Below are 144,179 nucleotides of genomic sequence, written 5' to 3'. Positions count from 1 at the left end.
TGTGATTTACCAACAAACTGACCCATTAGGTGCTTTTTCACTAATCTTGCAGCCATTATGGCCTTGTTTTGACACAAACTGCAGACACAGCTCAGATGTTTTTTTAGTCCTTATAAATGATTAGGAGCCTTAACCCTTTAATGGGCAGGCACATGTAGATGTTTTGGGAGATTACTCAATTGCTATTTTCTAATGTATGTATGCTTTATTAGCACACTTTCATGATTTTTTTTTTTTTTTTTTGCCTATATATGATCTTGATTTTTAATTTTACACTCTGTACCTCTGGGGATACATTGTCTGTTTAGGAATTTGAAATTTTCCATTTTTAAATATTCATTTTTTATTTTAATATTGTAAAAATATTTTTTAGCTTCCTTTTAGATCTAGAACATAACTTTTTGAAAAAAGTTGGAAAAACCTGAACAATTGATGATTTTTTACACATGTATTGAGCAGTGGAAGCAGGTTTATGCAATAGGTCAATAGAATAGAATAGAATAGAATAGAATAGAATAGAATAGAATAGAATAGAATAGAATAGAAAATACTTTATTTATCCCCAAGGGGTAATTCAGGAGGAGTCATAGCAGCAATCAAGAAAACAATAGCCAGAAAGTGTACAGAAAGTGCAAAAAGGTCCATAAGAAAATAGATGATGGCAGCTTGTCCATCATTGTCCAGTTCAGCCAGTCTCCACCTCCACAGGGTCCAGGACTGAGCTTCTTCAGCAGTCTGTTCAGTCTCTGTCTCCTGGATCCTGTCTGCTCACAGCAGGTCAAGTTCTCCCAACATGGTGTTGGTATCTGGTGTTAGCTCTGTTAGCCATGTCTGTGAATAGCATGATGCTAGTCTGCCTTCTGGTATGCCCTCTGTTGCTGGGTTAGCACAGCTAGTTTGTCCATCTTATTGGAGATAGATCTTATGTTCCCAATAACGATGGATGGAAGAACAGGTCGGTGTCGTCACTTCTTAGCTCATACCTGAGAACCAGCATGTCATCCTCACCTCCTTCTCCTCACCTTGTGGGGAAACATCCGGCCTCGCACCAGTTAGCATTGACATGCTACAGGCTACTAACAGCTGATTTCACATGTAAACAATGGAGCCATGGTTACACGTCAGATCTCCAGATAAAAACAGGAGCAAAAATAGTAAAAATATCACTGAAGACACAAAAAGTTTGGTGTCCATGACCAACAAATGAGCCATACAAAGTAATGATTACTCCAAATACAAAGATGACGAAAAAGAGATGAAAAAATTACAAGAAACGAACAAGGAAGAGCGAGCTGCTGCAACAGGCCGCCACAATGGGGTGGCTCCTAGCTATGTACAACAATATACTATACTACTATATATCAAAATCACCATCATCAATCAAAACAGACAGTGAAAGGGAAATGGTCTGTGGCCACTAACTTTATAACAATCCCTTTAATGGGGCTGTCTTGTTTAGTTCCTCTCATTTTTGCATGTTATCTATTTCATTTACACAGCAGGAAATGGAAAAACTATATACTAACTATACTTTTGGTGAATTAATCAGTAATAAACATTTAATAGTAAAACAAAGAGTAAAAAATATTTCACAGCTTTATACGATCTAGGATCTATAGAGTATAGTTTTCAAAACACAGCTATATTTAAGATCAAGTTTTTCCATTTTATATCCTTATTCGGACAATGTATACCCCAGGATTCAGACAATCAACACCCGATTATCAAAGCTGTGTAGACTTTATTCATTATCTCTACAAAAAAACAACACATAAAATCACCCTTAAGAAAAAAAAAAAATTGCATGTCATGAAGTCTTAAGACCTGGTGATTGACCCATCACTCATCGTTTTTACTAAAGTAAAAAGTTCAAATACTCTATGCCCTGCTGCTATCTCTCATCCCCACATCCAGCACATGCAGCTGCTGTTTGTGATCATTACATTTTGTGCTGTTGTCTGTAACAGGGTGACAGATCTGTCGATGATCCCTGACCTGATTAGCTTCTTTGGAAACCACTGGTAGACTGATAGCTTTGGATGTTTGTGTACACACATATGAGCTAATTTTATTGATCCCTCTGGTTGACCATTGTATCTATGAAAGGAATCGATGCGCTGTTGTTCTGTTGTTTTCGACTCTACCAGCGGATGGATCCACGCAGAGTCATTGCTCTTCATACTTTAGGTAACCGTCTCCTCTAATGATCGGCTTTCCCCTGCTCCAGTTTGAGTCTGTGTTATCAAACTCGCTAAATGGATCATTCCACTGTGTTAAATCCCAGCATGCATTTGGCTCTCTCAGCAGGTTAAAACAAATGTTAGGAATCTGGTGACAGCTATTTGACACAGTCTGCTATTGTAATCCCAGAGAGAGGTTCCTCTGTCTCTGGATTATGTGGAGCTCTGATGGTTTTCACGGCTATGAACTCATGCAGCGTTAGCTTAGTGCTATGGACTGTGTGAAACTTGCAGAATGTGTGTTTCCCTGCGTCTCTGAATGGCCTGGAATGTGTGAACAGCATTTTTTCTGTTAATAAAGGCATTGTTTAGCCTGCTCATGTCAGCTTGGAGTGACTTCATGTTTGCAAATTCCTTATTTTCTCTGTGTTTACACCAACTTTGACAAATTAACTGCTACCCCACTTGGCCAAAAGGTTTCAGTCCTTGTTTCAGGAAACAACCAATACTTAGGGTGTTGGGAAACGGGGAATTTGAAAAGGGGGATTTTTCTGCATGTGCTATCCAAATAGAGATGCCAGAATGTAATCACTTACTTGTTATATACCTTTTGCAGGAGGCTGTGGTTTACTTCTGTGTTTCTCCCAAAAGACTTGGACTTAACTGGAACCCAGACTGTTTACCCACTTTGGATCTCCTCTAAGCTTAAAAATAACATTTACAAATAAGGAAAAAAAGTGGAGGTTTTGGGTCAGGGAAAGCATTCAACTTCCTCATGAACAGTAGTAATGGGGTCAACACATTTCTCATCTAGGCCAGAGCCAGAAGAAAGTATCTCTGGTCATCTGGCATTGAAAATGCTCAGACACATACCAATCAGAGCATGTGAGCGAAGCAGAGCGTGAGTGGAAAGGGCGAATTTTAAAAAGAGCGCAGAGTAAGGGTGGGGAACGGGCCGGTGTCCCGCTCCAGTTTCGCTCTGTTACCACTCACATGACGAGTATAAGGCACGCCCAAACCTGGCCCAGAATCAGAACCAGAACTTTTTTTGGAGTAAGAGTGAAGCAGAGCAGGATGCAATCTTGGATGAGTGCTGAGCTGTAATAGATGGAGTGGCATGGTAAGACTTTGAGGGGGGAGGGCGGAGGCAGACACCTTTGGGAGTGAGGAGCAGATATTCTCGCCACTCCACTTTATACAAAGTAAAGAGATAAAGATGTTTCCTTTGTTCTTATACGTACAAATAGATAAATGAATTAATAAATGTGCAAGCAACAAGTAAACACATACAGAAACATAAGTAAACTAAAATAAATATAACTAAAAATAAATAAGCAAGCAAAAAAATACATATAAATAAAGTTAAAAATATATGAATAAATAAAAATAAAATTAAATAAATAAATAAATAAGAAAATAAAGTTAAATAAAGATAAAATTGAAATAAATAAATAAATAAATAAATAAATAAATAGATTAATAAATAAATCAAATAAAAATAAAAAGTAATTTAAATAAATAAACAAATAAATAAAAAGAAAATCAGATTAAAGAAAAAAAAATATGATTTAAAATAACAAACAAATATATAAATTAATTATTTAATTCAAATATTAAATTTTAATAACCCAGGCTGCTTTGAAGCACATCTGAGAAACAGAAACAGAATTTTGCTTTTGGCAACAGCAGAGGAGGCTTCTAGAATACTGCTTTCTGAAAGGGACAGTAGCTTATATAAAGCACTGACTTTTTTTTACTCTAGCAGGCAATCATGTGCTTTGGTTGATGTTTTAGTGCACGGACCTGTGTGGATCAGGACCTCCAGGGTTTTTTGTCAGTCTCTAAGGATGAGTGTGTATTAGGAAAGAAACAGTGCACTCTAAAATGTTTTGGTACCGTGGTCCATCTGCTCTCTGTAACGCACACTCTTCCTGCACAGCTCACCTGGTGACAGACGTGTTGAAAGATGTTACACATACACACACACTGTGCCTGTGTCCAGCTCAGCACACCCTGCATGACATACCAAGGGTCTGGGTCATCAGACATTTGTGTTGTGTCAATAAAACACCCTCCTCTCTCTCACACACACACACACACACACGCACACACACTGACAGGATAACTGTCTTACCCGTTCTCCATCAAATTCTTTCAATGTAAAATGCCAATCAGCCTCTTTCGTTGCTGTTCTCTCTCACACACACACACAGTTTGAGGGTTAATGTCTCCCCCGAGGGGCCACAGCATCCTGGCCTCTGACCTTTCCCATGATCCTACTCTGCTGCCAGCCTCTGGATCACATTTTATGCTTCATAACGGTTGTCCGCTGGCTTTCATCTCACAAACCCATACAGAGAAGTGTGCATTCACACGTTCACACATGTTAGAGCTGCTGATTGACCACATTTAGACACAGTAGTCAACACAACAAAGGAGAATTTTACCTACTGGTGTTACCAAGGGGAGGTAGGTTACAGGAAAATTTGTAAATGTGGAGGGGAGGTTGAACAGTTTTTTTCTGAAGTGATTGAGAAAAAAAATGTCTGCTTGAAAATAAGGCACCTCAGGGAGTTTTCAGAAACCCGTGTTTTGGGTTCTTTATAGTATCACTATCATAACTTCTAATGATAATCCCATGCAAGCAGAGGCACAGCATGCTCGTGGCAGTAAATGTTCTCTTTACTGGGTCCATTTTTCCCTTTTTTGATGATTTGCTGCAAAAAGAGAGCAGAAATAGTTCTACAAGTTCTGCTGATGCAGCCGACTCAAAATCCAAAGAGACTTTTTTAATGGATACGAAATGAAAATATATGTACGTGGGCGTATGTGTGTGTGTGAGAGTGCCAGGGTCCCAGCCAAGCTGCTAATGATCCACCAGTCATGAGGCCTTTAAGGCAAACCCAGGAGGCCAACCAGGCAGCACACAGAGCAGAAAATTTAACCACAGCGCCCAATAAAAACATCACATCTCTATAAAGTGAACTGTTGAGAAACCATTTCTCCTCTTGCAGGTTTTACGTTTCTAAAAAGGTTTCTTGGAACTTGTTTAGGTCATGAAAAGGTAAAGGACAAGGCAGACTTTGGGCTGAATGTAATAACATCACCGAAGGAAATGAAAGAGGAATGCAGGATAAATGATCCGTCTTTACTGAAGGAGAAGCAGGAAAATCAAAAAGGGTGAAAACATAAATGTTAACTATTTCTGTGACACAGCCAAACAGGAAAACAAAGCGATGGTTTTCTCATTAAAATGCTCTCTTTGTGCTCATGGTGGGTCATCCAGGGTCAGACCAACCTGAGTCATGGTAATGGGAGTAAAAAGCAAGCATTAAAATCAGCGTAGTGTTCTAAAAAATAACTGCTCTGTGTTGGTCTGGATTACTGAATCAGTTTTTACCTCGTATTAAACCCAAATGGAAAACTTGGCAGGAAAGTAAACACGTTAAAATCACAAGAACTCAATTTCTAAAAACCAAACAACAACAGTTCATCTGGAGGTTTCCACTGGTTGAAACCCTCAGGGTGAAAATGGCACATCATAATAGAGGTTTGTGGCTACCTTTTTGATGAAAGTATTTTAAATGCACATTATCCAAGTTATTGGTTTAAGCTGCAACTGAGACACGGATTATTTGTAGCTTGATAAATTTGTTCTGGTGCAGTTTGTTCTGCACAAAAAAAACTGAAATCTTACAAGTGTTTTTGTCTTGTTTCCAATTGAAAATGTCTTTTTTAGACTAAATGTGAGCCACAGTCACCTGAACAGTGCAGAAAAATGTCTTATCTCAAGTTATATAGGGACAAAAATAAGGTCTGAATTTCTTTTAACAGTTTGAAAAAAAAAAAGAAATCCAATGGAACAAGAGAAAAGTTACTTGTATTAAGAGATTATTCTAGTTTCAAGCAAAGTTTTCATGTTCCATTGTCAGATTTTTGTTTTTTTTTACTTGTTACAAGCAATTCAGAGCTCATTTTTGTCTTTAAACAACTTGAAACAAGACGTTTTTCTGGATTGGTCAGGTGAATGCAACTCATATTGAGCATAACAAGATAATTTTTACTCAAAAGAAGACAAAAACACTTGATAAGACTTCAGTTTTTGCAGAGTGAAGTACCAATCATGTTTGGTGTTTTTCCGCCTCTGCATCCTCTCACCTTTAATACCGTTTAAGCGGATAATCATCCTTGTACTAGGGGTGGGCGATATATATCCCATAAGATATTATCCAAAATGTTGCTCTAACGATGTGCAATTTTACATTACAGAGTATTACTGTTTCAAAAAATAAACATACAGTGAATATATGGCAATGAAGCCAATCAGTGGACAGGGTTCAGTCATGACTAAGTGGAAACCAAAACACCACATAGTTGCACATAGAGGACACATGCAGGAGTCTCCCGTCTCAGCGGATGGTTTAATACCGACACGTGGGTCCACGTCTCTCGCCTGGAAAAGGTTTGGAGCGAGTGTTGCATCTTCACAGAGGAGGCGTTGGGAGACGTTTCTTGATGGTTTTTCCAGCTCACAAAGATGTATAAAGCATTTAAAAAATAAATAAGAACTGTTGTTCTGAAATACTGTGTCCATCCATAGTTGTCCTCTTGGTAGGCAAGTTGTTGTACAGTATTTTTTGTTCAACATCATCAGAATATTGCTATCGGAAGATTTGAACAAATAATTGAGATATATTTATTTGCTTTTATCGACCAACCCCTACCTTGTACTATGTAGATAATGACGTTCCCCCATGGGTTTTGCTGTGTCTCCCAGATCAACCAAACAGTAAAAAATGAATTTATTTAAATCAATCTAAATAAGGCATCATCTTCACATCCTGTATCCTCGATGAAGCTCTAAGATAGGTGTCTGACATTTAAAGTTCATCCTCACCTCCTGATGCCCTTTGTATCCTGTCATCTGCTCTATCTTGGGACCACGTTGTGTGTCATTTGACCTGTTGATGGCTTATTTCGGAAAGAGCATGCCTTAAAGGACACACATGGATGTCACCATCAAGAAGAAATCCATTTGGATAAGACGTCTTCCACTAATCCATGAAGCTTTTCTGCAGCTCACTGGATGAGTTCGTCCCTCAAATGTGGAATGAGTCGTTGGTAGGTTATGGTGGTTGGAAGAGAGTATTGTTTCCACCTTTCAAGATGCAAACGACAAGAACCACTGAGCTGTGGCAAAGCAGAGAAGGCCTGTAGAGTAAAGGAAAGGTGGTGGAAGAAGAAAAAGAATATTTGGCACTTTTTGGAAAGGTTTGTCAGGGAAAAAAATAGATGATGGAGCAGGTGGAAAAATGGAAGGAAGGTAGAGAGAAGGAGACGTCTACAAACACAAAGCAGAGGTAGAGAAATGACAGTTTGAGAGACAGCAAAGGAAAAAAACACACATTTCTCAAGGATCTGTTTTTCTCTGCTCTGAGTGGCTGTCCAGTTGTGCACACACACCATACACCTCCTCTACCTAACTACCTGACAAAACAGAGAAGTACCCTAGAGCCCAGACCGCCTGTTAGCTCAGAGACATCAAAAAGCCAACCTGGTGAATCATTTTCATCTTTGAGGGTCCCTGAAAGCACCGCGTCCCTCTGAGCAGCACCACCTGGGCCTGTCGAGTGGCAGCACCAAAGAGGAACCTTGAAGAGGAGGGAGGCGGCGCAGGGAGAGGACAGGGGGAATCAAATGCTGGAGGTGGTGTGGGTGTAACTGCAGAGAGACTCAGAGCGCCCACAGATGAACTGAGGCCGGGAAACAAACCTAAAACTTCATTGAGCGTTAGCATGAAACAAAAAGCAACAGTCAGTCAAAGAAAACATATGAACTGGACATTTTCACCAACAACGGCTTTTCTAAACAACAGATTTAAACATGATATTTATATTTTCTAGTTTGAACATCACAGCTCAATGTAGATCTCAATTTTCAGACAAGGAAACAGACTGAAATTAAAGTTTTTTATTAAATGAAACTTCAACAGAAAGAAGCAAAACACCATCTGTGCTACCGGAGCAATGATGGAGATTTAAGACGGTGCGTAAACAGGTGACAGGAGTGTGAGAAAGCCTCCAGTTTTTCCCACCTTCTGTTGACTGTTTGCCTTCAGGTTATTCTCTAAACTTACGCCTGTGTTTCATGATGACAGGCAGACGATAGAAATAAAAAAACAAAAGTTTAAATCAACTTTTCTTAATGTGTCAATCAGTCTTCAATCGTAAAACCTGTAAAAGTAGTTTTACTACCACCCCTGAGGTCATGTGACTCTAACTCTGGTTGTTGAATGTCTGTGTTTTCATGTCCGTCTGTATTTTTAATAGCTCAGTAAGAAGAGCCAAAGAAATAAGAGAGACTCTGGAGGTTCAGTCGACTCTCAGCTGATGGAAAGTGAACTGGAAACTGCAGCAGTTTGTGTTTGGACGGGCTTTTGAAGAGTATTTCTGAAATGTTGCACTAAATTATAGAAGCAAACGCCGAGCTGCATGAAGTCAAGTTTCCTGAACACAGATTGTAGAGAGTGTCCGTCTTTGAAAGAAAATATCTGCCAGTGTACTGTAGCTCTGTTGTGTAATGTTTCTTAGTTTTTATGATGCATTTCTCTTTTAAATAGTGTGGTATCAAATGGGTACTTAGACCATGTCCACACATGGCATGGTAGCCAGAAAACCTCATATATTTTTCTGTCAGTTTAACGTCACTAAAAATGAGACTTTCTGAAAACTCCAGCCAAAGGAAAGATTTCAGAAAACTCTGGTTTGATGGTTTCATGTATACGCTGGGAAACAGAGTTTTTGGTTCTCAAACAACACAGCTAAATGATGAGGGATCGTTCTGATTGGGTGGCATTGGTTTCACATCTGAAGAAACACTCCCACGTATGTGTTTGGCATGTTTTGAGCTGCACTTATTGGCAGATTTGCCAGGTTGCCAAGCATTCTAAGGCCATGTCCACACGTAGCCGGGTAATTAGGAAAATGCAAATATTTTTATACGCTTACGCCTGCTGTCCACAGTTTTACATCACTGATAACGATGTTTTCTAAAAACTCCGGCCAAAGTGAAGATTTTGGAAAACTCCAGTTTCATGGTTTCATGTGGACGACAGTTAACAGAGTGTTCAGTTCTTAAAAGTCACTGCTTTATGACGGGGCTCATTCTGATTGGTTGGCACGGGTTTCACGTCTGGAAAACACTGCCCATTATGGGTTTGGCATGCCCCGAGCCGCACTCAATGGCTGATTTGCCCGCTGCGAGTGGACGGAAGTATTTTTAAAAACCAACGAGGGGGAATATACGTTTTTAAAAATACCCAGCTACGTGTGGACATTGAAAGACAAATGAAAGAGGGGGGATATTTGGTTTTTGAAAACCCCAGGCGGCATGTGTACCAGGCCAAAGAGATCCAAATCTGAGGCCAATACGTTGCTTTGGACAAAAGCGCCTGCTAAATAAAACTGTAAACCAGTTGTTCTCAAACTTTTTCAGTGACGTACCCCTATGACATTATTTTTTTTTTGCCGAGTACCCCCAAACAAGCGCAAATTAGTTTTGGTTGGAGAAAAAATGTAAAACAGCGCTGTACTATTAGTGTCTTTTGGATAAAGTACTCAGTTTAAGAACTTAAACTTATTAGGATTCAAACATTGATTCGATAAATTGTGTCAAAGGGATTTTTTTTGGTTGATACTTTTTTTGAATATACATTTTTGAATCTCACGTACCCCCTTGAGTGCTCTAACGTACCCCCATTTGAGAACGACTGCTGTAAACTGCCACATGTAGCCGGGTATCTGGGAAACCACATGTATTTTCATATGTTTACACCTGTCATCCACATGAAACAGCAGTTTTATGTCACTACAAACGATGTTTTCTGAAAACTCTGGCCAAAGTGGAGATTTTAGAAAACTCCAGTTTCATGGTTTAGCCAATAAACATTCTGATTGGCTGGCACTGGTTTTACGTCTGGAAAACACTGCCAAATATGTGCTCAACATGCCTTGAGCCACACTTATTGACAGATTTCCCTGCTGCGTGTGGACGAAAGTATTTCTTACGAATGCTCGGCTACGTGTGTACAAGGCCTGAGTCACAGGTCACCTTGTTAATCAGCAGATATTGAAATCACCTGTGAGGTTCTCCCCCAGCTGGTGACAATCAGCAGGCAGAGGTGATATAAGGAGGCTGAGGTCTCTCTGCTCAGATGGTTGTTACTCACAGAGGGTCAACAGCATCAGTTGACTTTCTTGTTCCACATCTGAGCTTATTTTCTGTTTGTCCCTGCCTTCTCTGCCACTTTTTTGACTCCAGCTTCCTTTTGTGTTCATCCATCTTTTCATAGATTTAGTGGCTGATGACACACAAGGCCCTTTTCCCCCCTAAATTGTATATTAAGTGATGTTGTCCTGTCCTTCAGGTTTTCTTTGAAGGAAAAAGTAAAACACTATTTACCATTGTGTATCACAATTAGAGAAACATTCAAGAAAAAAAGTTTATTACTTGAGCCACTTGTGATTTTTTTCAAGGTAACTAAAGAAAAAAACATAAATAAACAAAAAAGAAAGAAACTAGATTGCATAAAATCTCTCCAAAGAGTTTTCACACAGAGTTGCATTAGAGCAGATTTGGGAGATTTAACTTTCCTTTATTTTCTTTGTTATATTCTCTCTAGCAAATCATTCAAGAGAGCAAGCAACCAAAAAAAATAAATAAAAAATTAAATGAATACATAAAACTGCATGAGCCTGAAGTTTTTCATATGAGAAATCGTGACAAGTTCAGTGGAGTCATTGTTCAGTTCCTGGGTGCCATTTTTTTCTTTTCATGTGTTACATAAAACACATTATGTAATGTAAATTCTTTAATACAAATCAGAAAATAAACATCTTCGAGATTCATAAATAACTAATATATATAAACCACATTTTCAACATCCTCCTCCTGATTCAGTTCATCATATTTCTCATGAATAGTGATCCACAAGTCTGTTTTATTCTCATCCCTGCAATCACGTCCCATCCCCTCAGGTCATTAATCGTCCCTCGCTGTAGCTCTCACACTCGGTCTCCGTCTCATTGTTATCTCCACCCGCTCCGGCTCTTACACTGTAGCTGTCACATGCTCCACTCTCTTTCTCTTCTCACTTCACTTCACTGATCACTCTTTTCTGTTTCCAGCCTATTTCGAAGTCTCATTTCTGATTCCCTGACGCTGGATTCACTCCTCATTCACCTCTGAGTCTTAACTCTTTGCTTCATCTCATGACCCAAAAGCCACCTCCATCAGTCCATCCATCCATCCCTACTCTCTCCTCCTGACTCCCTCCATCCCCAACTGTCAGGGGAGAGCTGAGCCGATTTGGGGTTTAGTTGCCAGTCCCTGGTTGCTCCCTGCAGCCTTCTGAAGTGACTCTTCTACCCCTCACTGTGCATGCAGGGGCACCAGTATCTGTGTGTGTCTTGTGACATGATTTCCGCGTGCACACATCGTGTGTTTGCTTTTTCAGATGGAGCTCTTGGCAGTAGGACGCATCCTTCCTGTCGAAGACCAGTGTGTAAGAAGTAGGACATGTTTCCAGGATGGAAGCAGAAGAGTAAATATTAGAATCTGGGGTGGGCCCGAACATCTGCACACTCTGATTCCCAGACTCATCGACCTTAAATACAACGGAAACAACCCAGAAACCTCCTTCTGACTTTCACGCAACATACCACCACTCTGAAGCCCCCAAGTCATAAATATGTTGCTATAACTTTATCTTTCAAGATGTGACACACCATATGGAGGCTTTATATCATCCCTCTGACAACCCTGTCATAGCTTTACATAATTTACAGGGAGGTGTTTGAGAAACGTATGAAATGCTTTGGTTTTGCTGTGGTGTCCTTAAGGGGCCATTTACACAGCAATGGTTTTAGGGTGAAAAACAAAAGTATTGTTGTGTTTCAGCCTAGCATTCACATGGAAATGGGGTTTTAGCTGACCTAAAATGCAAACTTTGGAAATTTGTTGTTACGATCATCGCAGACTCCCATATTGTGGTTGTGTTGCTGAATCTGCTGACCGTCTTTCAACAAAATGTGCATCTGTTGCTCCACTTCTGCTCTTAGTATTCACCAATACACCAGATGATTGGCTCAACTCTACTTCAGTGGTGATCTACCAAAATCGGCTTCTGGACGAGACAGTTATAGCGCCAACTACAGACCTAGCATGCTCACTACAGCGCTTTCAGTTCCTCTGCATTTCCGTGTAAATGCAGATTTTTTTTTCCACTGCGTTTTAGCATTTTTGGATGAAATGTTCCCCACTCCACAAACCTCCTTCCCTATGATGGGCCAACCATCTGGAGGCCTTTTCAGGGGCAGAGCTACGGGCAGACTCTGGTGTTTTAGGCCCAACTCTCCAAATGTGTCATGAACCAACTTGTGTATCCTTTTGTTATGACCTCATCTGACCTTATTCTACAAGTTTCGTGAAGATTTTGTGCTATTTTTTCCAATTTCTGCAACATATGAACATGTAGTTTGTAGTGGAATGTATATCGTTGACGTTGAGTTAGCAGTTGTGGTTAGTTGTTGCAAAAATTTTTAAAAAAAGGAAAAAAGAAATGACACTTCTTCTGGCACTAGATAGCAGCCAATTATACCTGAAGCACTTTGTCGCACTTGTTTTCCCTCAAGTCTAAATTCTTGCTTGTGTTGTGTGTCGCTTTAGACCATGGGACGTCAGTCTCCTATCTTGCAATTGTATCCATTTAGAGGCATTATCAGGGCACACAAACCAAGTTCCAGTCATTTTTTCCAACATAGCTGGACAAGGTAGCATGGATCTATTGCCAGACATGGCTGAAGATCGAGCAATATGCAACCTTTTCTGTGAAAGTAGGGTATGTAGAACATCAAGTGGGCAGAGTCTTTTCGAGACAAATACAAAAAAAGTGTTAGCAAAGTATCCAAAACTTTGCAACACATTCAAAACTCTCTGTACTGTTAGAAAAAAGGAAACAGAAGAAAATTATAGAATCATAGCTAAGCATGGAAAACCATTTAAAGCAACTTTCCTATCGACTGTCGATGATTTTATGAAAAACTAAGTCTTGGCACTTTGGGCATGAGTGTATTTAAAAGTGGCACGGGTCATGAAAAAGGCTGTCTTTGGTAGCGTCTGCTAAATTAAATTGTAGAATATAAAAATGTAGCAGTTTGTAAATTTGCATGCTAAGTTTGAACTTTGAGTGTTGTTACTTATAACATCTTTAAAATTCACAATACCCCTCTTTAACCAAATTAAGCTCTAAAGATCTGAGCTTTGTCTTGTGTTTAGGTTTTAATTCACCTTGCTGTTTGGGGAAAATAAGACCTAGCAAGTATAATAACTGAACTTGGCCTTTGTGCTCCATTACTGATTATTTTTGTCATGACATCTCTACTAGTTGTTGCACATTAGGAGTGTTATTGTACTTAAATATGTTGTTTTCTCACTAAAATGGGTGTAATGTTGTGATTTCACCAAAAGATGATGTGGGCCGTGTTGCTAAATGTGGCTAAAATGTCAAAGTTTTAAAAATGAAGTATCACAGGTCTGAGAGGCAGAAATGTAATCTCCACATATGTGGACGCTGGGTCTTATATGTTTGTCCTTGTCCATGTTCCTTTTTACAATAAGGAAAACAAAAACGATGAACAAATTGCAACAAGAAACATTTCTGTAGTCCCCGAGCTTGTGCAGGAAAGCTGAATGTATAGCCAAAGCTGAAAGATGATCGCTTGTCAGGAGATGGTTTAGCGTTGACCCAATTTGAAATGTGGATCAAGTGATGGCAGATTTTGCGATGCTGTTGTGTGAAAATTTAAGGATGTGACAAAGCAATCCCAACTCAAGGCACCTTTGCAGCTCTTCTCTGTGGCGTAATCTTCACAGGAGTAACTGAGATTTCACCGAGATGGAGCTGCTGTCATGCAAACTCTGAGCATTTGTAGGATTTTATCTGTACTGCCTTTGGGGTTTGTTTATCCAGAAAAGTAGTTTCACAATCAATCACTTATTTAGGTCTGTTTATAAGCTTCTTCTGTAGATTTCAATCATTCATCCTGGTCTTATGTAAGAGTTAGAGAGTGGTAGTAGGGAAAGGATTTTAGAGAACTTACACCCATCATACCAGGAGTGAAAACGCTGCCATTACAGCAGCATTCAGTAAGAGCAGACAAAGCTCTGTTGTCTAAATATCACAGCAGAGGCTTTCACACAACACTCATTCATATTTGAACAGCTCATTGCCTCATGATTCTCCCCTTTTCTGCTCTGCAAGATCCACATCTGAAGTCAGTACTTTTTCATAGAGTTCATCTAAGCACAGCATGAATCTGTCAGCAGTGGATTTAGACGAGATGCAGAGGGCGATATGGTGATTTTCTCCCAACTCTGCAGCAGAGTTGCGAAACAGATCGGAGGCTGCAAAGCATCCACACGTACCGGCACACCCACAAAGTATCTTCTTTGACCCCGCTCTGCGATACATCAAAAAGAGACGGATTATATCTCAGCGCTTTACCCGGCTAAAGAAAAACACAGCGGCTCCATTTATATTTCAAAGCGGAGAAACTTAGCAAAACAGGCCGTTAAAAATGAAATGATACTTTTTAGGGAGGCCTCAAGTGTGGAGCAACTTTAAAAAGCCTTGTATAATTAAGAGCACTCTGTGATTCACACCATCGCTCGGCTGACTACTACTAATTGCAGCATTTCTCGGTCTTGCACGTGGCAGCTGGGAAATGAAAGAGATGGATCAGGTGAGAGATGCAGAGAGCAGAAAGAGAGGAGAGCCTGACAGTTATTACCCAAATCACTTTGGCGTCACAGTTAAGCATCCAGTGAATGGGAGACGTAGTAATGGAGGTTTTAACTGCAGAGCACCTCTTTTAAAATCCTGGTAATGTGAGCCGGAGATGATTTGCTGAGAGGTCTGTGGACTTCTTTGGAAAAACGTTTTGGTCACGCTTTACATTAAGACGAGTTCTGAGCACTCGGGAGATACCGAGGATCTCTGCGGAGTTAAGTAAGTGCTGAGTGATCGCATGAAAAGCGCTGACTCGTGCCTCCGGATTAGCACGACATGAGTTGAAGAGGATATTAAAGCTCGGAAGAAAAAACAAAGATGAGCTTTAGGAATGTGGCCAAGTGTGAGATTTAACATTTATACATGAATACCAATTAAATGCAGTGTGCAGTGGTTCTAACCTCGCAGATACTGAATGAGGATTACTGTCATGTTCAGGACACTATGGAATATGATACAGCAACTAAAGCCCATGGACATGATGATTTGACTTTATACATGAGTATCCAGACAACCTGAAAGTGGTGTTAAACCAAATCTGAGACTCCTCACTCTTTGCTTTGAACATGCAGAGGGATTACCCTGTTTAGGGGTGAGGAGGCCTGAGGTAGGTTTCTGAAATCCTACAGATCCATCTTGCCAGGCTCCATTGACCAATCAAGGAAGAGAGTCGGGAGCTGCGGGAGTGACAAGCAGACGTGATGTCAGCAGACTTTCGTACTTATCACAATCCTTTGATTCTTAAATTAACTTTACAAAAATGTCAGCAGTCGTCTAACGCCATTATCACAGCTGTTTCTCGTGTTCCTGTAGTTGTTCGTTGATTGTTTCTCAGCAGCGGCACACATAAGCTACGTCGTACTGTGGCTTGATGTGGATTGGTCTGTGGTTAGTGTGTCAATCAGAACGGTCGTCCAATCACCAGCTGCTGATTTTTTTTTAAGTCCCGCCTCTGAAAACAAATCTGAAGAGCTGCAACCCAGATGGACTAGTGAAATATTTCCATGGCGGATATATGAAACTGTCCGTCTGGTACTCCTTACAATAGCAGGCATTCAGATTGATTGAAGATACGTTGCTGTCAGCGCTGTCATGTTACTGCTCAATCATGATGGATGTTTCCTCTGTAGAGCTAAGTGTACTATCACACATCATGTTCAAATATTACTTCATCATATCACGAAAACGGAGTTTTAAAACCTCATTCAACCATGGTAACAATTTGAGCTCATTTTGACTGTTAAGTGTTGTTTGAATGAGTCCTTAATTTGGTTAAACTTTGCAGATATATTTGCTGTATTAAATCACAAGTGTAAACAAAGTTTGGATCGTTGCAAAAAATATATTTCTGTAAACATTCTGCATTTTGTAATCTGTGTATTTGTTAAAAGGTATGGATTATGCATGAACACACACGCACATGCAGGGTTCCTGCTAGAAAAAACATGTTGCCAGTGTTGCAGAAAAACCTGTGACCATTTCACCATTGCATGACGCTCCAATGGCGTGCATTTGAGAGTTTGACAGCAAGGTACAATAATAATACTCACTTTAACACTTGGGATAACTGATGCATCTGGACTCTGTCTCCTTTTTTCCCTCTGTACATGAAAAACTCCTCCAAGTACGGCCATGGGCACTTGTCAAGTATCAACTCAAGTATCAACTACATTGCGTAGGTATATTACCAGCAGACACGTTAGCTCGTGGTAGCAGAGTTTTCCTTTCCTTACATCATTGGCGCAGTGGCGATTGGACAGCTTTATTGACAATAATATGCAGATGAAAGGTTTGAGTGTTGGTTCAAATGGTGGGCGTACTCAGTGGTGACTTGTGATTTTAAAATCTTCCTCAGGAATGAGTAGACTCATATAAGTACAAGTACCAAAAATATCTGCTGAATCTAACTTGAATATTTTAATTTCATTGCTTCCACCCCTGCGTAGAAGTAGTCTGTTGCATGTCTTATTTCTGTTACTCATTTCTCTAAAATTAGAATAAACTGGAAAAGAACTCCAATATGAAAAATTATGAGCACATGCTGATTCACTCTGCTTCACAAAAAGCAATCAGCTCTGATTAAAGGATCAAAAAAGAAGGCTTTCTACATCAATTACAAACAGTCTCTAAAAACATCTCAACTTGTGGATTTGCTGGAGCTCACCACGGCTGTTTCTCCTCCTCTCTCTTATTCATTCAAATGCAGGATGAATATGGATTATTGAGAGACAGAAGATAGATCAAGTGTAGGAAGGTCCCCCTCCTGTGTTTCAGGGGTAATGACTTTGTGGCAGCATTGGTATGGACGGATGGTGACGGAGTGGAGCGCTGAGCGTGCAGACTGTGGTCGTGCATGTAATCGCAGTCAGTCACTCAGTCAGTCAGAGGGAGCGTCATGAAAGATGTATGACTCCACAGCAGTCAAGGCTCGGTACATACATTACATACATGCTGGGACATAGATACATGTTCAGAGAAGCTCGGGTAGAAGCACCAAACCGGTGCAGGACGCCAACCTTGTGCCTGACGTGATTTTATGTATTTATGGTGTGTTCGTACGAGTATCAGAAAGTCGTGCTCTGCATTCAGAAACATCCTGACACCAACCAGGCTTCAGCAGCAGCAGCAATGTAAATAAATAATCGGCTAGAAAAACATCATGCTACTTCCTTTATGGCACTTTTTCCACCAGTTCATTTCAAGTTGAGGTCAGTTGAAGTATTTAAATCCAAATCTTATCCCTATTAGCCACATATTCTTAAGCTAAAGCTAATCCAAGATATCATTGATGCTAACATTTCTGTAGATGTAACTCTTCTGTCTCTTTTAAATTGTCTTAAAGAGTAAAATGACTCATGTCTTAACTCTTGAGCCCAGTGAAGAGATCGAACTCAGTTTCTGCAGCGGTAATCTCTTGAGGGTATGTTGGGCCATGAAGTAGCCAAAGGATTTAGTGGCCATGAGATTATTTTTCTAACAAATTCTTTATTTAAGAAGCGAAACTAAGCCCAGCAAAGGAAACAACATAATGAGACAGACTGAGATGCATCATGTGGCAGCATCTCCCTCTCTGATCCTTTCCCATACTCATCTATCCTTATTGGACCCGTGTGTCTTTGAATGAATCCCGTGTGTTTGCTTTAGGTGTAATTCTTTAATTTGATTGAAATCTGTTTGAAGCCATTCCAACTTTTCTCTTTCCTCATTAATCTCAAACAAAATCTAATCCCCGTCCTCTATTTTCTCATCATATGTTCAGTTTCATGTGTCCATCAGGGAGCCTGAGGTGTGACATGTAACCTGCTGGTATTTGACCCCGAGGTCACACACACACACAGCAAAGGGGGGCTCATATTGTCCCCCGTCATTCATAAAGACAGCTGAGGACACCAGCTACCCACCGACATGGACGTGAGCTCATCACTGTGGCATTATGCATTCCAACCTGATCTTTGACCTCCCTATTGTCTCTTTTAATCCGCGCTTCAATGTCTGTCTCTGCCTTCCTGGTACAGTTACGTCATCCTCCGTCTTTTCATCTCTCCGGTTCACAGCACACATACACACACTCACACACACTTACACACACAGTACATGTAATTTGCAAGCTTTGCAAGCCTCAGATCTTGATGAGGAAAATGTGTTTGCAGAAGAAGAGGAAAGGGAAAAAGAAAGACACAGCTCCTTAGAGCAGGCTGAAGCAGAGAATGGACAATGAGTTGGATTGATCTGAGTGCATGTGTACTCTCATGGACCTTAGATTGATTATTCCATTAATTTTTAATAAGTGTGCAAATCTGACAGAATAATGAACATGAACGCAGAATTATTTTGCTTTTCATGGATGAATATTGTGACCAAAGCTGATTCTTTTTTACTTGGAAAAACGTTTTATTTCCAATAAATTAACATACCAGACAACAGAAATGTGTATCCTGATACTATATCAGTGATGGGATGACTTGGACAGTTGTTCTTTGTAACCCACACCCTTGCCCTCCCCTTACCCCTCACCCTCGAAAAAAAAAAAAAAAAGATAAATCCAAATAGAAAACAGGGAAAAACTAAAATCAATAAGAATAAAAGAGAAAAAATAAAAAAGAAACTGAATAAGTGAAAAAGTAGTAACATATATTCACCGACATCAGTACATTATTTGCACATACATGCCCACTTAATCATATATACATAAATACAGACAGATACACATAAGATTGAGGTCTCCCTGGCATTTCAATACATAGATTGGGGGTCAGACCAAACCACTCATTAGTCTTCTTTAGAATATTCCTCCAAATCCAAGATTAGTGGAGACCAAAATTCTTGAAAAATAATACTGTGATTGTATGTTTCTAATGTTAATCATTCTAGTGGTAAAGAAAAAAAAGCTGAGATCTGATCCGTGAAAACCTTGACAGATGGTGGGAAGTCATCTTTCCAAAGTAAGAGCATGACTTTCTCGGCAAAGTTTGTAATCAAAATTAATACCCTGATTTTGTCTTGTCGAACTTAAAATTTGATATATCATTCAATAAAAAAACTCAGACTTGAGTCAAATTTTGTTTTTAAGACTAATTGGGGAAACTGACCAAAGCTACTTAACAGTATAATGCAAATGACAACAAAAACAAAAAACAAAAAAAAAACGTTTTGTTTAGAAGACACGCCCCCTCCAATATTCTCAATTTGCACTTTGTGTTGGATCAAAGCAGACCTAAAAAAAAAAAAAAAAAAAAAAAAAAAAAAAAACACGCAAAAATACAAACAACTGAACGATATACAGTTATGGTACAAAAAGGAAAACTTTGCCTCATTAAACATCTGATGTCTCATGTTTAATGCAATGAAATCAGCTTTGGTTTTTCATCTTGCAGAGAACAAGAATCTCAGTCATTTTGGAAAAACAGGGTTAAGAGTCGTTTCAGTTTAGTCTAGTTTCTCTTAATTTCATTCATGTTGACATAAAATTATAAGTGCAAAAAATAAAATAATCCCGAATGAAAGAAACAGAGAGCAGAAAAGTCTTATCGTATCTGCCCCTTCATTCATATAATGTTAAATATACACATGCTAACAGTTTCATTGGATCCAAAACAAAACCAACCTTTGCACATAACGTGGACGATGCAGCATGTGAGCTTTGGTGCATTAAAGCTGAATTATACCTGATGCATCTCTAGTTTGTCTCTGCTCTGTCACCTCACTGGATCAAAAAGGTTTCCACTAAAGTCAGTGAGTCAACTTACACTGGATCCACTTTTTGCGGTCCAGCTGTGAGGCTGATGTGGCAGGTCACAGCTAATATTAGCCATCCTATTTTGCCAAATGCCTGAATTGTAACATGGCAATTCAGCGTAGGGAAGATCCAGCAGAACAGGAAGTGCACCCAAACTAAAAACACTTGGTGACTTCCAAATCAAAATTTTGTTTTTAGCTTGACTACGACAACAAACAGACATAACGAGCAGAACCAGACCAGGAGTCAACAGGTTTAAAGTTTTACAGCCCAACATGAATGAAGAGAGACTTTTCAATGGAGCGGAAAGTGCAGAAACTCTGTCTCAGTCACGCAGCTTGTTGGTCTGAACATGCAGCCGGTGTTGCAGTTGCAACAGCATGGAGCTGGACCATAGATGCAGCAGGGGTATTTGAGCTGTTCTTGACTGCAAGGACAAACTTTGGAGGGGAACTACACAGCCAAAGGAAACCAAACTAAGTGAAACTTTACTTTTTCTGTTCCCATTTTTAACATCTGAAGAAAAGTCCTGTCAGCATGACGGGATAAGTGGAGAGACTTGAATGCAGGTATTATTTCTTTAAGCAAATGAATTGTGACTTTTATGTTTTAAATGCAAATGTATTTGAGGCCTTGCTCACCATATTGTTTCTGAAACGTTAATCGATGATGACAAACGGGGATGCAGGGATAATGAGACCGGCTCGTGTGTTGCAGAGCAGCAGGAAGTGATCAAGCGAGTCATTTGATCAGGAGCTTGATGTTTCTTTACAGCGCTGTGGATTATCAGTGAAATGTAATAAACATGCCTTGGACTCAAGTTCGATCTGCGTCAGACTCCTGATGTGAAGCATCTGCCTCCTCATCGCGTTGTATAATCAAACTCTTGGGTAACAGCTGCCAATCGAATCACTCAGAGCATTTTCAGACAGTTAATGGACTATAATAAGGTGATCTGTGCAAAAAGAGATTCTTTAAGTGGTTTGGATGCTTTTACAGCCGCCGCTTTGTCTCTGTGCTAAGTCTCGGGCCAAGCTTCTTCTGCGTTTTGAGGCTAGACAGGTGAATAAAGCAGTCACACATTTCATGCATTAGTAAAAATAACTGGTTGGCCTTCTGTGACACTTTTAACCCTCAGACACTGATGTTAAACTTCAGGTGTCTCCATCCGTCTGAACCTGAACCCCTCCTCACTCCGGCCTCAGTTTACAGATCAGACCGCTGTTGTCCTGGGCGGCTTCCAGGTGTAAATATAAACCGTGTGAACAGGATGTCTCTGCAGAAGTGTTTGGCTCTGGGTAAAACTTCCCTGAATAAAGGTAAGAAAACACAATTTCCTCTTCACTGTAGTTCAATTCTTGCTCTCTGAAGAAGAAGAAGCTGGCAGCTGATAAAAGAGACTTTCAAAGAAAAGAGTCCGCACACACACACAAACACATTACACACTCCTGTCACACTCTCTCTCACACGCTCATCCTGACCTGAAGCCTGTTTCATTTACACTCACAGGCTGCATACCAGAGATGCTACAGTAACGACACGTCCCCGGAGACCGACGAGACAGACAACAGCATTACACAAAAGCACAGGTGCTGCTGATCTGTCTCCCCGCGGCTGATCTCTATCCTGCCTGCTCTGATTCACCTGGACTGTTTTGAACACAGAATCTAATGAAATCTCTAATGCGGAGTCACATGAGCTCTCACTGCTTCATTACACTCCAATTCAGTTTGGCATGTCACCGCGCTCCACGCTGACAGACATCCGTGTCAGTTCAAAGCTGTAATCCATCAACGGATGAGATGTTTTTCCTGCAACTTCTCAAAAATAAGTTCATTTACAGGGTAAAGCTGTGTCTGAATCAGTGCACACGGAGAGAAATACAGCGTTTTTCCTCTGGAGTGCTTGAACTTTCATCATGTTTTACTGCTAAGTAAGAGTAGGGGCTCATATATTTCAAGTTTTGCAATCACAGCAGGCTGGAGGAGAGTGCAGCCATATGCAAACCTGTCCCTGAATGTGATAAATGAACTGAGAAGATGATCACGAACTCTGCTATTCAGCTTAAGTTCTAGAAATAGCTTTATTGAATTTATTATTTAAACATTTCATCTTTTAAAGGTTTATTAAGATACTTCACAGTGTTGTTTTCATGAATTTTTCAGGACACAAGGCTTCATTATTTTAAATGATAAAAATTCAAGTTATGACTTAGCATTTATTAATCATTTTAGTCAAAAAGGTCTTCACAGTGGATGACTGTTGACATGCATTGTGAACATAGTGTGTCATTCATGTAACATTAAATAATAAAGGGGCTTGGGCAACTTTGAACCTGGCTTAAACTGCCTTTTTATTCCATTGTGCAAACTAGGTCCAGGTCTACACTCCTGCTTGTGAAAGACACCTAGTGCTCCCAGCCCAGCGCGGCTCTAAATCACTAGCCAGACTCTTCTCCTCTGTTGTTCCTAGATGGTAAATGATTTATCTAACTCTATACGACCCATAGAGTCCCTCTCTACTTTAAGAGATGTCTGAAAACTCATCTGTTCAGGGAACACTTAAGAACTCAAGCTGACACTTCTCCTTTTTGTCCTCAGGGGCAGAATGAGTCAGAAGGTCTCAGACCAGCTCTTAGTGAGCACTAATTACTGAATGTTGTTGAAGGGTGAAATATATGGTTGTAGCAACTAATTTTCTTTAGTGGTCTATATTATTCTACATAAGAAAAATAGAATATTAATAAAAAAAATCTTCTAGCACTTAATGGCAACACCTGCAGACAAATGACTTGTAGCACTTTGTGGCACTAGTTAGGTTTTCTCTTCTGTCTACCGATTTCTTGTTTGTGTTGTACATTGCTTTGGACAAAAGCATCAGCTAAATGAAACTGTAGAAGTGTAGAAAACTGTGAGGGGTATTAAAACTTTGAGCTCATTTATGTTTGGTTACAGAAATAAGTGTGCTAGCCAAGAAAAGGCTACTAGCTAAAAGTAGCTAAAACCATGTTTAAACTATAACTTGTGAAATTTAGACTAAATTAAACCACAACATTATACCCTAGCCTTACGATAGTGAACCTAAACACTCACCAGTTGAAACTGATTCAAGAATCATGTTTACAGCTTCTTCTGCACTTAAGTTTCTGTTTCTTCTTGAAGCGGCCTCCATCATGAAAGCTTGTTAAATTGCCCAACTCACACATTTTATCCTAAATAATTCAAAATTTTGACTTAGGTTAGAAATAAAATGGCCTTAGTCACCCTCTTGTTCTACAAGGCATAAAGAGCATGATCCTTTTAGCTAAAGCTTTAAGCAATTTTACCAGAGATGGCCAGCATTATAAGGATATGATTTAAGCCAAAAAACTCATTCTCCTCAAAAAATGACTTAGGCCATTGTTTTAATTAGGGTGATGATGTGGAAACGTACAAAAAGTGCACATTTTCTCTCTGCAAGCTGCACTGAGTTCACGGCCTGCTAATCTTATATTTCTGTCATTTCTGCTAAATTAAACACATCTCTTTGTGGTCACACTTTGCACATGCCCACTGAAGTCAGCGCCTGAGGGCACAACAAAGGTCTGAGCTTTGAATTGTATTCTGAACATTATGTAACACTCTATTTTAGGACACAAGATAACAGTTGGATTATGTGGCTGACATCTGTTCGCAGAAAGACAACTAATGCAAAAATTGATAACGCACATACACACACATGGAAAAAGAAATAGTGAAAATGTTATTGATCTAAACATCCTCCCTAATCTGCCGGAACAAAAGGCTAAATCCTCCAGGTTTACGGCTGTGTGTGTGGAAGTGTGTGTTCACCTGAGAAGGAGTGTGTTTGTGTGAGAGGGAAAGGAGAGTGAGGTGTGTGTTACAGCAGAGCCTGATCCTCAGGTAACAGGAGACGACTCTTCCTCACAGAGTGGCAGGTTCCCACACCCTCCCACTAGCTCTCTCTGGTTCTCACACACTCCCTGTCCTGTCTCTGACACTCAGGGACTCAAACTGTCGTCAGGTCCACTCAGGGCTTAAAAATAGACACCGGTGGTGGGAGTTACAACTCATTCTAGGGAGCCGGTTCTTTTGGCTCAGTGCCTCTTTTTTTTTTTTTTTTTTGCCTGAATTTATGCTTTTGCAAACAATGATTTTGAATTATGTGTTGAAAGAATTACTGATAGAAAAACATACCTTATGTTGAATGTTTATGATTTAGATGGCTTAAATTTTCTCTCTGGGGGACAAATGTTGCTACAATACACAGTTTGCATGCCATCGGTGTGGATGCACCGACACCACCACAAGTCTGACCAATCACGCCTTGGGACAAATGGGCTTTTAAGGCCTTTGAACACCAACAGGGATGCGAAAATGGCACTAAACTGTGAAAAATTTGGAGATGCAAATTCACTCTCCTTAGCTATTCTCTTTCAAATGTTGTCTTTGTGATTGTTGTCTTCAAAGTTTTTAAGTCCTTTGTTGTAAAGAACCAGGTGCTGGGACACAAAAACAATCAAGTGGTCCACTATGTTTAATGTTTTGGTATGTGACATGTCAACGAGTGGTTTGATTGGTCGGATGTGTACTCGTGGCTGTGAAACTTTGGAAAATCGACCTCTGTCTCCGAAAAAGTAAAAGCCGTTATTTTGCTCAATGAAATAAAGTTGCTGATGTGAAAGCTTGCATTGAGAAACAGTAGGTAAAAAAAATAATAGTAATAATAACGTGCAAAATATATGTACAAAAAATATGCGTCTGGTGTGCAGAAGGCTGTAACCCCTTACTGCCTGGTTTAACAACTATAACTATTTACAGTTGTAAAAAAATAGATTGTTTTTATGTGTTTTTGTGTTCTTACAAATGTCAAATTGAGTGGAGATTGTCAATTTGAATGTAGACTGCACAATACTTAGATAAGTTATATCATATCTTTAGACATGAAAAGTTCAACCCCTGACCAATGTATTGTCACAAATTGGATCTGATACGATCTTTGGTATGTGTTTGGAAAATGAATCAATAGGTAATAATGAGATACAAAGGTCATTTTAGCTGCATCAAGACCTGACAGGGTATGTCGCAAATCTGCAACAACAAGCATCAAGTGGTTTATCGGGAGCCGGCTCCTGTTGTCAACTTCAAAGAGTCGGCTCTAAGAGCCAGCTCGTTCATGACCCACACAACACCAGCAGACGCACAGTCCCCTTGTTTTTCTTGCCTATTTGTGTGAGAATACTTGATGCCTTGTCCTATTTTATCTAAAGTTACAGGAAAAGTTTCCTGTGAAGAATAGTGAGCAGACTTGATGACTGGTTTCCTTGCCAGGGGCACATTTGTGCAACACGAACACACACAATCCTTATTGTTACTTTACAATACAGATGAATGAAGGTCTGAAGAGTTTTGCATACTTAGAATTTCACATTCAAGCACGTTTTGCTTAGTGTAATGTCCTTGTTTGAGTATTTTCTAATGTTTGAAACTCCCTGAGTCTAAAGGTTTGTGTAAGTTCTTTAAGTTCTGCTTGAGATTCTGGGGTTTTTATTTTTAGAGTATTTGATCACACAAAGAAAATCTCTGGTGGCAGATGGCAGCTCTCGCCTGTCTGTACATTTTCCCAATATAATTCACAGTTTGTGTTGAATAAAGGAGAGAAGAAGAAGAAAAGACTGGAAAATAAAGTTACAAGACCAAAGATCTTAGTCTATAGCTGCAAAACAAAAATCCAAACACTGAACTCCAGTCGGACATTGGAGAAATATTTTACACACAAGCAAATAGACAATGAATAAATACAATCACAGAGCAGAAATGAAGCGTTCAAGTGCTCAAACACATTTATTCAGAGTGTGTTATGATCAGCATTGTGCTTCCAGACGAACATTCAGCAGATCTGTTCTCTTTGTTATGAGCTCTGCTCCGATCAGTCATGAGAGTCGAGATATTAAATCCAGAGAAAGAGGTAGAGGGACACTGCGGGAGTGACTGTGCAACACGAGTGCTGGGGGATGATGTCAGCGATGGAGCCCAGCTGTGCTGCGATGATGATTGGGTGTTGGAGCCTTTGATTCTGTGAGCTGAGAGAGTGTGAAAATCTGTGCAACCTCACAGGAGTGTGGATGAGTGTCATGAGGAAAGAAAGGAACAAACACTGATAGAAAGCTCCAACACAGGAGGAGATCTGGCCTTTGAAAAGAGTTGGAGGCTTCAGTGAAATGGCAGTAGGCTGGACTCATACTACTCTTATTTCCTTGGACTCTACAGGTGAATGAGTTGAGGTCCTTGAGGCCAAGTCACCTGTCCTGGGTTTCATGGTTGCTATGCATCCTAGAGGCAGAAAACTATTAATTTTTCAACCTTTAATAAGTCAGTTCATCAGTATAACAGTTCAGTTATTCAATGTGAAAAGCCTGCTTTGTGACTCTGGTCAGGTGACGTAAATACTATTATGAATTCAAGAGAAGTTGGTAAGTTCCTGTTATTAAAAGCACTGATCCCAAACTTTGTAAATTTATGACATTTAATGTAAGACCCACTCAAAAGATGGCGCAAACTTTCTCGTAAAGAACCTCACAATGCTGCCAAACATAGTGACAGTGTTTTCTTATTAAATTATTTTACTACCAGCCAAGAATAAATGCCCAGACCATCTGGACATACTAATGCTTTCTTTTTCGAACGCCATCCAAAACACTCTGCATTCAAGAACAAGGCCCTCCATTCAATCTGTAGGGAACTTCCAGGGCATTTTACAGGAAGAAGAGGCCTCGACGCCAGACTGAACCAACCTGTTGGATACAGATAGGCATTCTTTTCTGAATTCTAAACGTCCTGGAAAGCTTGACATTTGCCTGCCCCGCTTCCTTCACCTGGGGAATAGTCCACAACCATTCATATTTAAATTCTCATATGCAACAGGCTGACATTTACCTCCTCGTCATATTTTCCCTTCAACCTCTGGAAAACTCAAAGCTGATCAGGATCAGGGCTTCACTCTTTAGCAAAGGTCCAACCGTTGTGACCTGTTTTCCCATTAGCAGGAATATATGGGAAACCTCATCTCTGTTGATGACAGATCTTGTAACACAATGACAATGAGTCAGTTGACCTTTGCCTGTTTGACTCACCTCTGGGGATTCAGACCTGCCACCAGAGCACAGCAGACACTTGAATGGGTCATCCGAGAAGGTTTAGTAGTCAGTTAAAAGCCACTTTCAATTAGCAGGTAGCTTAGGTTTCAAGCCTTGAGTAAATAGACTCACATGTTAACTTTAAAGCCTTGGAGTCCTGAAAATGTCTGAATCCTCCAGTGTCTGTCTGGAATTTTGATAGTAAAAAGAGAAAGTGTTTTTTAAAGCACCAGAATTTCAAGATGAAGGTTAAAAGTTATCCAACCAACCATAACCGTTGACTTGGTGATTGAGTTGTTTTGCTTATACACACTGCAAACAGCTAGCTTATTCCATCAACACATCTGCTGGGTTATGAAATGTTTAACCCATAATGGGTTAATTATATAGGATTTGGGTTATGAGAAATTCTGATTTAGAGTCATAAAGAGAAAAAAAAAAGAAAAGAAAAAAACAGGACATCCAGTTTTTTGTGCCAGAGATGATGTCAGCAATGGAGCCAGACAGACCGGACCAAAATAAAATGAAAAAAAAATAAAATAAAAAAAAAATTAAATTAAACAAAATAAAATAAAATAAAATAAAAATTAATTAATTAAATAAAAATACAATAAAATAAAATTATATAAAATCAAAAATTAATTGATTGTTAATAAATAAATAAAATTAATTTGTTAATTTTCAGATCAATTTCATGAGGGTTGTGGAACCTGGTATTTTCTCCGACGGCCCCCCAGTCACCTTCATGTTATTTCCTTGTTTTACATGTCCTGTTACACAACATTATAATGTCAGTGACAAACAAAATAATATTAGAAACGTTTTGTGCTGAATAAACATTGAATGCACCAGCTCACGTGATTTTTATTTTGAAAGAATTCAAGAAAGATAACACCAACAGAGACACCTTGTTTACGTTTTATGTTAAGTAATGAAGTCATCCACATACAGTGTGACTGCACAATTGACGAAAGTCCAAGACGTGTAATTATATTATATCATATTTTATTATTTCATTAAATATGAACGAGACAAGGACAACTTTGTCCAGTTTTTTTTTTTTTTTTTTTTTTCAGAAAGGATGAAAATAGAGTGGCTTTTTGACTCCTGAATGAAAGCACCTTGATTTGAAATGAAAATGCACAGATGCCCCAGCTGCTTCACGGACCACTAGATTGAGGAAATATCTTTTCCTTTGACCTAATCCTTTGTGCACTCTTAATCTCACAGAGCCACACACTCTCATACACACACCTGGGATTTAGCTCGCTGGTTTAAGCAAAGACAGGCCGTTGATAAAGCAGCGAGATGATGTATAGCCATAATGATAGCAGGCTAATACTCTATGAATCCTTAATCAAGGCCTGGGCCGGAGTATTCCACGGAGACGCAGGATTAACATGCGGAAGGCTTCGTCCTGCCGAGCCTGATCCCATCTCCTCTTACCTCTTTATGCCACTTCACCCCTGACCACGGCAATGAGCCCTGCACATAAAGACGAGTCGGACCAACACGAGGAGATATCATGTCAGTCAGAGTGGGAGTAGCAAGGGTGAAGAAATGAGCATTTCTGTCCAGATGTCGCTGTGTAAACAGTCCCAGAGATATGGTTCACTATTTAACAGATAAAATACAGAATTCAGATGGGACTGCAAGCTTTTTCTCTGTCTACTTACAGTAATGAAACATAATGCATTATAATTCATATTTGACCCACTCATTGCTAAGCCAATCAGATCCTTTGGTAGATTCACAAAGCAAACCATCCAGAACATTCTGCCTCAGTGAGAGGTCAGGACACAGACTGGTTGGTGTTGATCTTAAACAGACAGCAATCACAGAGGGTTTTTATAACCTACACAATAACACATGACCTTCACATGAAGTAACCATGGAGTTTTCTGCATGTGTAGGATAAGAGGTAAACAAACCTTGAAAAAGAAAACATAAAGTGCGTTTGTATGAGTCACCAAACGCTGGCCATGGACGTCATAACTAGGACTGTGAAGGTAATGCATTAATAACAAGTCCGTTTTTTGATGCGTGAGTAAAGCATGTTCTGTGATCGTGACCATCGGTTGTTCCTCTGGGAAATCAGAAAGCGGCGTAGCAGCAACATGGCGAAGGTCAAGGGGAAGCAAATGCCCTTCAGCACACATGGATAATGAAATGCAAACATGGTTCTGTATTTTTCAGTGCTCAAAAATCAATTTCAGTTGAGCTCATCGTGTTGCTGTCAAGTCTCATGGGTCTTATGACATGGCTTATCTTGAAGTGATGCATAATTCTTTAAATCAAATCAATGATACACATGAATTTCAGCTCTACATAAATGTTTAATGTTGATATATGTTAGCTTCTGGCTAACAAATACTAAACCGCACAAAGCATGAAAACACGTAAGTTTAGTTAAATGGAATTCAATTAACCCTTTGAATATTTTTATCCAACCCAAACTTTCTTGCAAGTCCCAAACATTAAAAATAGTAATACAACATTGAAATTAGTGCTGTCAGGAGATTAAAAAGTTAATCTAATTAATTACAGGATTTGTAATTAATTAGATGTATTACTCGCATTTCAATCTCACATCTGCTCAAGGTCCCAAAATAAAGATTCGGATTCCAGGACATTGCAAAATTGTAGTGCATGACTAATCAAATGAATGCACAAAGATAAGATGTGTGAATCCACATCTTTTTCAGCTGTCCAACATTAAAATGTCTGCGGTCACTGCCATTGATGTCTATAGATGTCAATTTGATTTCAACTGTTTACTGCATCTATACAAGTAAATCATGTTTTTTAGCAGGGGGAGGCAGGGTCTTAACCTGACACACCAGACGGATAGTTTCATATATACGCCACGGAAATATTTTACTAGTCCATCTGGGTAGCAGCTCTTTGGATTTGTTTTCAGAGGCGGGACCTTCAAAAAAATCAGCAACTGGTGATAGGACGACCGCTCTGACACACTCACCACAGACCAATCCACATCAAGCCACGGTATGACGTAGCTTATGTGCGCAACTGCTGTGAAACAAAAAAGGAACAGCTACAGGAACACAAGGAACAGGTGTGATAATGGCGTTAGACGACTGCTGACGTCACGTCTGCTCGTCACTTTCGCAGCTCCCACCTCTCTTCCCTGATTGGGCTGGTTAGAATTTAGCCGAGTGAATTTGTTGGTCTATGAAGCCTGGCAAGATGGACCTGCAGGATTTTAGAAACTGAATCAGGCAGGTCCATTTGCTCTGCAAGGTTAGCGGGGTGTGGTGGAGCTTGTCAATCAAAATCATGCTCGTTGACTACTGTGGGTGAGAGCAGTGCACTCTTTGGATGAGAGATCAGCATGGATATGAGGAGAAGATGTGAGATGACAGAGACATAGCGAGACGCTGCAGATCAGAAAAGTTCAGGCAGCTCAAGCACCCGAGATGAACACGATCAAAAAAAGTATGTTTTGCATGTTTTTTGGATTAAAAACAGGAAGAGAGACATAAAAGAAGAAAGTCCACTCTTCTTAGGTAGTTTTGGTGTTTGCATAGTCATAGAAAACAATATTATTTGGATCTTGAAAGATCATTCAAGATGCTTTGAAAATGGCTCACAGCCAATGAGTTAATCTTGTTTTAATTTTATTACTTATTAATTTGCGGCGTAATTAACTAATCTTATTTATGCCTTAAAGTTAAAATCTGTTTAAAAACAGCAGGATAGGAGCAAATAAGCTAACTGAAGTGGTATGTGTAAACAGACTTGCTCACAGATTCAAAATTTCCTGAAGTTGTGTAAGGTTTTCCTTGTAACTGTGAGTTCCATAGTGGGAACCCTCTCACGCAACCTCTAACGCCGAGTGGGTTCATGTTTTGATGTGAAAATATAAATATTCCTCCGCAGACATGAGAGGAACAGAAATCACCAGTGAGTGGCATGTCTCCCTTTTCTTCTCGTCTGTCCCTGCTTCGCTCTCCTCTCATCTTTTCTCACTTTGCTGTAGGGTTTTAACATCCTGTCTGGACTTGTGGAGTTGGAGCTGTGTCATGATGCACACACACGCGAGCGCGCACGCATAGACACCGGAGAAACACACACATCAAAGCATCGAGATAAGCAGAAACACAGCTTGACTGAAAGTGTGAGACAGTAGGTAGGAGGAAGTGGCCAGGAGGCAAAGCCGGTTCTCCTCACTTGTTTTTACCGGAGTGATGGATGAAGATAGAACACTCTGTCTTTATCTTCTTCTTTTCTTTTCTCCACATCACTTCTGCGCGTGTGACGGAAAGATAGGTGTGGGTGTGTGTCAGATACTTTGTTATGTAGGTGACACATTAAATGCCCACGCCCTGTGTTGCACACAAAGCCTTAAATTGCAGTTGTTCGTAAAGTATGTTCATGTGTGTGTGTGTGTGTGTGTGTGTGGAAGAGAGTGTGTGTCGGTCATGCTTAAAGGTAGTCATTAGGGCATATTAAGGGAATTTACCAACAATGGGACGTGACAGGATTACCGCAATTAGGTGGTACAGGAGGACCATGAAATAACCACACACACACACACACACACACACACACTGAAAAACAGAAACTTGCATGCCCCAACATGTGAGCGTCATATAAACCAGTTTGGACTAAAAGGTTAAAAAAAATGGAAGAATTGAAAGAGTAGATCAAAATTCAGTGACACATGGATGTTTTTCCACCATGTTATTGGTTTTCCTTCAGAAAAGCTGCAATCAAAATAAATAATACCCAAGCAAACACAAATGTCCCAATGCCAAATCCAATAATTATTGTTTTTACTGTATTTGTTGTTCGTGCTTGTCATTGTCATCTCTCGGCTTTGAGCGTTTGATTAGCTCTGACTGAACATCCAACAGTCAGCGCTAATCAAAGGATTACAACATGTTTTTATCATGAAAGAGACAACCGTTTGATACGCTGTCATTGCCTCTCTGATTCATGAGAAATGAAAAAAAAAATCATCAGTACATGTACAGATAGAACTACACGCAAACATGCAACAACCCTAAACACACACACACACACACAGGATTAAATGTGGGGCCCCTTCGTCTTTGTTCAGAGGACTGTATCTTTTAGAGTTAAAGGTGGACCACCAGCAGGGAGGGACAGGCTAATCCTCTGACCCTCCACACAGCCAGGCCGGCCCCGGGCTCCCAGCCCTACAGGTGTTTCTATTATCCCAGACTGACTGAATGTGGAGTCCCCTGGTTTGCTGTTTTCTCGCCTTGTAAGACGCTAACGTGGTCCTTTCTGCCTTGCTGACCCTCAGTGAACAAGTTAGCTATGCCTCAGTGGGAACTGGAGCAGAGACTTTTTGGTGTTAAAGCTGGATGGGACGGCACAAATACACAAGATGAGGCTTCGTGTTCAGTCCGGCACCTGGTCTGGCTCTGCTCATTTTGTAGATTTATTGTTGTCCAATCAAATACGATCCAAGTTTTGACACAGTTTGTTTGATTTTGATAGTCACAGGGCATTTCAGGTAGTTTCCATGTACGATTACCTGACTTGACTATCTGCCCTACAGTGAATTGAGCTATCCCCTCTCTGACATACGGTGAAAATGGGATTATTGTGTATTTGCCGAAACCTGCTGGAGCAGGGACGCAGCCGGACCTCATCAAAGCGGATCTAGTATAAGTTGGCTCATTTGGTAGGTTTTCATGCACACGGCGGTCCAGGTAAGGTCATAGCTTGATTGTACATTCCCTCCTAGCAGGCCTCCCTGTGTGTACATTTAAATCCTGCAGATTACCCAGAATGCAGCAGTGCGTCTAGTCTTTAACCAGCCCAAAACAGCACGTCACTCCACTGTTAATCTCTCTTCACTGGCTTCCAGTAGCGGCTCGAATCAAATTCAAAGCTCTTCTTCTGGCTTACAAAACATTGACAAGAACGGCTCCTGCCTACCTGGGGTCCCTCTTTCAGGCCTACACTCCTTCTGGCTCACTACACTCTGCCTGTGAAAGACGCCTGGTGCTCCCAGCCCAGCGCGGCTCTAAATCTCTAGCCAGACTCTTCTCCTCTGTTGTTCCTAGATGGTAGAATGAATTACCAAACTCTATACGATCCACAGAGTCCCTTTCTACTTAAAGAGATGTCTGAAAACTTATCTGTTCAGGGAACACTTAGGCCCTTAATCTGAGCCTTCTCCTCTTTGTTTTCAGGAGTAGAATGAGTCAGAAGGTCTCTGACCCAGCTCTTATTGATTTTTCAGCACTACTACTGAATTGTTGAAAGGTTGAAGTATACTGTTGGTGCAATTAATTGTGGTTTGTTGGCTAGGTTATTCTACACTCTCCAAAAAAACAAAAACAAAAAAAAAACCCTGAACTTAATGGCACCACCTGTAGCCGAATAACTTGTAGCACTGTTGTCGCACTAATTTGGTTTTCCTTCTGTCTAAATTCTAGCTTGTGTTGTACGTCGCTTTGGACAAAAGCGCCCGCTAAGTGAAACTGTAGAACTGTAGATTGACTTTAAATTAATTTTATCTAAATGATTAATTCTCACATTGACATAGATTTTCTGAAATTCATATAAAAAAAAGAGCTACCAGTAAATGTTCAGATTCCTTAAAGCGTATGTTCTCTACAGCTTTACTAAAGAGTGTTTGATTTTTTTCGACAAAGACAGGTGTAGCTTATCCTCTCTGCTGAGGATGTACAAAGTAAACGCTCCCTCATGGCATCATACAGAGCAGGTTGAACATTTTGTACAAAGAGTTCTGGCCAATTAAACCAGCGGCTCACTGAGCAGAGAAGAGCTACAAGGCGGCGATATAAATATTACATCCAGGTCGAGCAGGACAATATATAAAACCACTTGTCTCTGATACAATCCTAAAGTAACCAGACATAAAATACTCAACCACACACAGAGCTAGGTCAGCCTGTTTCCACTGCAGTTGGTCTTGTTGCCTCGTTATTGGAGCCACCAGATGCTTTCTTTCTCTCGACTTTGGATTAAGAAGAAAGGCAAAGGTGAAAGGGTTTGGAGGGAAATAATAGAAATAACGACTCAGGCAGAGACCTGAGAAAAAAGGTGGAAATGTAGAAAAAAACAATAAGAATATGAGCGATTGGCAGCTACTGCTGAGATAAGAGGATGGGGAGGTAAGAAGAAGGAGTGGAGAAAGGAAATGGTTGTGTCTGGAGATGGAGTGGTGGGTTTCCATGGTGACTGAGTTGCCTTCATGTATTTCTTGGCCATATTTTGTGTGTGTATGCGTGTGTGTATTTGGTTATTAGTCTACCAAAAAGATGCTTTTTTTCTGTCTTTCAGGTGCAAAATAAATTATCTGTATTCTGCATGCAAATTGTTTTTTTTCTGCACATACACTCCACAGCGATCATGCAGTTTCTATACAGTAAGTCATCTTTTATCCCCTGAATACTTTCTGGAGGTTGTGTGATTTTTTAAAAGTGTGTGTGTGTGTGTGTGTGTGTGTGGGCGTGGTGCCAATCAGACGCCGGCGCCTTTCACGCTGGCAGGCTTTGCCCAGGTCAGACGTATCCCGAAGACCCCCAAACAGCAGCCCCGGGGCCAACCTGCACCCTCCACACACTCACACACACATTTAAACAGAATGCATAATTAGCTCTCCATCTCAGCGCAGGGTCAGACCACGCAAAAGAAAAAAAAAACAAAAAGAAAACCCACAGCCCCCCCCACCCTCTCCCTGAGGTGGTTTGTGTGAATCCTGCAGACACAGAACAGAAAACACACTCTGAAACCAGCGGGGTCAGACTGAGCCGCGCTGCAATCTGGCTTGGATTCAACACGGACAGAGGCTGATGTATTTGTTTGATTTGAAGTGATAACAAGCAAAATGCAAAACTAATCTAAACCCAGGACTGCAGGGTTAGAGCAGTGGCTCATGGGTAATTGGCATCCCTTTCTGCCATTCCTAAACGCCCGTCTATGAATATGTTTATCAGGAGCAGAGATAATGGTGTTTTTTCCTCCTGCACAGAAACATCTTTGATTCCTTATCTCCTCTGTTTACTCTTCGATCTGTTATCACTTACGAAGCCGTCAGCTGGTATCGCTCTTTAATCTGCCACCTTACAGGAGCTCTCTGAGGTAAACGCAGGAGACAAAAGGATGATATGTGTCAACATCAGGGTTCAGGCAGAGTTGGCTCGGCCATTAGAGGGGAATTTCCACCGACAGTGCCTGTGGCAAGAGGAGTGTTTGGGGTTGATCCTGTGCCACAGTTATGGAAATATCTCACCCGCACTGCCCTCATGTTAGCAGCCCCCGTGTGACTGCTGCTACAAAGACTAAGACGTGGATAGAAACAGGTCTTTGACAAAGAAGACGACTGTTAGGACGCTGCCTCTTTGACACCTGCTGCATAAAGATGTGCAGTGAGATAATCAGCTGAGGTTTGCATTTTACACTCAGCAGTTGTTTGGGTGCTTCTTTCATTAACTCATCCACATTTCAGGCCTCCTTTTAAATCCATTGACTGTTTTGATTTGATTCATATGTTATGGTTATGCCCTGCAGTCAAGTTATCTTGGCTGAAAGTCAGTGAGTTAATTTTGAGGTCATTCATGCAAATATTGTTCCAAATCCATCTGTGCGTCTGCTGGTTCACAGGAATGTACGATTAAAAACAAAACAAGAAAGGAAGACAGTTGGCTCAAGGCTGATTCATGCTTGATGTGTCCGTGGGGTCAGTTTTGCACCTACGCCCCTCACCTTGTCCCTTTTACGTGAAAGATTTCTGCATCCCGCACACTCAAAAATTTCTAACCTGCCAGACGGAGACATGTGGACAAGATAGCGGAAGAACAGAATCTCTTAGGAGTCAAAGTGCAGAAATACAGGCATCTGTATGCCAAGATGACCCGCTGAATATTAAGCATATTATTAAGCCGAGGAAAAGAAACTAACCAGAAACTATCTTGGTTAGTTTCTTTCCTCCGCTAAGTAATATACCTGAATTTAGAGGGTCATCTCATCTGGGCTGAGGTCGTAGTTGAAACGGAAAGGGAGGAGGTGGCGTGGCCTCCTGGAGGAAGGGCTCACGTTTCTCCAAAGAGAAACCGGTTAAAAGAATCTGGAAAAATCTCCGGGACTGATATTTCATGTTGTAAACAAAGGCAAACTTCTTCAAATCTTGTTTAGTCCTTTGGTAGAGGTACGCTTGTGATACACCGCCCCCTGCAGTTTGCATCACATTTGCTCTGAAAGCATAACACAGCCTTTGGCTTTCTTGGCTGCCATAACAATGATTCTGTCAAACTGGAAAATCTACAAACCAAATTCTCTTTAGAAACATGAATATCTTAGTTTTTTAATCTTTAACATATGAAGCAAATAATACATTCATTAAATAACACCAAGCTCAGGTCTGAAACCATTTGGGAGCAGGTTTGGGGGCATGTATCATCATCCCCTATATTGATTTGATTGAATTGGATTTGATGGCATGTTAAATGAAATGTGTTGTTTGTTTCTTTTTTGTTTATAAATTAAAGGAAACCCTCTATAGGAAAATTTTAGCCTTTAATATTAAATTATGAATATGTACTAATCTGCCTCATATGTTTTGTTGTTGGTAATATGTTAAGGAATTTTGTTTGTATCTTTTTTGAAGTCTTGACCTGTGTGTATTGTTGTTAAAAAATAAAAGATAATGAATAATAATTGTTGTTATATAAATAATAAATATTGAAAGTATGAATTGAAATATATATATATATATATATATATATATATATATATATATATATATATATATATATATATATATATATATATATATATAAATAAAAAATAAATAAATAAATATAATAAATAAATACAGTAAAATAAATTTAAAAATAATAAAATAAATAAATACATAAATTTGATCAAATAAATGAATAAATTTGATAAAATAGAAAATTAAATCCATCAACTGTAATTGTTTTAAGTTTAGGAAGAGTAGCTGAGACAGGAAATTCAGGGAGCACAGAACCAGTAATTGCTGTAATGAGGGTCTGAATACTCTCTGCCTCATGTCTCTTGTTTGTAAATGAAGACTCTGCAACAGAACAATAAAAATCTTGAAAATTTTAGGGGTGCATGTGTAAAAAGAGGCTACAGTGTGAAACAGTCCATAAACACTGCTGTAGTTTATGGCCTAACAGCCTGTTCATAATCCAGGGCCAGAGTCTCCAGTGAGGCTGAAGCTAAAGTTAGAGAGGAGCTAACAACTTCCAAATTTCAAGCCCTGGGGTGATAAAAGTTCCTGGCGTTTTCTGAGTCTACTGTTGTCCACAGTGAGAACACACCATGTGTGTGAGCAGAGAGGAGAGGAGAGCTCACAGTTCTTCACTCTGATTCCTGGTTTCTGAATGACTGATTGCAAAATTTGCATTGTGTTGAGACTCAGAAGACGCAGCAATCACAACAAACAAATTACACCTTTCTTCAGTTGAGCAAAAGAATATCAGATGAAGCTTGTAATCTAAATTCAATTTGTGTTTGCCGCCGGCGCATTATCCCAACAAGCCAACGATCGCGACTCCAAACAAATAGCTTGTTGCAAAAATCATCATGAATGCTAATCGCTTATTTCTCACTGAGGTCCAACCTTTGCATTAATGACTAAAGAGGAATCATGTGGGGTCAGAGGGGTGCAGCGTCCCTCCTGTTTGCTCAGATGATCTTCTGCAGGCAGAGGACTAATATCTGTGTGCTGTGTATAAACACAAACAGGTGCTGAGCGTCTGCTCACTGTGACTCAGCCACTCGCTGCAGGCTCAGACTTCACAGAGTCATGTTTGCGCTAATTTGGGGGTAAACACATTGCAGCAGAAGTCTTCATCTAGAGGCAGCTCCGTGTTTGTTCTCAGATGGAGGTTGGGTGTTCTGCACATTGAGGAGGCAGAGTGAAAGCGCAGGCGGGCTGCCGAGAGGACAGAAAGGTGTGAGGTGCTCTGCAGCTGCTTGATGAGCTCATACCAAAAACCTAAAGAGTGGTAAACCAGCGGACCTCCCCTCTCTGTCGCCATTGATTGAATTAACAGTCAGAAAGCAGCTCATCGATTGTGAACGTGGTGCAGAGGCCCCCATTAACACCACCCTCACAGTCCACGGTTAACAACAAACATTCATCCTAATGTACCCATAATGCAGTGATGCACCGCCTAGGGGAAGGTTACTCCAACAGGCGGGCATGCCCAGCTCAACTCCCCGCCTGGACATGTGTGACGCACAGGGAAAGAGCAACCGAGAGGTGAAAGAGAGGGCTGATGGGATTTGAAAATAAACCAAAAAGAGAAGAGGAGGTGGTGAAAGAGGAGAGGAGAGGAGAGGAGGAGGGGTGGAGATGAATGTGACGGCAGGAAGAATCTGAGAAATGGAGTTCAGGGAGAAGGAGTGTGAAGCGAGGAGAGCGAAATGGAAATTCTCTGAGATAAAAGTAGGAATAAGTAAAGTAATGAAGCAGTAATGGATGTTAGGAAAATATTTGAGACAAGTTTGGAAACTGAGGGCATGGAGCGAGGGAGTCGAGTGAGGCAGCAAAAGGATTTATTTAAAAAAGGAAAGCTTTTTTATAAGAAGTTTTATCTTTTATTTACTCAGTGGAGGGGTAAAGATGAAGGCTTTGAGACGCCGGAGAGCAGCCGTGGTAAGATTTGTTCTCAGACCGGTGGAGGCACAAAAGTGAGCCCTTAAAAAAAACAGCTAGAGTATGAAACCCATAAAAGCTCTTAAAGTTTTGGAAAAGTTTTTAATCAAAGAGGAACTGCTCCAGTGAGTTGCATAAGCCAGAATACACTCACCGGCTGCTTTATTAGGTACACCTTGCTAGTACCGGATTGGACCCCCCTTTTGCCTTCAGATCTGCCTTAATCCTTTGTGGCATAACTTCAAAAAGGTACTGCAAACATTCCTCTGAGAGTTTGGTCCATATTGACATGATAGCATCACACAGTTGCTGCAGATTTGTCGGCTGAACATCCATGATGAGAATCTCCCGTTCCACCACATCCCAAAGGTGCTCTATTGGATTGAGATCTGGGGACTGTGGAGGACATTTGAGTACAGGGAACTCATTGTCATGTTGAAGAAACCAGTCTGAGATGATTCCAGCTTTATGACATGGAGCGTTATCCTGCTGGAAGTAGCCATCAGAAGATGGGTACACTGTGCTCATAAAGGGATGGACATAGTCAGCAACAATACTCAGGTAGGCTGTGGACTTTAAACCATGCTCAGTTGGTACTAAGGGGCCCAAAGTGTGCCAAGAAAAAATATCCCCCACACCATTACACCACCAGCAGCAGCCTGAACCGTTGATACAAGGCAGGATGGATCCATGCTTTCATGTTGTTGACGCCAAATTCTGACCCTACCATCTGAATGTGGAGCAGAAATCCAGACTCATCAGACCAGGCAACATTTTTCCAATCTTCTATTGTCCAGTTTTGGTGAGCCTGTGTGAATTGTAGCCTCGGTTTGGCAACATGCTCACACTTATTCCTTACAATGCATCAACAAAAATCCTCATGCAGAACATTGAGGTTGTTGGTCTACCCTGGCCGCAACCAGTCCTGAAATTTGAAAACCAACATTGGAAGTGTTTAATCTGAGAAGCTAGCGAAGCGTTATGTAAAGCACGTTACTGTCCAAGATGGAAGATACTGATAATAAAAACCTGGGTCTCAGAGATTAAAAACAGAACATTTGGTGTTCAAACCTCACAAAGAAGATCAAAGCCTGTTTTGCAGCGCTGGGCTGAAGCAATAAAGCAAGCTCAACATCTTTCGTTCTTATCTATTACTCTCTTTTTGACCCCTAACTGGACTTCTGAGACCGATCTACCTTTGAGGAAAGTGGGAAAAGACACATCCCTGTGGCTCCTGGCCAACATATTTGAAGGTGTGAATCCACTTATTGCTCTCTTGGCAATACATACTCTGGGATTCTTCCATCTGGACTCACAGGTTAAGGGAGGCGGGTGTTGATGAGGAAATATGATTTGTGTCGAGTGTAGGCGGGGGTTAAAAAGGCTCCAAATGGAAGGGTTAAACAGGGTTTGAGGAGGAGGTGCGGGTCACGAGGGGCCTCGGAGGTGATGGTTTACTTTGCACTATTCCAGGGGATTAGGGGCTCCCTCCTCATGCGTGGGTAATGCATGCAGAGCCTAATTATTCAGCGTCTTGCACAGGACTGATGACACGCCGAGATCACACACATCAGCAGCACCTCTGGAGGGGAAAACAAGGGGAGCGGGGGAGGAGGAAAGCCCAGAGAGGGATTTACCGTGAGGCTGAGAGGAGAAAATGAAGATGAATAATTAAGATTGAAAGTGGATTTGAGACGGAACATGAGGATGAAAATTTTTTTTTAAGTGTCACCCCCAGGAGGAGGACGAGAAGGACGAGGAGCGCCGCGGCTGTAAAGGAAGGAGAACAGGGAGAGACGGAGGAGGTGCTGGCGTTTGATTATGTAAAGCACAGCCAGGTGTGGAGAGTGTTGAGAGGCTGTCACCCTCACATCAAGGACTCACAGGAAGCACACACACACACTCACACACACATTTGACAGTTATATATTGAGGCTTAGTCTGGCAGACAAAGAAATGAAATGCATGTGTATTGTGTGTGTGAGACAAAAGCTCTAAGGAGACCAAACTAACTCAAACGTGGAGGCATTCTTTTGGCTCAGTGTGTGTGTGTGTGTGTGTGTGTGTGTGTGTGTGTGTGTGTGTGTGTGTGTGTGTGTGTGTGTGTGCTGGCATTGCTGCTTTATGAATGGCTGGCTGCTTAGATGAATAACTGACGGGCTGTAAACTAGAATATGACTTGATAATGAGCTGACTGAAAAATTTTGAACATGTCTGAAATCCTGATTTTAAAACAGTATTGCTGTCAGTCAAAGAGATGGACGTTTGGCTTAAATGTGGCTCTCGAAGTTTAAAAAAAAGAAAAAGAAAAAAAAAAGAAACCTCATGCAGCTCATTGGTCGATAAATTCACATTTTCACTTCTTTTCCTATTCAGGCTAAAAATGGAAATATTTTGTTATAACGGCTGTGGAATGGTCTGACAATGCCCTATGTCTGAGTGCTTTGGCCCCTTGTTCAGTGCAACATTAACTTGGATTTCTACCTTCTGATGACTGATTATTGCACATGTTATGGAAGTATTAGCAGTGTTGAAGAAGAAAACCCCCAAAACAAACTGATTTTGACACTATAATTGACAAAAATCACTGCTTCCCAGTTCTCTGTCAGCTTTGGAATTTTTTGAAATGTGCAAAAATTCACATAAAGCCATTAAGCATTTTTTATCAAATATTTTAATATTTTGATTTTATTTTATTTTACCATAAATGTTTAGATTGTTTATTATTTATTTTATTTGTTATTTGTTATTTGTTATTATTATTATTATTATTATTATTATTATTATTATTATTATTATTATTATTATTATTATTATTATTATTATTATTATTATAAGCTTTAATTTTCGTATTACAACTTAGGTAATTTTTAATTTTTTTTTTGTAATATTTAGTGTGTATATACAATAACTGTACAAAGAGAGTGTGGTTAACCAGAGTCAAATTCCTTACTTGGCGAATAAAGGAGACATCTGTTATGCTTTGCAGAGCTACGTCACATGCTTGTGATTATGGTAAGGAGCCATGCATTACCAGAAAGTGCAAATTTTTGGGTTTCCAATGCCATTTAAATGTTTATAATTTAATGAACAAGGCAGAGTTACTTCAATACCTCTCCAGCCGAGATAATACAGCAGCGTTGCTATCGCTGTAGGTGAAGCATTGCAAACAATTCAGGCATAATTTTTGTCTTTAAATATTTTGAGACAAAATGAGACATTTGTCAGGTGAATGTGTTCCATATAGAGTTGGTGAAGACATTTTTTTCTTAAAAAAACATTATTGAAAACAAAACTATTATTATTATTATTATTATTATTATTATTATTATTATTATTATTATTATTATTATTATTATTATTATTAAGATTTATTTTTCTTTATAATTTATTTATTTATTATCTTATTTTATCTATTTTTTTCTTCTTTTTTTTTTTTTTTTTTTTTTTTTTGCAGTGCAGCTCAGAAAAAAAGAATTGAGGACTTGAATAACCTGAAATTGTTTGTGAGTTATGTGAATCTTCAGAGTCTGTATGTACAGTCCATATGTTGCTTTTGTCTGCAATTTTCTGTGGAGTGTGACTGATTAAAACAAATCTACCTACCTATGCTTGAAAAAATGATTTTCATTTTTCTTTTGTTGAGTCTAAATATTATTACCATTATCATTATAAGTCTTTTAACTTCTCCTTAACTATCTTGCAGATCTTGTTTGTCAGACATCCTCCCTCATTCAGGAACCTCCTGTCGTCACACACACACATACGTGCACACCTATACACCCTGTGAACAAAAGCCCCACTGTAACGCATTGTTCCCCTCCCCACAGAGAAACATGACTCCCGTCTAGTTTTATCTCACTTGACAAAGAGCTCAGCAGCTGATCCAAAACAAAGGGACACAAAAGCGTGTGTGCAGACCTATGTTTCTCTGGGTGGGGATATGTGTAGTGATGGATGGCACACACACACACACACACACATGGGCTGTGTGTGTGGGAGTGCAGACCTGTGCAGTGCAGCTGATCATTTTTCAGCCCTGAGGATGGTGTGAAAGGAGGAGATAGTGTTTTGGGAAAGCACCCAGTGAGGAGGATAATGGGAAAGTGTGCTAATGTTATGAGTATTTATTGTGAGACTTAAGTCAATTGTAGTCGATGAATGTCATCTGAGCCCAGGGAAAAGTCTGGAGAGTAATGACCCCAGCTCCACAACTGACATGTGTGCCTGTGTCTCTCACACTCACACTTATTACTCACAGGAATATTCACAGGCACTCATATTCACACATAAAGACCCTCTGGAGGAGTTTGAAGCACACACACACACATGATCACAGACAGCTTTGTGTGTGACAGACAGACGCACACGCATGCTCACAGACTGCACACACACACAAAATAAAAATCTCATTATGCTCATGAACCTGAAGGTATGAGAGCAGTCTCTCATCTCAACCCATGGCCTGGAATATTAAAAGGCTTTCTGCTCCTCTCCAGCTTCCCGGCTCCCTGCTCGCGCTCCCTCCCTCTGCATACATATGACTGCATCTCTCCGTTTCCACATCGCTCGCCTTTGGGATCAAACGCGCTCACGGTACCCCAGGGGCCCGCGCTGGAAATGAATTGCAATTACAGCTCTCTTTTTCTCACAGTCTTTTCTCTTATTTTTCTCATGTTTGGCTTTCAAGTTTTACAGAAACTGTGGGTGAATACTGACCAGGTTCAGCTGAGCATTCACCCATCCATCCATCAATCCATCCATCCATCCATCCATCCATCCATCCATTAGCCTCTAAAAATGCATGTCAGTATAAAAAAAACCTTGGTCATTCGAGGTTGCCAAATTGTGTGATGCTGTTATGTAACTCTCATCTTCATCTGCAAATGCTACATTAAAATCTGTGTCTGGATTTCAGTAAATGTTTGGATTTCCATTTTTGACCAATCACAATCAAGTTTTAGTGTAGGCAGGAAAAACTGAAAAACTGAGAAAAACCAGGCAAACTTCACACCTGCTGTGACAACTTTCAAGTTTATGATGCAGATTTCTGCATTTCACTTTGAATAAGGGTTGCAAAGAGATGGAAAATTTCCGGTAAATTTTAGGAAAGTTTCCTAAAAATTTTCAAAAGAATAGAATATTATTTTATTGATTCCCCATGGGGGATTTTTTTTTTCTTTTGTTTGTCACAGCAGCTCAAAGGAAAGTGCAACAAATTCAATAACAATAAGAAATTGAACAATAATAAGAATATGAAATGAGAAATTTGAAGGAATATAGAAAAGTAGAAAATATTAATATTTACATATTTACATTAAGACAAATATGTAAAAGATCAGCACTGAACAATAAACTAAACAATAAACTCCATTTTCATGGGAATTTTGGCTCAGGAATATTGGAAATTTTCAGGGTTTTGCTGCCGTCAATCTTAATGAATTTTTCTTAATCTTTCTAGAAAATTTTGAAAATTTTAAGGGTTTTTGTTATTGTGGTCAATTTGCTTTAAGAATATTTAATTAGATATGTTTGCATGTATACTTGCTGATAACAAACCAACATGTTTAACATTAGGTGTGGGGAAAAAAAATCAAAAGTCAGTTGATCAGGATTTTTTTGTTTGGTAAAACAAAAATCTGGATTCTTTGATTTTTTTTTTTTTTGTTCAAATTTCAAATTCTTTATTTTATTCTTTGTTTATAAACTGGGTTGGAAAAAAGTTACCATTTTTCTCCAGCTGGGGATGAAATGTTTCTCTCTGACTCATATGATATGCATAGACATTATCATCATCATCACTGAATTTTTTCACATGGTCTGGTGTTGAAAATCCAAATTAAAATCGTTAATATCCAGGAATTGCAATTTCAATCGAATCAGCACCCCAAAAATCGTAACAGAATCAAATCGCGAGACTAGCATGTAGATGACCAGGTAAATGTGGTTGGTTAAAATTCCTGAAAATATCCGTTACTTTTTGCAAATTCTCATGGAAAATTTCCTGGTTTGAAACGTTGCAGAATTTTGCAACCTTTCTTCCTCCGAATAAATTGTCAAATTTAAACTTTTTTAGTTTTCCTTTAATACCTAATAAATTAGAAATCTAACCTCCTGTCAATAAATAAACACTTGAAAAGTCCTCCTGAGGATGGACCTGACAAAACTTGACTTTTTCCTGGTTTAATGTTATTGCAGCAAACTTCAAACCTGTTAATTGCAGCCAAATTAAAAATATAATCTAATTCAGGTATGAAGCAAAGAAGGCTGAATAGAAACCTCTGACAAACTGTCTTTCCTCTGGGAATGTTCTGGACTTAAACATGATGGCTCCTACATCAGCATTCGTAACATTTATTTTTCTCTAAAAGAACAAAAAGCAGAGAAAAAGGCAGCAGCCGAGTCTTTACAGTGACACACATTTTACACGTCTGCGTCTGTTCTGTGATATATTCTGTAAGTCTGCTGTAAATAAAGAGTGCATACTGTAGCCTGCAGTCAGCTCTTATTAGAAGGAATTACAAGGCGAGCAGCCGTACTAACATAAATCAATGACATGCACCGCAAAGCCCTCTATCGCCCGCATCACTTTAAAGCTACTTTCCTTGATGTCTGCTTAAAGGCAGATTTATGTTGCGCTTTAAGGGGAAGAAACACTTCTGTTTTCTAACAGGTAAAGTGGGTCTCCTTTCAACAAGGGCTCTGTTTTCTGTCAGTTCTTGTTTCATCACGTGACTGTTCAGCATTCATGATATCTTACTAAGAAAATAACCTCAGATAACAACACCAGATTCATCCAGGGGTGAATAAAGATGCTAAAATTGTCAAATGGGAAGAGTTATGACAGTGTGTATGTGTCTGCTGGTGTTTTAACCAACACTAACTCATACAGTTGGGTTTGTTTCTTTTTCTGCTGACGTCTTAGAGGCTGTCATGTCGTGACATCCTTTCCACAAAGTGCTGTGAAACCAGGTTGGGACTAAACATGCTCTAAATCACAGATTAGCAGCGTCTTTGCAGTTGGCACTCACTCTGGTGTGATTTCAGGGCTGAGACAACGAGGCGGGGTTGGAATCAAGGTTTGGGTGTGCACCAAGAAAATGTGTGTGTGCGGAGAGAGTTTGTGTGAGTGGGGGGGCATATTGATCCTAAATGACGACAGTCAGGCTCTCTGATCTCAGCCGGACCCCAGGCCCTCCTATGGAGCAATCTGCAGCCGCAGCCAGTCCCCATGGCAACCAGAGTGTGTGAGTGTTTGGTGTGTGTATGCATGTGTGTGGGGGATTCATGTTTGAGTTATCATTCCACTCCTCCTCCTCTACCTTGGGCCGCTGCTCTCTTCCTCTTTTCGTGGTTCTCCCTCTACATCATGACCGAATCCGTCCTTGAAAGACCGGGGTTCTCTGTCTGAGTGTGTGTGTTCTCATACTCCTATCTCTGTGAGGACAAATTTGAATGTAGGATGGAAAGGCTGATGAGGCAAAGTAAGGATTTTGGAGCGAGGGCACTGGGAATGTGTTGCAGTATGTCGATGAAGGTCTGTGGCCCTGGACTCAAAGTAGCATCTCAAATGTTTTCATGGTTGTATGTTTACTCTGTTTCAGAATATGAGATGAATGAATGAATGAAGAAGTGCACAAAGTTGTAGTTCAGATAAGCTCTGTGTTTGCGTTTTACCTCCTGTGTCAAGGTTTCATCAATTTATAATGTGTGTGTGTGTGTGTGTGTGTGTGTGTGTGTGTGTGTGTTTATGTGTGAGAAAAACACAGCATTTTCCCTCCTTCTGTGAGTCACATGACCTCAGCTCCTAATGAGTGTGTGACATCATCAGCAACTGCTGCAGTGGAAGTAAATTTCACGAACTTTTTAAAAAGAACCCCTCATAGATGACACAATTTTTTCCAAATGCGTATAAAAATATGGTATTTTGGTAGGAAATTTTGTCAGGAATCAATCCATGTCATTTTTAAAGTTGTCCAACTTTTACTTTTTTGTCTAGAGGCCCAACTGGGGCAGCTTGTGTGGTGCTGTTTCTTCTGCTCCCATGTATTCCAATGGAGGGAGCTGGGAGGGCTTCTTTGGGGTTCACCCACTTTCAGGGCTTGTCATTCAAAAACCGTGTCCGAAATAACAACTTCCTCAATAACTCTCGTAAAGCAGGGTCTAGTCTGCCATGTCGGCAAATTTTAAGATGATACCACGTATGGTTTTAGAGAAGATCATTTTTGAAGAAAGGGTAAAAATGTGCGGAAATTTTACTTTTGAAGGCAAATCGCTGACTTCCTGTTTGAGATAGGTGAGGGGTGTCAGTGTGTGTTTTTTGAGATTCAATGAGATGAACATTTTGACATTGGTTTGATTTCTGTACAACATTCCTACTGGCTGCTAGGTCTATTTTAGTGAGCCTAGGTGGCGCTAGAGAGCAAATTATGTGATGTCGGGGGTCAAGTTTGGTATCAATTTTTGCCAATCCTGAGGTGTGAGATAATTTGATGACACTAATAATGTGAACTGTATTGATTGAACTGATCTAACTGCAGACATCAAGAAGAATCATAAACGCCACCGATAACCAAACAGGAAGGGAACAGTTCAGAAGAAGAAGATAGATTCTAGCTAGCAAAGTGAAAGATGGTGAATGATGGAGGAGTTCGAGGACTGAGCGACCTTGTCTGATGCAGAAACAGACACAGGACGGAGATAGCGGCCATGCAAATGAAGGAAGATAAGATAAAAATCTATTGATCTGAAAGTTAAAAAAGCAAGTGGACGGTGCAGAGGTTAAAAACCCTGATACACAACCTTTCCACACACGCATAAAACTCAATATAAAAGATTCACTCCCACAAACACCCTTAAAATCTCTCTAATGAGCATGTTGCACTCCTGCTGAACTGCTTAACCGGCAATTAGTGGTTTAAGGGGGAGTTACACATTGGAGCTATTTTGTTGGTTTTACCAGGTCTGTGGAAAGACTTTAGATTTGTTCAAGCTTCACTGAAAGAAAGAAAATCCTGAGTATTTCAACCTCATAGGAACAGCATGACAGTTTGTGGCATTGATTTGGTTTTCCAAAGATTTTTATCCTCTTTATCCTTTATTTGTAACCTGTTTGATTGGCCGCGTGACGCCTACTCTTTTCCTTCTCTGCGAAGGTTATCGTCCCAGCAATGAAATTGGCAAAAGATTAATCGCAGTCAGAAAATATTGGCCCGTCTTTTTTTTTTTCTTTGAGAGGGATGGTGAAGTGGTGGAGGGGCTGCATCTCCATGAAAATCCCACCCTGGTTCCAATCCAGCGCCCTGGCCTTTTCTGAGCCGTCTGTCCTCTCTGCAGATGCCGCTCTTTCATCTGGAGGGTCTGTCTTTACTTCACCACACCAGCCCGCTCCTCCTCCTTTCTTCTTCTTCTCCTCTCCTGCTGTTCTCTTCTGTTTGACCAACACCCAGATACCCAAAAACCGCACGCCATCCTCCTGGCCCTCCTCCAGTGCCTGCGTGCTTCTTCGGGGTCTAGTCATGGTTTTCTGAGAGCTGAATAACTTTTTAAAAAACAACTTTTCAAAATTCATTTAATGAATTAATCACACTGATTAGAAGAGCATGTGGTGATTTGGTCTGAAGGGTTCATCAGAAATTCTTCACACTTTTTGGTCAGAGGATTCACAACATTTTTGCTCTGATGAGACTCTGATCTTTGTTACAACACTCACTTTGAATAAAAAAAAGCTTTTGGTGTAAAATGATTTAAAAAATGTGATGAATGCTGTCATCAATAGATTATTTCAGGGTCTTTTGGGTAAAGATGTTCAAGGGTATCTGCAGCAAAGTCAGAGTTTGAATTCTGTTGATTCATCAACTAACGAGAGAAAAGGTTTGAAGGATGTTTTTTTTAGGGAACATAATTTTTGCATTTTTGATTTCTTTAGTTCTTTTGTTTGACTTATTGGGGAGAGAAGTTCCTTCGTCATGGCTCAGATATGTTTAATTTTCTAACGCACAAAAATACTTCTCCATGATAATCAGTGGAGAAGAGCTATTGAGAGCTGGCAGTTGTGTTTGAAACTTTGTACCATTGTACCAATCTCCAAGATGGCTCCACCTGACTTTTTGTAATAATGAGTTTGCCTTTTTACAGCTGCAGACCAGAACATGCAAATCTTTTACTATTGAAGCAAAGCCTGTTTCGTGGCTTGAGAAGTAAAAAAGATTGCATCCCACCTACAACACACTGATGAACACGCTAAAGAAATTTCATAAAGATTACTCATATCCTAACAAAGACGAGGCTTCTGATCATGTGTTAACATTTACGTACCACAGCATTAAAGTTGCAAAGGGGTGGAATACTTTGTCAATTTTAGATAAGAAATATTGGAATTTTTCAGAGTTTTGTTGTCTCCAACTTAAAGTTTTCTAAAGTTTTTGTAAATTTTGGCTTGGAAATTTGGAAAATTTTCTTTCTTTCTTTCATGCAACTTAAATGAAGTTTTCAAGAATGGTCTTGGTTGAAACAACATGATTGAATATAAATCTAACTGTGCACCAAGAGTTACATGTTCAAACAATTCCAATCACATTTAATCATCATTACTCACTGCATCACTGTATACGTCACCAGCCTAAAGCATTTCCATGGAGACAACATTTCTGGATTTGCAGTCTAGAAGTCTTCTCAAGGTTAATTTTGATGATGGTACTGAGGTGAATATATTTTATGGTGGGGTTTAACTCAGGGATTCCCAAACTTGCCAAGGGCCCCAAAACAGCATTAGATTCTGAATGAGGACCCCCTTTCGAAACCAACAGACAATGTTTCAAAATATGTAAAAATAAATAAATAAATTAAAATAAATAAATGAATAAATAGATAAATAAATAAAATTTAAGAATGTATTTCCCTAACATTTATTCATTTTGTTTATTTTTTTTTTATTTTATTTATTTTTTTTATTTTTTTACATTTGTTTAAAGCAGGAAAATTATCTACATACAAAAAGCCAGACTCACACAAGTAGGTTGTTGTTAAAGGGAAGAAGGCATTTCAGGGCTCTGTCAGCCAAGGTGGGATACTCCTTTCTTAAATGTAGTCAGTAGTTGGACAGGGGAAGAGCCTCAAAGTTCAGTTTTGTTTTTCAGATAGCTTAATAAAAGGCTCAAACCACCAGGTCGACGTAGATAATGACATTGTCATGCTGAAGTTGCAGCTATCGCACAAAGCACACAAACTTGAGAACCCAATGATTACAGCACTTTACCTGTTGTATGTTCTGGGTATATACAAAAAAATGAAATAAAATAATATCTAGATCCTATTTTTTCCTTCCCTCCAATTTTCTGAGCCCCCCCCCCCTGGTGCCCCCCACTTTGAAAACCACTGGTTTAATGTACACTCAAAATCTGTATAAATTTCAGAGGCTAGCTACAAAAAAATATTCATGCCCGTATCTTGACAATTAGACTCAGTTAGGGTTAAAGTTCATTTATAATCATTGAAAAATATTGCATTAGACATGTTTTCATCCATGTTTTCTTATAACGATCCAAAATGTGAGTAATAATTATGCATACATACGATCAAGTAAATGTAGTAATTATAAGTTCTCAAAAATGTCCATGGAAAGTTCCTGGGTTTGAAAAATAGTCACATTTTGCAACCCTGTACAGAATCCTGATTTATATCAGAGTAGAAATTAGCAAACCTGAAATTCCTAGTACTCAAATCCAAGATAAAGACTCACCAAAGTGTAAAACAACTAAACACTGTAATGTTTACATGCTCAGAATTTATCTTTACCATGATACTGGAGACTCTACATCTTTATCCATTTCCTTATACAGACGATGGAGTGATTATCTCAGAGTGATGTAGTGAACTAAAAGGATTCAGCTTTGAAATTATTAATGTTTAATGAAACTGACATGAAACCAACATAAACACTTTCGTAGGAAATTTGTGTTCAGCTTGTCCGTGTTTTCTGCTTGATGAGCTTTGGATCGGACGGAGACAGAAAAGCTTTTTGCAAACCTTTCTGCTGTCATGCTGGGTGTCCTCGTCATTTTTCACAGTTTTTGAAGACTGAGAGAGAAATCTTCAGCTTTGTCTCCAAATAAACAGAACCCTGCTTTGTGCCAGCTTCTGCAGTGATTTTGTACAGAGTGTTGTGTTTCTGGATGCACACATGAACATGGAATGAAAATGTCAGTCGTTGACGGTGTGACGTCAAGGTTGGCAGGACTGCAACTGGTTTCTACGCCCAGAAACATCTCGTGAATTTTACCTGAAATAAAAGACTTTATTGGAAACTGTTCAAAATGTGAATTAGGTCACCGCAACAACACGTCTTCAAGCAAATGCCAAATATCTTTATAAAATTGCTGTCATTGTTGGTGTTGAAGGAAGCAGCCTTGATATTTTGTGCGCAAAAATGTCACTAAACTGGAAATTATATCAAGAAAACCTCAAGGTCTAGTTGCTTAATTATTTAAACATTTTCATCAGGCATTTCTTTGATGGTCCCGGTTTCTGAAGAGGCAGCGCTCGTGTCTTGTACTTAAGGGATGATTTTATTCCCTTAAAAATGTCTCTCAGCTCCTCTTTTGATAAAATAGTCCTGATAGATTGTGGCTGTGCAGTGAAGCTCTGAAATCTTTGTTAAAACTTATCTATAGAAGTTATATTTGGTCCACTGCCCACACATTCCCAAGCAGCTGAAGCAGCACACACACAAACACACACAAAAAAACAGAATGCAATAAAACTCAGCACACAGATGGTAACAGAAGTCGGTGCTTTTGAAAGTGTGCAACATAATTTCCTTCCATCTCCTTTCCATCTCCCTCTCTACCTACTTTTTTTTCTTCCTTACTTTGTCTATTTTTTTCTTTTTATCTTTTTCCAGCTCTCACAACAAAGTCACACTGCTGGGTTCACTGAGAGGCTGCTGATGGCAGAGTTCAAAGAGAGATCAGGGCAGTGGGCGGGAGCAAAATAACCCAAAGCACTGAGCTTTCCGTGGCCACCATGCTTCACTTACAGCACACACACACACAAGAATACACACACTAGAGGATTTGAGCTTGACCTCTCATATGCACACTGAATTTATTTGTTTTAGCGAAAGAAGAAACGTACGGGTATCTAAATGCGTTTTTGTGTATTTCTTTTCCAGCTGGTGTGTTTCTGAAGGGGTGAGTGTCCCCATGTGTGGCTTTAACCCACGTGTGTCCACATGTGTGTCTTATTCAATACATGCCCATCTGTGTGTATTTTCTGACAGTGTTTATGTGAGATGTAATGCATCACTGCGTTTGTGGGCTTAAATACGAGCTTTTACTGTAAGAGCCTGATGACAATTCCATTGAAAACAGGTGCCCCATACCTCAAGCCAGCACACGTAACGTGCTGTAATGTATTTTCAGGCTTTGTGACAAAAGCTCATGCAAAAGAAAGAAAGAGGCGGGGATTCTGAAGTCCAGATTTTTATCCATGTGTCCAGATTGAATCAAGAACATCAGATAAAAATAAACCATGAGGCTCAGAAAGAAAAACGACTCTAACGCTTCGGTTTGGGTCCTACAGCAAGGAGAGTGTTTGACTTAAATCTTGTAGAAATGTGGAATTTTGCACTAAAGCCAAAAGAAAACAAGTAAAAGACAACATTTTTGGACAGTTTAGCTCAGTTGTGAGCAGTTTCACTCTCGTTCAGTGTGGGTGTATTAGTTTGTTCCAAAGACCAATGAGTGGAGGATTAGATTTAGATTATATAAGATGTGTTCCAATTTCTTGGATCAGCTGTAATAGGACCAAATTTCCCCTTAGGGATCAAGACAGAATTTGTGATTCAGAGTTTAATTCCAGTATAAAAACTTCTTAATTGTATATTTATATTTTTCTTGCGCTTACTGTGTTCGCTTGGACTCAAAAGTTGAACAAAGATTGAACCCACTGCCAGCTGGTCCTGCAGCTCTGCACAAAGAAAATCACATGAAAACAAAGAGAAAATGATCAACATTGAAAACAAAGACACAACACACAGACTTAACTTTGGTTGGACCATAAAGTATCATCATCATCATCATCTTATGACACAAGTTGAGTCGGGGTCCTACTTCAGGAAAACGAGGATTTGAGACACACATGGGGTTCATATCTACAGCTCAACAGTATGACAGTGACATCATGACGGTTACGTCAGCATCTTTTATAGAGTCAGATTTGACAGCCATTGCCTCAATTCCTTAGTTTTGTGCATTGATTTTGTTCAGTATTGCATTGATCTGAGTTCTTTGAAAACATTTCTTACAATTATTTTTTCACCTTCTTCAATCAAAGACTTGAAAGGGGCTGTGAGGAGTTTGAAAGTGATCTTTAAAAAGTCTCCCTTCTAGATGTATGCCTGACCGTAATCCACACTTAGAAATAAGATTATCAGCGCCAACATTGCTGGTTACGGCTTATTTTAAACTGCTAGTTCTTAGCTTCCAGGACTAGATTGATTTCTCTTTGACAAAACCACGCCGGCTGACTAAGTTTGGTTGTGCCCCTCTCTGCTGAAAACGATTTCTGTGACTAATTTTGTAGTGATGGTAGACACAGGAGCCTAACTGTCAGACAGAAAAAGGACAGAAGAGCAGAAGAAAGATAAACGGGAGACTGAGACAGCCTGAGCTAAAGGCTAACACAGGGGCTAAGCTGTTCATGCTAATGTCTATTCCTGCCCAAACGCAGCAGTTATTCTTCAGTGGTCTGTTCAAACTTGAGAGTCTATCAATAAAATGAAGAGTGAGGTTACGTTAGCTTTGCTTGGTAGATGACTGGCAGGACATAACTAACAAGGATTTACTGATGTGACACATTACAGACATTTCTTAGAGCACCAGGCTGCTAGCTGCGCTAAATATAGACGGCTACTAGACTAAATACAAATTGACAGTGTTTACTTGTTGTCACGTTAGCCTACAGATACGTCAGAGCACTGGGCTGCCGATAGCACTACATAAGGCAGCTGCTACAACGTTTGCTTGTTGTCACATTTCAAACCGTAGCGCAACGTAACTGTATTGATTAGTCCCTTACCTCAGCACGTTGTATCCAGTAACAAGTTGTCTTGAACAAAGGAATTTTGTTTCAATCCAATCTCCATTTAATTCCAAAACAAACACACACCTTGTTAAAAGTACTTTAAAACATTTTTTTCTTCAACAAACATGCTCAGTAATATTCCTGAATATTTTCATCTGTAGTAAAAATCCTGTTTGTGACATTTATCATGTAATTCTTTTAACTTAAAGCTCTTGTGTGTTTTTTTAATTGACTTGGTGTGATTGTTTTATTTGCATAATGTTGTATATTTACTCCTAATCATCCTTTCATATTAATCATTTCGCTGCTCTGCTTTGGGAATAGGATCTGTCACGCCAATAAAGCTTATTTGAATTTAAATGAAAAAAGATTTGCACCCCTGTCCTCCCACCCTGCACCTTACCCCCTCCCCTCTCCAACCCCCAGCCCCTCCTCAAACACACACATCACACACGCAGGAGCAAGATGCCTGCTTTCTCTGGTAGGACAGATGAAAATAGCTCGCCCTGTGGGCGATTCGTTCCAGTTCAGTGACTGATTGCAACCAGGGACTTTTTTTTTCTTTTGCTTTCAACTTCAAAACTGTAATTAAAGCAGGCAATGCATCTTATTATTTGACCTGGAGGGGCACGGGATTACACATTAACCCCCCTTTAAATCCACGGGCCACTCTCTGATTTTCAAACATAACTCTCACACACACAAAAGGGAGGTTCACATGCACATGTGTAAAAACGTGAATACTTTTAGAAAGACTTCATTAGCATGTTATATTAAAAGTGACCTACATTGTTCCCGTATAGGAACACACGATTCCTCATCTGGCTTAATGGCAAGGTGAATCTAAATTCAATTGGTTATTGAACACATTGGGGTCAGAAACTGAGCCTGAAAGAGTAGAGGTGTCTCAAAAGTTCTGTCTTATATAAATATCCTATTTTAAAAGTCGACTCACCTGTTTTTGTCCTGTGCGATCCCTCAGTAGGACAAACCAAAGTCTTCCCAGCCCCGGCCCCCCCTTATACCGAGGTGGCTCCTGGCTCTTGTTAGCGGGTCTGGAGCCACTTTGTTTCGCTCGGTTTGGGACACGGCAGGCTTTTCATGCTCCGGGGGGCTGTGGCGGATCATCTTGCAGCGGCTGAGAGTGGTCAGGACCCACAAAAGACGCCTTTGTCTGAAGAGACCCTTATCTGTCCACCAGCATCAACTTACTCCAACGGCACAGAACCACTCATATAAACCCCCACTTTACACTTCAACCGCACACACACACACACACTTACACACTCACACTGATGGTGCACCAACTCAGACAGTAAGAGTCAAGTATGAGGGCAACAACACACACACGTTTGCCTTCACACAGGTGAATGAAATAGTCAATGTCAGGTCAGTTTATATATGAGACTGTGCGCTCTGATTACTTTTCAGAAGGTTGAAAGTCACTTCAGTCCTCTCTGTGCAGGTTTTTGAACCAAAACACTTTAAAGTGAAGCTGAAAAAGACAAGATTAAGTGTACGTGTAATTCTAAATCAAATATCTGCTACAGTCACGCTGAGAGGAAATACACTCTCCAACCCTCAGCGTGCAGCAGGCCTTGCTGTGAACAGTTTTACTCCGAGAGCACAAGATGTCAATCCTCCAAAATCTTCCCCCAGAAAGCAGAACTGAAGATGAGAAAATTGGCAGTCGATGATCTATGACCTTTATTCAGTCAAACATATCAGGAAGAGAATGGAGTGTGTTTACAGGCTTCCTCTGGAGCAACAAGGTCATCAGGGTGTGTTGTTACTGCTGCAGCACAAACTGTAGGTGAGTCAGAAATAATCCTGTCAGGATGCCGTGAAACTGAAGTCAAAACAAAAAACAATGCCTCCATTTTTTTAACACACACACACACACACACACACACACAAAATTGTGAATATCTTGCACATTTCTTGCAGGTGTGTTTATGTTCCTAAATGTTTTCTGAACTGAGCACATAAGGTGCAGCTTATTAGTGGAGATGCGTAAATAAGTTGCAGCAGTCACACACACACACAGAAACAAACAACATTAAATGTGGGGAAGCATATGGTCTTACTGTACAAACAATAAATCGTCTCTGAGGCTCATCTGCTCTCACACATTTACATACTCCCACACAGCCTTACCTCTTCGGATGCATGCAGATCATCTCCCAGCAATTAACATCCGTACTGAGGCCTGTGCGGGCATTGTTTGCCTCCTTATTGTTATTCCTCGCCTTTATTTGTTTGTTAAAGATGGTATCAGAACAACACAGCCCGGGGAAAGTTGTCTATTCATTTACAGAAAGATGGAAGCTATCAGCAGTTTGAATACAAATTAACGCCATATGAATGTTTTTTATATTTCTTATTGAAAACGTACGTATATTACAGATTTATGTTTGTGTTTGTGCTCTTTACTGACTCCTAAGGTTGTCGCTGGCTGTAACCTTTAAGTGTTTTTGCTCCTTCATCTTGGTCTGAGCCACAAGGCCATCTAAAACTGGACAATCGTGTTGGATTGGACTATTTCAAAACCAGGATCTGTCTGTCTTGGCCTAACCTGACACACCAGACGGACAGTTTCATATTTCCGCCGCAGAAATATTTCACTAGTCCATCTGGGTAGCAGCTCTTCAAATTTGTTTTCAGAGGCAGGACCTTCAAAAAACTCAGCAGCTGGTGATTGGACGACCGTTCTGATTGACACACCCACCACAGACCAATCCACATCAAGCTACGGTATGATGTAGCTTATGTGTGCTGCTGCTGAGAAACAATGGACAAACAACAACAGGAGCACGAGGAACAGCTGTGATAATGGCGGAAGACAACTGCTGCTGTTTTTGTAAAGTTAACTTGGGAATTAAAGGAACGCTGACAAATAAGAAAGTCTGCTGATGTCACATCTTCTTGTCGTCTTCTTTCCGCTGCTCCCGCCTCCTCCCTGATTGGGCCATTCAGAATTTAGCCGAGTGAATTCATTGGTCAATGGAGCCTGGCAAGATGGATCCGCAAGATTTCAGAAACTGAATCAGGTCCATCTGCTCTGCAAGGTTAGCGGGGTTGGGTGGCGCTTGTCAATCAAAATCCTGCTCATAAACTACTGTGGGTGAGAGCGGTGCGCTCTTTGGATGAGAGCTCAGCATGGATATGAGGAGAAGATATGAGATGACAGAGACATAGCGAGACGATGCAAGTCCGTAAAGTTCAGGCAGCTCATGCTTCAACTGAGGATGTGTCACGGTAGTGCAGAGAAAAAGAGCAATGCGATCATGATAAAAGACGACAGAAATCATAGAGAGGATCAAAGGATGGAGCACCCGAGATGAGCGCAATCGAATAAAGTATGTTTTGTCTGTTTGGGATCAAAAACAGAAGGATGGAGCTGCAGGATTTCAGAAACTGAATCAGGCAGGTCCATCTGCTCTGCAAGGTTAGTCTTGGCCAGGACTCCCTCGTGAAAGAGATAAAAACCCAAAAACTTAATCTCAACCTAACAAATGAAAGCTTTCATCTCTGGAAGATTTAGAGTCCCACTCATTGTTTCTTAAATTTTGACAAAATCTTCAAAACCAGAGCTATGAGATTAAAACACAATGTGCATTAATCTCACTTTGTTATGCGCTTTAGGATACACAGCTTTTGTTTTTAAAATATGAGTTACAGCTGCTTTAACCTTGGGCATGTTTTAGGACAAAGCAGAAGTGTCTTCACTCTTGTTTTAAGGAGAATAAAGTCCTGTGAAAATTATTCACATTGATTTGCTCTGCTTAACAAACTCCAGCGAGAATTGGTTCAAAAAAGATTAAAAATTAAGAACCAGCTTGTTAGCATCTCCTCCACCCTCACCGACAAGACAAAGAAAGATCAATACCTCCAGATTCTCCACACACAGGGACAAAGACAAAAAGGCATTCAGAAAATCAGGGTAGATCAGTGAAGCTTTGTGCACACACATGCAGGAGACCTCAGTGAAATGTGGGTGTGTGCTCTTGTACGTGTGAGGGGAGGCCTTCCAGGCCCTTGATTTTCATCGTTGAGAAGAATGTGTGCCATACTCTCATGTCAGTCTGAGTCTTAAAAGTAAAATTTAATGCAATTATCACTCTGAAATTCAGATTAGGATCACAAATGCTCACTTTACCCAGTTTTTCTGCTTTACTATTCAGAACTTGAGGACATTGCACGGTCTGCTTGTGCCAAACTGACATTACAGCAGTCTCTGGTTGCTTGTATTTGGAAGCTGCTGTTCCACATAATTTCATCTTTAGGTAAATTAATTTCTTGCGTATTGTATGGAAGGTTAAATTATACCCATGTAATTACAGTTTTGAGAAAAGTTTGCATTCTGGTGGCAGTAAAGGATTGAACTGTGGCCCCTGAGAGAGCAGCACAGCAGATGGTGTGCTGTAGTTTGGGATTCCCCTCATGAACAGGAGTTAATAAATGTTTCCCCAATGTGACCCTGGGCAGGAAATGGACATCATCTGCTCGGGAGAATTATAGCAAATTGTCCAGAGTGTGTGCATGCGTGATGTGTGGATGTACATTGTTGAGGTAATTGACTAAATGGGTATTTAATTGGTTTTGCACTGAGCACACAGTTTGACGGGGATAAACAGATTTCTTTGTCTGTGAATGTTAAAGATGACAGAGCAGAGATAGTCAAATGGAGCTCCATTTGTTCGATGGCGCGTTGACTCAAGCTGGAGCAAAACAATTAAGATACCGATGGCTAATTCCTGTTTCAAATGGAGCTGGGCGTCTGCAGTAAAAGGGACATGGTCACCGTGTTTCCTTTACAGGAGGGGAAAGTATTTCAAAACATCAGCAGAAAATACAATCATGTTAATATTTTTCAAGAATTTTGGTCTCCACTAATTTTGGGTCAAGGGAGGGTTATACTTCAAGATCGCTGACTGTCTCATTTCACTGTCAATCAAAAAGGGATTCGGCCTCAGACAGATCATCCAATCATCATGCAGAAGCCCAGCGTCCAGGCCAGCCCACTGCCTCATAGACCCTCAGAGACGCTGAGCGTCCGATGGGCGGGACAAAGCCCAGCGTTTATCCAATGACCATCCAGTTTCCACAGTGGACCAACCCACTCTACGCTTCCCCGCTGAAGTCAGAAGACGCTGAGCATCCGACTGTGTTAAAGCGCTGAGACGCTGCGGGGATGAATGAGAAGGAGGTGGAGCCAGTTACCTGTGATAGGAGCTGATTCTGAACAAAAGATGAAGGAATTCTAGCCGGATTTTGTCAATGAAATGTATACACAGCAGAACATATCACCACTTTTTGGGGACATTTTAGGGGAAGCTGAGCTTCCCTTGCAGTCTTAGAGCAATCACCACTGTGTGAGGGATGTTTTTTTATCATGTTTGATTTGCAATTTGTCCTTTTTTCTTTCCTGTTTCTCTCTCTATTTTTTTTTTAATTTGGGGCTGGGGGGGTGGGTGGGCTCAATGGAAAAATTTTAAAAGTCATCTCATTACTGATATTGTGTCAGGACAGACATTTCTGTTGTCCTGTTTTTCACTTTCTGGAAATAAAAATATTTTTCCACCAAAAAAAAAAAAAATATCACAAATATCGAAAAAATCTTGGAGTATCTGTTGAATGTGGGGTATTGACATTTACAATCTTTACTCAATTTAGGATCTGTAAGAATGTAAAAGCACGCAAATATAATTGTTAATGAATTCAGGAAGCAAGGGGTTAAGGATGCTTTTGTTGGTCAACAATGGGTTAAAAAGTACACTTTCCTTATCCAAAAAAATAAAAATAATAAAAATAGAAAAAAGAAACCAAGCACCCCCCATAAAAGAAGCTCAGTTTAACAAACAGGCCTTCTGAAAGGAAATAACTCAAAGTTGGATATTTAAAGATGTCATTGTGTGTAGTTGTGTAGATGTCTACACATTAACAAAATGAGAAATAGACCAGATCAATAGGTAAACAGTTTGTAGTTGTTTTTTCCTTCTCATGGTTCATTTTCTCTGAAACAACAACTCTGTCGAACAATATAAGAGTGACGGAGAGTGCTAAGAGATCAATATGCCACAGAAATACAATCTGATTTTGTTTCAGCACAGATCGATACAGTAAATCCTTCATTGTTTCACAGAAAGCAGACTCTGTTTCCAATTTTATGAAACCTCCAGTGAGTTACAACTAAACAAAATGTGTTGATGATAACAATGGCAGAATGCCTTTCAGCTGGTCACAGCCAAGACTCTGTGAGTAACGGGTAATGAAATTTCTTCCATTGCTGAAAATAGTTATTCTGATGTTCTGGTTAAAGCTGTGCTCCAGTGCTCGTGTTTTCAAATGACTTAAAGGTGCAATAAGTTGCTTCAGCAAGTTTTGTCATCAGCAGCTGCAGAGTGGGACCACTAGCTGCATTTAATCTCTGGGGTAAACAGGCCTAGTAATGGAATTTCCTTTTTGTTTTTGTCACTCACAAGCTCAGATTGATATTAAAAGTGTCTGACAATGTTACACATTGTCAGATATGGATCCTCTTCTCTTGAGTAAAATCCATCTTTCAGGATGAGTGACCAGGGATTCCAAAGCGAATCAAGGTGGAGGGCGGCATGCCAAAACTAAACATTTATGTTGCAGTGCATAATATTAGATATGCTTATAGCATAAATGTGCAAATAAATAATCATACAAGTAATTTTGAAAATAAAAACACTTTTCTTTACTGTGGTTCTCAGAATGGAATTACTGAACATCCATATGGCACAAACACGAGGTCTGTGTCTTCAAAGACATTTAGTGCAATACAACCTAAACAACATGAGGCACAGCATGCTCCTCTGAAACCAAAATAGAGCATTTTCCATCCTATTAAAATAAGGGATAGTAATAAAACAGGAAACCTGCATTAAATTTTTTTCCCTATGAATGACTTCTGTATTAACATTACTTTATGAAGAATATACTCTTTTAAAACAGTGACTTTTAGGCATACTGCTTTAGAACCCGTTTCTGTAAAAACATAATCATATTCCCAACAATTTTTTTCTCTTGTCAGAGTGCCACTGTGCAACAATTTAGTCTTACTTTAATGTTATACTCCCTTTCAGCAGACTGTCTGCTACAATTTGGTGTTAGTTGCAGGTTTGTATGATAATTTGTTTCCTGACAGTGTTGAAAATGATGATGACCCAGTACATATTTCATATCCCGGATCTTAGTATCCAGAATATTTCCAGGATCTGGATTGTACTTTTACATCTGCCAGAAATTATGGTGACCTTATCTTATCTTGTTTTGCAAAGCAACCCGACCATTTATCCTGGAGTTATATAGACATATGGTAAAAACGAACCTATCTCACGATGATAAAGAATCCTTTAAAAAAGTCCAGATCCGGATCACCTCCAACATTTCATCCCATTTTGAATATTTCCTGAAAATTTCATGAAGATTCACTCGTTACTTTTTGAGTTATGTTGTTCACAGACGTACAAACAGACGAACTCTCCCAAAAACACAACCTCCTTGGCGGAGGTAAATATATTCATTTGGTTAATTTTCCAAACCGCTTATCCTACTCAGGGTCTCAGGGAGCCTATCCCAGCTGTCATTGGGTGAGAGGCAGGGATTGGATTGGTCTCCAGTCAATCACAGGACTGACACAGAGACAGACAACCATTCACGCAAATTTAGAGTGATGAACAACCTGATGAGCATGTTTTTGGACTGTGGGAGGAAGCTGGAGGACCTGGAGAGAACCCACGCATGCACAGGGAGAACATGCAAACTTCACACAGAAAGGCCCACTGGCCAAGCTGGGAATCGAACCGGTGACCTTCTTGCAGTGAGTCTGCAGCACTTACCATTGCACCACCATGCAGCCCAGGTAAATGTATATATAATAAAAAGTCCAACATGGGTGGATGGGCCAACTTTGGCTCATGGGCCCCAAATTGGACAGCCCTGCTTTAGACCAACACAATCAATTCAGACCCTACCTGGCAGAACACGCACGCCTGCTGGTCTACTCGGTTTGTTGGTTTTGAAATAAAACCTCCCCATGCTTTGAGAAGACTGAATAGATTTCGTGCCACCAAACATGTAACGTGACAGTCAGAGTTTGGTTTCATGTGTTTACTGTGAGATCAGGATGACGGTTTTCTTAAAGTTTCATGACAGGAATTATCTCATGAGCAAAGTGCAGCTGTAGTCTTCACAGCAAACTCGATGACAGCTTGTCAACACCCGGGCCAAACAGCTGAGATCACATTGGAATAAAATGATAATTAATGAGGTCTACATTTCATCACCAGCATGTCAGAGGGCAGAGTCTGGATTCACTCAGTCTCATCTCTCTGTGCTCTGTTTACTCTGCTCTTTCACTCTCTATCTCTCTCCTCCTCTCTGTCCCTTGCTGGCCCAGCTTCTGAGAGTCCAGGGAGACAGACGGGGTCTTTGACTTTGGGCGGTGATGCTATCATTGCGGGCCATACAGGCCAGGCTTTGTTTTCTTCCTCCTCCTCCTCTCCTCTGCTCTCGCTGCGCTCACTCACCAGGTTTCCCGTTGCACATGGAATTTCTGAAACTTGGAATAATGAGAGGTGTAAATCAAGACAGAGAAAATCAGCAGTTTGCAGGAATTCTCAAGGGGGAGCTGGGGAATATAAAAGTAATTACAAAAAGAGGTCTGCTTTTTGAATGAGTAGCATAATGTGAGCTTACCTCATCCACTAAGCACTTGTAGTTAGTTATGGAAAGTTACAAAGAAGTCAGAGATATTTATATCAGAGACCCTGTGGGAAACCACCCATGAACTTCTGCCCTCTATTTATGCTGCCACCTCTAACAAACCATATCCAATCCTCCTCACATGAGACCTATTCAGTTATTTCTGCCTCTATAGAGCAGCAGTATACAATAAAGGGGTAAACACCCTTAGTCAACCATGATAAATATGGCTGATATGCACATGCTAAGAGGAGGAACAAATATGTAACTGAGTGATGTAGTCAACAGAAAGTCCTTTATGTTTAGTATGATGAAGGGGGGGCTTAGTTTGACAAGTGTTTTGATTTTAAGTGCCACACAAATGGTTTTGAAAACAGATGATGTACAGTGTGGAAATAACAGCATTAAAAATTACAGCTACTAATACAGTTATTTTTTCCAGTAACAGGTAATCTAATTAATTAATATTTCTAGCGTTACAACACCGTCAAGGCCCATTTTTGCTCAAAATGAAACACCGATACCAAATGTGTAGCTCCATGGATGTCTTGGGTAGCAGCAATGCCATCATAAAAGACACATGGGAGTGTATGAGCAGTGATGGTATGAGCTACAGGTGTTTGACAGTAACACTGGACTAACTGAGCATGTGTAGAGCATAGACTGTATAAAACATGGATGAAGCATCCGTGACATCACCCGTCTGTTCCTGAAACCGTGAAATGAAGCTAATCCGCGGACGCAGCCACATTGGCTATGACACTGGCTGTTTATTTTCTTACAGCAGCTACAGGGCGCTCGTCAGTCACGTGACTGGAGCTGTGTCTCTGATTGGAAAATCAAACGATCCTAATAACTTCTAAACTGCATAGTTAAAAAAAAATTCACTCACTGTACAGTGTGTGTCGAAAGAGAAATCTGCGTTTTAGACCCAAGCTGTTTCTTGAAACAAGGCTGTAAATATATATATTTTTTAATGCCGTTAAAGTCAGTTTTTTATGGCTGGGTGTGTACGTGACTTCCGGTCTTTCTGCAGCCGCCTCAAGCGGAATCTCGACGAACAGCTACTTTTAGTGCTTCCGCATAGGCTTCATTTTTAACAACCGGATGTTGCCCTTTGGTGTATAGCGATAGGGACGTTTTTGGCCAGGGGCTTCGGCCTTCTTAATCCATGCTTGTGAATGGGGCACAGATGTTCACAAGTCCTTTTTTGCAAGTTCAAGTCAAGTCTTGAGTCTTTGGTCACAAGTCCAAGTCAAGTCTCAAATCTCTGAAAAATAAGTCTCATGAGCTTCTGTCATCTGCTGCTATCCTATCTACTAGGAATACTGCACACCTATATCTACAAAAAGCAGTATCAGTACTGATTAGTTGTTTGTTATATGATCACTTTAAATAGGCCATTACAATCCAATAAGAAGACTGCACACAATGAATGCTTTCCTATAAAGGAACCTATATTCTTCCAACATGAAGTACATTTTGCCCCCTATTGTACAGGCCCATTGGGACCATGATGAGAACAAGTATAGGAAATTTACCCCTTTGCACTCCTTCTGTAGGTGCCGTCCTGTTTGAAGTATTTATAACCAAATATAATGGCAAATGGTACAGCAGGTCTGCCGCCGGTCGCCACTGTTGTACTCCAATCTACAAGTGATACCGAGTGATGCCACGAGGCATACACCCAATGTGTAGTGTGTTACCATGGTTACCATGAAGACAGAAAGGAATCACAATAAGCTCGTCAGTGTTTCCTCAATCCTAATACTCCACTAAAGAAAACATTATGACTGTTCACGAGTCCTGAAACATGAGTTAGAGTCAAGTCTATAGTCTTTTGAGCAAGAGTCCAAGTCAAGTCTACAGTCTCTGTGTGTGCGACTTAAGTTAGAGTCGCAAACTCAGGTCCCCATCTCTGGAATGTGGCAGCAAAAATCCAGATTAAAATACAACATAGCCTCAAAAACTTTGGACCAACAACCATGCCAAGATCAAAATCCTTTAAATCAACTTTCTCACTCATTTTAACGCTCAGCTTGAACTTCAGCAGCTCGTCTCCGCCATGTCTACATGACTAAGTGCATTGAGTTGCCGGTGTTTTAATAAGCTAAATAGATATCTGAGCTGTGCCCTATCAAGAAGCTGTTGAGGGTGTATAGCTCACCAGCTGTGTGAAATACTTGATTCTAATTGGTAAAATCTTTTATCAAAGGTAAATAAGTCTTAACAGTGAAAGTGAAGTCAAGGATATTCTAGACTTACCTGTTCTGAAATAACCTAAGATGTCATCATCGAGGTAATTCTCCCTGTAAAAGTGAAAACTAAAGTCCTTTAAGGGTAAAAAAAGCATCCCTTTGTGCATCAGCCTAACTCCACGTAAAACTGGAGGAAAGTTTCTGTAATTTTAGTGTTGCAAGAGAGCTTGACACATAAATCAGCCGATGGATTAGTCTTTATTCCTCCTCTCACAGCCTGCATATATTACTATCAAACTGACAGTTTTGGCCCATAAGTAGCTGTTGTAATATGAGTTATGAGCCTTGCAATGTGAAGATCCCCCAGCTCTCTGCCTCTGTGTCTCTCTCATGCCGCCTCACTGATGCATATAATCTATATGTATGAGTGTACACAAGCAGGGCACATTGCACCTCCCAGAAAGCCTGCTCAGTTTCATATTTAAACTGGGTTATACTGGGCTAATATCTGCAAAAACTGTCATCGTGAGAAATGATCTTCCTCATTATCCCTCCCGTGCATCTCTAAGAGTGGCGAACCTTTGTTCTGGGATTTGCACGTCTCTGTTTCCCTCAGCCTGTTACACTTAAGCGTATATCAAAATTAGCTCTGGAATGTTCTCGTTCTGCTTTCAAGATTTAACATAATGCAGATGTTGATGCTGGATTGCATTCAGGCCCACGAAATGATCGATATCCTCTCTGCTGGAATGAGATCTGTGGGAATGGGAATTAAATATCCGAGTGTTTAAAGCCAAGATCAGCAATAGATATAACTGTAATCTTTTAAATCACCTCTTCAGACACATTTTCACAGACTTACTCTAATAAAATAAATAGTTTAAGTGCTCTAGTCCCGTTCCATGTGGGTGATTTATTTAATCTATACCTCTGGTTTTAATTTAAGTCTGCTATTTGGTTGTCTGTAAATGGATATAATCCAGGTTATGGGAGTAAAATAGTCTGGTGTTGTTACCAGTGACCTGTGTGTCCTCGTTTTAAGCACTTCCATGCAAGATAGAAAGATTGTGATGCAGACCACATTTTCCCTATTGCATATCCAATGTGTCAATAATAAATAATGACTGTAACAGTCATTTCCTTTGCTCTGATAGGTCATTGGCTGAAGCCTTATTATCATTATGGACAGAGACAAACCTAGACTGAAACACACTCCAGAAAGGCAAAGACACACACACACATATCTTAATTTTCCTGAACACATCTTTATCCCATCACTGTCAGTTCATGTGGGTGTCATGTTCAGGTCCCACCCTCAATAAAAACACAGTCATCCAAAACAAGAGGATAAGCACTTGCAGATTTGTGCAGAAACATCTCCTGTCAGTAACAAGTTTATGAACTGCTCATCACAGCAGGAAGTTTTAATGAAAATCGAAACCATTCCCAGAATATTCCCAGCTTCTGGCTGGGTTTACACCAGATAACTTTAAGGTCAACTCATATTTCAGTTTCTTAACATTTGATCAGACTTAAGTGAACAGAAAGTAGCTCTACTCATTTGTTGTTTATGGCGGTGGTCCCCGACCTTTTTTGCACCACGGACCTGTTAAATGTCAGACGATATTTTCACGGACTGGCTCTTCTTCCATTTCCTCACTGGCTCTTTTACCCTGCCTCGTCAATGAGTCATAGATGGGTACGATGGAGAGAATCTGATCATTTTTCAAAATAAACATCATTCAGAATCAGATAATAAATCAAACAAAAAAAATTCAAGTTGAGTATTTTTTATGTGCAGCCCAATACTGACTGACCCTCGTACCAATACCAGTCTAAGGCCCGGGGGATGGCGACCACTGGTTTATGGTGTTTTATCAGGCCAGTTGTCTCAAGCTTCTCGTTCTTTTATTTACCACCTCTTCCTTTCTTCTAATCTCAGATCCCCTAAGTTTCACCAAACCAGTGAGAAGTTCAATGCCAAATTCAAAATCATTATCTCAACAAAATCAATAAAAGTTGTCAAATAACATCCTTTTTTTTTATCAAAAATGTATTATCTCACATTTTATTGTATTCTAACATTTATAGCTATTTTCTTCTGAAAAAAAAAAATATATATATATATTTTAAACATTTGTTAAAGAGGCCATTAAGTTATGCATGTTTTTCGAGGGCAGTTTAGCATGCTTTTTCCATAAACAGTATAATAAGTGGATGTAGCCTCCCCAACGTCACCCATCTGCTCCTGAAACTGTGAAATGAAGCCAATCCGCACCCGCATTTGATATGACACTGGCTGTGAGTTTCCTTTCGAACAGCTACAGGGTGCCCATCAGTCACGTGACCTGAGCTGTGTCTATGGTTGGACAATGGAATGATCCCTAAAACTTATAAACCACTGGGTTAGAAAAAAAATCCTTTACCGTGCAGTGTGTGCTGACAGCGAAATCAGTTTTTCAGACCCCAGCCGTTTCATGAGCCAGGCTGTAAATATGCTTTATATATTTATATAAGTCTTTTGTTTTATGGTTGGATGTGTACTTGACTTCAGGTCTTTCTGCAGCCAGCCTCAAGTGGATTCTCGAAGAACAGCAACTTTTTGCACATCCACATAGGCTTCATTTTTCTAAACCAGATGTTGCCCCTTGGCTTTTTCCCATCCAAGAGGGTACTTAAAATGCTGCCAAGAAATGTGGGGAAAAAGAGCTTAAAATAATAAGAATGAAAAAAAAGGTGTGCAAATGAAGCACTTCAAAGTGATTCTGTAACATGCAATCCAAATTTTCAATGTGCAAGCTGCCCCCTGTCAAATTATCACATTAAGTTTGGGTATCACTGCAGTACAACTCTGTATAATGCAAACGTATAGAAATGAAGGATTAAATGGTTAAATCAAAATATGTAAAATGATCTTCCAACCTCTTTACCTCAGCCATGCTAGGTTATTAACCCCACAACCTGTAACAGATCCCAAAAAGCTTTGGTCTTTCTCTCTACTACAGGTATTCAGCTGCTGTGCCTATGCCACTAATAATCCACAGCTAACCTCTAATTAAGGCTCATGAGTAGCCGCTGTGTGGTCAGTACTTGTTTGGTGCAAACAGGCCCAAGCAGAAGCACAGTGTCCAAGTATGAGCGTTGTTCCTGGGCTGTGGTCCTTGCCCAAAGGCCCCTCTTCCAGCTGGCAGTGGAAACACACTGAGTAATATGAGGAACATGAGGTAATGTGAACCGAAGAGATTTGCTGTTTTCACGGGCTGTGGCTGTGAACAGGCTTAACAACAGAGTGTAAAGTTTGGAGGAAGAGTAGGCGTCATCCCCAGCATGATGACGAGCAGGGGTCTGATCTGATTCCACGAGAGAGGAAAGTCAAAGTCCAGTCATTAGAGGTGAAGGGGTCCTGAAATCCTACTGCGCTGTCTGTGGGCCCAGACAGATGGATCACTCTGCAGCTCTCTGTCTCTCACACACAAAGGAAAAACACACCAGGACTACGTCTGTCCCTGTACGTGGTCTCTGTTGGAGAGAGTGCATGGGTGTGTGTGTGCGTCTAGCATAGATTAGAAGGTGCCAGAGCTGGTCAAGAGTGCAGAGAGGATCAATGGTGGGGCTCAGTCATCCATGGCTGCAGACTGTCAGACACTCGACAGATAGACTGCTGTTACCGGAGGGTGAGATTCTACAGCGCTCGTACACACACACACTCTTTCTTTTCAGCCATTTTCAGGTTCAGGACCTTTTTTAGAAACCACCATGGCCCACATGTTCGGGCATTGACTTGAAAACTTTTGCTGCTTGAAATGAGACACATCCAGACATCGTGCTGTCTTGTGTCTACATTTGTCATCTTAATTTGGATGTTTGTTCTTGTTTGGTGTGCGGTTTGTTTTTATGTCTTCATTATCCCCTGGGAAAATCACACCTGAGACAATTTGTTATTTCCCGTCTCTCCTGTCTGTGTGGTGTATTTTTATCCTTATTTGGTTGTCACAGAGTCACTGTGCAAATAAAGTAAAAACTAGGCTAAATTCAAATTGACACTGCTGCTGCTGCTGTTGGAAACAGATTACAGCTTCGTCTTGAACACAGAGAGGAGCAGATACACAATTAAGAGCGGCGCCTCAGGTGGAGGCAGATCCACAGTGAGCTCTGAAAGCAGCAGCAAAGTCTTAAAAACATCATATAAGTCAGCTAAATAGATTCTGTACAGTAGATTTTTCTGAGTATGTTCCCTGTTATCAACACTAAGGTCAACTGATGAAAGGTTGATTAGCAGAATTAGCTCCACGAGTGACTACTGAACCCAGAATCCATCGTTAGCCAAAGTTTGTCAGCGTGAGTCTTGGTAACCCGTTATCCTGCCATCATCCGTCAGCTGATGTTCCCTCATTAGCCTGGATAAAACTCACAGTTTTCCTGGAAGACGACTGTAACCAGCATTTGCAGTCATACGGGTGCGGTTATTTGGAGCAGCTTCCCAGTTTGAAGAAAAAAAACCCCCAACACCCTCGGTGTAAAGGCGCCGTAACTCTCCAGTCTGCTTCTAAATTATTCCCAATGAAGCAGCTCTGCGTTTCATCTCATGGGTCACATTGCAGCTGAATTCTGGGTCCTGTGGACTGCAGCCTGAGTGAGGATGAGTTGTTTATGTACTTAATAAAGCGTAGCTCAATAGAGTAATGTATGCAGACCCAGTTTTAGCCGGGATTATTTTCTCTTTAATGTAGTACAGTCGAGAGCGGGGTGACTCTTGTTGCACTGGCTCTTGGGATTCGAACATATTAAGACATATTTCTCCATAGGATTACATCCACTAAGATAGGCCACACAACACCACACATGGGCTAAGTATAAATCCATGGCTGCACCTTTTTAAAGATCACATTGAAAAGGATGCAGCCTTCAGCCCCGGGGACTGAGCTGTATGTAGAGTTAGTCATACATAATGAATGAGTGCACTGAGAAACAGGCATGAAGGACTGTCCTCTCCTTCATCATGCTTGTTTTGTTTTTTTTTTCTTGTACGTGCAAGGTGCTGTTTTATTTATCCTGTAGAGTCAATATGTTGGATCTTTTGTTTGAAATGTGTTGGGCATATTTTTAAAGGTAGGGTCTGTAGGATTTTCTGAAAAAACACTACTTAAAATACTTCTTAAAACTTTTACAGGAATAGTCTCCTACAGCCCTCTATACATGTGTGTGTCAGTGTCTGTGTCTGCTTCAACCCCCTCTGCTGATATCATTATATGTTTTTGTTCCGGTGGTTTTAGGATGATTCTGGGTGGAGAGTAGGGGTCCGTTTACACAACAATGGTTTTAGGGTGAGAAGTTTTGTTGTGTTTCGGCCTTGCATTTAGATGGAAATGGCGTGTTGGCCAACCTAAAACGCAAATTTTTGAAAACTGCCTCCAGAGTGGAATATTTCTGAAATGCTGCCGACACCGTTGTCGTGTGAACATAAAGTAGCTACCATAGTGGACGTAGCACGGATAAAGAAAAACAAAACTTAAGTGAAATAAAACGCCAAACAGATAAAGCTTTGTCCGAAAGGAAGGTGAAGCCTGGCTCAATTTTCCCTCACTTCCAAGCACTTGAAAAGCAGCATGGGACGAAGAGCGTCGAGGGCTGGCTTTCTGCTGAACAGGTTTGTGTCAAATATCTGTGATTAGCTTGTGCTAACACGCCAAGTCAGATTCACGGCTCTCAAGTCTCTCCATCTAAAAACGCAATGCTACCAAGTAACAAAAAATTCCTGCAGACTCTACCTTCAAACAATTATTTTTTTAAAATTTCAATCGGGATTGTGTCAGTGCAAAAATGTAAAAAAGAAATAAAAATTGCAGTTCCTTAATTGTCCACTTCAGGATGGTCCCAAAAGCCAAGGGGAACCCATTAACACTTATGTTAAGATTTCCAACTTCACTTGACAAACACACTTTTTCAGTCTGTATAGCTTCAAGAAAGTATTTTTAGAGGATCGTTAGGGAACCAGGAGTTTTGACTATGGTTGTGGCCTGCAACACAATTTAACCCCCCAAAAAAAGGTTTAAAAAAAAGATCCTCGTAAACTTTTCAAGTTGTCTCGCCATGATCTAGATTTTGTGGTTCCCTACTTGTTCCAGAACATGTTACAATCCAGGTTTTCTCTGTTTATTTTTAACCCAATAAGATGTTCATCTCATCTCTAATTTCTTGCCTTTCATGTTTCCCCTCTTTCTCTCCACTCCTCTCATTATTCATATTACATTATATTCATTTGTCTTTCACCCAGCATGTTGTTTATGTATGTATGTAGGAGACACCTCATCATCAGCCCGTCATATTGATCAGTGCTGATGATCCATCTGCAGCCAGAGGAAAGAAAAGCAGGTCATTGTTTCTGGACATCTCTCACATCACAATAGAGCAAACCTGTCACTGCCGCTCTCAGAGCCAAAGCAGCTAATTCATCCATTTATATTTATGTATGCAAAACCTCTTCCACTCTGCCATTAAAACAATGCAAATAAAACTGAGTTGCTTTGTTAATTTGTCTCTTTTTCCTCATCCCTAATACCCCTCAGATCGATGTGGATCAGAGCCTTTGTGCTGTAGTTACACCATCAAACATTATGAAATGACAAAAGCTGTGTGAGCTGATAAGGCTGACAAAAGAGGCTCATGATCCCAGCATCGGGGACAGAGGAGTCACTGCTGCGGCCAGAAAGAGATGGGTCGAAATGAAGAGGGACAGACTGAGATTTGACTTTGGATTAACAGAGATTTTGCTTTTTGGATAATTGAAAAATACATGAAAGACACGCGTAACAGCTTAGCTTGAAAGGGAAAGGTTTTATAGGTAAAATAGTTATCTACAACAAAACAAGGTTGTGTGTTCATACAAAAGTTGAACAAATACAGCTGAAAAGACCCAAGAAATCAGACTTTCATGCCTCTATAAGAGACAGGCTTTATATTGCGCTCATTTTACAACTTTCACTCTGATCAACTGTCCACCAGGAAGCTGAAATCTGTATTTAAAGAAGTCGCCATATTTGGAAAGAAGTGTTAGAAACAATGGGTGTACAAGTTTATAGCTATCACAGTTATGACACTTGTATTAAAATAATGACTGTTTTCAGAGGAATTAGCTTCCAATTGTGTTTCCAGCCGACTAGAGTTGATTATTTGTCTGACTAAAGCTGCTCAGCTTCCTCACATGCATTTTAAATTGGTGGAGTGTCGAGTGAACTAAATTACCTGGGATAACTGAGGGTATAATAAGCAGTAATCTCATCACTATGCTCTCTGCTTGCTCTGTGGGAAAGGCCAGCAACAATCCTGATCCCAGTCGAAGAGCCACAAGGAATCAAATCAAATAAAATCAGTGTTTAAGAAACATTTAGCACCGGCAGAACCTGGCTTGTTGGCCTTGTTGCACACCTTCGCATTATGCCTTCTTGTAATTAATGAAATTGACCCACTAAAATAGCTGAAATACACGCTCTTTGGACTCTCTATTCGCTTAGTTCGACACTTGATGAATAATCTCCAGAGGACTCTCACCGAGAAAACAGAGCTAGAATTTCTCGCTTCAATGAGCAGCCACGCCGTAAACTGTGCAGAATTTAAGGCCTTAAAAAATGAATTGAAGATTATAAATTCCTCTTGAAAAAACACAACCAAAGTGAAATAAAACGCTAAACAGTTAAAGCTTTTTCTTAAATGAAGGTGAAGCTTGGCTCAATTTTCACTTACTTTTGGGCATTCAAGCAGCACGGGACAAAGAGCAACAAGAGTTGACTTTCTGCTGACCAGTTTTGTAAAAACAAACAAACAAACAAAAATAGATAAATAAAAAAATGCTAACAAGTAACAAAAATTCCTACAGACTCTACCTTTAAACAAATATTTATTTTTTAAACAATTATTTGGGATTGTGTCAGTGCAAAAGTGCAAAAAAAGAAAAAAAAACCCTGCAGTTCCTTAATTGTCCACTAAAGGGTGGTCCCAAAAGCCAAGGAGAACCCATTACACTTGTGTTAAAATTTTGAACTTTGTTTGACGAACACACTTTTTTAGTCTGTATAGCTTCATGAAAGTATTTTTGAAGAGTGTTAGGAAACTATGAGATTTAACCATGGCTGTGACCTGCAATGTAATTCAAATAAATAAATAAATAAATTAGTCAATTAATTAATAACAACAACAACAACAACAACGATAAGAATAATAAGAATAATAATAATTATAATAATAATAATAATAATAATAATAATAATAATAATAAAAACAATAATAACAACATGAACAATAATTATAAAGTGTAATAATATATTTTTTTGTTTTCCAGAAAAAAAATAAAAATGGCGAAAATAAGATTTTATACCAGGCTTCAAACATGTTAATTTCTGCTGTAAAATTACTCCAAATTACATGAAGCCTTGTTACTTTCAGGACTAGCCTCAAATGGCTGTTTGGTGAACTGCAGTTTTTTTTTTCACCATTTTGTTTGCTTTTCCATAAACACAGGTTGCTCCTTGGCACACATTATGTACATTCAAGCAGTATCTGTGTTTGTCACTGACTACATTTGGGGCTATTTTTTTAACCATTTGTGCATCTACAAATTCAAACACAAACACAAACTGTCATGACATCACCTGAAATAAAAAAAGAAAATGTATGTTCACAACCTGCATCTCTGTAAGGGAAATCCAAACTTCCATGGTACTTTTTAGATATTAAAGTGTATAAAAACACTCTGAACAAAGACACGATTAAAGTGTGCTCCAGTGGGACTGAGGCTTTCTAAGTAATAACATATTGTCAGCCTAAACTGATGATTTCAGTTCCAGGTGATGAGAAAAATATTGGAAAAAGCAGGTGGCAGGAAGAAATCAAGCACCGAGGAGGTGGGAGGAATTTGTCTTTTGTCGTGATGACATTGAAAGTATTGCAGGAGGATGATGTAGGCGAAAGGATACGATTATGTGAGGAAAGGATAACATGAGGTACTTTTAGTCGAGATTGGCTTTCAATCCAGGTTGAAAAACGGGGAGTGACTCTGTGAGGCCGACTGCAGTAAGAAGGTCAATCTACTTTTTAAAATGAGAGGAGGAAGAGGCCGGGAGGAGCAGGGAAGTGAAGGGTAAGTAGTTCGGCCGCAGCCCGAACAGCATCGCTGACTTCTCCATGCTGTGAGTTGATCCTCTTGGAAGTGATGGAGATTAGTTTTGGAATGGTGATGGAGTGAGGAGGTTTTTCAGACACTATACGCAGAAATCCAATTTTTCTATTCCCTCCCAAACTGCGTTGCAGTGGTCACATTCAATCTCAAATACACCCTTACATTCACTTTCTGTCACATTCAATTTCTCTAAGCTGCTTCCAGAGCGGCAGCTTATAGGAGGTCTTTAAATCATGTCGTCGCCCATCTGACGCTCTGACATTCCAGATTTACCTTCCCTCCCTGTAATATGAAGTTGTCATGTGGATGCTACAATAAAAACCCTTCACGCAGGTGCTTCACACAGGTGTTTGAAGCTGTTTTACAGCTAACATAGCTGCAACTGAAGCTGGATTACCATCCCAGCAAACAGGCATCTGTCCTAGGGTGGAGCAGCTGAAACAGGTCAAAACCCTCTTTAATTCCATCTTTAACAAATAGACAAGTTGTGAATCTATTTTAGATTTGAATGCCTCAATTGTAAAATCACCTCATGGCCCAGTTCTAGTCGTAGCCAAACTCTTGAGCAGCTGTTGGGAGCAAGGAAGAAATATAGGATAAGTGAGTTAAACCAATTGAAATAAAGAGTCAGATTAGTTGGTAGAAATTTAATAAGTCCTGGTAATAGTGATTTTTTAAATCTCTTTTTTTGTCATCTTTGTATTTGGAGTCAGTCATTACTTTGTATGGTTCATTTGTTGGTCATAGACACCAAACTGGTTTTGTCTTTAGTGATATTTTTACAAATTTTGCTCCTGTGTTTGTCTGGAAATCCTACATGTAACCATGGCCACATTGTTTACATGTAAAATCAGCTGTTAGCAGCCTGTAGCATGTCAATGCTAACTGGTGCAAGGCCAGATGTTTCCCCACAAGCGAGGAGAAGGAGGTGAGGACAACGTGCTGGTACTAAGTTGTGGGCTAAGAAGTGACAACATTGGGGATAAATCAAGCATTTTCTATTCTATTTTGTTCTGTTCTATCTTACCAATCCTAGCAAACAAGACACTGGTTGGTCTTGAGTTGCTGGAAGTAGCTAAAGAGTTCAGACACGGTTTATAGATAGAGATCATCAGTTTTTTAAAGAGGTCTGGGCATTAGCATTTAGCCCACAACAATCTGAAAGGGAAAATTTTGCAGACAGTGTTTATTATCAATAGCCTGATAAAGGTTAATCTAAGCTTTGATTGAATTGCTAACCTTTCACTTTCAGCAGTTTCTTGGATAAAACAAAAAAGTTTTGAAATAGAAGTTGCTTTATAACTGATTAAGTGGTTACAATAAATATCAAAGAATAGATATTGAAGCCGAACTTAACCTCTAAGTCTGCTAACTTTCTCCTTGGTGTCCCAGGCTGTCATTAGAGTCAGGTAAAATAATAATAATAAAAAAGGCTCGTTTTGCTAATGCTTCACCTTTCAAGGGCATCTGTCTTGTTTTAAGCTTGGCATCACTGAATTTTAACTCCTCCACTGAGATTCAAAAAACTTTCAAAATGCTCAAATGTTCAGGAGGTTTTCGAAATTTGCATAAATCTTACCCCTGAAAAAAAAAAACCCAGAGAAGAACCCAAACAGCCCTGTGAGTGTGGATTTCTAATGTGTTTGTGCGTTTCACCTCTGGGACAGCAGCAGCAGAGCTCAGTGAACTTCAAACAGAGAAGAGGCTCCTCAGGGGTCCATTATGGCGGGACTGATACGCTCCTAATGATGCTGGTGTGACTCTGCCAACAGAGGTAGCTGTGCAGTTCAAGACGAGTGGAGTCCCATGACAGCGGGGTGATTGACAGCCCTCGGGTCGTCTTGGACAGCAGGAGGGGAGGACTCCTGCGCTGATGCACTCCTTGATTTCTCGTCCATGAGCGTGATTGACGTGTGATGGTGAGACGGCTTCGGAGCTGTTCATCTCAACGTCCAAACTCTCAGCTGGTAGCAACTTGACATCGCAGCGAAACTGTCTTCAAATCCTCAGGGGTCGATTCATTCGGGGCTTCTATTTACCTCTAAAGGTTAAGTTTGCTTAAATTTAGAAAGAAACCTGTAAAAACTCGCCCTAAAAAAAGCAAGAAAGTGCTTTTCTAAAATATTAAACCAGTCTTGTAACCCTTCTGTGGTTTCCTCTTCACCTGCCTGTTATTTAGGAGACCATTAGTTGAGGCCGTATCGTGAAAATCTGCCCCAGGAGTTCTGGGAGAAGCATCCCGGCTAAAACCTGCAGTTAAAAATATTAAATAGAGCATAAAACCTCCGAGTTGAAAAGCAGTAACCTTTTTTTCTTCGTTTTTCATCATTATCTAATGCAGCGTTCCATTCCTTGGCACATCCGCTGTGAGTATTAAAGATATTAAAGCCACTGGCTATGTATTCATCATTTCTAACCACATTGTCTTCACAGGCCTCTGTTTATGAGGCTGCAGCTGAAAATGAAAATATCTTCATGGCACTGCAGCCAAGCTCTCGACTGTTTATCTGAAATAAATAAAAAACGAGAGCGAGTGAAAGAAAGAGAAGCTGCTGAGAAGCCGAGATGAAAACGGGGAACAGGAAACAAAACGAGAAAACAAATTGTGAACCTCCCATCGCTCACTCTCACGGTGGTCCGTCATCTCCTCGCGTCTCACTCGCACACTTTGATGAGGAAGAGGCGAAGGGAGGGAGCAGGGGGGAGAAAACTTTCTGATGTTTTTCCTATTTAACGTTTCCGTGTTATCTCCTCGGCTTTCATGGCTCGGGAAGCGGAGTGCTGTTGAGAGGCGACGAGGCGTTGCGGGTGTTTAATGGGTTTTTTCGTTCAGAGGAGGCTGAAGAGTTTATCATCGGGGAGTAGTCAGGTTTTTGGGCCTTTAACCTTCTGCACATGCCTGTAATTTAACATCCAATGGAGACCTTTAGCCTAGGTCTAAAAGGCCCAGGAGGTTGTGATTCAGTGTTAAGTAGGAAGACATCCGCTGGAGTAGTTTGAGTAGGATGAGAACTCTCTTGGGGCTGCTTTTTAATGCAGACCCATGTTTGTTGACTTACTGCACACATCTTGTTCTGGGGGTGTGAATGAAAGAAAAACAACTCCTAACGCTGCACTCTTTTTGCATACTAACGTACCAACTTCAAAAAGCCGACGTCTACAACGAGAGGAAATGTGTGTGTGTGATCCGAAATGTTCCTCTGCAGGATTCGTGGGCAGAAACCCCAGATGCATCTGCACGGATCAGCTCGGTCGAGTAGGTAAATTACTCAGTGATGTACGCGGTGGTGTCATGTGAATGTTAAATTCCATCCCAGTTTCTGGTGTGTGCAGGGAGTGCACATATAAATTACAAGGCTGCACCCACATCCTACAATGAGAAGATAATCCACACAGAAACTCTTGATTCCTGCTCTCTGACTCATCCAGGAAAATGGATTCCTTTCCGTTTGCTCACTTGGGAGATATTCATCACACCAATGAGGATTTCACATAAAGAAAATTGACTCTGGTCCCTTAGGCTTCTCCTGTTACGCATTCCCTCATGTCGCTACACATGCTACTTAGCGTGAGTCAATGTCGGGTCAATTTTATTTACTTTAGTGAAATAAAATTACAACAGAAATTAACTGAGGGCACTTTTCAGTTTTTATATTGTTCTTCTTATACTCTTGTAGTAGCTTTATGTCATTTACACCTCAAAAAACATGTATTTCATCTCAGGCTGGTGCCTTTTAAAACCCTAATTTCAGCTCCTGTATGGAATTTTAAAGCGCTCTAGAAGCCTCCTCCTCTGTTGCTATGCTATACAAAGTTACTGTCATTTAGTTAACCGTCGTTCCTCCAATTAAGAAAGACAAATTATGAAATGTGACCTTTTTTTAAAATAACCTTGGAGATGATTCATCAATTTGTGATGTCACAGATTGAGCAAATCTCCCAAGGATCTCATGTAATTCTCTTATGACTTCTGAAACAAGATGTTCAACAACTCAACACACATTTGCCCAAAGATTTAAAAACTTAAGTTAAATTTTGTTGGTGAAACTTAATAAATAGCATAAGACCACTAAATAAAACTAGACTAATTTCAGCAGCTAATTTACGCTTTGTGCCTTTTTAAGTGCTAAACAGCAGAAGAGTGAATTTGATTTAAAGGGTGACAACGGGAAGCTTAGACAGCACTTGCCTAGTATTTTATTTTTATTATTTAATTAAATTTAATGTAATTTTATTTTATTTCATTATATTATTTTTTATTTTATTATTTATTTTATTTTATTTTATTATTTATTTTTTGACCAAAATAAATAAATAAATTCCAGGAAGTATCTCCTTTCATTTTATTATATTATTATATATATATATTTTTTTATTTTATTGTTTATTTCATTTCATTTCATTTTTTTATTTTATTTTGTTTATTTATTTATTTTATTATTTATTTTTTGAAAAAAATAAAAATAAAAGATAAATTCCAGGAAGTATCTCCTTTCATTTTTGGTTTGGCTCGGTGTTTCTTGAGGCCAAAGGTCAAAGTTCTTGAAAAACTTCACTCCAGGCACACAAACAAAAGAGTTTCAGTGTGAGGTCATAAACCATGACAAACTTTTTTTTTCCCACTCCCAAACTTTTGGGTGGCTACCTTGTTGACCTGCCTCACAGGTATGTAAACGCAACCAACACCTTAAGCTAATCAAACAGCAGCACTCACACACACACACGTTCACACACTTCTCAAAATATGTTTCAGTTCCTTGCTCAGGTATTGTGTGTTCAGACAGTCGGCCCCACCCTTCTCCTTTGTGTGAATGAATGGTAGGTGTTTGCACCTGCAGCGCATTTTTCTACGTGTATAAAAAAGACAAAAATAGAAAGACTGAAATCACTTAATCCCTCAAACATACTGCACCTCCTCATATTGCTCCACCTCTTCCCAGTCTGTTTGATTTTCATTGTGATTCTCCCACGTTTCTGTTGTTTTGATTACAGCTCTGTTATTCATCGTCTCATGTCGTCTGTTTTCAGATTAGTCATAAAATTTAATGTCGCATGTGTTTGAGTCAGTGCAAGCAAGTTTCATGAGAGAGGGGTTTTGTTGGACTTTTTGTACATTTTATTCTTCAACTTACATTTTTTTTCCCCACAATTTAAAGCAAAAAGAGGTTTCAGTTTCTGCCTCAAACTGTTGTTGATGTTTTGTCTAAAATATTTTGTTTTTCTCTCCTCTTAAAGCAGCAATCCACCTGATTATTGGTGTTTCATCCACCCAAAGTAAAAATTTACCACCATAAGTGTTTGTTACTTCTAAATCTAACCAAACTCTACAACTGCCAGAAACAAATCACTGAGTAAGAAAACAAAAGTGAGGTTTCTGATGTAGAAAGAGGGTTTGGTTTGTGTAACACTCAGTATAGAAGTGTCTAATAAATCCTTGTTACTCTGTGCTGTTTCCAACCTTGGACAAGACTCTAAAAAATATATATTCTCAATGAGTTTTTCTTCCAGTTATACAAAGAAAGAAATAAAAAATAAACTGTGCTTTAAAAATAAAACAACCTTGCTTTTCTTCAAAAACATTGTGCTTTAATTTATTTAACAGAAATCTTGTGTGGCCTTGATTTTATTCCCACCCAGTTTCTCACAGAGGCTCTGAATCAGCAGGCTTCAGAACAGTTGGAGGTTTTATGCTTATAATACACAACCATCATTATGCTCAAGGCCCTGCTCAGGTAAATGTAAAGCCAGGTTCATCCGAGGCACTCAGGCTAATGAACCAATGCTGCGTCGGTATTGCAATTCAGCAAAGTCTGGGGGGTCTGTGGGCTGATATGTGGCTTTTAGAAACACTCTGCTGTTTGCTTTTAGGATTCCTCCAGCTCTGCAGACAGAAATACATTTGAAGTCCGGGGGTCGGGTGTTTGGCTGCACTCAAGCGACTCTAAAAAGCTCCTTGATTCATGCTGAAACACTCCACATCTCCAACCTGTTTGTTGTTTAGTCAGCTCCTTGTGGTTCTTGGATTTAAGAGTGCTGAAAGTTCAATTTACTCATTTATAAAATCAGGGAAATTACACTGCAAGTAGATCCAAGGCTGATTATCCTGAACCTGGAGTGTTTTATATCCTAAAGGCTGGAGCACAGAAACAGTCTAGAAATAATGTAAGGAGCCTTGTTTTGTGGCCGTGTCCAATTCTGCTGCAAGGTTTGCTTCAAAATCAACCTTTTCCAAAAAGCAATTAGAGAAACAGCGAGTGAGTGTTTATGCAAAAATAAGCCAAGACTCTGACCGCCCTAATGCGGACTTGGCTGAAGAGGCTGGCTATCTGGATGGCTGGCTGTCACAGCTATAATCTTGCCTGTTGCTCGATACCCTGGCTTGTGGAGTCTTTGGCTGAACGCGGAGTTAATGGTGGCGAGATGATGGGTTATACGAGCTGATTGGGTGGCTGGCTGACTGCTGCTATCTAGCTCTGGTGGAAGGGACGTCTGGCTTGTTGTGGCTGAGTTTCTGCCTGGTTGTGCTCTGGCAGGTTCCCGTCCTGACTAACTGGCAGCTCGGCCGGTTATACAGGCTAGTTGCCTGGAAATGCTGGCTGACAAAACAACTAGCCTTACTCACCAGCTTAGTGATAATTTGGCCCCTGAGCTGGTTCTGTTTCAGAGAGCGCTCTTCATCCCACTGATAGGAAACAGGAGCTCTTAATCACTGCCTCCATATTTCACCAACAAAGGGAGAGGCACACCGCACAGAGCAGACACACCTTCATCGCTCTGTGTGTTCTCCGTGTGGTACGACTACACAAATCTCTTCTCTCAGACTTAACAGAGTCCACACCAGGTCCACTTCTTTCATCTGGGTTTTAGTGGTTTTATCTTAATCTGTTAGTTTCAAAAACTTTGATTATTAATCCTGGGCTTTTCCAAATCAGTGGGGAAACACAGAAAAACTTTACCAAATACAGAGCATATGATATTTTTTTACCATTTCAGTCAAAAAAGCCTGCACAATGGATGACTGTTGGTATGCAAAGACCAGTGTGGCTTAAACTGCCCTTTCTTTCCATAGTACAAACTCAAAACTGAAATCACCCTGAGATAAATTAAACAAATGTCGGTTAATCAGATTGGTCAAGAGGCAGACCTTCTCCAGGTCTTCTTTTCTGTTTTTTTATTTTATTTTTTACTTTTTTATTGATCTTAACTCATTTCCATACAGTTTTGACTACTTTTTGAAACCTGACCATTAACTTTTCTTTAATTGCATAAAGCAAACTTTAATAACTCCAACCTAAATTGAAGAAATGTCAGGTCAATCATACGCTGAGTAGGCATACTCACACATCTCCTAACAAAAAGCAAAAACATTTAGTTAATTTTAAAACTTTAAGGGGTATTATTTCCCTGTGCTCATTTACAGTTTACAGTTTACAGTTTCATTTAGCAGACGCTTTTGTCCAAAGCGACGTACATCACAAGGAAGAATTTAGACAGAAGGAAAACCTAGTTAGTGCGACAACAGTGCTACAAGTTATTTGGCTGCAGGTGCTGCCATTAAGTGCAATTTTATTTTTATTTTTATTTTTCTCTTTTATCAACAAGCCATCTGCATGCAATGCTGCAACAGTATACCTCAATCTTCAACAAAATTCAGTAATAGTGCTAAAAAATCACAAGAGCTGAGTCTTAGACCTATACTGACTCATTCTACTCCTGAGGGCAAAAAGGAGAAGTGTCAGCTTAAGTGCACAAGTGTTCCCTGAACAGATAAGTTTTCAGACTTCTCTTAAAATTAGAAAGGGACTCTGCGGATTGCATAGAGTTAGGTAATTCATTCCACCATTTGGGCACAACAGAGGAGAAGAGTCTGGCTAGTGATTTGGAGCCGTGCTGGGCGGTTACAGAAATGAGTGGGCTAGCCAGGAATAGGTAGATAGCTAGAAACAGCTAAATGTGTAGTTAAGCTATAACTTGTGAAAATTAGACTAAATTACAACACAGCATTATACCCTGGCCTTTATGAAAGTGAACCTAATCACTCACTAGTAGAAACTGATTCAAGAATCACTTAAGTTTCTGTTTCTTCTTGAAGCAGCCGCCATCATGAATGCTTGTTAAATTACCTAAGTCACACATTTTATCCAAAATAATCCACAATTTTGATTTAGACTAGAAATAAAATGGCCTTAGTCACCCTCTTGACTTAGGTTATTGTCTTATGGGGCATAAAGAGCATAATCCTTTTAGCTTAAGATTTAAGCAATTTTACCAGAGATGGGCAGCACTTAAGCCAAAAACTAATTTTCCTCAAAAAATGATTTAGGCTGTTATTTTAATAGGGTGACAATAATTCTAATAACACAGTTCATGTTAGACTAATAAAATAAACATATTTTTAGAACATCAATGCAAGTATGTTGAAATGCTCGTCTTTTAACAGGCGCATGAAAGCATGAACACATCGACCCAAATCTGGCGTCCCTCCTCTTGCTTCCTGTTCATTTTAGAATTCATTTTAAAATTTTATTTTTTTGTTTTTAAATCTTTAAATGGGTCAGCCTCAGTATATTTCTGACCTTTTAAATATCTACACTCCTTCACAGTCCCTGAGGTCTGCTGATCACCTTCACCTCGTGGTCCCAAAAACCTGTCCTTTTATGTCTTTTATGGTCTTAACCCCTGTGTTTTTATAAATCTTATTTGTTCCTATGTGTTATTTTAATTTATTTTATTTTATATTTATTGATGTTCTATTTTTTTCTGTGCAGCACTTTGATAAACTTTTTTTTTGTTTTAAATGTGCTCTATAAATAAAGTAGAGTGGACTGGATTGGAATATTTCAGGTAACTGGTTAAAAAGCACACATGGAGCCGTAGCAGAGGATTTCCTGAAGTCGAGTTATTCTGCAGAGATAAATAAGGTCTTGAATAAGTCAGTGAGTCTGTCAGATCAGCTCTCCCTGTCCAGTTACAAAGCAATAAAAAGAGTCATTATTAATTCATGCAGCATGAGAGCAGAGCAACAAAGCACCACGAGCAGACAGCGCGTCCATAGGAAAAACATTTTATTGAAAAACATTTTCAGTTTGTAACAGACTGGTGGAATGTGTGTCATTTATCCTCACTTTGAACATGTTTTAAATTTTGAATGTTAAAACCATTTTTTTCACAGCCTGGCCATCTCATACTGCAAGGAGAGGAAGGGAGGTGAGGGGGCGGGGCTACAGCCACCCAGTAACCGTTACATGACGAAAGAAAACCAGGGGGGACGAACAAACAATGCACATATAATACTGTGTTACTTAAAACTGGACTGAAATCAAATCATAAACTGAACAAAAGAAAAAAAAGAAACTAATTCAATAAATATTTATGGTACACACTTATGGCACAAATATGCAGCAGTCGGTTTGGCAACTTTTCTCTCATTTTTTAAACCAAATTACCATGGAAACAGTGCAAAAGGGGAGGGAGTGGGGAGGACACGGACTTTCCATCGAGCGCTAGCTAAAATACATAGCAAAAAATTCAAATTTTATACAAAACATCTTACTTTAAGAGTTTATAAAAAATGTTTTTTATTGGGTTCTGGTCAATATTTACATAAGCTATTTACCAAAAAAGTAGTATGCTCTGTTTTTACTGAAGTGTACTCCATTTTTTCTGTACTTTTTTCCATTTACTTTCCTAAAAAGGTGAATAAGGCTATTGTAACAACCCAGGATCCATATACAATACAAACATTAATGTATTTACAGTTTCTTACCTACAGAAGTACGGTGCAAAATTACTGAGTCAAGTGACCAAGGGCTGACCATACGAGCAAGGCATTTTACAGTAGCCTGAGGTGCTTCTCCGAGCTCCTGTGCTAAGACTCTCGCAGCATCGCCGCCGCTTTGCAAAACAGTTCTGAACCGAACCGGGTCAATGTTGGGAGAGCGTTAGTCGAGCGGCAGCTAAGAAAAGGACGTCAGATTAAAAGAAACTAATAAGATTGTCATATTCTGCCGCAGACAGACAGCAACTAAACAGCCATTTCTTTGTCGTATGTGTGTGACTTTTCATCTTTTCTTTAATACCTGTTCAGGTGTGATATATATGCTTTTTAATGGTTTCATTTTTCACAGTTTACCTTTGTACTACGGCACATCGTCTCAACAGAAAAGGTTCAAATAATACTCAAACTAATGCAGAAATCAAAACTGAACAGCAGGCTTGTGTGACGTACTTTGCTAGTTTTGTGTCATATGTTTGTTGTTACATCTTTCAGTGGTTAAGAACACTTTCCATAGGTGTTTTTTTTTTCTCAGGATTGATTAAAAAAATAAATAAGAATTGCATATTTGCAGATTTTGTAGCCTCTTGGAGGCACAAACCTCAGATCATACAAGGCTTGGCTTTTCGGTGAAATTCGATGATCTTTAAAAACAAATGACGATGGGCTGATGCATGCTCGGGGGACAGCTTGAGTCACATTTACGACCCTAAGCCGATGATATTAATGGATCACTGAAACTGGCTCAACACACTCACACACGCACGCGTACACACATGCACAGAGAACATGAAGGGTGTGTATGAGGAGAATCTGGGCACTGGGTGTTCATGGGTTTGTTATCCTTTGGGAGATGCTACACTGAGTGAGTGTGGTAGACACAGCTACTCTGCCCTTTTAGACACCAACGTGAGCTATTTGGGGTCCCACAACCTGACACCCCAGGGGGCCGAGCCCAGAGTCTGTGGGCGAGCTTGTGAAAGTACAGGACTCAGCGGGTCGAGATATCAAATAATCAAAAACCTAGAATGTATAATGTGCACTTATACCATAATATATTAACATTACTTCTTCTTCTTCTTTTTCTCCTTCTCTGTCCTGCCCGACAACACCTGTGCTCTATGTGTCTATCATAAATAAATTCTGCTTTTATTTTTTCATCTTTGTAATGTCCTTTTTTTAAATGTACATCTATTTAGTTTAAAAAAAGAGTAAATTAAAAACTCACAATATGGAAATGCTAATGGAGAATGGGAAACAGTGACAATGTAAGTAGATGTCCCTGTGCTTTTTTTAAAAAAAATCAAGAACTATCAGCATGTTCTCACTCTCAGCTCGAGCGTTGACCCAAAGGCTTCAAAATAGAAAAATGTGAGCTTCAGTTTCACAGGTTAAGAGCTTTATTAAGTCAAGTTAGCTTAAAAAAATGAAAAATTGAGTTTTAATAAGACATATTTGGTGTTTAGGTCCTTGTAGATTTTAAAAGTGTAGATTTGGTTTGCGACAAACTGAAGTGACTTCTCAGCGTCGTATTTGGATCGTCTGACTGGAGACAAAGTTTTGTTTTTACCTTCGAGCCCTGCACATGAAAAACCAAATCAGCCAGCATCTTCTTATTTTGAAGCTTGAGCCGCCATCCAATCCGCCAAACTACGAGCTAGAAGTGAGAACATGCTGGAGTAGGAGAGCACCGATCACACTGAGCCCTCAGGGCACCCTTAGCCATCGTTGGACACCTGGGGGTAAACATTACAGTACCAAGAGGAGCTGTTTCAGCCAGCTCCGCTAACCTCAACAAGCTCTCGGGCCTTGTCTTCACCTGATGCGGCAGTAAGGCGAACTGGATTTCTTATTGCCCCGTTGACCCCGCCTCGTGTGTGAGGAGAGTCTGGGTCCTAAAGAAGTTGAGGCGAGCCCTCACTGCTGCTAACTCTGACAGGATCCAGCTGCTCTCCCATCTCTAGCTATCACTGCGTCTCTCTGAAAAGAGTGGAGGTACCAGAATGGGGTTAAAAGTGCTGCTCTATGTATATGAAAGTCCTCCACTCTTCCCAGGAGCCACCTGACGTGCACCCAAGTCCCTGCATGAGGGTGAAAATCGACTCCTCGCTCCGTCTTTGCACACCACTCCGAGCCACTGTGGGGTCACTTGACATGATGCAACATGTCGCCAAAGGAAAGAAAATTACACGGATATGAAGCCAGGTAGAAAAAAATAATCTTCAAGTAAGTCTGAATGAATTTTCTGAAAACTGGGATGAGGAAGAAATGGTGCGATCCACATTAAAACCCAAACAGTTCACATTGAGACAGCGTGTCTGTGTGTGGGTGAATGTGTGTGTATGTGATAGTGGGCATGTGGGTGGCAGGGTGAATGGGTGATCTCCGTGAGTCAGTCAGGAAAGTCCCAGAGAGAATCGCTGCGAGGATCTCTCCTTTTTTCCTCCTCCGCCTGCTAAATCCACAGAGTCTCTCAACAGTGGGCAGCCATTTTGAGAGTTCATGGTCAGCCGATGTTCTCCTTTTCCTGTCCTCCTCACTCTTTTTGTCTCTGTAGCTCTCTTTTTCCAAGCAGTAGTCTCTTTTTTCTTCCCCTCCTTCCTCTCGTGCCAGGAAACCTTCATGTCCATACATCCATCTGTCCATTGAATAGCAAAAACACGCCGTCTAACTTTCGGATCCCACAATCCTCGCTGGCTGCAGTGCACAAAACAAAACAGGGAGCAACCGTAAGGGGAGAGGAGATCATCCCGTTTCCCCCGAGAGCCCCGGCAGCAGTGGCAGCATCAGCCGTCTCCAGCCTCCACCCTTTTAATCCGCACCAACCAGAGCCACAAGGTATCAAACTTTAATAAAGAAAAACTAGTGACGAAACATCAGAGGAGAGGAGGAGGAGGAGGAGGAGGAGGAGGAGGAGGAGGAGGAGACAGAGTGACAGAGAAAGAGAGCCAGAGTTCGCGGGTGTGCCGGCGGTGCCTGGCCAAATCAAAAACCCGCTCTGCCCGAGGATTGTTCTGGTAAAAGTTCCACGTCAGACTTTGTAGTAGATGTTCGCCGGACTCTGAGGTGGCATCTCCTGAACTATGTAGACCGGGTGTCCGTAATCCCCGCTGACCTTCTCGTAGTGCGGGCAGAAGACGCTGTCAGCAGTCCTGAGCGGGATGATGATGTCGCTGGGCTCCGAGCCGTTATTGTTCCCGCCGCCGCTCCGTTTGGGCGTGGCCAGGGTGCTTAGAGACAGCGTTGCGGCGTGCTGTGGCGAGTGCTTGCGATGCCGCCGCCTGTACTTCAGCAACAGCAGCACCAGCATGATGATGATGATGATGAAGATGACGCTACCCGAGGCGATGCCCACGAAGATGGCGACCTCGGAGCCGATGACGCTGGAGGACTTTCCCCCGGCGTCGTTGTCGTTGCTGTCTCTGTGAGCTGAACCTGAGAAGACGGAAAGGAAACAGGTGAGTAGACGACACAACGAGCTCTGCCTGGTTTACAGCGAGCAGTCAGGTTCTAATTAAACACGTTAAAGCTGTAATTCCATCATCAAACGCAGATTCAGAGCAGAACGGGCTAATTTGTCTGACATGATGTCAAATTACATCAGATGCTGGAGGAGTGTACAGCTGCTGCACCCACAGGTGAGGCGCAGACACAGCCACTCCAAAACAGTGAGAGGTGATCAAACGTGAATAGATACACTGCAAAAAAATGAAATCTTATCATGTTTTTTTTCTTATTTAAAGTAAAAATTGTCTTTTTATACTTGATATGAGCCACATTCAACTTATCGGTCCAGAAAAAAACTCTTGCTTCAAGTTAATTAAAGACAAAAATGAGGTCTGAATTTCTTGAAACGATTAAAAAAATAATAATAATAATTAGATAATAATTAAACCATTTTTTCTCATTCCATTTGCAGATTTTTCTAAGCAATTGAGACTTAAACAAGACATTTTTCTGGACTGATCAGTTAGATGTGGCTCATATCGAGTATAATAAGACATTTTTTACTCAAAATAAGATAAAAACACTTGTTAAGATTTCACTTTTTTTCAGTGGGGCTTCTTCACTTTCACTAGCAGTTTTTTTATATTTAGAAGTCATGAACCACTCCGTTACTTCTGCTTCCTGCTGGCAAAGCATGGTTCAATAAGTATCTCCAATATGGCGACCGCAGAAGAAAATGGGAGGAAAGCAGTTGATTTTTTGTAGTTTTTTGTTGGGCTTTCTTGCTAAAAATAAACACAGATAAGAGACATCACCCACAAAGGCCGGTGGTTATTTAATAGGGATGCTCTGATAACGGTTGGTTATTGGTGTATCGGAGCCTCTCAAGGCTGGATTGGTGTTGGTGGGAAGAGATCCATGGTACCCTTTTTTTTTTTCACCTGCCCTCTTTGCCACTTGGTTTAAAATGCTGCCTCTGATGCACTTGCTTTGTTTTTAGCTGTATTACCAGTCAACAGGTTGTAAATATCAATTTCAGTAACTCCATATAGTCATTTTTTGCCTTTTACCCAAAACAGTCTTATCCCACAGTAGAGCATGCTGGTTATTATCTAACACTGGAATCGATATCAGAACCAAAAAATATGGATTGGAGCATCCCTATTATTCGTCTTACCCAGCTAGATAAATGCTCTTAACACACTCTTAAGAAATGATTGAGGAATGCATAAATAAAAAATTGTCCTTTCAAAGAGGTGAGTACAAATTATTATCAAAATGGGGTTAAGTGATTGTTTTGGACCGTCTCTCTGAAAGGAATCCTGCTTCTTGTGATAGTAAAAGGATTTTGTTGAGACTAAAATCGAGACGGATTGGAGCAGAGAAACCCGGCCAATCTTTGTGTGAAGTTGGCGTGAATTTGGGATTTTTCCAAAGCTGAAGAAATGTGATTCTGCAGCAGCCCACGCAGCTCTGACATCAGGAAGGTGTGGGGTCTCTAATCATGAAACAATCTTTGAGTCGAAGAGATGCATTTTTTTTTCCACTGTGCATCTTCTACCTTTTTTATTCTCTGTTACTTCAAATCATGTCAGCATGCAGGGGAGAGGGCAGCAGCACAGAGGCCGAGGGTGAAGCCTGCCTGTAGAAAGCTTCTCTATAAAGGTCACATTCGATCTGTTGGCTATTCAAATTCAGCCGGTGAAGACTGCGACCTTGAAAGTAGGGCGAGCGCTGCCCGGTAGGAGATACAACAGCTGCGGCAGCAACAAGCGAACAGCACTCAGATAAATTGCAATTTAAAAGAAATAAAAAGTAACTTCATTTTCTTACTTGCAGCCCCAGAGGGGGGAACAATAGGAAAGAAATATTTGATGTCCACATGAGACATGAATTATGAAAGGCAAGCTGTGCTGTGACTCCCAGCGATAGACGTTCTGGTTCCCGTCCAACACTCAGACCTCGCCGTGCTGTGTTCTCCCCGGGATAGGAACGCGGGGATTATTGTGTCTCCCTGTCTGCTGCTGCTCTCCTGAGGGCCTGAGAGTGCTTTTCTGTGGTCGGGGGAGTGGATACGGGATGGCAGACAGTGCGAAACGAGGACCCTGCCCATGTTCTACACGGGGATTACAGAGCATCAGGCGGCACCCTCCACCCATGTGCTCCTGATGGTGGCCAGGATGGAGGGGTGGGACATAAAGAGGAGGACAAGAGGCTGCAGGGAGGAGTGCCAGGCTAGATTTAACCCTTCGAGAAAGGGTGAACATGTTGTTGAAAGGTGAAAGTTGTTAAAAGATACCTCAAATATATTGATGCATGCGCCGTTGTGATGTTTTTTGCAGAGTTCAAAAGGTTAACAGGCAGATTTTGCCCGCTCAGCACTGTAAACAGAAAAAAAACAGGTGTGGCCTCACCCTGCCTGAATCAGGATCCAGCTAGATAAACTTGTTTTCGTTCTTAAGCTCTTCCTGTTTCTCTTCTCTTGCTGAGGAAATTGTCGGTCTGATTTGTTTCAGGAGTTTTTTTTTAACCGCAATATAATACGACAGATAAGAGCGGGCTGCGTGTCTGTCCGAGCGGGGATCGGGCGCAGAAACAAGCGTCGGTCTGTGTTGAGAACAGGTCATTAAAAAAAAGATGGCAGACAGCGATCGGATCATTTTCCTGAAAATGTCACTTCAGCACCGGCGGCTCGGCCTGGAAGGGGGCCAGCGTGGAGATACCTTGTAAGACCTTAAGAGGCCGCAGATGCCTATCAGCTTTATGGGCAACATTCAATTACTGGCTGATGAATCGCTGACCTTTCTTTTCCTCCACTTTCACACACACACCTCAATGACGATCACAAACACACACGCTTTACTTAGCGCTATCTGCGCTTAGCTGCACGAACCATCGTCCGCTCAAATGCCAAATTGTTTCTATAAATCCTCCACTCCAATTACGGCTTTCTCTGGGTTTAAGGATGGAAAACGTGAGCTCACCTGGCTTCTCAATCACGTCGTTATGATTGAAGGTGTCCTTCTCGTCTGGGTGCTTGGGAGGGTAGGGTACTCTGGTGGGGTTGTCTTTGGGTGAAATAGGATCAGAGGGATCTGAAAACAAGCAGAGATGACGCATGAGAATCCATGATTCAGTTTAGTGAGTGTGTTGGTGAAAAACACGCTTTCTGCATGATCAGCGTTACAATAATCATCAATAAAGAGAAGCTAATGGTTGTGTCTCATCTTTCATGGGTCCATTTGGTTTAAATATTCAGTATCTGTTGTTTCTTTCATGCTGAACAGACTTTAAACTGTGGAGTAATACACCCAACATCTGCTGTCATAATGAGAACTACTCTCAGGATGAACGTCAAGCTCAAACATGATAAAAACAAACTGAATTCACTGTTTTTTAAGCAGCTCTACCCGACATCAGTTTCCACTGACCTTCAGCAAATTTCCAGCAGAACTTAAGACAAAGGTAAACCGTGGGAAATTACCGATCTGGGTGGCACCAAAGCAGCTGATTTACGAGTAATCTTTCGTGTAATGAAGGAAAGCGTCTCATGTGTCTGCTGTGACTCATAACAAATATGTTTGTGTCTGCTAAACCAGATCTGCATGTGCCGAAAGCCTCTCGTTGAACTAAACCGCAGCAGATGCTTGTAGTGCATGTGTGCATGCAAGCATACTCAATGTGTGTGTGTGTGTGTGTGAGTGTGTGTGTGGTGCATTAGGACTTCCGCTACATTACATCTCCTGGCCCCTCGCAGCCCCAGGTGTCATGGAGATGATGGAGCAGTTTGCTGCACAGCCTCCTCTGACCTTATTCGGGCATGTTTGAGACGCTCACACCCGTTCTGCACGTGCCCACAGGCGTTCATCGTCATAATAACTGTATACTTACTTTGTCCCACTTTCATGATTATCTTCATGGACTTGGTCTTGCACACGCCTCCTTCCTGGTTGTCGATGCCCTCCATGGTGCCGTTAGATGTTGCTGCAGAGGAAACAGAGAGAGGAGGTTAGGTTTTGTCGCCGCTGAGAGGAGCAGAAAAAGATGTGTCAGGGAATTTAAGCCCTACTGAAGCAGCTGTGTCTTTTTTTTCTAACCCTTCAAAGTAATACCTTTCATAAAAAAGAACCAAGGCAGCTCTGTGACCCTGGCTTTGCTCAGTATGTGTATTTTATTCTGGTTTTATTATGTAGTGAAATAGAAGTCGGTCTCTTTGGAGCAAGGTTCACAAAATAAACTGTCATCCAACTGTAAAAGTGTATTTACCTTCAAGGTTGCGCCCTTATTTTGACGGGACTTGGTAAGTATTGTAAACTTGCTTTTTTCACTGCTTAACATGATAATATCAGTCACATTTATGTATTCTCTTGGCTATTCTTGCCAGTTTTTATGCTAGTGCAAAGCCAATGTCCAGCCTTTTTGGTATTTTGGTGTTTTCAATCATTTTTCAGCATTTTTCAGCTTCCTAAGACAAATAATTCAGTTAGTTTCTATGTTTCTCACTTATAACTTTTTAAGTTCATGTCTCCTTATGGAAAAATTAGTTGTTTTGAAAAAGTTTGAGGTACATATGAATTCTAACTGTTCGAAAACGCATTTTTCACTCCTTTAAAAAGCATTTTATTAATGCTATTATACATTTATGTGTCTCAGGAACCAAAAAGAAAACAGATTTTGTTTTATTTTAATTTTTTTTTTGCACTTAACTGCTGAGTAACATAAACATTATTATCTAAATAGGCATAAAACTGTGTTTCCTGATGTTTATTACTTGCATCTTTACATTATTAAGATTTATTTATTTTTATTTGAACATTCATTTTTAAAGGTTGCGTCCTTATTTTGGTGGGACTCAGTCAGTATTGTGAACTGACTTTTTTTTTAACTGGTTCGTAATTAAAATCTCAGTCACATTCATATATTTTCTTGGCTATTCTTGCTAGTTGTCTTATGCTACTGCAGGGCAGATCATTGTTAATAATTTTTGACTTTTTATTTTGGGGTTTTTTTTTAAATATTTTTTTTTTGTTTTTCACTTACAAATTTTTATGTTCGAGATTCCTTATGAAAAAAAATTTGGGGGAAAGTTTGAGGAAAAAAATGCATTTTAACTGTCCTACAAAGGAGTTTACACTCCTTTAAAAAGCATCTTTTTGATGCCATTTTACATTTATGTGTCGCAAGATCCAAGAAGAGAACAGATTTTGTTTTATTTTGAAATTAAATTGACCTATAATCTCCTTTTTTGTACTCATTAATGAGTAACATAAAATTAGGTTTAAAAAAAAAGTGTTTTCTGTTGTTTATTTCTTACATTTTTTTATCTGATTGTTTCTTTTTTTCATTTATTTAAGCACTCATTTTTAAAAGGTGAATTTGTATTTTGGTGGGACTTGGTTAATTTTGTAAACTTTTTCTTTTTACTGCTTTAATTGATAATATCAGTTACGTTTATTTATTTATTTTTTGGCTATTCTTATCAGTTGTTTTATGCCACTTCAAAGCACATCACTTTAAATAATTTTTGATGTTTCATTTTGGTGTTTTCATCCTTTTTCTTTTTTTTCATTCCTAACTTTTACATGTCTTGTTGTGAAAATATTGTTGTTTTGAAAATATATCAGGTATATATGCATTTTAACTGTTCTAAAAAGGAGTTTACGCTCCTCTAAAAAAGCATTTTTCTAATGCTGGTACACATTATTGTGCCTCAAGATCCAAGAAGACAACATATTCAGTTTTATTTTGAAATTAAATTGACTTCCTTTTTGCACTCACTGCTGTGAAACATAAACATTTTCATCTAAATGGGCATAAAACTGTATTTCCTGATGTTTATTTCTTGCATCTTTACATTCTTCATCTATCTTTTTTTTATTTTAACACTCATTTTTAAAAGCAGTCAGAAAAACAGCCGTTCCTGTGATTGTAGGACGATCACATGTGAAGCTTATCTCAGAAAAACAGCCACTTCCCAAAGACAACAGAAGCAGTGAACGCCTCCCGCCGAGGAGCCAAATGAGTCTGCCCCCCCTTTAATAAAATCACAATTCACCTGCTCATCGCCTCCGAGTCTGCACTCAGGCTGAATATTTCACATCCCCAAAGTCAATTAGCCTGAGTAATTGTGACGGTAATATCTCTAACTGTGCTGATGGGCCTCGTCAAGGAGGCAGTTAAGGGAGGAGAGGAGGAGGGAGGGGAAGAAGACTGCACAAACAGCGGCCATCTTGGCAAGAAATTTGGAGGCTTATCCTGCATTAGCGCTTACAACACTCCAGGGAGAGGTAGCTAGCCACACATTTAGCCAGAACACCCTTTTTTTTAAAGATCTAAAAATCCAGATATGCTTCCAGGATGAAGAAAGAGAAATGTGCTGACATGAAACATGAAAAAATGTGGTGTGTTGATTAAAACTAGGGCACTTCTCCAGGAGAGAAATGAAGGTAACAGAGGGAGGTGATAAAAACCTGGATGGTCCTCAGATAAAAAGAGATTAAAGGATGTAAAAAGCTCGTTTAAACACAGGAGAAAACAGAAGTGAAATGCTAAACGCTGTGTTTAAAGGACGGCAGCAGATGTTGCAGGAAATCTGGAGGGGCGGAGCTCGACGGCTCACACGTGATAGGATGGAGGATGAGTGTGTGAGCAGGTACAGGTTTGAAAAGTGCAAACTTGGGAGAAGATCTGCAGTTCTTCCCCCGCAGGCTCCAGTGCAGAACTGCAGGTAGCTGCCATCACCATGAGTCGGGATGGTGAGCAGACGAGAAGAAAGGGGAGGGCCAAAGGGGGAGGTGGGGGTAGCAGGGCTTGTGGTTTATCAGGTCAGTAACACAGAGGCTAACGAGCTGCTGCGGCTTAGCGGCTTGGCTTCCCGCCAGAGCGCAGTGGCCCGCATTCACTGTGACCCCCTCCTCCTCCTCTTCACCATCACCCCCTCCTCCTCCTCCCTCTCTGCTTCCTCCCTTCCTTCAATAACACCCCATCCTCCCTTGTTTCCTCTTCTTTTCCACCTTACTGCCACCACCTTCCTCCTCAGTCCCACCCACCCACGCACTCCTCCATCATGCTCACAGAGACTGAAAGGCAGGTGCCTCTCTGAGAAAGAATGAGCTTTGAGAAATGAAGCTCAGCCACTTCCTCCTCCTCCTCCTCCTCCTGCTGCTCCTGCTTGTTGTCCCTTCCCTCTCTTTTCCTCCCTTTCCGCCCTCCCAGCCACCAATCATCTTGATCCGAATCCCTTCCCTGCAATAAGACGGTGATGGGAGCGGACACAAAGAGCATGTTAACAAGGCCTCCTTCCCTTTCCTCCCTCCTCCTCCTCCTCTCCCTCGTCTCCCTCTCGCGCTGACCTATGGCTTTCCAATGGAGCCCGAAAAGCACATTACATACAAAGCTCCTTAAAGGCTTGTGCTCCTGTGTGTGCGCGCTTGTTTGTGTGTTCATTTCATAAACCTGTTAGCACAACACTCATGAATTTTACAATCCCGCACCATGTCGCTAAACCACATTAACTCTGTTTACTTTGCCGGCTGATTGGCACAACATCGGAGTATTTGCGTAGTTGTGTTTGGGTGCATGCACGCTCAAGCCGCTTGAGCCTGGGAGGTCAGAGGTCACCGTGCTGCACAGAAGGTGTATTTAGGCCACTTGTGCCCCCTCCGTTCTTTGTTCTCCCGTCCCGCCTTCTCTTTGCTCGATTAAATCATTTAACACATGAACACAGAAGTTAGAAAAACACAACCCTCGCCAAGCCTCGCAAAACTTTTCCCCCTTTTTTTCCTCTTGGCTGTAACATTTTAAAGAAATGTGAAGAAAAAAATCCTTCAATCTGGAGGCATCTTAAACTCTAAATCTACCCCTTTAAATGCAGAGTAAAACGCGAGGTCTGTGCCAGAGCTGCAGTCAGGAGAAGCCTGACTTGGATTTAAACAGAATGTGATTGTTGAGTCGGCTGAATGACTTGGCCCTCCTCGGTCCAGGCCGGAGCGGCTGACAGATGAGCTGGCTAGAGTTAACCAGCTAATCCGGACTGCCCAGGGGGAACATGTTGGAGGAGCAGGGGGGAGTGGGATAGACCTGGTTCACACAAGATCCTCAGAAATATTGCTGGCATTACAGTGGTCAGATAAGACTTAGGGGAAAGAGGAGGGAGGAGGAAAAAGGAAAGAAGAGATAGCAGCTGCAGGTTTTATGTGACTTTTTTCTGTAAGAGGGAAAAAGGGGGAAGAAAATAAAGAAATGATTTACACGCAGGTTGTCGTCAAAGGAGCTTGTGCATCTAAAGATAAAAAGAATGCAAACATCTGATGCAAAGAAGTGATTTAAACACAGAGAAGTCTTCAGGCAAAAAATCTAAAGCTCGCTTCAGTTTGCTTAGTGCTGAAAACAAGCTCAGTAGCAACCCACGCAGCCGTCTTTAGGGTGTTAATTGTTCTGAAATGAGGCTCTATATGCTGGAACTCACAGAGGGAAACAAGTTGATTAAAAGTACGCCAGAAATGATTTTTTCTCATTGAAGAAAAAAGAAGAAGAAGAAGGAAAAAAAACAGAAGCTCTAGTGGATCAAAAATCTCGTCAGACGTCTATAAAAGACAGAAATCATGCCGGGGATTTAGCAGAATTGCACAACAGTTTGGATGACTTCTGATGTGCTCATTATGTGGTCGTGCAGGGTCTATTTTCTCGCTGTGTTCAAAATGGCAGTGTGGTTGAGATGAGGTTTTGGTCACGTACACACACACGCATGCACAAACAAACGAATGAAAGAAGGTCATCAGGAGAAATCACTCAGAAGCAAAGTGACAGAAGGGGCTTTTATTTTGAAACTCTCACATACTAATGTGAAAAGCTTTAAGGAGAAGTTTCTGCAGATTTGAAAGAGGAGGTAATTTCTGGTTCATTATTTGAGCGTCTTTCTCAGCCGTGCATTACTCCGAGTTGAAAAAGTGAACCGTCTGCAGTCCAGCAAAGCCTCGCAAAGCCTGAAAACTTCTCCACGAAATCTGCTGCTTCAGATTTGCCAAATTCTGTGGGTATAATTAATACACAATGCACCGCCGAAAGACAATGCCGTGCCGTTCATGAATAGTGGAAGAGAGCAGCATGGCAGCAAGAAGCAGGAGAGGCAGAGGGAGAGGAAGACAGCGAGAGATTTAGAGACAGAACAGACAGATTGAATGAGGACAGGAAGAGAAGAAGAAGAAGAGGAGGAAGAGGAGACAAAGGCAGCTATGATCTAAACGCCCAGTGTAATTGCCGTCCATCAGGTTGCCGTGGAGCGTGAAGCCATCATCACAGCGCCGGCGTTATGAGCTAGTTAAGAGCCGTCACTGCAGAGTGCACTAATGTGCAAGGACAGGGGGCGCCATCGTGTTCGGGACCCAGGTGACCCTGAGAACGGGGCCAGGGCATAGCTGGGTCACCATGAAAACCCACAACTACACAATGAAGACGACAAAAAACCGACCAATCACTGCTCTTCTCTTAAAAAAAGACAAAAAACATTCAACAACATTCCTTTAAATATTAAGAATATGTGCAACATATATCTATTTCTAAGTTGACTGCTGTCTGTGAAGTTATGCTTCTGTCCCCTAGAGTCACAGGACTATCAGAGCGGTGTGGAGGTGATGAGACAACTGACCAGTCCAGAAAAATGTCTTGTTTTAAGTTATTAAACGAGGTCTAAATTGACTGAAACTAGTAGAAAAAAAATCTGCTTGTATTAAGACATTATTCTAATCTTGACTACGGATGGGTGCCTTTCACATTTGGAACGGTACTGTACGGATGCTCGGTACCTGGCAGTTGGTATCAGTACTCCATAATACTAATTTTCAATTCCTTTGTGCGTGTTATTGTGGCAATAAATGTATTTTTTTTCAAATGGTAAAATCTTAAAGTTTTTCAATTTATAAATGTATTTATCAATACATATAGGGATGCACTGCTCCAGATTTTCTGGTCCCAATACAGCTACAGATACAGATACTGATACTGATACTGATACAGATACCTATACAGATACCGATACAGATAACGATACCAATACAGATAATGATACAGATACTTATATAGATACCGATACCGAGACCTATTCAGATACAGATACCAATACAGATACTGATACGGATACTGATACGTATACAAATACCGATACTGATACGGATACAGATACTGATACGGATACCTAGACAGATACAGATACCGATACCAATACAGGTACCGATACTGATAACTGATACTGATACAGATAGAGACACAGAAACTGATAACTGGGCTTTGGGTATGGACTAATACCGATCCTGATCCGATACCAGAGTTAAATAATAAGCAACATGCCCTACTGTGGGATAACACTGGTAATATTTTGAGTGAAAGACAAAAATGAGTACATATGGAATAACTGAGATTAATATTTAAACTATGAGTGTTAAAATGTTTATCAGCAGTTTGGTTAAAAAAGTGCTTCAAAATTTACAGAAATGACAATTTGGTTGGTAGACTAAATCATTGTTTAGCCTGTGTGTCAAATTTGGACCGATCCTTTCCCACTGATACTTGATCCAGCTTTGAGGAGCTGGATCGGCACCAGGATCAGATCGGTGCATCCCCATGTAAAAGTACCCATCCCTGATCTTGACCTCATTTTTGTCTTCAAATAACTTGAAATAAGATATTTTTCTGGACTGGTCAGGTGAAAGAGGCTCATATCAAGTCTATAAAGTCTATTTCCTGTTGTGATTCAGGCGAAAAGTGATAAAAGGTCGATGAAATGTTTCTGCTCTGGTTGTAAATTCTCATCCGTCCTTCTTCTGCCCTCTTCAGCTCATCTCTGCCATCCTGTTCCTCACCCTGCCCCTGTTCTCTCCAGCTCTTTAGCTCCATTCCCCCTCTCTCCCTCTCTATTTAGCTCTCTTTCCTCCTCCCCCTCCCTCCCTCCCTCCCTCCCTTCGCTCTCTGACGTCACTCTTTCTGCCCCCTTTCCCTCCTCATTCATCTCCCTCTCCCTCCCTCTTTAGATCATGTAATCATCTAGCTCGCTAGTTTCTCGGCTGCAGGCCATGCTGCCGCAAACAATCACATCAAACTCATCTGCTCTCAACTGGAGCAGCATTGTACGCCGCCGCTTTAAAAAGGGCACACACAAACACACACAAACACACGTGCATGCAGGGAAACACACAAACACACCCTCATAGGAGTGCACCAAGATCTGCACGCAAGGGACAACATGCAGGCAGAGTTTGGACACTTTTACCAAACAATCAAAAAACACACCAACACTGCTGCACAGATCTAACCGCCTGTTATCCTTCAAAATAAAAGCCTAGGATGAAACAGTCGACTGCTTAAGAGCGATGATGCTGAAGGTGTTCGGAAGGGGGGTTCTGGGTATGATTGGGTCAAGTCTTTTCATCTAATCTAGGTCCTTGCTCAGGCACAATACACAACACGAGGCAGCACTAATCCAATCGGTGGAGACTCAGATGGGCAGCATTGATGTTCAGGCCTCGGCGATTGTGAGAAGAAATGGAGGATTAAACGGCGGTTAATTAATTACGTATCGAGTGCTCACTCCAAAAGACTAATGAAATCCTCGAGGTGAGTTTTGTGAGGCGGTGTCAAAGTCTGACGGAGCCTGGACACACACACACACACACACACACACACTCAGAACAACAGTGGGCTTTCACTCAGAGGCGCAAAAAGCTGATCCAAGCCTGATAGTCCTCCTCAGACTTCGTGACACATCAGAGCAAATGTAATTCATCATTATTTCACCATGAAGTCCTCTTTTTCAGATTGGCATTGGAAAAAGTAAAGCTTGTTTATAAATATAAGATGAGTTTCAGTTAGCTTGAAACGTCCTTCAGACGGACACTTTGAACTTTTCTGCTGTGAAGACTTTTTACAGCCTGTAATTTCAACTTTACTGCAGCAAAGATGTTAAAATAAGCTCCTCGTCTTTTCTCTGCACAGACTGTGTTCCCCTCCACCACCCATGATGCTCTGCGTACGAGTGAATCTATTAATTCTGATACCTTTTCTACGCCCACGAGCAAAGACTGACACTCACACCACTACTGCGAACAAAAACATGAATGTGACTCCACCCACGCACACCTCTGTGAGCTTCTCTCTTTCTGCCTCTGATGTTTGTGTTTGTGCTTTCCTCCCGGTGTTTACCCATGCAAAGCTGGAGCTTCTCCAAAATAAAAAAAAAAAAGGGAAACAGCAGAGTACACAACGCGGCGTCACAATGCAGCTGCAGCGGGCTGTTAAAGCTGCAGGACTGGAGGCCTGAGCTCGCCAAGAAGAAGCAATTAACAGCAAAACGTGACACGCTCCAGCAGAGGAACAGCTCCTTCTCTCCCCTCTTTAGGCTACGCATTAGCATTTCGGGATCTGTGGAGGGAGGCGGGACAGCACAGGGAAGAGGAGCAGGGGGGTGTTTGTGGAGAGGGGAATTTGCAAGAAGTGCAAAATTGGATTTTTCCAGCCCCTCTTTTGAAAGTTCTGAATTGAACTTTCCCACCGCTCTCTGTTCCAACTTGTCGAGTCGGCAGGCTGATGAAGAGGAGGGCTTTTACACCAGGCGCTGGGAAATTGAATATCCTCGTCTGCTCAGACTTTGATGGAGAGCCACGAGGAGAATTATATTTCACAGACAGAGAGATGCTCCTGCCTCCTGAGAGACGCGTGTGTACGTGTACGATCTTAGTGTCTCCTTAAACATTTTCTACGACCAAATTGTGATTTTTGTTCAAATAAATTCGGATCTAAGATTCTTTTAAATTTCATATGCATCTGCAAAATCTGTGATGTGACGCAACACTTTAGTCCGACTTTAATGTTATACTCCCTTTCAGCAGACTGTCTGCTACAATTTGGTGTTAGTTGCAGGTTTGTACTATAATTTACACATTTCATATTCTAAATTTTAGTATCCAGAATATTGCCAGGATCTGGATCTTATCGACCATTTATCTTGGAGTTATATATGGTGAAAACGGCCCTTTCTCACAATGATAAAGAATCCTTTAAAAAAAATCCTGCATCCAGACGGTGATTCAGATCACCTTCAAAATTTAATCACTCCTTCCTTATCCCATTTCGAACATTTCCTGAAAATTTCATCATGATCTGTTTGTTACTTTTTGAGTTATGTTCACAGAAAAACAGACAAACTCTCCCAAAAACATAAGATTAAACATAGAGTTAAGGAAAACTAAAGAAAAACAGTCTCATTGAGAACAAAATCTGTTCAGACTCCATGTTTCTACTGCAGGGTTTGCACACTTGCAGGATTTTATCTGTTATTTAATGATTGAGGTTTATTGACGTGTCTTATCTCCAGTCTGAGGTCAAACAGATTCTACAAACTGGAGGAATTTGACGATGGTTAAAGATGTGAAGTCACTATAAGCATAAATAGCATCTGCAGACTTGTTTCTGTTGCAGAAGACGTTTTTTCCTCTCCAGCACTTTGCGATCACATCGAGCGTCAGGACTCGGGCAGAGCTCAGAGAGATCAGGGATAAGTAAACAGCAGCATCGCCTCATCAATAATTAACTGCAGCGTTTGGGTGGAAGAGGGTGGAGGGTGGGGGGTGATGGTGTCTGCGTCTCTTCAGTCTGGAGCCTTTGTAGTCCTTGAACACACGCTTGCACACACCACATCTGATGCTGGATGATCACACAGGTGTATTTATGCTTGCATCCAGCCCCGTCAGGTATGCATGTATTTTTCATTCAGCAGGAGAGCACAGCTGAGTTCAGAGGCGTGGATGTTCTCTGGTTTAAATGCATTTTAACAGAGTGTTTAATGCGGGGAACAAAGCCTGGGGTGATTCAGAAATTGTGTCATTACCTCTTCTGTCAACAAGGAAACTGGATGACGTTATTTAATTATGGTAAATGTTTCTATACCTGTTGAACTGCAACAGAAAAAAGTCTTGTGGGGTCACTTCTTTGTATTTTTAAACATTTCTTATCTCTAGATCCTGGATAACTCATGTTTTTAGGCTGTTCTGGTAAAATATAAAAACTTTCTAAATGGATTTCTGCAGTTATCTCAACCTTTAACCTGTTTTTCTTTGAGTCAACAAGCTCCCTTTACCTGGATACATGTCTCACCTGCACGACCACTTTAACACCTGTTAGACTTTCACAGCCAGACATGCCCTGCCATGCAAATATCCTGCAGCTATGACACATCAGCGACAGATCAGCCACCGTTACTGTTGGGTTAGAAACCACCTGAAGCTGAGCTGAATGAACATATTGTGTCAGCGAACCTGCTTTTTTTCCTCTCTTCCCAAACAGCTGCCTGACAGATCTCTCTGCAGGACTTCAGAGCACCGCAGAGATCGGAATAATATTTAAATATCAGGCGCTTTAAAGTACAGTGCAGCATGTTGTACATTTGCTTAATTCCTCTTCCTGCAGCACAGAGTGTTTGGATAATAATCAGTGTTTCCTGCTCCTCTTTCCTCCTTTCTTCCCCTTCCTTCTCCTCAGTCAGAAATATGGCCCTCCACTCTGTGTGACAGCTCACAGATGGCTGTGGCAGAGCCTCACAGATGGTCCTATCTGCAGTGCACCCCCCATCAGCGCCACACAGATGGTTCAGTCCACCTCCCGTGTTTTCAAACCAGGGGGCCGCTGCTAAACCCCATCACAACTTCCTCCCAGGACGCCGTACGCACATCACAGGGAATCAGTAAAGCCGAGAGGCCGCACCTTCAGCGAGAGGCTGCTGAGTCACTTCGATGTCCTCCTCGAACTTCAGATTCTGATTTAGATCTTAAAAGCTAATCTTAAAAATAGTATCTTAAAAAAAAAAAGTCCAAATTTCTGCAAATGGACTCATATCATGAGCTCCAATGAGTTTGAATTATTTACACGGATAACCTCATTTGTGGTTTGAAAAGAGAAGAAGCAACATCAGTCTCTGCAGCATCTGTCAACTTTAGTTTGTCTGTGTCAGTGCATTGCATCATGGGAAAGTGTGTCACTGGCTCGAAATGTCCTAAAGAAAAAAGTTTAAAAGTCTTTTTTTATCAGAAACAGCCGTCACCAGACCTGATTAAGAAAAGCTGTTGTTTTTCTGCACTGAAAACAGAAGCTGCTGTGCTCCCTCTGTGTGATTTAATCCTTTAATTTCGTGACATTTTTATTGAAATGGTTAACGTCAATCAAGAACTACTTACTGGCATCAGATCATGATATAAAAAAAAAGGTATCAAGTCGAAGCAGATGTAGACGAGCAGCTCCGGTGTCAGGGAGCTAAAATTCACGTTTTTCTAAATGGAGTTTGGTGGGTTTGGAAGAAGTGATTTTAAGTGATGTTTCTGGTGAAAAGAGCAGCTCCTTCTTTTGAAAAAAAGATTTTAATCTAAAAGGATCTTTCATTTTTGTTGTTAGACACTTAAAATATCAACCTGAGCTTGTCAGCGGCAGAAAAAACATGAACTTTTCAAAGATTTACTTTGATCAGGCACAACTGCCCTCAAGGTCGGAGTTACAGCAGGTACAGCTGACGTTTTCTTCAGCGGTTTACCTTGTAGTCATTTGGATTTCTGAATATGTCAAAAAAACAGACCCAGGTTTAAAACACTGGGATTAACCTTTGAGTAAAACGCACAACACACCTGACCCTGACGTTTGACACATGTCGCCAACAGCTGCTGCTTCAACCGTCCTGACTGTTTAAAAGGTTGCTGTCCCCCTTAAATCATTGAAGGCCTCATTCATCCCCCCCCTCAGGCGGAGACGTGTACTTACAGATGATGTAGTAGTCCTTCCCTCTGAAGAACTCCAGGCCCCACAGATTAGGACTGAACTCCTGAAACTTGAGGGTGAACTTGACGTCCTGGTCCGGTTTGACACAGTTGAGGAGCGGCGTGTCGGCCTTGGTGATGGTGCAGCTCTCCAGCTGCTCCCTGGGCACCATGTACACTTTGTAATACTCCACACCGTCGCCCACCCCGCCATCCACGCGGGGGCACACAATGTCCAACTTATCCCCGATCTGGGGGTACAAAACCACGCCTTGGCCTGGCACGAATCTGGGAAGAGACGCAGAGAAAGAGTGATGTGAGTACGCTGCAGAAAACTGATGAGAAGTCATTCATTATGCATTTCAGATTGGAGTGTTTGCCATTGAGCTCGCCACATCTTTCAAAAAAAAAAGAGAAGTCAGCTTAATTATTGATGTGGTAATTACTGATTGTGTTCATTAATTTTAGATGACGGCGGATAATGGCGGGCGGTTTGATGTGTGTGATGAATTTGAGCGCGTGGAGCAGAGTGACCCACGTATCTGGCGTAGAAATCACAGAGCCTTTCACTCCAGCATTGTGGCGGCGACGGAGACGGAGAATAATTAAGAGGGAGGGAGGCGGCGCACAAAAAGTGAAAATTAAGAAACAATATTAAAAGCGTGAGCGACAACAGGGAGAGGAGCAGAAAACGCAGAGAGCTGGAGGGGATTTGTCGGGGAGTGGAGTTAAATTTCCCTAAATTCTTTCCAAAAGTTAAATAATGTTGTCGTTTAGTCTCTGAGTTGTGTGTGTGTGATCCCCTGCAGCATCCTTGTGATTGCATATTCTCACACACACACATTCACAGCTGAGGCTAGAGTTGGCGGTGTAACCTTGTATTTATCAGCTAAACGAATTCGCTGCATGCTTAAAACACAATTTGAAATGTTAACCGTGAGGCCCAGGAGGCTTTTTTCTAACCGCACGCTGTGGACTGGATCACAATGCACGATGGATGAGGGAAATAATGTGGATATAATCAGGACATTTGTGATAATAATGCCCAACTGTGGCGTGTAAGTCATGTTTTCACTCTTTAAATGTGAGGATTTTGTGCTTTTCCTGCCTTACGTAAGAGTTTGTGATACATTCAGTGAAATAAAACACTCCATCTCGTCTCACTGGGCGACTTTTGAGCATTTTTGTAGCTGCAGCATCTGAGAAACAAAAGGGCTGATTGATTTCTGGTGCTTCAACTTGTATGATTAATCTACAACACAAAAGTGACTGATACTTGCCTCCTGCTCTGAATACAAGCCGAGCTAAATCCTCTTTTTTTTGAGTCAATACGAAGCTCTCCTGCTTCTGTATTCTGAACAGAAGTTTTAAATTCAAGGACCTTCTGTTTACAATTAGAAACACGAGACAGTGGAGCAGCTTTCGCTTTTAATAATTCATGTTTTGAGCCACATTTTCATGTTCATTTTCCTCTGTTATCATCAAATGGTTTTCACTAACAGTCTTTAAAATATCGTGGCTGTTTGTGGCTGTATTAATCTTTAATCTGTTTGTTTTCATGTGTGCAGATATTTAAAGCGTTAATGAGTTTCTTGAGTCGATTTTTGCTCTGTTGTCATCCCCTAACAACACAACACTGCAAAAAACTTAAATCTTATCAAGTGTTTTTGTCTTATTTTGGGTAAAAATCACTATTACACTTAACATGAGCCACAGAAAAATGTCTTGTTTCAGGTTATTTAAAACAAAAATGAGGTCTGAATTGCTTGTAACAAGTACACTGCAATAATCAAAATATTATGAGGCGTTTTTGTCTTATTTTAAGTAAAAATTGTCTTATTACACTCAATATTTGCCACATTCAATTGGTAAGTCCAGAAAAATGTCTTGTCTCAAGTTGTTTAAAGACAAAAATGAGGTCTGAATTGCTTGTTACATGTAAAAAAAAAAATCTGCAAATGGAACAGAAAAATTCTCGTAAATTTGCTCAATACAAGAAACTGTTTTATGTTATGAGCAATTTAGACCTCATTTTTGTCTCTAAATAAACAACAAGACATATTTCTGCAATTTTCAAATAAATGTGGCTCATATTGAGTCAAAAAAGACATTTTCTACGGAAAATAAGACAAAAACACTTGACAAGAAGTTTTTTGCAGTGTATTTGCAGAAGAAGAATCAGAGTTTTAAATCCTGAGCTGTCAGAGCGTCATTTGTTTTAACAAAAAGACAAAAATACTTTTCTTAGCTCATCACATGTGCATATGCATTGTTTATTATCATTGTTTATGTCAGAATTTGGTTTTTGCTTTGGTTTCCAAAGCCTTACACTGCAAAAAATGAAATCTTAAAAAGTGTTTTTTTGTCTTACTTTAAGTGAAAATTGTCTTCTTATACTCAATATGAGCCAGATTCAACTGATCAGTCCAGAAAAATGTCTTATTTTGAGTTATTCAAAGATAAAAATGAGGTCTGAATTACTTGTAAGAAGTGAAAAAAATAAATCTGCCAATGGAGCGTGAAAAAAATTGCTTAAAAATTTGAATAATGTCTAAATACAAGTAACTTTTTTTTTCTTGTTCCATTGGCCATTTTTTTTTACTTGTTATGAGCAATTCAGACCTCATTTTTGTCTTTTAACAACTTGAAACAAGACATTTTTTTTGGACTGGTCAGGTGAATGTGGCTCATATTAAGTTAAAAAAGACTGTTTCTACTGAAAATAAGACAAAAACACTTGTAAGATTTCAGTTTTTTCCAGTGTACCACCAGAAAAATGTCTTGTTTATGTTATTAAAGACATTAAAATTTGCTGATGAAAAATAAGAAAAAATTCTCTGAAATTTGCTTGAAACTAGAATAATGTCTTAATACAAGTAACTTTTCCTCTCACTTGTTATGAGCAATTCAGACCTCATTTTGTCTTTAAATAGCTTGAAACAAGACATTTTTCTGGACTCATCAGATGAATGTGGCTCACATCAAGTATAAAAAGACAAATTTTGCTTGAAATAAGACAAAAACCCTTGCTAAGATTCATCCACATAAGTATAAATAAGAACAGATGAGCAGATATTGGGATAAAAACGTCTTGGCAGGCTCTGCATCTCAACGTGACCTTTGACCTCTTCTCTGAGAAGAAAACAGCTCACATAAGCTCTCTGCTGCAGAGATCCCTTCACTCCTCTCCTCTCAGTGACGACTGAACGCAGCGTAAAGCTCTCCCTGTTTTTTTTTCCTCCTCCTGACTACAAAGACAGGCACCGCAGGGCAGCAGGGGAGCCTGCACACAGGGGAGCGGTGGCAAGGCACAGTCGATTCATAATTAACAAAGAGCGTTACATGAAAAGCGGAGAGAGGAAAGAAAAAATCTGAGGCATAATCAGTTTTATATATATAAACATGACGGCTGCTGGCTCTCACAGAAACATTATTTCGTCATCCTCTCTGCGTCTCTGTCGCTCACACACTCGTCGTAGTCGCTCAAACGTACAGAAACAGACACATACATTATTTCTTTTCCTCTTCTAACAGGATGCATCATCTCCAGCGCTTAGGGCATCAGCGTGTGTGTGTGTGTGTGTGTGTGTGTGGGTGCGCACACATAGACACACACATGCAGAGAAGAGCTCACATGCACGCATGGCGGCTAACTAGGCCGAGCGAATATTCCTTCCTGCCCCTGAGGACACACTCAGCCGTGCAGCGTCCAGTGACACAGAGAGAGGCAGAGGGGATGTATGTCTATGCATCGCAGTGGATCACATCTGTGTGTGTGTGTTTGTGTGTGTGAATAAAGCAGGAGCCATAATGTGCAGCTGTACGTTATGTGTGTGTGGTTGGGATCCACTCATGCATGGACGTGTGCTGATTGTACATGATGGTGTTGGTGTGCGTGGGTGAAGCAGGGGTTATGACGACCTTAGTTTATCTACAGAGGTCAGCGCTGAAACGCTTCCGTGGGACGAGAAGACGGAGAGGTGAGCAGCAGATTACTGTAACACAGCTTGATCTCATGTTTCTGTTAAATAAGACGACTCTCAGTGTGTTTGTACTTCACCAGTTTCATGAGAGGAGAGGTTCAGCCTTGGTTGATATAAAAAGGCAGTCATGGAGGGTTCAAGTGGTTGACCGGTTTTATCTGACGTTGAAAATAAATCTACTAGACTCGATTCTTGGCTCGGGCGTTTGAATGCAACACAAAGTTTTTCCTTTGAGAGGATTTGGGTGGTACACTGGAAAAAACTGAAATCCTATCAAGTGTTTTTGTCTTATTCTTGGAAGAAAATGTCTTTTTTTACGTAATATGAACCACATTCATCTGAGAAGTGCAAAAAAGGTCTTGTTTTAGGTTATTTAGAGACAAAAATGAGGTCTGAATTGCTCATAACAAGTAAAAAAAAATCTGCAATTGGAACAGGGGAAAAGTTACTTGTATTAAGACATTATTCAAGTTTCAAGCAAATTTTTCTTCTTTCTTCTTTTACTTTTATTTCTTACAAGCAATTAAAACCTCATTCTTGTCTTTGAATGACTTGAAACAAGATATTTCTCTGGACTGGTTGGGTAAATGTGGCTCATACCAAGTCTAAAAAGTAGGGGTGCACCTTAAGGCCTCACCTGCCAACACCGATTTTTAAACTGACAGCATATACCTTCAACGTTCCAATCTTATTTCATTGAAAATTATTAAACACCACTTGTGAAACAACAAAGTCTTTATGTTTTAACTTAATCAACCAATAATTTGTCCTGAGTTTTAGGTCTCAGAGCAAAAAGCGACAATGGCTGGCTGCCAGACCTTCCCAAAGGTATAGAAGATCAGTTTCATATGTAAGGATGCGTCGATCACCAATCCCTGATCCCTGATCCCACAAAATCAAGGAAATCTAATTCAGACCTCATTTTTTGCTTTGAATACCCTAAAATAAGACAAAAACACCTGATAAGATTCCATTTTTTGCAGAGTAGGGTTCTGGAAATAAGAGCAAAAACCAAACTCAGACATAAACAATGATAACAAACTACAGATATGCACACATGATGAGCCAAGAAAGTATTTTTGTCCTTTTGTGAAAACAAATGACTTCCTGACAGCTAAGGGTTTAAAACTCTTATTCTGCTCCTGCAAATACACTGCAAAAAAACAGACATCTTAACAAGTGTTTTTGTCTTATTTTCAGTAGAAAATGTCTTTTCTGACTCAATATGAGCCACATTCACCTGACTAGTGCAGGAAAATGTTGTTTCAAGCTGTTCAAAGACAAAATAAGGCCTAAATCACTTGTAACAAGTAAAAATAAACCTGCCACTGGGATAAGAGAGAGGTTACTTGTATTAAGACATTATTCTAGTTTCAAGCAACTGTGTTTTTGTACTTGTAATAAGACAATTTGTACCTCAAATAAGACAAAAACACTTGATAAGATTTCAGTTTTTTGCAGTGTGCTCTCAGAGCAGGAAGGGATGATTAGAGTAAATCTACACAGAGAGCAATAATGTATCCACACACACACACACACACACACACACACACACACACGCAGATCTGCCAGAGCTAAAGAGAAACATCTCCCTCACGTCTTCATCTCATTCTGTCACAAAGAACCAGAGTGGGTGTGTGTCCCTGCTCCGCTCTGTCTGTTTCTCCTGACGAAATGTGATATTTGGTATCATATTGGCTGCATCCTGCTCTTTCACCAGCTTTACTATTCAAAAAATGAGATCTGCCTCAGCCAGGGGGCACAAAGAAAAAAAAAAAACAAGACATCCTCTCGGTTACACTGCTGCGCCTGAGCCAGCTGATTTACAGCAAAGTGCTGCGTAATGAAAGCATTCAATAAAACTGACAGAGGAGAATCAAACTGTGGTTTCAATGTGGGTTTAACGACGAACTGCCAAGAGGCTGATTACAGCTAAATAAAATGAGATATTCTGGTTCGTCTCTCAAAAAGATGTACGCTCCTTCATCGTTTCGGCGGTGTGTGAGTGTGTGTGAGGATACATGACACCTGGTGTGGAGGGGGACACGTCCCACAGACCGGCGCTGGACTCAGAGACATAGAGGAGGAGGGACGGACAACAAATAAAAGCCCGCCTCGCTGTCTTATAATTGTAAATGTGTTTGACCCGCACCCTCCTCCACCAGGCCCCCCACCCTGCTTAAAGGCACACTTGGCCCTTCACCCCTCCCCTCCTCTCCGTCAAAATAAAAGCCCCGTTCTTTGGGAAGACTCCCAGCACCATAAATATTCCTGCAGCAAAGAGCTGAGAGCAGTTTATCACCGAGGTCTGCTGCTCGTCTGGACTTTAAAAGCATCAAAGGCTGATTAATCAAAACGAGGAGAGATGGAGAGGCTCACAGACAGATAAGAATATGAGTTAGATGAATTCACTTTGTAGACCACAGCACTGATTAATTAAATACTTTTTACGGCACATCTTTCCACGCTCACTATGCAGCTCACGAGACAGCAGCGGGGACATAACCTTGAAAGATCTCTGCTTGTTCTGTTAAAGTTACACATATGAACTGGGTGTTGACAGGCTGATCTCATGTTATCTTACTCTCTGAGTGCAGAACTTAAACTTTTCTGTCAGAGCCTTTATTCGAACATCATCAGTATTAGAATTTGCTTTTAAAAGTTACCTGTCTGCAGGAAAACTCACTACATTAGACAAATGCTGACACTATAAGCTCTGTGTATTAAAGTAAAACTGTAAAGACAAAGTTTTTTGATAGACATAACACCAGCACAGCTTATCTCTATAAGAAGTAAAGTGACTGTAATACTAAAGGGTTTGTGGTGTTGCATAAAGAGCAGTTCAGCTAAAAGTGGATGAATCAGTCGTTTCAATTTCAAAATAAAATCACTAAAAGATCAAAATGTAAATTTTTGTATTTTTTCAGTGAGACCAACTAAATGAGACTTTATTGAGGTTTTAAAAAACTAATGCAATGTTGTTTTTTCTTTTGTTAGGATTTTTGTTAAGGAAAAGTATCAGTTGAACTTTTTATTTATTTATTTTTATTTTATTTTTGTGGCAAAAAAAGTTAGCAAAAACTCAAATCAAGCAACATTTGAGCAAATGACTCATCTTGTTTAAAATCAAAACAGCCATAACGGAGTTCATGAAACTTTTAAAAACTTAAAAATAAATATTTTTGAGCTGAAAAACATAGAAAACTTGAAAGTTATCAATAAATAACACAGAGCTACAGCTAACAGTTTAATAATCTGGGTTTTGAGGGGTTTTTTAATTAAAAAAGTAGAAAATGTATTATTTTACAAGCTTTATTGTAAGAATATTACATAATATAATATTAAATATAATAAAATAATATTATTCTACTTCTACAATACTTCACATGTGTTTTGTAAAAACTGATTTTAATGATAATTTATTTTCAGTGGCAAAATTGCTTAAAAACTTAAAGGTAGTCCACTTACTGTACTTTTATTCAATTAAAGTTATTAAAATAGTACAAACAGCTTTTTCATCCAACTTAATGGCATTAAATAAATCATAAATGAGCCTTTCAAAAGTAAGTGTGTTTTATGATTTAAGTCAAAAAGTTCCTGTAAAAGTTTGTGCTGCTGTTACCCACTGATTGGGCTAATAGCTGATTAATTTACATCATGATATGTTTTTAAATGAGTAAAAGAAGTACAATCCTCCTGTTTATTAGACTTCCTGTGTGTTATTTATTCATTTATTTTTTATTACAAAAAAACAAAAACAAAACAGGTTTAGTTCATAAAAGTGTAAAGAAGTGAAGAGTCATTTGGTTTAAGAATATTTTTGTACTTCTATGCTTCTGTGAGATAAAAAAATGATTTGTTAGACGTCACTTCAGCTCCTCAGTGTTGTTTCCAGGATTAAACTGATTGTTTGCTGTTATTTGTAAAAATGAGTTGAAGTTGAGTTTGTTTACTTTCACAGTTTTCTGCCAAACACCATTTGTTTCTACACAGAGGGCGACACTCCTCTGCAACAGTGACTATGCAAAATACACCATCACAGGAGGAAGGAAAGCAGAGAGATAGATTCACTCCTCTTTTTCTCCTTCTCATCCCTGTTTTTCTCTCTGCTAAACAAACAAGCCAAAAGCAGGATGACACCAGGAGCAGAGTTTACAGGAAGGACCCGCTCCTGTCAGCTGTGAGCTCGCTGTCGGGCCATTTGGTGCAGGGTGAGAACAGCCACAGGTGCTGAACTCTCTCCTTACAATCCTCACATCTGTGTCAGAGCGCGAACAAATCAAAAAAGGCTTTTTTTTAATGTGAAGGAGATGAGACAGTGAAATCAAACAGCTGTCATTTTCAGCTTTCAGGGCTTTAAAGCAGTGACTTACGTCGAGGTTTGCTCTTTAGTTCTGCTCACTCGGAGCTTTTTAAAGGTTGGGACGACTTTCACTTGTTTTCCTCTAACACGGAGAGGCTAATCTTGGCTTTTCACACCAGGTGAAAGTGGAATCTGGAGTGTGTGTGTCTTCTGTGTGTGACAGACTCTGCTGATTCAGGCGCACAGGTGGGCGACACTCAGGGTGATTCCTGCAGACTTGAAAGTTTACCGCCCGACATCTGTTTCTCTCGTTTATCTCCAGCTTTCTTCACCTTTAAGTTTGGTGTGTGTGAGTGTGTGTTAGTGTGTTTGGGGGGAGGAGAGAGGAAACGTTAGGGGCAAAAGGAGCCAAAGGAGGAGGAGGACTGGGGAGCTACTTCCTGAGAGGTTACGACTGCTGCATCTGTCGCCAGTAAAAGAAACACTGACTAGGTTAACTCCCTCAAATCTGCACATTTTCATCCTCAGTTTTATCATTTAAGCTGCTTCCTTGTTGTTTCTGTGACAGAGGAGTCGTCCTGGTTGAATCCAGCTCCTTTCGCTCTGGAGTTAAAGCAACAGTGAGTTGAGGGGAGGTGAATATTTGCTGCAGATCAAGAGCAACTGTTTGACTCTGAATCCCAGCTGCAATGCAAGGATTCATTAAGGCGGCAGACAAAGAGGCCAAGCCGGGGCATAGTGAGGGTTAATCCACCGCAATTCTTCCCTGCGCCCCGGCTTTCGCCCTCTGTCGGTGAAGGGTGGTGGAGGGGATGGAGGTCTTTATGCTGAGTGTCACCCAATCCCCTCTTTCGTCCTCTCCGGTTCTGTCTGCCTTCGGCCCACCTTTCATCCAGTAATCCCGGCCTGTGGGATCTGAGCTGGCCTAGACATAATTACCCTCCTTCCCCCAAGGGGCCCCCACGCTTTCTTCTCTGCCTCTCTGATTCATTTCTATCATTTTCCCCCCTCTTATTCTTTCGCTCTCACACAATCTTAATCATCAACTTTTCTCATCATTAAAAAAAAAAAGACACGTCAACCTCTACGTCCCACCCAGCAGGGCGAACTTTGTCGTAGGGTTTCGCTTTCTGTAAGTCGATGTAACTGAATTAAAACAACTGATCTTCCTCTCTGCCTCTCAGCTGAAGAAAAGAAAAAGGAAGAGGAGAAAATTAGAGGCTCTGCAGGGGGCTCAGGAAAAGGAGGGATAGCTGGAGGAAGAGGGGAGGGCGACGTTACAGCACAAGGCCTCGTCAGTCATTCATGATGGAGCTGCATCTCTATGTCTCCCCCCTCCTCCTCCTCCTCCTCCTCCTCCTCCTCTCTCTGTAACCCCCCTATTTTCACAAAAGGACCCACAGAGGTGCCCCCGTCGCTGCCCGGTCACAAAGGGTCTTTGGGCTTCTATGTAATCTCTTAATGAACTGCAGTGGAGGAGAGGCAGCGCTCCTTTTACATAAACCATGTAAAGCAGGCCTCGCTTTTGTTTCTCCCTCCCAACTACAAAATGGATTACCAGAAGAAGGAGGTGTGTGTGTGTGTGTGTGTGTGTGTGTCTCTTGGGGAGATCATGGGGAGGAAGGAGGGCGAGGTGTTGGGGTCATTCTCTTGTTTTTTTCTCTTCAGAGGTTCATGCATAAGGGCAGTAAAGTAGTAAAGCGCAAACAACAATGAGGTTTAATCGACACAGCCGCGGGCCCTGCGCAGGGATTTTTCTCTTCTTCTGTTTTTTTTTAGATGCACACACTTAGCACGCACACACACACACACACACACTGAGTGTTTCTTTATCCTCTCCCCCGGCCTACACACACAAAGGCATTAGACTGGCCCACAGCCTTCACATTTCTAACATTCATCCTTCCTTGAATAGTCAAAGAGGAGGACGAACACAAACTAACAGAGAGACAGAGGCAGGGACGACTCGGGCTGTGGAGCATATTGCTGACCTGCTGAATAAAGATATTCACGCTTTGGGCTTCTCTCTGTGCTACAGGGGGAGAATAACTGCCTCACACACACACAGACGCGCACACACTGGTACACAGAGGCAGGAGGACTGTCAACAAGCTGTGAAAAGGGATAATAAAAAGTTTGTGTGTCGTTTATTCAGCGGGTACTCAGAGGAAAGTTATTTATCAGACAGAGGAGAGCATTTTCCATCCTGGTCTCAAAGTTTGTCATCGACATCTCCGGCCTGGTAACGGAAAAATTAAAGACGACAAAGAATGCAGAAGTTGGAGGACTTTATGTGAAAGTATTTTTAAGCCTCTATGAAAGATTTATTTCTGCCAGAACTTGGACGACAAACTGAAGTTATTGTTCAGGCTCAGCTCGTAAAAAAAGAGGCGAGGGGAAAAGCACAAAGGCGTTTTTTTACCTGCAGAGAAAGAGGCGTCTGGTCACACAATCGTATCACTCTCTAACCTTTTACCTCTGAACTTCTCACCCAGACAGAACGCAAAGAATGCACACATGCACAATGCTAATTCTGCCGGAATGCCTGCTGCATTTGTGGCAGCCCCGAGGCCTATATTTGCTCCGAGGGACGCTGTCTTTCTCTTTCTTTCCTTTCTTTGTTTCTTCCCCCAAAATCAAATCTGACACGCCAAGTGGAATGACATACTAATTTGCTCAGGCTGCAGCTTGAAAACGGAGGAGGCGTCTGTGAGAAATGTATTTTAAAAAAGCTCAAAATGACTTGCTTGGGTAGAAAGAAAGCTCTGTTTGCAAGTAAACTCAACTTGTGACTACGCATAGCAAGAAATTTGGAGAAAAAGATCCTCAGGAGGGTTTATTCTTGCTGAGATCTACAAGTTTGTATCATCTACAGGCTAAAAATCTCTCCATACATTAGACCTAAGCAAAGCTTTCCTGTTTGAACCCTTTTGGCTTTGTTTTGTCTTCCTTCTATTGAGGCAAACGGCTCATCAAATGGCTCTGAATAGGCTGAAACATTAACATATCAACTCAAAACATTACAGCTTCATGTGACACAAAGCCATTTGGCCTGGGGAATAGGTGAGCAAAGTGCCACCTCAGCATACTTTACCTTTAAAAAATGACATTTTGAATTTGTAAATGAGGAAAAATGCATAAAGTGGTGCGTCACAGTGTGCACACTCTGCACACAGATGGCCGTGGCAGTCAAGAGGCTGCACATATAGAGGCACAGGACTCTGTACACAACGCTGCAAACCCTCCTTCCACATATCCTGATTACATGGCACAACAGACAAACAATGCCGGAGCGCGCACGGTTACGCACACCGCAAGTTTACGCTCATTCCCAGCAGTAAAACGCACACAACAAAGGGCACCTGTTAGACAGTCCTAACGTCTCCATTGTGTGTGTGTTCCACGGGTGAAAACAGAAGACAGAGAGGGGCTTTCTGCCTGTACAGGAGCCAAAAACGGAATTATTGAGCGAGTAGGAGTTTGGCCGTGACGAAACGGCCACAAAGAGGGGCGCCCCCCGCCGGGCTGAGAGCAGGGTGTAGAGGAGGAGAAAGACACCTTTTTATCTGCAGAAAAAAAGAGTTTAACCGCCTTTCTTGGCCTGATGGAATATTCAAGAGGCGAATGGAGGGAGTAGATGATCTTGATGAGTGGTTTCATATACAAAAAGGGCAAGAAGACGAGAAAAACATCTTGGAGAGGCCTGATTCCTATATAATCACTCACTGGTGGTCAGAGCTAATGCACTGTGTTCCAAAACCAAATAAATACTGTATGGAACAGCCTAAACTCTACATATCCACTCACACTCAGCCCCGCTGTACACGCTCTCTCATCCATGAACAGGAAATGTTTGAAGAAAATCGGATTTATTTCAAAGATTCAACCCACCAACAATATCTCCAGCTTAATCCAGCCTGAAATGAGCTCATTGTTTGCTTTATTATTTCATAATTTGCGCACAAAGAGTAGGAAGCAGAGCAGAGCATCGAAGGCCCCGGAGCAGGAGCGTCCCAGCAGCAGCAGAAGCAGCAGCTCCGTGAAGCCTCCGCCTCGTCATGTTTCCATTTTCTCTTCAATTCCTCTCATTAATGTAACCGTCAGACGGGAGGATAAAAATAACATCCAATAATATTTGATCCTGCACAAACACAACTGTGGGGGGTTTAAAGGGAATGTTAATGAGCTCAAAACGGCTTCAAAGGTCTGCTATTTTGGACGGACCTGTTACAGACTGGTGTGATTTGGAAGACGCCCGGTGCAAGTTGGTATTAAGGGAGGAGGCGAAGCGTAAAGTTGGCTTACAAAATCTGTTTTACGGCGCGCAACACGCAAATCAGCGAGGGGTTATCGATTTCTGTCATAAATAAGAGATATCCGATCAATTTCAAGAAGTACTGATGTGTTTCCTCGTGAGGCAGGTTAGTAATCATGAGTGGCACCTTAACGCGCGGCCGAGCGGGGCCTCGCCGTCCACTGCGCGCATACGTATTCCCCAACGGCGACACACAGACACACTAATCTTTCTATAAAGCGCTGAAGTAACGACACATCTTCTTCTTTCTTCACAGGTGTCTGATGCTGTCTTAGCTATTTTAGATAATTATCACCCTTTAAGGATACTTTGGTGAGTAAAAACTCGGTCCGATAATTGTGTGTCAGTCTTCCCGGAGAGCAACTACAATATCCCCAAATCCATCCTCACCGCAGCTCCAGACACATGACCAAGAAACTGGATGAATTTAACCAAAAGGAGACGCAAAGGCGTTTTTAATTTTAAACCACGCTTCTCCAACAACTCTTTGTTCCTTTAAATGTGCGGTGAATTGAAGGGCTGTTTCTAGAAAACGCATTAACCCAAGCTCCTGTGTATTTACGCGTTAAAGCCACAAGCAGCGAGAAAGCTAACACAGAAGTGCCTGGTTTTTCTACGGAGTCTGGCGTCTCCACGCAGGAGAGCGTACCAGCGCGGCTTGTGCTCCACTTACTTGGTATTTGTTGTGTTCCAGTAGATGGACTCCAGGATGAGCGCCCGGCACAGGTCCACTTTGAAGGCAATAAACAAAACTCCAAAATAATATCTCCACATCGAGTCCCCCATGGTTAGCCTGCGCGCCTCCGGGTTGGTGCACAATCCTTCTCCGAGAAAAAAAAATGTATGTCCACTAAAATAGAGGACAAGAGCTCCGCGGCAACTGCTTCACCTTATATCCCGATCCAGAGGGGATACGCATGGACCACAAACCCCGATCAGACGCGCAAGAGCATCTCCAGGAGAGAGACCTGCTCCAAAAACCAAGGGCGCACGGCAGCAGTTCATTCAGCAGACAGTGCGTTAATATTCTCCTGTGTTCAGAGCGCAGGATTCACCCCGCTGTTATACATCCCTCAGAGAAAAAGTGGCGGTGTCCGCTGCGGGCGGGCGGCAGATGGAAATCAATACAAATATAAATCCCCCTGTGATAGTCCAGCAGTGCAGCCAAAATCCAGATCAGCAGCAGCAGAGAAAAGCACAGAGATGGCTGGTGGTGGAATGGTGAGATATTCCCCTTTCAGCTGGTGGTGAGCAACAAACTGTGGGTGACAGCAGCAGAAAAATGAGAAGGGCGAAACAATGAGGTCGGATGGTCAAAATCAAGAAAATGAGAAAATATGAGAATGAGAGAAATCAAAGGAGCTGGAATGGAAGTTCTCATACTAGTAGAGGTCCCCAAAACAATGTACGCGCTGCGGCTGGCTCCTGCAGATCCGTCCCGCACACAGCTCACAGGGATGATGCCTCAACGCTGCTCCGAAACCTGGATGGAAAGTAACTGCAAGGGACCGCGACTGGAAATATTTGGCGAGCCTGGCCCCGCCCCCGGCCGCAGCTGATTGGTCCATTGGGGAAGTCAGTAGGAGATCTGCTGTCAGTCACAAGGAGGGCAACTGGTTCAGTGGTGACTCGTGGTGAGCGAAATGGGAGGAATTAGACATAAATCCTACTTTTGTCAGAGGACAGGTGGATTAATAAGGCTCCATTAAAAATAATAACTTCATGAAAATGTCAAATAGTGGAATAAAAGAAGTCTAGGGGAATAAGATCACTGTAATTAAGGTGATTAAAGGAAAAAAAAGCTTGAGCAGTTCATGCAGAGAAAACGTGATTGCACATCAGTGAAATAATAATAATAATAATAACGTGCTCCTCTGGCCTGTTTTGGCTTTCTGTGGGGGTCCCCTCAATGAAAATAACGGACAAGCGTTTGCTCACACACAGTGCAGCACTGAGCCACAGAGCTGCATGTGTTTCCATTGAGTGCATTAAATGCAGCTCCGGCTTTTTTCGAAAGACACGAGCGCCCACTAGCGGAAAATCCTCTGAGGAAAACTGAAGAGAGGCAAAAGTAGGATCGAATAATTTGAGTTTCCACCTAAATTAAACCCTAAAAGTGATGAATTTGTTAATAAAAACAATATTAAGATGTGATTTTGTAGTTTAAATACAGAATACTTTGAGAGTTATGTGCACCACATGCTTTCTGGATGATTCAATGATTATTATTCACACTCTTGGGCCTGCACTGTGCTGTTTGTTACTAATTAAACATTGTTTTAACGAGCACTAAAGTTCCTTCAGAGTCCTAATTGAAATGGCACACATTCACACTCGGCGCAAACACTCATCTTTTAGTGAACAGCCTCTAATTTGACGCACACACCTCTGACAGCTGCAGGCCACTGTCCGCGCAGGTAAAAGTGTCAACTCTTCACACTCTCCAAAGACTTAATTCGATCAGATCGTTTCTTTAAAGGCAGCCGCTGTGGATTGGGGCTGTTTGCTTAGCTGATAATCACCATGATGTGGCACAGGGCAGATAATTGAGGAGTCCGGTCCCCACTTTTAACTCCTCTTTCTTTTTCCCTGCGCTGGAATCAACACACAGGCGCAGCAGCAGCTCTCACCAGCCGCACTCTGGATGTTTATTGCAGCAGCGTGAACTTTTAGATTAATTTCATTCAGAGACAGCAGAAAGGAAAATGTAATCTAGAGACTGACATGTGCAGAAGCCCCTGCGGAACTTTCTCTAAATATTTAAGTGTTTGGGTTTCTTCACTGGCTGGAGACCAAGGACGATTCTCTCAGATATATAACCCAGAAATGTGTTGTTTCCGTGGACTTTGACTGCGTGAAATAACTTTACACAAAGATTTAGAGTGTAGTTTTTCTTTTGCGGTTTTGTTTTATCTGAACAATCTATCCATGTGTCTAAAAGTGGCTTACAATGCCTTTTAAACTGTACCCCTCCCATAAATACTCATAAATACTTTTTTTGTTTTATCTAAAGTGTCTGTGGCTGCAGATTAAACAATTTACACTAAATCAATAACAGTTTTTTAATTTACATTCTTTCAACTTGACAGTTTGGGGAAGTTTTAAGTTTCTTTATTTTGAGTTTAACCCTGTAAATCTCGTCAGTCATGCCGTCGGACAGATTTTCTGCGAAGCGTCTTTTCCTACATACACAACCACACGCACACCCACTTAACTGTGAATCTTCGAGCTTGACACTTGCAAACAGGAAAGACGTTTGGACAGCACTTAAACTATTGTTGTCCCTGTTAGACTTAATGAGAAGTAAACAGAAAATCCCCCCGAGACAGATTCATTACTTGATTAAAATAAAGGAGAAAAGTTTCACAAAAGTTTTCTTTCAAAAAAAGTTGTGGATCGCTTTGATTAAGTATCAGAATATATTCAGGAATAAGACATTGGAGGAAAAAGCGAGTAGATGAAGTAGGCTACAGATGAGACATGCACAGATTTTGTTTTTTATGTGTTAAAAAGCTCCCAATATAAAAAAAGTTTTGGAGAAAAAATGATGGTAGAATTTCACTAACAACAGCTCTCTCTTTGTTTTTCTTCCTTCTCTTGTCTTATCTGAGCTGTGCCGGGGCAGAGAGCGGGGGCACAGAGAGCACAGGCCGCGGCGCACAGTGTTTATTCAGCAGCCAGAGCGCAGGACCGGGCCGGCCAGCCGGGCACCAGGGGCCGGGGGCGTCCTGATACGACGCTCAGACTTTAACCCGGTCTTCAGAGGAAAACTGACGGATGTTGATGGACTGTGGTGGAGATTGTGCTACTTTGAGGTACATATATATTAGAGTCAAACATTTATGAGGGTTACTTTCATCAGGGGAGATGTTTCTTTTGTCTAAATGAGGATTTTTGTCTTGTTGAAAACAGAAAGAGACGGAAATATTCACCAAATCCTACTTTCAAGGCCACAAATTCATGAGCGTTTGTCTTCAACGTGCCTGTCACTTTAAATCTACAAACCATTATGTGCTTAATCTTCAAAATGTCCCTAACACTGACTAATTCTGCCTTTTAACAATTATTTCTTAGACCTGGAATAACGTTTATACTTCATTTTATATTGAGTGCATGTTGGGATAATTTTGACAAAGTTATATCTAACATTATAAAATAATAAGTTTCCCCATTAACAGACAATGTGTAAAGTAATTATCTTGCACTTGTTTTTGTGTGGGTTTGTTAAAAAAGTAAATTAAAATGTGACATAAAAAAAAGGCTTCATGCAACAAAAAAAAAAGAAAAAGAAAAAAAGAATAAATAATAATAATAATAATAATAATAATAATAATAATAATAATAATAATAATAATGATAATAATAATAATAAAACAACGCTCCAAACTTTTCTTAAAAAAAAAAAAAAAGAAAGAAAAAAAGATATAAAAATCCTATAAATTTTCTTTCTATCACACCTAGGACACCTTAAGATATTTTTTTCTAATTAGTACAAGCCCCAAAAATGTAAATCCAAGGCTGTAAACATTCAAAATGTTGAAAAGTCCATTGGTACATGAATGGTTCACCAGAGCACTGATTTTCTCCTTATTGTGGGATTAGGAGGTTTGTGTAGGAAGAGGGTTTAACTTTGTTTTGACAGTTTCAATTGGATTGTTCAGACTCCTCCAGTAAACCCATAAATACAGCACTTACTACAATCAGTGTTTGTTGATGCTGTTTGTCATCAATTCTAAATCTAATGAACTGGAGCTGGAGGAGACGGCGTTCCTGCTGATCTCAGGTCAGTTTGCTGTGATCTCATCCAGTATCTGTCACATCAGCCTCACTTACTGGAAATAAAACCCAACGACAGCAGCTGAAGTCTTTGCTGAAGCTGTCATCACGGTAGGCGGTGCTGTTAGAGGATAACTTCATGTTTTTTTGTGCAGCGCGGCTCGAGGATGGAAAATGGATGAGCAAAGCCTGCTAGAAAAAAAAACACAAGAACAAAAGGTCCTGGAAAAAAACATAAAATGTGGCGCTATCGAGATCATAAAAAGACAGTAAAGAGATATTGCACCGTGAATCAAATCAACAAAAAGGAAGACTTGGTTAACCATGTTTGTGAAGAAATCTAAAAAGTGATGAAGAGCAGCGTACAGACGTGTGGAGGCATTCAATGGATTTATTGATCTGTTCAGTCCCTTGACATTTGGGGAGAAATTACACAACATTTTCAAATTCCCACAATTTAACAAAAGTCTTTATACCCACCTGAGGTCGTCCCGGCAGCTTCAATCACACACACACACCAACACACGCATCCATTTCCTCATTCACACACACTGCTGCTGACCTCAAACCTTATCTTACCTGAACTTGTCCATCCTCTACGAATCAAGCGAAGCCGCCCAAAGTTTATTCACTATGACAAAACTCAGAGACAGATCACGGACCAGTGTTTTCTCCCAGAACAGTCTCGTAAAAGTAGTTAGCATTACTGTGACCTTTAGTTTTCTGATTGTGGATCAATTTCAAACAACTCAGGGGGAGAGGGAAAGGGGCAGTGGGAGTTAGAACATCACAGCAAGGCTATTAACATTACATCATACAGGAAGTGTCCCTTCGCCTTCTCTGCCTTTTCCCACAGGGCTCATTATCAAAGACACATTTCCTGTTGGAGGTTTGTGGTTCGAGTCACGTGCAGCTTGGGAGTCAAGGTGGACGCTCAAATTCAAACTCCAGGTTTGCTTTGTCTCAGTCATTCGTTTCAAACGTGGAAAACGAACCAGGCTGCAGTCGTGAAATTTAGATGCTGATCAGCTCTTTGGGGTGAAAATAAGGACGACACAAACCTATCCGCTGGACGGGAAGTTAACTGTGCTTTTTTAACGGCTGCAGCAGCCACTTACGGACCTTATTTTGAAAAAGAAATGAAAACAGGAAACCACAGGACACGTCCCAAGCTGCACATGAGCGTTTACAGTATGCTGAACTAGACAGAGTCACACATATTCCTCTACATCAGGGACTGGCGTTTTGTTAACGTTTGCTGGCTGTGGAGACATTTAAGAAGAAGAGCACAGGCGCACAGTTACTCTGCTGTTACACCGGAGTTAAGACTGTGGGGACATGTTATAGCATTCTACATCAAAAGTTCAAGTTTCCTAAAAAATAAAACCGAGAAAAAAAGCACAAACAAGAGTCATCTGTGTGGAGGGGGTGAGGAAGGATGGAGGGAGCAGTCAGGTCCTTTAAAAGGAGAGAAGAGCTGCCTCCTCTTCAAGGCCGGGCGGTGGCTCCTCACAGGGACGTTAACACACCGGGTCACACCTCCATTTTCCTCGGCCTTCCTTCAGCACTTCCAAAACGAAGCGAGCGTTCCACAGAGGAAGAGGAGGAGGCGGGAGAGTGGGGGCTGGATGATGAGGAGGGAGAGCTGGATGTGGGATGAGAGCAGGACGCAGGGGGAGCAGTCTCATTCCGTGGCCTTGAGGGTGAAGGAGAGTTTGGGCCTGGACTTGCCCTTCCCGAGGATGATTTTCTGCTCCTCCTTCTGCTGTTTCTGACGGTCCTGCTCCAGCTTCATGCGCTCCTCGTGAATCTTTCTCTGCTCCTCCACAATACGCAACTGATCCTCGGCCTGTCGGATACACAAACAATGAGGTCAGAGCGGGACAGAAAACAATAATCCTTCAAACCCAGAGCCCGCAGACTGCTGGCATTTTCTTTATCCCCCTTTAAGATCCAGCATTACAGTGTCTGCTTTTCTTTTGTGCGCAGCTGTTAGCTCGCCTGAATCGAATAAACACTGGGCTGCAAATTAGTCAGACTTAAGCTTATATAGCCAACAGGAAAAACAAACCCGCTGGATTGTTAACCACGGCTGATAACCATCAATTCAAAACCACTCAATAGAAGTGGGTCTTGCCAAAAGGACTTTTAAGTTATTCCGTTGTGTTGTGGTGTTGTGGAAGCCCAGAGGTCTCAATCACTGAGAGATTTATAATGAAAGACACATCGGTGACATGAAGTTCACAAAAACACACAGGACGTGTTGCTGGTTTTTGTTTGACACGCAGAACAACTTAAAAATAGGATTTACTTTGAATAGAATCCATTTCTGGGAATTAAAATGTGCCAAATGTGAAAGGATATCTTAAAAAACATGATTTTTCTATGAAGTATAAGAGTGGGAGAAGGACACGTTCTCATTTATTAGAAAGCCGAAGAAGGAAAATAAAAAAAGTTTTATGCAGCAGTGTCGTAAAATCTCTCCGAGTTGCACAAAAAGCTGTTAGCTTAAGTGGTAATGCATTCATACTGTTCTGGAGGGCCTAAAAACATTCATCTCTGTCATTAAATTAATGAAATATTCCCAAACAAGCTGATTAATAAATGATGATTCAATGAATTGAGGAAAAACAAGCCCGTCTTTGTGTGAACACAAACCAGCTCTTGTTTTCAGGGCTTTTAACGATAAGCAAAGTGTTGCATTAAAGAGTGCCTGAGTGGATGTGCTCGTTTTTATGCGACCACGGCAGCATGCAAAAAGCGACTAAATTGAGGGTTATGAAAATGACAGAAATGGTCTGAAAGACTCAGAAAAAGCAGCAGCGTTTCTGTGCACAGAGCAGGGCGTACCAGCTTGGCCTGAGCTTCAGCGATCTTGCGGTTATTCTCCTCCAGGATTTTTTCCAGCTCCTCCCGCTTAGATTTTTCTTCCTCCTAGACGGGTGACACAGCTCCATGTTAGCGCACGAACAGGCTACAGCCACAAAGCACTTTATGTCCATACATACACACACGCTTGCTCTCTAATTGTCACACACTTACCACCCCAGCACACATACACACAAAAAAAAAACTAACTCATTGCACCACAGAGAAGTTTGTTTAGCCTCTCGCACTTAACCACACTGCGGCATTCTTTGCAGTCAGCCTAAATTGGTTTAAAAATACAAAAACGGGGCAAAAAGCATAAAGAAACTGGGGGAATGACCCCTCTATTTTCCCCCTCCCTCTACTGCTGTTAACACCCTCCTAGGAAAATTAAATGCTTATGGCGCTCAGATTATAACTTAAACACATGAATTTAAAAAGGGGGAAACCCACTCATCACACTCATAGATAGAAGACAGATATAAATGACAGACAATACAATCTAGAAGAAAATACATTTGCTGGGTTTTAACATCATTAAAAGCAAGAGAAAAGGATACAAATAAAGGAGGGAATAGTTTTGGCTCACCAATGCACGTATACCTACGCATTTTCCTTGCCTGTGTACCTACACAACTGGTGAAAGCTTTCGGCATTAAACGGTTGAATATTTACTGTCTCGTCCGGACTGTGTGGCCCCTGTAGAGACAGAGAAGCGCTCCTGGGGTGGGTGGGTGGGTAGGTAGGTAGGTATGGGGGTATTCTGCCATACCGTGCCCGCGGCATTCCTCTTATAACTCTGATCTCTGTACTGCTTAGCCTGCGCCTGCAGCCACAGCTCATTCCTTTCTTTTTTTTTTTAAATAGTTTCTTTCCTTTCTTTACAGCAGCCTCAGTCCCCACTGAGACGATAGCAGAGTGAAGGAGAGTACAGTACAAAGTGGTGTCTGTGTGTGTTCGAGGAGGACCGGACCACGGTACACTTACAGGACAGGACATGAGTCACGGGCTGAGCTGAAAGGCTGCAGGCCAGCTCAGGTCAAGTGCTAGTTAGGAAGGTTGGTGAGTTGTGTTTCCAAAATAAAAACAACACAATGTATTTACAGATAACAATATCAAACTTAGCAGCAACCCTACAGGAAAAGCAGGTCATGAGTATCAAACACAGTACATTCGTTTGGCTGAGGAGAGAAAGCTCTTTAAATCATAAATATGAGAAAATATAGAGCAACAAATGAAAAGGTTAGACCTGAGAAAGTTAACCTTTCAAACAGCACAGAGGAAAATGAATGCAGTCCATTACTGTGTGTCCATGTTAAAGAGAAAGTAAAGGAGTGGAGGGGGCAGGCAAAGAAAACCTGTACGGGACAAACTGAGTTAAACAACATTTCTACACATGAAACTTTAGAGGAGAAAGGAGAAATCTCTCTGTGGGTTCCACTAACCCCGTGTGAGAGTAAAGACGGGACTGGTGCCTTGTTCATCACATCGTGGGCGTCTGACTAAAGCGTTTTCCCCCTGTCGTTTTTAGAAGAGCCGTGCTAATTCCACAGACTGTAACACTGTCCATGTTTTAGGGTTGGAGAACTAGACAGAGCGGAGTGGGAGCATGCAGACAGAGCATAAGGCAGGAGAGAGATAACCGAAAAAGACCAGGAGGTGCCACGGACTACATTTCTCACCCTATTAGTACCGAGCCACTGACTGCTCCATGTGCAAGTCAGGGTCACTAGGCTTTAGCTGCCCCCCTCATTCACAATACATTATTACTGTAGTGTAAACAAATCCCATTTTCTTAATGACGCCCAGGGAGGTGGGGCACAGACTGCTGTCTACCTTTATTCCTTCTGAGCCTGTGCTAACTTTAAGGAAGCCAAAGCTGCTTCTTTGAGAACTTAAAACCATTACAAGGAAGAGCTTCTGATTAGAGTCACACAAAAGCCAAGGTAATCTAATACACGAAAAACATAAAACTTTGGCTTTTTTTGCCAATTACAGGAAATTATGACGATTAGAAGTGTCCTGTGATGTACAAAGACGGTAAATGTAAAACTTAAGTGGCATTTTAAAAAAAATGTTTTCTTTTACAAACATCAACAGAGTAAAAATTAAAACCAATCTCGGTGTAAAAATAGTCTTTTCTTTGTTACTTTGCCATGGTCAAACTCTCACTGGGGAGTCAGGAAATCTTCTTTAAAATGAAACACAAAATACTGGTGAGATTAAAGCTGGCTTCCTGCTCAACAACTTAAAGAGCAGGCAAGCTGTCTTTTTTACACACATGTAGATTAGCAGGTTCCTTTTTTTTACGTTTGGGGAAAATATGCTTGTGTAATAACTACTGAAATTTAAGACAAGACCAAATAAATATTTAGAGTTTGATTTTGCTAAATAATGATGATGCCTGCTTCAGTTGCTCTATAACTCAAATTTTGCATGTTGCATGCAGAAAAGTGCCAGGTCAAACTTTGATGAGTGGAGTATCATTTTCTGCAGGGTGGTCACCTTTGGGCTTCAATTCTTCGATCCCTGTGATTAAGTTTCCACCATGGCTGCATTACGTTCTAAAAGCTAAACTTAGGAGATGTGGGAGATCCCTCCACCATCTTAAAGTCTCCCACAGTTAGGCACCAGTCAGTGCAGGTGATGGGGGGGTTCGGGAAGAGGGGGGAAAGGGAAGGGGTATGTAGGGGAAGGAGGGGCTTCGTTCCAAACGACCGAGCGTTACCTCTCTGGCCTTCTGTGCCGCCAACTCAGCCTGCCGCTGCCTCTCCAGCTCCTCCAGCAGCTGCCGCTCCATGATGCGCTTCGCCTCCTCGACGCGCCGCAGCACCTCTCGCTCAATCTCGTCCTTTCGCTTTTCCAGCTCCTCCTCCACCCGCTTGGCCACCAGCTCCTCCACCCGCCGTGCCGTCTCCTCCTCGATCAGCTTCTCCTCAATCTCCTGCTGCCGGCTGGAGAGGAGGAAAGACAACAGTCAGTTATGATGGTATAAAGGAGATCTGGAAAACCATGCTATCATTAGGCCTGCAACGATAACAAATCTTTCAGGTGGCTTTCAACCGTATTGAAGGGCTGCATTTCTTTGGCAATGTAGCTGTCTTTGAGCGCCGACCATTTGGCGCTTTTATTTCTATTTACTTTGCCGACCAAAAGCCTCAGTAAGAGCGGATTGTAAAAGAACAAGGCTCCGCTGCACCTCCCCTTCTTCTTCTTCGTCGCCACTATTTTCAAACAAATGCGACATATCAGCTCGTTGGTGTTCATGAGCTCACACTTTGTTCATCCTGATAAAAAACAAAATATTCCCACACTGGGACTGTGGCAGGCGGCTTAAGAACCGTATCTTTCGTGCCATGACTCATATTAGCGTGTGTTTCCTCCTTACCCCTCAGGACGCTCGCTTCAGCTCTCTCCGTGTGTAAGCGCAAGCAGCCCTGTCTTCACCCCAAAGATTGCATTTTTGACAGATGCTCACTCTGCTATAAATCTGCTAAATCCGCTGTAGAACCTATGCACCCCGATGTTAGGAAAGATAGACATACTGAGCCATCTTCTCATTCAGCCTCTTTGGTCAAAAGAGAGGGGGAAAACAAACATGCATGCACGTGTCAGTTTATCGAGGCTAGCAAACTTACCGAGGACGTTTTTATTTATTGTTGGGTTAATTGATTTATTGATTATCATGACAGGCCTAGCTATCATTTAAAAATCTTGTGGATATGAGTGTAAAAGAACGAAACAACAGCTGTTGGTGGCTACTCTACAAAATATAAGTAAACGACACCATACTCCAAGTCTCTCATGCATGACGTCACCTGTCATCCTGTTTGCTTGTTGAAACCACTTTAAAATTGGTCTTTTCGGTCTTTGACTGCACTCTGAACAGGAAGCTATTAAGATTCAGGAGTCATGTTGTCACATTGCTTCTGGCACGACTGTAAACACAACATACCCTCCCTGGATTTGATTTCAGTATGTCAGCCAATGGGGAACAAGAGATCTTACCCAGCCCTGACCCAAGTACTTCCTTATCTACCAAGTCTCAGTGACACAACATTTACATTTGTATGCCTAGTTAAGTGGCCCCGGAGCTATTAAGCGGTAAAAAAGATCCGCTCAGAAGGCCAGGTGTGGAGCAGCAGCTCAGATCTCAGGTGTCTGTGAGCCCGTGGCTACTCCACACACTTTCACAAAGGCAGTTTCCCTGCACCAACAACACAAACCTGCCAGATGACAATAAACATGCAATGGTCATAATGTGACACCACGGAGGTACTTAACGATGCAGAGGAGTGACAGGCTTCAGCTATTACAGCCAGCCCTGAAGCAGCAACTTTCCTGCTGCAACCACTGTTACATGGAGTCATCAATATTATAAAGTGATTTTGTGCATGCATTTGCAAAATCTGACAACAAAGTAACAAGTAAACTGAATTATATTAGATGATGGATGGTAAATTAGTTTTTCAAATTGTGGCATGCTGCATTTGAACAAAGGTGCACTTTGCAAATGTGTGATCATAAACAAGTTGCATAAGTATCATTCCACTAATAAATTCCAAACTTATCAGCTGCCAATAATCATATTCCATGTGATATTTGTGCAATGATTCAGCTTGCAACCCGCACCCCTAACATGTTTTTCAATCATGTGGAGGTCAAACTAGATAATCTAATTGTAATGTCCAGTTTGTATGATCATTGGGGAAATAAATCCCAGCTTTACAAATCCGAACAAGTCTGCACAAGTTTCGCCTATTTATCTGAGTTTTGCATTTAAAATAAAGTAATCTATAAACATACATAATCATATCTACATAGAAACATGGAACTCAATTTACCTACAAAGGTAGACTGACGTCAATTTGCAGGATGCGGCATTGACAGGTATGATTAGCGTCACTACACATCAGGGCCCAGTAGAAGCTACCTGACGTTAGCATGCTTTGGCTAATACTACATGCTAACGCCATCTGTACAAATGACATGAGCTAGCCTAGCCTAGCTTTTAGCTTAGCACATAGCTTCTTCGAAATGGCCAAGGTTATATAATATAAACCTCGAGTCTCGGATAGAATTGTACTCACATTTTCCTCTGTCTTTCCATCTCTACCCTTCTCTCTTCCTCTTCCTTCCGCTGCTTCTCGTCCAGTGCATTTCTTTTGCTCAGGGTCCGACCGAAGATGTCGATTCGCTCGGGCGGTGAGGCTGCTCTCTCTCTGCGGGACGAGGCTGTGGTCGACCGGGAACGAGAGCGGGACTCTCTGCGACGGTTCCTTTTCGATTCCCGAGACTTGGACCGCTTCTTGGACCTCTCCCTGTCTCTGGACCTCGACCGAGACCGGCTTCGTTTCTTGCTGTGCTTGCTGCTTTTGGAGTGTTTGGAACGGGACGAGCTGCGGCTCCTAGAGCGGCCCATGTTGACCACCTCCGCTAGTCTAGCACTTGCACTAAACTACTGTATCTTTTCACCTAAATATGTGCTTTGTGTGAAATTAAATCCCACCGGCTCCCTTACAGACGTCCAAGGTAGGACAAAAAACGAATTGGAGTAGCCTCAAAGCGCCAATTTCGCAGAAATAATCATTGAAATCGGTTGTTGTTTTCCCCTACAGATTCGCTACAAAGAAAGATGGCGGTTCGCTGCGTTTGTAGTTTCCCAGAAGGCAATGCGGCATTCGGCCTTTCCCGGAGGTCTTCGGGATTACCCGGTAAGCTGCAGCCTACAGTGACAGGTACAATGCACTGATGTGAAAATATTTACCAAGTTTTATTTATTTTTTGATGATGTGCAGCATTGGTAATTTGAATTATACGAGAGTTAGAATAAAGCCGTGTTTTGCTCACTTTTTCACAGCCATCATAATGTCCTCACTTTAACTTTTCTATCTGGAACTATTGGCTTATCTTTCTCTCTTAGATGCCAGATTAATAAGTAACTTCATCTGCTTTCTTAACACACATTTTCATCTTCTGAGGTAACACTGTCATAAAGTCCAGTAACACAATTGATGCCAACACTTAAACCACACAGGTCTTTTAAGACCCTACATAAGTATTGAGAGACGAGTGATGGTGTGTGGTGTATTTTGGGGCCTTTGGGTGGAGGATCTTCTGTTCCTAGGCCTGTGTAATATCGTGCTGCGCCTTCACAGACAGGGCGCCATATTGGTTGCTCTTCCAGATATTAATTTGGCACTCGATGTTCATGATGTCATCTTTTTATCTGTACAATATCATCATTATGTCGCGGGACCTGCTCGCATCAGCCTTATTCGAATCCTAAGCTTTATATATCCTTAGAATAAATCACTACCTAATCTTGTGACCCGATCCTCAGTGTGTCAGGGTTAATTGCCTTTTTGTCTTCATATGACTTAAATTTAACTTTGTTTGTGTCCATTTTTAAAGGTTGTTCTCATGCTTTTCCCGCAGTTTAAATGACACTTTTTATCAGAGCTCATAAATTTAGCCTCAAGAACATCAGATAACCAACCAAAAGACAGAACTACAGAGGAAAAAAAAACACAACATGACAATGACACAGACTTGCATTAAAAGAACGCCATCCCCTTCTGGTAAAACGAGGCCATTGTGATAACTCTCCCCGGAGTGCAGCGCTGAAAATAAACTCGCATTACTATATTTAAAAACACATAATTCAAAAGCCCCGTGAATCAGCTTTAAAAAGGTCACACTACTCAAGCTATAAATGAAAGTGTTCAGACTACAGAAGGACTTTTTGTCATTTCGTTTTTTCTAATTACCTGCAGCTCTCAGCGCTTGTGTCTAATTTTAGTTGAAAGGGATAATTTGTTCACTTGGAGTCACACTGTGTGCAGCCTCCATTGTAGATCAAGAATACTTTCAGTTGTTTTGAACTGATGAAAGTTGTCAGATGAGTCATACGCACACTCATGAAATGAAAAGCACCTTTGTGCTGAGTTGCTGTGCAATCATCTGCGAGCCTGCACCGTCACTTCAAGAGTGATCGGTGCTGCAGAAATACAGATTTCCTCAGAATTAAAGAAAAGAGAGGATGAGGTGATTTTAGTGCCAGAAATTGAGGGCAAGTCTTGGTTCATTCATCCAGGAAACTCTTCCCCTCACTGCTTCCCCTCTTTTCCCCTTTTCTTATTACTCTGCTTGAAGCCAAAGAATCAATTTTCTGTAACTTGTGGTTGTGTTTTATTTTAATGATCCACATATTCTGTTCCCGAGATGAGAGGAATCAGCATTAAAGAGGCAGAGATGGCTTGTTTTTGCTCTTGTAACAGGGCGGCAGAGGTGCTTAAATCCCCTTTTGATGAATAATAGAAAACGTTTCATGGAGGTAGAGAGGCTCCAGAGCAGCTCCAGTGGGAAAAAAGAAAGCCTGAATCCGGGAAGAAGTGCATGTGTAAATGAAAGAATTTTGCAGAGTTTGTCTACTTGGCTGCTGGGTGGTTTGGGGTGAAGCAATAACATGAGCAGAGAAGAAGGGGTTTCAAAGAGCAGGTTTCATATTTCTCTAATCCATATTTGAAAGGATGCCTTGCGGAGGTAATCCCAGGAAAAACAATTTGGATGTGTCACCAATAATCACACGTCAGTCAAGGCTTAAAGGTGTCACAGTGAGACCTCCCGCTTCTTTGCTTGGAGAAGTTTTACTTCAGGATGTGAGTAACTTTGACACATTATGTCTTTGTCGCTGGCTGTATGAATAAATGCCAGTTGTTTAAGAGGACAGTCATATGCACTCGAGCTACAACTCTATTGCTGCTCTCATGTCTCGATATATTCTGTGAATCTTTCGATATAATCTACACTTTCCTTCAGTCTTACTACACTTGAAGAGGTAAAGAAACGGAGCCCGGCCTTCCTGGCTCAAGTTAATCAAAAAGTCCATCCCTTTCACATTGTGTGATCAAAGTTGGCCCTCGTCTTTCATGGGCACTTTTCAGGTCCCCTGACCCTGCCCCGTGGTTGCTCTTCAGGGGGAAAAACACTTAACAAACACAGGATCTCTTTTAAAAAGCCCCGCCACATTGTCACATTGTCATGTTGATGGCCCAGGGGTCCTGGCATAAAGAGCCATTGAGGAGGGGGACCTGAAAGCAAGCTTTCCCCCTCTCCTCCCTGAATGAGAACACTTCTTTCACCCCGGGGTTGGGTCTGGGAGAGGTGAGGAAGGAGTGTACAAAGGGGGAGGATGGTGGAGGTGGAGGTTTTGGAAAGGGAAGTGAGGATGGAGGTAAAGGAGGAGGAATAAAAAGATTGTAGGAAGCTGAGGTGCATCACTGACCATTGATAGCCACTCATCAATTGCTGTCTGTTAGTCCTCATTTACACAACATTTCACGTGAAAACGCTAAATCACTGAGGGACTGAAAATGCTGTAGTGAGCATACTAGGCCTGGAGTTGGCGCTATAACTGTCTTGTCCAAAAGCCGATTTTCGTAGATCTCCACCAAAGTTGAGTTGAGTTGAGTTGATCATCTGGTGTATTGGTGAATACTAAGAGCAGAAGTGGAGCAACAGATGCACATTTTGATGAAAGACAGCAGATTCAGCAGATTGAGCAGCACAAGCCGGCTTACTCACATTGCAACAGTGTCAGCAGTGTTTCAGAAAAATTTCACTCTGGAGAGTATTCCAAAAGTTTGTGTTTCAGGTTGGCTAAAATGCCGTCACCACGTAAACGTAAGGCCGAAACTCAACAATACTTTTGCGTTTCACCCTAAAACTGTTGTTGTGTAAATGGCCCCTGTGGTGCATCACTGACCAAAGAGAGCCACCAGTTCTAATACAAGAGTTTCATTGCTGTCTTTTAGTCGCCTTTACTGGTTACGTTTATGTGAACTAACAAGGTTTTACAATCCAGCAGCTCATCAAAATTTTTCTAGAAAAGTCCAAGTAGTAGGCTCTCAGTCATTTTGGTCATGGTACCTCCCAACGGTATCTACACTGAAAGAAAAGGAAATCTTATCATGTGTTTTTTCTTGTTTTCAGTAGAAAATGCCTTTTAGGCTTAATATGAGCCACATTCACCTGACCAGTCCAGAAAAATGTCTTATTTCAAGTTATTAAAAAACAAAAATGAGGTCTGAATTTCTTGTAACAAGTAAAAAAAAAAATCTGCCAATGGAACTAGAGAAAAGTTAGGTGTATTAAGACATTCTTGTTTTAAGATAATTTTCAAGATTTTTTTTCTTATTCCATTGGCAGATTAAATCAACTTGTAAAAAGCAATTCAGACCTAATTTTTGTCTTTAAATAACTTGAAATAAGAATTTTTCTTGACTGATAAGTTTAATGTGGATTATATCAAGTATAACAAGACAATTTTTTACTTAAATTAAGATGAAGACACTTGATAAAATTTCAGTTTTTTTCCCAGTGTTTAACCCAGCGGTATCCGAACTCTGTTGAAGTTAAGACATCGTACACTGCAAAAACTTAAATTTTGTCAGGTGTTTTTGTCTTATTTTAAGTAAAATATGTCTTGTTATAGCCACATTTACCTGAACAGTCCAGAAAAATGTCTTGCTCAAGTTATTTTAAGATGTAAATGAGGTCTAAATTGCTTGTAACAAGAAACAAAAATAGCTAATGGAACAAGAAAAATTTGTTTGAAACTAGAGTCATGTCTTAATACAAGTAATTCTTTTTTCTTTTATTGGAAGATTTTTCTTTTTACTCATTTCAAGCAACTCAGATCTCATTTTTGTCTTTTAATAACTTGAAACAAGACATTTTTCTAGACTGGTGAGGTGAATGTTCTCATATTACGTCTAAAAAGACATTTTCTACTGAAAATAAGACAAAAGCACTTGATAACATGTCAGTTTTTTGCAGTGTTTAACCCAACGGTATCTAAACTCTGCTGAAGTCAAGACATTGTGTCAGCTATGTACAAATCTGAGCGAAGTTTAATCCTGCTACTATGTCACTCAGCGCAGACTATCTGCTGCCGTGTGACCACGACATCCTCCACTGACCAGATGTCCACTCTCTGACTGACCATTTCTCAAGAACGTCCATCCTTGGATCCACTCAATTCAAAATCACTAACCCTTAAAAGAGCAGCCCATTCACTCGGACCACCATATGCCTAATGCCATTCTCCTGACGATTTATTTGCGTCAAAGCAGCTGAAGAGCCGGGTCTGTTTCGCATGTGTCAGCCATGTCCCCGTCCTTCTAAGAGATGTAATTAAGTGTTAGAGGAGCTTCAGAGCTGACCCCTGCGACAAAAGGCTCGAAGGGAACTTGGCTGTCACCACCACGTATATGTGACAAGCGATGGTCAGCGCCCTGGATCATCTTTCTCGGGAAGGCTGAACGGGAAGAGAAAGAGAGAAGGGCAGGTGATTCTGACAGGCCAAACGGAGAGGTCAGAGGTCAGGTTTGAAGTAAAGGCAGACAGGGAAGCTGATCTGGATAAGCTCTTGTCACTAACTTCATCTGAGACGAGGAGTCTGTGTCTCCTCTCGTCTTGGCTCGGCACCCCGGAGGTCTCTCCCTGCCCGGCCATTCAGAAGCTGAGCAAAGGTTGGGTATCAGAGCAATTATCAGCTGAAATTAAAAACTGTGAGTGAGCAAAAAAGGGAAGGCCTATGTTTGCTCAACTGAAGTGTTGTATGAAAGGGCAAAGGATCGACGTGAACATGATCTGTGCGGTGCCCCGGCACACCCCGTTTATTGCAGAGGCTGCAGTTTAATGTCAAAACATGCTGCAATAAAGTCTTTCACTTAAAAGACTCCCCGACCTTCTCAAGTGTGTCTTTGGCATACCCTTTGGTCCGAGGGGATTGAGATTTATTCCTGTGACTCTTTCATCTCCCTCCTCTCCTTCCTCTTACATCGTCTTTTCTTCCACGGTGAAAGCATGGTCGTGTGTGTGTGAAGGAGTGTGTGTTCACAGCATGGGAAAAGGAGCAGTCCTGAGAAACTCCAAACAGGAAGAGAGACATATCCATCACAGGCACGCATCCCCCTCCTCCTCCTGCAGACAAACACACACACACATACTGTCCACAACTCATTCTGTGTTTGCTACTGTTCCCAACTGTAACAATGGAGGTTTCCTAGGGTCACGATGACGTGAATGACGAGAGGGACGGTGTGTGAAAGCACAAGAACTGGCAAATAGGAAGCAGTCAAGGTCTGACTCAATATCCAGCCATCACTCAAAGGTTTTCTTAGGAAGCCTGTGCAACAAGCTTTCATATTCATGCACCATTTCCTCACTCAAAATTCATCACCCCTGCATTATGCAAGAATGTCGCAAGGGAAGGTGCTGCTCACCGGTTTGCTGCTTTTAAATACAACATTTTCTGACAGCACGGTGCAAATCAGAACTCACAGGCTAAAACGATTCACCTCTGAACTTTTTGGCTGCTGTTCAGGAATCACTCTCTCATTCACTCAAGGCGAGTTGAGGTGCACAAACCCACATGAAAACATCAAAACTGCTTCTATTAGTTTGATACCATCAGAGCAACAACAAGTACATCAGAGTGAACGATGTGTAGTGCCCCTCAGGGGTTGTCAAACCAGCTCTCATCTGCAGGAGCTCAAAGTGAAAGAAGCTGCTCCGTCAGTCTAACAAAGCACAGACAGATGTGATGAATAGATGAGTTTGCCGTCCTGCATTCATCAACCCAAAACCCCCCTTGTTTCTTGAAGTCATTCAGACCTGCATGTGGAGCTGCAGGAGTTGCCTGCACTGTAAACCCCAAAGTTCAAATTATTCCATTGGATTAAGCTATGAAAACTCAGATGTCTGAGTTTCAGTCTTGAAAATGATGATTTCTGAGTAGATTTAACTTTTGTGACTGTTTAAGTAAGCACAACTTAAAATCATTAGTTTATGTGACTGCATTTTGTAACTGTGAGTGAGGAGGATATGAGACCCTGCTGTTCTTCCAGACTTGCAGCGGTGGCACAGGTTGTCTGTTCTCCACATGGCACGAACTGTTGGTCTGTGCACCACATCATGGGCCAGCTGTATGTTGCGGGAGCGGCAGTGCCATTAGTGAAGACCAATGGCCCCAAACATTTCACCTATAGATATATTAACCATTAGGCGCACACTGCAAAAGTCAGTGGCTACAAGACTCCGTGCCATGGAGCACAGACCACCAGTCAGTGCCGTGGGGCTCAGACAACCTGTGCCCCCTGAAGAACAATATTTCAATGTACAGCAGGGTCACAAATCTACTGACTTCCCTCCTCACTCACGGTTACTAAATTTATGAAATTAGAGCTGAATTTTGTTGTGACGGGGTTTGTAACCATGAGTGAAGAGGGAACCCTGTGGATATGAGACCCAGCTGTACTTTAAAATGTTATTTAATTTAATTTTTCAGATCTGCTTCAATTTTTTATTATTATTACATTTGCTTAATTCATAAGGCAAATTTATTGATATCACATTTTTCCGCTTTGAGTAAGGTCAACTTACTTTGTTTTACTGTGAAATGCAATTTTTTTAACATTACTTGATATTTTAAGTTGTAACAAATAGGCATCAGGTTTCCTTATTTTCTTTAAGGTAACCAGTTTATGAGCATTTTTCATGTAAACTCAACTTATCCAGGTTCACAGTGTGTATCACTTTGAGGTGTACTGTAAGAAAAGGAGTCATCCCAAACACTAGCTCTTCTGTGTGCTCTGTTTGCACTGATGATCTGTCACTGTGGTTTTTAGCTCTTCATGTAAATTGTTCTGATCTGTGTTCCTCTCACCGTCCAGCTGCCAAAACCCTGATGAAAAAAAAAAGAAGTGGATGAAATTATCTCACTTCTCTGTGTCCTGCTTCAATCCCTATTTTGCACAGGCTTGATGAGCAGCTTCTCATTTTTGCACTAAGAGGTAAAGTGAAGCTGCCGTTGTGTGATCTGGTCACATGCCGACAGCTTTGAGTACAGTTATGAATACACCCAAAAGGCATTTTGAATGCATTGAGATCCAGTGGCTCAGAACGTATTGAGAGGTGGTCTGGGACCCATATGGCTGCATTCTTTCAGCATTGTGCGCTCAGATGAGTCCTGGTCTACAGAGATGGACCGCCCAGTCAAACAGAAAGAAGGCTACTGTCAGCTGAGACAGTTTTCTGGTTGCTCAGGAGACAGAAAAAGACAAAAAATTAAACCTGCGAGTAGTTTGTAGGAGAAGTGTTCTCAGAAAATGGCTGTTTGTTCTTGTAATTTGGCCAAACTTTCACGTTTTGATTCTTTTTTGACAGATTTCAACCAATCCAGCATCTCAGGCCACAAAAATGAGCAAAGTTTGTTTTTTATTTGTGAGACAAAACAGGTAGCTGATGATTGAGGATCACTCGAGAAACAGGACTCTTTGTTCTTAGCGGCAATTTTGCAAAACATTCAGAAGGCTAGAGTGTGTTTTTATCTTTTCTCTACACAGAATGTATTCAGATAAGTCCTTTTTCTGTTTTTATTCTTATCTAACTTTCTCCAACCAGGAGAAAAATAACAGCCTGATTCAGACAAACAGCTGAACAGTCAAAATGTTTGACGTCTTCTAACTTCTTTGGATTTTTCTTTTCACCTCTTGCTCTCTGAAGCCCAGGCATGTGCTTCTTACCAATTTAAATATACTGCATCCTCATGCCATTAAACAATAAAGATTCCCATCAGGGGTTAAACGTGGTCATAAAGAGCCTCTAGCTTTGCCCTGCCCTCTCCTCTCCTCTCACCCCGCCCTCCCATCTTACCCATCATCCCCCATCCAGTTTAGTGACTGATGTCCTGATTAAACAGAGAGGATGATTGATCCATCATATCCATCACCCTGCCTGTCTCTGGCACAGTATGGAGCCATCCCTTGAGTCTTTTGTGTGGAATTCCAGCCTCTTGTGCTGCACACGTGTGTGTGCACATCTGTGTGTGTGTATGCCCTGCCTCATGTGTAAAGCGCCCTCCATTCCCGTGTGAGTGTGACAAATCTAATTGGTCATCATCGCCAGTGGTAATCTAATTTCTTCAGCATATGTGTTGAGGTGTTTAGGGACACCATATGTTCATTGTGTGAGCCGTAGAGGTGCTGAGGTGCAGCGTGCACATGTCAAACACAGTCGAAGATGTAACTAAGCCTAAGCATAGTCTCCTTCTCTGTGTGTTTCCCCCCTCATCCATCTCACTGACAGTGGCAGAAACAGTAGCCTCCCCGAGCGCTCCTGCGGGGCCCTCGGCTAACAGTAGGAGGCCCCGCCTGTTATGTATGGAGGCCTTGTGTGCTGGAGGAAACCTGTTTACAGTCGGGTTAACTTGTTGAGGACACCCCACAGTCAGTGGGTCGACCTCTTTATGGACCTGAATTGAGCTGCCAGGTCTCCAACTCATTTGTCTGCTGCGTGCTCTGACAGCTCGCCATGGCCTTTCACCTTTAGTCAGAGCTGGAAATGAGACTAATACAAATGATCTGACAAATCCATCCTGTGTGCTGTAAAGGTAACCTTAAAATATAAAGTTACGCTGTCTCTTTGTGTTAGTTATGTCAACGAATCCCAACGTACAAGAGCGTAAGCCCGGTCAAATGGCATGTAGAGGTTGCCTCTGTGTTTCTATGTGCATGTATCACTTCAGCTTTTTTATCGTGATGCAAAAACACCACAAAGTTAGTTGATCAGAGATGAGCATCTCTCCTTTCCCTCCTTGGAGACTTCATCAAATATTTGCTAAAACTTGGTGTGATTCACTTCAGTGTTGACGTGATATGACCAACTGAATCCAAAGGTGTTGGGGTTTGCAGCAAAACAAAATAGGATTGTTTTTTTAAGATGGCCACTCCTGGGTCTATTTTTTGGATCAGGCCTAATTTCAGGTCAATCATATGTCATGCTTTGTGTAGTATACGTAATGAGGAGAAAGAAAATCACGTTTGAAATCCTGGTCGCTCCTCTTGAAGATATCGCAGAGTAGAAGCAACTTCTCACACAGACCATTTGCAACCTCTGAAGTGACGTCTAAAGTTGGAAGAAGTCGGTCTAATGTTCAATTTAGCTGTCGCTGCTTACCTCCTACTCTCATCGAACAATTGAGAGACCACAGAGTGTTTGTCTTTGTTGAGCATCTTCGGTATGCGTCTCCCACTTCCTGCTTTTTTTTTCTTCTCTTCCTTTTGACATTGCAAATTTGGATACAAGAGTCTAGCTCCCAAACACCATAGAAGAAGAAGGATCCAGAGTCTGATGCATAGTATATGGACATACAGTGTGAGAACATGATTCGTGGGGCTGTGAACTTTTGAACTCAGCAATCGAGTCGTGCAGTTTGAGACGAAGCTCAGTCAAATGATTTAAAATATTGCACAGTCTTCATCCAGCTTAAGATGCCAAGGAATTGGTTTCTAAAAACAATTTGTTTTCATCTCAGAGATCATGTTAAACTCTCATCACTCTTGTATAGAAATGAGTACCTTCAACATTTGAAACAATACTAATGCCCTGGCAATCAGTACACTGCAAAAAACTGAAATCTTATCAAGTGTTTTTGTCTCATTTAAAGTAAAAATTGTCTTCTCATACATGATATGAGCAATTTTTAATTAAAAAAATGTCGTTTCAAGTTATCAAAAGACAAAAACGAGGTCTGAATTGCTTCTAGCAAGTAAAAAAATTGCTTAAAAAATGTGTTCTATTTGCTTTTTTTTTTTTTTTTTTTTTTTTTTTTTTTTTTTAACAAGCAAATCTGACCTCATTTTTATCTTTAAATAACTTGAAACAAGACATTTTTTCTGGGCTGGTTAGGTGAAAGTGGCTCATGTTAAGTCTAAAAAGACATTTTCTACTTAAATAAAGACAAAAACGCTTGATAAGATTTAAGATTTTTTTTTTCAGTGTAGATACCGTTGGGTTTAACACTGCAAAAAAACTGAAATCTTGTCAAGTGTTTTTGTCTTAATTTAAGTAAAAAAATTGTCTTTTTTGATTTGATATAAGCCACATTCAACTTATTAGTCCAGAAAATGTCTTATTTCAAGTTATTTAAAGACAAAAATGAGGACTGAAACACTTGATAAAATTTTCATTTTTTGCAGTGTGTAGGCACTCAATGCTACCTATACACTGGTGGTAATAAATATTAATTAGTTTAATAATAAAGTCTCAAAGTTTTTCAATTTAGCATATTTCTTCCTCAATATATAAACTTGCAATGCTGTGTTCATGACCATCATGGAAAATCGCCTTCTCTTCCACCTGCTTACAGTCACAAGGATGCCTTCAGGTATGGAAACATGGTACCAATTGATTTTTCATGAATTGGTACTCAGTCATGAGGCCACTAAGACAGAATTCAGTATGTTCCTATAAAAGTACCTAATTCTGTCCTGATCCCTACTCCTGTATTTCATCTGTATGTCATAAAACTCAAGTTCATTTTTACAATGTGTCGTGCTGCTTCCTCTCCTTGTGGTTAAATCTAACCAAAAACACGATTTATACACTTAAAGATAATGAAGCTGTCCTGTGTTTGCATCATTCTGGGTGTCCTTTCTAACATGACTGGAGTGCCAGATGGGTGGGGGTTGAAAAACAAGAAGACAATACCAAGTGCCAAGCAATGAGACAATCACAGGAAAGCAATTGAAAATCATTCTGGCAGTTTTGCCGTGGCCACACACTGACTGTCTTGTTGCAGTATTACCCACACATCTGGAACTCCCAGCTGGTTAAAATAATATGAAGAATAATTTAATAAAACGTATGTGACCCTGGTGTGTTTGGAAGGCTTGGGTGGAGAGAAAGTCTTGGTAATGAGTTCCATAAGAGTGCAGAGAGGGAGAGGTGCAGGAGGACAGGGACAAATGGAGGACTGGAGTTGAAGAGCTGTCATCGGTCTGCAGGAGGCTGAAACATGTGAGCCAGGTTTCAGCCCCAAGTCGGGGTGTCGACTTGAGATATTTACAGCAATAAATCAAAGTGAAGCTCAGAGTTTGCTTGTGAAGCCTTGGTTCAGATAGATCTTGTTTGTATCCTAATTATCATATCAGGAGCATGCAGTTAAAGCTTTTCATTTTCAGAGTCCCTCCCTGTAGCTGCAGAGAGATCAGCAGGGTTGATAGCAGGAGACCCAGAGGGCTGCTAGCATCAGAACATGAAAGACAAGCTATTCTTTTATCTAGACAATAGGGGTGGACAGGCCTCCGCCTTAATTCACATTCAATATGCAGCTAGCTGCTCCTGCAGGAGGTGGCTCCTTTTATCAAACTCTCTGGTGAAACACTCGCTCCCTCTCCGGGGTGCTGCTAAACTTAGCTGACCCTTGACTCTGAGTGTAAAACTTTCTAAACCCCCGGTCTCATATGTAGCTCATGCTGGTCTTGTTAATGTTGGACAGAGGAAGAGACGTGAAGATCTGAGGAGCTGCAGATCTGTGGGGAACTGTTGGACCAGGATGTTGATGTTTGGGACAGTTAATCAATTCTCGTGTCCACAAAAGTTCACTGATGTCCACCGGTGCTTGTTAAAGTCATAGGACAGGTGAACCGGAGATGTTACTCATGGGGGTGATGAAGGATGAAACTGCAGACTGTCCGACAACCACAACATGTTTAAACCCAACAAGGAATTCCCTTTTTTTTGACAACAAGAGCCTTTTCTGTGTTTTGGTTTGTTTGCACATTTCATATTGGGGTTTCTTGATTATCTCCACCAAGGAGGTTCTGTTTTTAGGAGTTTGTCTGTTTGTCTGTGAACATAACTCAAAAAGTAACAAACCGATCTTGATGAAATTTTCAGGAAATGTTCAAAACGGGATAAGGAAGAAGTGATTAAATTCTGGAGGTGATCCGGATCACCGTCTGGATCCAGGACTTTCTTAAAGGATTCTTTATCATTATGAGATAGGGCCGTTTTCACCATATATGTATATATATCCACCATAAATGGTCGGATTGCTTTGCAAAACAATACAAGACAAGGTCACCATAATTTCTGACAGATGTAAAAGTACGATCCAGATCCTGGCAATATTCTGGCAAATTGAGATGATGGCCTGCATTTAATCAACTCTTGCTCTCTGAAGTGAAGTCCTCCTTACCTCCATCCACTGACATGAAAACAAAGGTAAAAGCTTCTGACACCAAAATGCAGATTTCGATGTAAAAACATGAATCTAAGGAGAAAAAAGGACCTGATAACGTGTTTATTTTAGATCAAAACCATTCCCATTGAGTGTTTTGGGAACTTGATCCAGTATTTTTCCACTGTCATGATGTAAAACCTACAAGAAACAGCCCGTGCAGAAGGTTAAAACGAAAGTTGTGCCTTTTCGTGTTATTGCGCATAGATAAGTTGACTTTTAAGGGTTCAGTTGATACACTGAATGTAAGAAAAAAGCTGATACTCTAAATTTATACAATCACAATTTTTCACAAGCTCTGAGAAACTTGTGGTTTCTTTTCTGAATTTTTATAAGTAGATATTTTAATAGTTTTTTAAGTATTGTGCATTTGCTTGTCTTTTGAATTGGAAAAATTGAATTAAAAGAACAAAACAAAACAAAAATGTGTTATTCATGTAATTATAAGCAAGGTCTTAACAGAAATATTAATGTTTCATGATTAGATGCACATTATTTTGAAATTTAGCCCACGTTTCAGCATTGAAGTAACGTGTCCCACATTGTCACGCGTTGTCCGACACTAACACACCCCTTGTCCCACATTTGGATTGTATAAGCACCTTGTCTTCCTAGTACTGGGTCATCATAATTTTCAACACTGTCAGGTAACAAATTATTGTACAAACCTGCAACTAACACTAAATTGTAGCAGACAGTCTGCTGAAAGGGAGTATAACATTAAAGTAGGACTCAAATATGATGTTGAAATACTGAACTTCCTGTATCCCCTGCCTCTTCTCTCATCCCATGCCTGAACCTGGCATCTACGAATCATCCCTTTAGTCAGAGTCTTTTAATTTGCTGTAAATGTGGGGGCTTATTTGATGTTTGAGCTTTATTTGAAACCTTGAAAACTGTTGTGAGGATTGCATTGATTGCTTCAGCCTCTTCTCTGAATACGCTGTGACTTTCACTCATCCTCCTCCACAGACAGGAAATCCAGACCCTTGAGATTGGAAACCACCAACTAATCAATTCTGCTCCCCCAGACCTCACACCACACATCCATGTCTCTCACTCTCACACTCCTGATTCCTCCCCCTGGAGTCCTCAGAGTCCCCTGCTCTCCTCGACACGTCCTGGATTCCCACAGGATGGACTCCTGATCCTGAAGACTAGCTCAGGAATTCGATGAGTCAGTGTTTCCCAAAGACCTCGCATCACTTCACTCTGCACATACACACACACACAAACACTCCACAACCACCTCCTCCTCCCTCTGGTTCTTGTTTAGGTGGGGCTGCTGTGATTGACAGCTGCATTGAGAGGGATGAGTGGCGTGACACCGGCTCTTAAAATGTTGGAGCCTAAATTGGGCATGCCCAGTGGCCTTATGACACCAAGTCAAACGAGTATGACACCTCCTGGGTGACACTGGGATGTTTAGCGCTGTCAGCCCACGACAAACAAGCCCTCAAACCACTGACTTCTCTTTCCCAGCCCATCAAATACAGCAGCTCACAGTGGTCCATGCTTTAAAAAGGACTATTATGGTTCCTGTCCGTCTTCATTCCTGGACATGATGTGTCCTCAAATCAATCAGAAGTCTGTTACGGTTTGCTCAATAAAACAAATTCAGGACATTTATCCAATGGACAAAAATGTTACTTCAATGTAACTTAAACAGCCAACTCATTGTCACTTTGACAGGAGACACATTTTTAGGTGTCGTTAAGTTTTTTCAAGAAGCATTGTCCCCTTTCCCATGGGCATAGGCTGCATTTAAATCAAGACAAAGCAATTCAAAGTGCTAGTCACAGTCAAAACAGAAGAATAGAATTAAAGAAAGTCTATGATATTGAGCAAAATCCATACATTATGATGCAAAAAATGTTAGAAAACAGATCAAAAAGTGCTTAAAAAGTTAAAGGGCAACTCCGTTTTTTTGACACCTGGACCTTATTTATAGGTGTGTGCATGCTCACCTATGAATAAGGTCCAGGTGTCAAAAAAACGGAGTTGCCCTTTAAGTTAAGGGTGGAGTCTGCAGGATTTTCCTAAAAAATTACAGGAATTATCCTGCTTCATCATCTCTTATAGGCCTCTTTACATGTGTGTCGGTGTCAGTATCTGCCTCAACCCCCTCCTCTACCTGTATGCTGGAATTTAGTTGTATTGGAACATTTCTGGGGTGTTTACATCAGCCAATCACTGCGAGCCCAGCGCACAAAGTGACTTTGAATGTTTATGATGGCGAGTGGAAGAAGCTAATCTGAGTCGATACATTAGCATTTTTGCTAACTGGATATGTATCGAACACATGTGATTAGCTTGGGGTAGCATGTCAAGTCAGGTGAACAGCTCGCAAGTCTCTCCTATTTAGATACGGGATGCTACAGGTGGTTGCTGGCCTAGTGAGTGTGTTCATGTAGTCATGGTCAGAGGCAGTGGGTGTGTGCTGCCGCTGGCACTGAGCCCGGCAGGAGGAGCCATTTGGAATGCTGTGCTCATTAACAAGTCATGAAAATTACTGCAGACTCTACCTTTATGAAGAAATGGTTAAACTTTTGGGGAGACAGTAAAAAATTCAAAATATTTCGAAGTTCCTAA

At 40.9% G+C, this 144,179-nt stretch overlaps 2 protein-coding genes across 3 annotated transcripts; both read right to left on the bottom strand.

The window, feature by feature from the left end:
• Positions 1-83,336: 83,336 nt before the first annotated feature.
• Positions 83,337-117,339, bottom strand: efnb2a (ephrin-B2a). 2 transcript variants are annotated; one of them, XM_074695321.1, is made up of 6 exons: positions 117,236-117,339; positions 116,526-117,111; positions 103,256-103,539; positions 91,355-91,447; positions 90,448-90,558; positions 83,337-87,451 (listed from the first exon to the last, which is right to left on the bottom strand). In XM_074695321.1, the coding sequence occupies exons 2-6, from the start codon at positions 116,636-116,638 to the stop codon at positions 87,048-87,050; spliced, it is 1,005 nt and encodes a 334-aa protein (XP_074551422.1). In that variant the 5' UTR covers positions 116,639-117,111; positions 117,236-117,339; the 3' UTR covers positions 83,337-87,047. The 2 variants fall into 2 exon arrangements, with proteins under 2 accessions (XP_074551422.1, XP_074551421.1); XM_074695320.1 differs by having other exon boundaries at positions 116,526-117,332.
• Positions 117,340-121,001: 3,662 nt separating this feature from the next.
• Positions 121,002-129,178, bottom strand: arglu1a (arginine and glutamate rich 1a). Its single transcript, XM_074694876.1, has 4 exons — positions 128,587-129,178; positions 126,225-126,450; positions 123,479-123,562; positions 121,002-122,477 (listed from the first exon to the last, which is right to left on the bottom strand). The coding sequence occupies exons 1-4, from the start codon at positions 128,916-128,918 to the stop codon at positions 122,313-122,315; spliced, it is 807 nt and encodes a 268-aa protein (XP_074550977.1). The 5' UTR covers positions 128,919-129,178; the 3' UTR covers positions 121,002-122,312.
• Between the last annotated feature and the right edge of the window lie 15,001 nt (positions 129,179-144,179).

This window comes from Halichoeres trimaculatus, unplaced genomic scaffold, assembly GCF_033239565.1.
Source record: "Halichoeres trimaculatus isolate MK-OKI-2021-1 unplaced genomic scaffold, fHalTri1.1 fHalTri1_scaffold_19, whole genome shotgun sequence".
Taxonomy (NCBI): domain Eukaryota; kingdom Metazoa; phylum Chordata; class Actinopteri; order Labriformes; family Labridae; genus Halichoeres; species Halichoeres trimaculatus.
Note: the sequence above shows the minus strand (reverse complement) of the source record. Positions and strands in the feature narration are given on the sequence as shown.

Bases quoted from the DNA above. Each gene is read 5' to 3' on its own strand.
- efnb2a (XM_074695321.1), bottom strand. From the start codon at position 116,638: ATGGGGGACTCGATGTGGAGATATTATTTTGGAGTTTTGTTTATTGCC. The intron at 103,540-116,525 runs GTAAGTGGAGCA...GTCTCTTCCCAG, and splicing joins TGGAACACAACAAATACCAA to ATTCGTGCCAGGCCAAGGCG. The intron at 90,559-91,354 runs GTAAGTATACAG...GCTTGTTTTCAG, and splicing joins AATCATGAAAGTGGGACAAA to ATCCCTCTGATCCTATTTCA.
- arglu1a (XM_074694876.1), bottom strand. From the start codon at position 128,918: ATGGGCCGCTCTAGGAGCCGCAGCTCGTCCCGTTCCAAACACTCCAAA. The intron at 123,563-126,224 runs GTAACGCTCGGT...TCACCCGTCTAG, and splicing joins CGGCACAGAAGGCCAGAGAG to GAGGAAGAAAAATCTAAGCG. The intron at 122,478-123,478 runs GTACGCCCTGCT...TGTATCCGACAG, and splicing joins CTGAAGCTCAGGCCAAGCTG to GCCGAGGATCAGTTGCGTAT.